We start from the raw sequence: 140,032 nt of genomic DNA on the forward strand, positions 1-140,032 counted from the left end.
AACAGCCCCACGCCTCGGAGGACAGCTCTTCAGATCCCGCAGGATGTCCACAGCCCTGCCGGACGTTTCAGGCCTCCAAGCCCCCCTTTGTTACGACAAGACGCCTCTTTTTTGGGGGGCGGGAGGGGCTGTACCAGGCTGGCATCCAGGGGGCTCTGGTCTATAGGGAAAGCGTCCTGAGGATCACCGTTGAAACACACCCACCTCCCGCCCACCCGAAAGAACCTCTGCGACAGGGCCTGGGGGGTTCCGCAAGGATGGGACCCAACGCTCTCAGGTGGCCCCTGACGACAGGTGGTCTCTCAAGCAGATGTCCCCAGAGGGAGCACTGTGTGGCATTTTAGGGGATATTTGCACTGAAAAACAAAAAAGAAAGGAAAAGCCACCTTAAAAACCTATCCTAACAATGTCTTCAGTGTTTTGGGCAGAACTACAAAGTGATCGACCCTGACAGGTGATAAATCAGCCTCTGCCCTGGAAGGTGGGCGATGCGATTATGAGGCGCAGGTGCCGGCTTTGATCAGAAGTGAGGAGCTCGGGGGGCTGGTGCGGCCGAGCGGTCCCCACACAGCCCACCCCCAGGGCAGAGCAACACCTGTGGCCCTCCCAGGGCCTCCCGCTCACAAAACACGGGCGATCGAGTCAGCACTAAAGCCAGCAGCTGAGGGCGGCGGGTGCCAAACAAGCAAGAGCCTGCTCTGTGATGACGTCACCAAGGCTCCTGCACCCCCAGGCTTCTCAGTCCCCGAGGTAATTAGCTGCCGGGTCCTCTGAGCCTCAGCAGGCTGGGTGCTGGATGACGCATAAGAAAATGTGCCTGACGTGGTCAACTAGTCCGGTGCTTCTCCAGCCTTAATGTGCCCACGAATCACCTGGGGCTCTGTCTAAAATGCGGACCCTGATTTAGTGGGTCTCAGTGGACCCAAGGGTCTTCGTAATGAGCCCCCAGGTGATGCCCGGCCGCGGGTCCTCCTCACGCTACTTTGAGCAGCCAGGATGGAATCGGCCGCCACCCGAGGTCAAACTCCTCCCCACTCGTCCTGGCCCTAATTATACGGACTTATCTCTGCCACCACCACACGGGTGTCCGATCTTGGATTCGCTCTCAATCTTTAAAAATGTCTTCTGTTGAGTTAAAACCTGCTTCCTGATGGCCACGTTTCGTGAGCCCTCCTTTCCACACGTGGCCCCTATAACACGTCTAATTTGTTTTCCGTACGAAAACCCTGTCGATCTTCAACGGTAAGTGCCACGTGCCCCCTGCATCTATTTTGATGATTGAAACCGCTGCCCAGGTAACCTGGTCTCACCTTGTGCTCAGGCTACGCTTACCTGGGTCTGGATTCTTGCTCAGGAAGCTTGTCCACAAGTGGACACTGGTTCTTTACCCTCCATGGGGTTATGGATAATCTTTACGGTCTTTGTACTTTCCCCATTTCAGTGCTTGCACTAAGCATGTATTATGTAGACAAATGGCAGAATGGAAGGGACGGAGGGAGGGAGGAGACCTCGCACTCGGCGCCAGCTCCCCCAGAGAGAGCTCTCCAGTCCCAAGTGCACCCAGAGCGCGCGTCCGGGAGACGGGATGTGGAGGCTGCCCACCCATAACACTCCCTCCTTCCACCTTCCACCCTGTTCTAACGACCAAGAAGCCACAGAGCCCACCAGATACCAGCCCCCCAGGGAAGGCGTGGCCAAGAACCGTGGCCACCTCTCCCACGCCAGGCCCAGGAGCCAGCAAACCCACAAAGAACAGAGGGGGCACCGCCTCCTCCCATCCCCCGCACGGGCCCGTCTCGTCCTCAGTGGTGGTCGGCGCTGTCCCTGGGTGGCATCGTCTCTCCTGTGTCCCCGTGGTACTGTCCCCATCTTTCGTGGCACGTGGACTCTCACGGGAGGACCTTTGCCTTGAACGAGGCGGCATAGAAGGGACTTTGTCCAAGGCGCTGACAGGTTTGGAGCCACTGGAGGCCCCGGGTCTGGTCTCCAGGCCGACGGGGGACACTCTGGAAGCCGGTTGTTTACTTCTGGGAAAACCTGGCTTCCGGCTTCTAAGGGGGACCAGGTTTAAAAGACCTCATAAAAACGGGCCCAGAGCCCCGCACATCAAATGGCTTGTCCGGGGCAGCAGCGGATGAGTTAAATGGAAAGGAATCAGAAACATACGGGTTGAATTTCCTCGCGGAGACACATAGGTTATAAATTAAGGGGGGAAGAGTCACGTCAAAACACGTCCTGGCGTTTGGCCAGAACCAAAAACGTTCGAGAATTGATTTCGAGACGGTGGCTGTGCCCACGTCCTACCTCGGTACCTCCTTCCTGACACGAAAGACTTATTTTTAAATAAACAGCAGAGGAATTGCAGGCGGGGGGGGGGGGGTCATTTCTAATTTCAGTTACCAAGTGTTTTGTTTTTAAAATTGTCCCCAAAAGGTGGTCCCAGGTGGAGGCGCTAAGTATTCTTATTTTGTGTTGATTTTAACCGAGGTTTCAAAGAAAGGACCGCGGCTTTCACAGGCTTCGGTATGTTTCTTATTTACATCGAGACTCCAGGAAGCAAAAGCTCATTAAACCCGGGCTGTCGCAGGGCCCGGTGCCTTCCCTCCACCTGTTTGCAGGACCCGGGCATCTGGGCGCCCACGTGGGGTCGCGGGAGAGCTGACGGCTCGGGGACAGAGGCGCAGCGGCCACCGCGCTTGGGAGACACGAGAACACGGCCAGAAGCGGGAGCCGCCGCTTTCGGAGGTATTCCTGGGGGAAACGGGCAATGACCTAGGTCTGCGAAGACAGAAACACGTAATGTTTTTAAGATTTTCTTTTCTCTTGTTATTTTTTAATCCTCACATGAGGAGAGATTTTTTTCCATTGATTTTGAGACAGTGGATGGAGGGGGGAGAGAGAAACATTGATGAGAGAGACGCGTCGACTGGTTGCCTCCCACACGTGTCCGGGCCCAGGGCGGGGATCTGACTCGCAACCCAGGCACGTGCCCTTGACCAGGAATCAAACCCGAGACCCTCCGGTGCACAGGCCAATGCTCTAACCACGGGCCATGCTGGCCAGGGCTGAGATTTTCATTTTTTTAAAACCGTTAAAAATCTCATCGTTACTAAAAACGGGTACCCTGAAGCTGTCAGAAAAGCAGTGGGTACTGGGGGCATCGCCCGCTGCTCACACGATCGCTGAGTCCCTTAAAAATGATGGTGAGCCCCGGGCACACTGAGGCCGGAGCCAGAACGCCAAGGGGCCCAGGGCAAGGATGTTCATTTCCCAACTGGAAAAAATAAAATTGGCCGCAGGAATGTTTTCTGAGCAGCTCCACCTACTAATTATGCCACGTCCCCACCCAGCTCAGAGGACCAGAAAGACGGGTCCCCGGGACCTGAAAAGCAGCTCAGACCTGTCCTTCTGTCTGAGCCACCTTGGCCAACACGGGCCAGCGAGGTGCCACGGGATGTGGCCGGGGCGGGTGGGGACACAGAAGAACCACGAATGTGAACCTGTCAACGTGGCCGGTGACGGCGGGGCCTCAGCCGGTGCCAGTGCTCAGTGCTGTGGGCATCAGGAGGGGAGGGCCCTGGCCGGGCGGCTCAGCTGGTTGGAGTTGATGGATTGCTTACCTCTCCATCTTTATTCAGGTCAATTTTTCTTTAAATGATCTATTGACGTGGAATTCACGTGACACAAAATGAATACTCGGGGTGTCCAGTTGAGTGGCACTTAGTCTGGTCACAGTGGTGTGTGCCCATCACCTCTACGGAGCTCCAAAATATTTCCATCCCCCCAAAGGAGACCCGGTCCATTAAGGGGTCACAGCCCCGCCCCAGCCCCTGGCCACACCCCTGCTCTCAGTCGACCCGGCTTCACCTGCCCTGGGCATTTCACACAAAGAGGGCCCAGGGCTTTCACTGTGCCAGCCCGTTGTGGGCACTTGTGGGACTCGGGACAGTAGGGAGATAACGTGGGTACAGGTACAGGCCCCCTCTCTCCCTGCCCTCCCCACACGGCAGGGCCTCCGGGAGCTGGGCACGAAGGCTGGTCACTGGACAGCAAGGCAAGCGCGGCCCCAGAGGCTGTGGGAGTGAGGGCCGGGGCTGCCAAGTGCCGCCTGTTTGTCTCGGGTTAATCTCACGTCGTCTTGGATGCTGTTGCTCAGGGCCCTGCCCGTCGGGTCCCAGCCTAGAGCCCCTGTCTGTGGGGGCGGGAGAGGGCCGCAGTCCGCTGAGGGTCAGACATAAGCGTGCCCCCCACCCCTCAGCTCGGCGTCGGCCCTGCTGTGCCGCAGGAACAAAAGTGGGGAGGCTCCACCCCCTGCCCCCAAGTCAGGAACGCAGGCCGACCCCATCTGGGATTCCGGAGAAAATGCATCGGGGGACATGGGGGGCCCCCAGGCCACCCCACCCCTCCCGGCCCTGCCGCTGACTCGGCCATCTGGGGGCAAATGGACAGAAGCAAGTGCCCCTGGCTCAGGAAGAAACACCAACTTCAAAAGGCCCAACAGCTGTGCTCCGGGCTCGGCTGCCCAGCCCCGGGCCCCTCGGCTCTCTGTCCGGGTCCTGGCAGCAGATGCCTGACGTGCCGGCCACCGAACAGAGCCTGGGGACACTTGACCACCAAGTGCAGAAGCCCAGGGACGGTGACCCTAAGTCACGCGTCATGTTTTTATAAAAATCCGTTCGCGTGAGACAATCTGCATGTAGATTTCTCTGTCGTCTCCTCTCAGGCTCTCCCCGAACCCACTTCCTTTTGTGTCACAGTCGCTCAGTAGCAAGAACGGAAACTGACTCAGGAAGGTTTTGGGGGGAAAGCAGAGCAACAGGAGGCCAGAGCTCAGGACCGGGAGCAGGGACGCTCTGGTCCCCGCGCTCTGAGCACCCAGCTGACACTCGAGCCTCCCTTCCTAGCTCGCCGCCTGCCCGGTGTCACCCGAGACCGTCCCCTGGCCAGGCTCACACTGACCGCCCGGGGACTGAGCCAGGTCAGGAGGCGGGGCTCTGTGGGCGCCTGTGTGGGAACCAGGGCCTCCTTCCCAAGACAGAAGGCGGAGCAGGGAGGGGCGGGGCGATGCCCGGCCCGGCCCCACCCACCTGAGGGCAAGGGCAGAGTGGCGCGGGCATCGCCCCTGGGAAGCCCCCGGAGGGGAGGAAGTCGGGGGGACTGGCCCTAACTGTGGCCAGGGAGCTGTTCCCACTTCAGTGAATCCGGCCTCTGCGAGCTCAGCGCACCTCGCGGGCGTCACCCTCCCGTCCCCACCGCCCCGCCCGGCCCTCGTGCGGGCGTCTCCACAGAGGGCAACCCAAGTGCCAGCAGCGGAGCTGCTTTTCTTGCCCAAATCTGGTCAGAGACTCTCGGCTGGACACCCCCCCCCCAGAGACGCCCTGTGCCAGGCTGGACCGCACCCAGCGAACGATGAAGCCGAGGGCTTTGGCCATGCTCTGCCCTCCGTGTGGGTCTCCACCCGGGGCTGCCCGTCACCGGGGAGATTTCCTGTCCAACCAGAGCCCCGTTACCTGATCGGCCAGCTAAGGCCGGGCCAGTCCTGCCGCCGGAAGAGTCGGGAGCCAAAAATTCATCTTGAAGAGTTTGATGTTTCAAAGGGAGCGTTAGGGAGAAGTCAGCTGGGAAAGGCTGGGCGTTTTCTTATGCTCGTTTCACGTTAGAAATGCTTTTGTTTTGAATTGTTGGCAAGGGCAGGTGGCTGTTGTCTGGGGTTTCCCTGTCAGGAGTCTCTAGAAGTTTCTATTCGGCCTCCGCGCCCAGAGAAAGGCGGGGGGGCCCCGTGGTGTGACACTTGGTGATGACAACAAATTCGTCCTGTTCTCCCCTCGTTGAGGCAAAACTGAAAATTACTGCTTTTGCCCGGCAGATGTGGCTCGGTGGTGGCGCATCGCCCCAGGCACCAGGAGGCTGAGGTTCGATCCGTCAGGGCAACGCCCGGGTCGCAGGGGGCGCGCAGGAGGCAGCCGACGCGTCTCCCTCACTGACGTTTCTCTCTCTCCCCCTCTCCTTTCCTTTCTCTGAAGACAATAAAAAATATATTTTAAAATCGCTGGGGTTTTTTGCCTTCCGCTGGTGAAAATGCATTTGGATGGGCTTCCATTGATACCCCGGCTTTGTATAGCCGACACCGCAGGTCACCCATCCGGATTTCCGGGTCCCCCGGTGTGATCTGCAGACCAGCTGCACCCAGGACGCCTCTGCCACACCCGGGGGCCCTTTGTGCTCAGAATCATCCTGTTGCCGAACTCGAGGGATCTGTCACTTGCGACGTTCGGCTCAGGCCCGAGACGTGGTTGTCGTTGGGTAGTTTTATTTCCTTGCAGCAGGTAGAGGAGACGAGGGATTCACATCCAAGCTCTGTCTCCCAGAAGGGAGGCTCAGCCCCGGCTCATGGACACTATTTGGTCGGTTACACTTGCTTCCTCCTCTGCAGGTGGCTACAGTTACTGGGTTGGCCACAGCTGTTGCAGATACTGCTCCATTGTAACATTGTAGCAAGAGTAGCATTTTGGAAGAACCACGCAGACCCTGAGGTCCCGCCCTGTCTCACTCCCGCCTCCGCTGGTCCTTCTGCTCTGGGCCGACAGGGACCAGCCCTGGGGGCGGGCAGGGTCTCATCCGCGTGGGCATCTGTTCCTGAGAGTGACACCTCATTGACTTAGTGCCCCAGCCAGTCCGGGTGGCCAGGACAAATTACTCGAGAGTGGGTAGTTCAAACAACAAACATTATTTCCTCCAGCCCCGGGGGCTGGGGGCCGGGGGGTCGGGTCCGGGGAGAGCCTCACCGGGTTTGCTGGCTCCCTGCTTCATCATCACGTGGCAGAAAAATAGGGAGATAACTCCTCTTATAAGGGCACTAACCCCACCCTCGGGACTCCACCCTCGGGACCTCAGCACCTTCCAGAGGCCCCACCTCCTGACACCATCACCGCGGGGACTGGGTCTCATCCTGTGAGTCTTGGGGGGACACAGACATGGGGTCCACTGTACTTAGCAACGTTCCTCTAAAGGTGAGTTTCTATTAAGAGTATCCGAAAGGAACGTGGCTGCTCCCGCGGAATGAGAATTTCTAGACTTTTTTCCCCATTTGGTCTCGTTTGTACAATGAATGGACTTTTTTTTTTTTTCCGGTTTCCTTCCTTGGTCTCCAAGAACTTTGACCTGACACACCTCAAATCTCTCTGCTCATGAACCGGCACAACCCGTCGTCTCAAAGCCAAAGAGAGCACAATACAACAAAAACCCCACGCGGCCACGGCTGAAAACCGCAGGAGTGGCCTCGGCGGACTCTCGTTTTGATTTATAGTCGGGACCAACCAGTGTTGCGTCTCCAGCAGCTTCCCGGGCGAACTGGCAGGTGCGCACAATGGAAGCGGCTCCTCAGAGCTATTTCCGTCTGAGCGCACCCCTGGGAGGCCGGGAGGCAGCGCCCGTCCTGACCCACTTCCCTCTGGCCCCTCGCGCGCAGCCAGGAGACGCGGGGAGGGATTTTCTGCCAGCAGCCAGCCCGCCGTCCCTTCTGCCCCACGACCGTCCCCGGGGGCAGGGGCGGCCCGGCTGGCGCTGGACTTTCGGGTTATGAGACAGCCCCGTCCTGAACGTGAGAGGCCGGCAACGCGTCGCTGGTGCGAGGACCCCGGTCCTTGTCTCACTCACACCGCCGGGGGCCGCGCACACACAGCTCCGCTGACGCCCGAGTCACGTCTCCCGGTCTCACCCCGTGTCTTCAGCTCAGCCTCCTCAGCGAGAGCTTAACTGAGTCAGCAACACGCAGGGAGACGGTGGACCAACGTGCAGAGTGACGTTTCTACACATTAGAAGAAACAGGGGGCCCTGGCCGGTGTGGCTCAGCCGGTTGGGCGTCACCTCGACTCCCGTTCGATTCCCGGTCGGGGCACGAGCCCGGGTTGGGGGCTTGATCCCCAGTGGGGGGCGTGCAGGAGGCAGCCGATGGGCGATGTTTCTCTCTCACGGGTGCTTCTCTCTCTCTCCCCCTCCCTTCATCTCTTTCTAAAATCAATTAAAAAAAATTTAGCCCGGCCGGGCGTGGCTCAGCGGTTGAGCGTCGACCTAGGATCCAGGCGATCGGGGTTCGATTCCCGGTCAGGGCACAGGCCCGGGTTGGGGGCTCGATTAATGACTCTCATCATTGATGTTTCTATCTCTCTCTCTCCCTTCCTCTCTCTGAAATCAATAAAGATATATTAAAAATAAATAAATAAATAAAAAAAATTTTAAAAAATTTTAAAGATGAAATAATGGATCAGAAGATGAAATAAAGTACATCTGTGTCCCCACGCGGCTCACAGTCAGGTTGGGGAAGAGACACGGAGCCGATAAACACATCACCCTGCCCCTCGTGGTGGGTCACTGCCCACGTCTGCAGGGAACCCCGTCGGGATGAAGGTCTGGTGATGGGAATGGGGGAGGATTCGGGGGGAGGGGGGAGGCCCGAGGGTCCCCGGCCCAGGTGCTGGGTAGACAGAGGTGCCGGCCCCCAGGACGCACACGCGGCGAGGAGGGTTCAGGGGGAGGCTTTCGGCGCGGCCGAGCCCGCGGGACACTCAGGTGTCGGCTCCGGGGAAGGTCCAGGTGGGGCTCTGGAATGAGACCCTGAGCCAAGGATGAAGCCCCGGGGGAAACCTCTTGAGAGCATTCTTTTAACTTTAAGAATATATTAAGGGGGGCGGCGGGGGGACGGTGGTGCTCAGGTGACTCAGAGCTTTCCCTGTGGGGTCAAGCACCAGCTTGTTGTCATCGGCAAAGGGAGAGAACATTCAGAAAAACCCGCAGTCTCCACACAGCGCCTGGAACTGGACCGGGAGCCGCCGGGCGTCCCGTCCCGCGCGGGAGGCCGGCCGGCACTGCCTTTTGCGTCCCTCGTGTCCCTCCCCGATGCCAGGATGGGAGCCCGACACTCACCAGCGTCAGCCCCCGGTAACCTCCAGCTGTCCCACTCCAAAGCCCCGGCCTCGCCACACACACGACTTCACGGCAAACCCCGCCTGCCCTCCCCGGGGGGCCCTCCAAGGGCCGGGGCACAGGACGGGGGCAGCCAGCAGGACAGCCGCCCAGGGAGGAAGAGCGTGGGCTTCGGACGTGGACGTGGCTGAGGCGTCCCCCTGCCCGCATGTTCTGGCTCCGTTTCCACGTCTTAGAGCTGGGAAGACTCGCAGGGACCCGAGGGTCTCGTGGTGAGGGTCCGAGTAGGTCTGAGTACGCCCAGCCCGGTTCATGCCCTTTCTCTGTCGCGACTGGCAGCCCTGCCCTTGCCCAGGCCTCAGATGCAATGTCCCCTCCTCCTGAAGCCTTCCCGGCTGCCCCCGTCTAAATGCCCTGCCCCCTACCCTTCTGCCCCCCCCCCCCCAGCCGTTGAGCTTTCACCTCCATGGTTACCTCTGTGGAAATGACTTTATTTGGGGGTTGGTTTACTTGTTAAGGTGCCAGGAACCTCCCTCTCCCAGGTCCTCGCCAGGGGCCTGGGCCCCCAGATCCCTATCTCTCCCCCACCGCCGCCGACCCCCCACTGTCCCCATCAAGTCCCATAAAAATATCAAACGCGAAAGGAAAATCTCTCTCTGTTTTTCAAACGCAAAACTTGAACGAAGGGTCTTTGATCCACAAATGCAATTAGCATCAGAATTGGAGATGGAACGGATATTTGTCTAAAAGCATTAATTTAATTCCTGGCCCAGTTTTTCCCCCTCTCCTCTTATCAGCGCGCTAATTCTAACAGCCCCCGTGGCGGAAGCAGGAATCGGAGAAACGGGACAAGTGGGTTTTCAGGCAGCAAGAACCTGAATAAAAATTTCATGGGAGAGATTTTTCAAATCAGGATAGAAGGGGTGACCCGGGGAAGCGAGTTTGTTTGTTTGTATCACGAGCCCAAACTTGCTCGAATCCCGGAGCCTTTAAACCGACCGGGGGCTCATCTCCCGGGCCCTTGGGGAGAACGGAAGCTCTGGGCCACGGTCCCTCGACCCCCGAGACCCCGCTAGCCATCGGTTTGTTTCGCTGGAATTTTAGAAGTCGCTTCGGATGGTCACACAGAGTTTATGGCAAATTATTTCACAGCCGGAGTTACAGAGTTCCCACGGGGGTCGGGAGGTGAAAGATGCTGCCTGTTATTTACAGTGGAAATACCTGTGAAGCGAAGGTTAAACGTGGGCCCGGCCAGCGTGGCTCAGCGGTTGAGCGTCGATTTATGATCCAGGAGATCGCAGTTCGATTCCCGGTCAGAGTCTATTAAGAACCCTGGAGATAATGGGATCAGAGAAAAGGAGAGGGCCGGCAAGGGCGGCTGCCCCGGGGGTTGGTGCTTTATAGATGCAACTGAGCATTCCACTCCGACAACGCGTCGGCGAAGCTCGGGAGGGAGAAAGCGTTTGTTGATAGAGCCGCTTGTTAGACACTTTAATGTGGAAAGTTTTTGGAGGAGGGATTTCCCTTCGGGTCCCTAAGAGGCAATAGAGTCCGAGCATCTTCCCGCCTCACGGTTAGCTGGCTGTGGTCGTGTTAACGGAGAACACACTTCGGCCTCCCTCTCCCGCTCCCCTCCCTCTCCCTTTGTCTCTTCTCTCTTTTTCTTTAAGAGGCATATGGCCCAACTTTATTATTCATTAGACATTTTGCTTCCTCCATTAACTTTGCTCATAAAATGTTTCTAAGAGTCTGAAATGAGAGGGACACGTGCATTCTCTGCATTCCCCCCTCTGAGTTCAGGGATCACAGCTTCCTTCAGTTCAAACAAACAACCAGCTTATCAACCGACTACCCATCTCATCAAGCAACTAACCCGCTTATCAACCAACTACCCATCTCAGCAAGCAACTAACCCGCTTATCAACCAACTACCCAACTCATCAAACAACTAACCAGCTTATCAACCTACTACCCATCTCATCAAACAACTAACCAGTTATCAACCGACTACCCGACTCATCAAACAACTAACCAGTTATCAACCAACTACCTGTCTCATCAAACCACTAATCAGTTATCAACTGACTACTCGACTCATCAAACAACTAACCAGTTATCAACCGACTACCCGACTCATCAAACCACTAACCAGTTATTAACCGACTACCCGACTCACCAAACTAACCAGTTATCAACTAACTACCCGACTCATCAAACCACTAACCAGTTGTCAACCGACTCCCCAACTCGTCAAACCACTAACCAGTTACCAACCGACTACCCGACTCGGCAGGCTGACCGGCTCTCACTGCTCACCTCTGCAGCGACAGTGTCTGGAAAGGGCTCAGTGTCCCAGGTGGATCCACTCACCCGCCCGCCTCCTGTCAGCGGCTCCGGGGGCAGCTCCAGGGGGACCCGGCACCCGGGGCCGCGGCTCCTTCAGGGGACGGACACGGGTGCTGATCTGAACCGAGGCCCCCAACAGTCTCTTGCCCCAGTGGGGGGGGTGAGAAAGGTTACTGGTGGGCGATAATTATAAAACAGCCTGCGATGTAAAATCTCATCCTGTCCTCTGGACGCGCTACGTTCCACAGGCGGGGAAATTACGCCCGACGCCAGGATCCTGAAGGTCAGAAGAAAATTCCGCTCTTTCTTTCGGGGAAGAGAAAGGGCGTCTATTTGGAGCTGTCGGGACTCACAAGCTGTAATAAATTATTCCCTTTCATGGCTGATTTATTAAGCGGCTGCTCGGTGTAATGGCAGAAATTTTCTGTTTAATTTTCACAGTATTAGACGGCTGTGATTTCTGACCCGACACCAAGTCGCGTTCCTAAAGGAAGGGGAAGTGCTTTACGTCGGGCGCCAGGTCTGTCTTCGCCGCCTTCTTCCAAGAGCGGGTTAGGCCTGGATATAAACGCCCATTTGAGGTTGGAAATGAGACATCAGCCCGGGTCTTGGGGACAGTACCAGGTGCTCACACCCCGAGACGCCTTAGATCAGCTATAAACACCAACGCGGTCCGGACGTTCACGCCAAAGAGCAGGGGACCGGCAGAGTCCCCGTTTTCACTGGAGTTAGAATTATTTTAATGACCAACACTTGGCCAAAGTGTTAGACTTGTGGGTGTGGCTAGAATGTGGGTGAACGTAAGATGTTCCGGAAAACTTTCAATGACATACGTAAAATTACAATTCTGTGAGCTATCGCAGGGCAGCTAGAGGCGCTGGCACCTCTGCCCGCCGCCCGAGCTCTCAGAGGGCCTCAGAGGAGTTCCCGGTTCTCTTGTCCCGTGTGCACACGTCTTATGTTAAACGAGTGTTTATGAAGCTCTTCGGGGCCACTCAGCCCTTGAGGAGGTTTTGAAAGATTCTGGGGAAGCCGCCAGCGAGAGGGTCCAGGTGACCTTCTGAGATGCGCAGTCAGGTGGGGGGGGGCGGAGCGGTGCTGGATCCGTCCCACCTGGGAAGGTGCGGGGGGGGGGGCTTGCCGACCAGGTACGTCACAGCTGAGCCTCTGCAGGTCTCATTATTTCGGACTATGCTTTTTTGCCTCCGACCCACACGATTCACTGGGCCCGTGAGCGCGGCCAACGCTGGCGAGCCCTTGGCAGGCTGCCCAAGATGGGCCAGGACCCTCAACGCTGACTCTTTGAGGGAAAAAATCCCCGCGAGGTCCTGCCTCCCGGTGCCAAGGGGTGAGGCGAGTCCAAGCACAACCCAGTCCTCCCGCACCCGCCCCGTCCACCCGCCCGCCCACCACGGGTGTCTCCCCTGCGGACACCTGGGTGACGTGGACATGGGGTAGGTGGTCCCGTCTGCGGAGGCGGCCAAGGGGGAGACGCGCATTCACAAAACCCAATGATCCAGAAAACCACGGGAGGCAGGGTTTTCAGTTTCAACAAGGGGTGGGGGCGGGAAGGGGGAGAAGAAGCAGCAGAAACAAAAATAACAAGACCATTAATCTTTCATTAAGTTAAAGGGATGAAAGGAGATCTCTTAAAGTATCATTCTTCCCCGCACCGCGAGCACCGCGCCCCCCGCGGACTTCAAAGGCGCTGACGAGAAGTCGGTTAATGTTGTTGGCACAGGCTCCGGCTGCAGCTCACTTTTGCTGAAGTATGATCTCCGCCCCCCCTTTCAACAAAGAGAGCGCGAGGGCCGGGCACTCGGGACGGAGGGGCAGTGCCAGAGATGCCGTCGTGTGGCCTGCGGAGGCCTTGAGGGTTTGGCTCTGCCCTCGGGAGCCGCGTGCAGACTGTCAGCGGCTCGAACTACTACACACAGGCACACGCACGTGCACACATGTGGACACGCATACACGGACACAAACATGCACGCGCACATGCACACATATGGACACGCATACACGGACACAAACATGCACACGCACATGCACACATATGGACACGCATACATGGACACAAACATGCACACGCACATGCACACATATGGACATGCATACAGGGACACAAACATGCACAGGCACATGCACACATATGGACACGCATACAGGGACACAAACATGCACACGCACATGCACACATATGGACACGCATACAGGGACACAAACATGCACACGCACATGCACACATATTGACACGCATACAGGGACGCAAACATGCACAGGCACATGCACACATATGGACACGCATACACGGACACAAACATGCACAGGCACATGCACACATATGGACACGCATACACGGACACAAACATGCACACACACATGTGGGCACAAACACGCACATGCACGTGTGCGCGCGCACATGGACACACATGCACATGCATGCACGTGCACAGACACAAACACGCATGCATACACGCACATGCCCAGGCACACAAACACGGATGCACACAGTCCACCAGGGAGGGCGTCGAGGGTGGGGCCCTAAAGCACATCTTTCTGCCTCTGGGGAGTCAGGCCTAGTCCCTGACCCGGCATCCAGGCTCCCTGTGGCCTTGGTCAAGGCAAGAATTTGTAAGAAAGGCGGCAAAAAGGCTCACCGTTGCCCTGGCCGGTGTGGCTCAGTTGGTTGGAGAGTCAGCCTGTGCACCGAAGGGTCACGGGTTCGATTCCCCGCCAAGGGCACGCACCTGGGTTGCAGGTTTGATCCCAGGCCCCGGTCGTCCCTCTCACATCCATGTTTCTCTCCCTCCCCCCCCTTCCTCTCTCTCTGAAAATCAATGGGAAAAACATCCTCAGGGGAAGATTAAAAAAAAAAAAAGTCCCGCGTCTCCCAGGCAGAGCCCAAGCCCAGCCCGTGGGGGAACCAGTCGTTTGGGCTTTGGGAGGCTGACTTCACTTCCAGGCAGCGCTGTTGACACTGAAAACAGAGCTAATTGGTGAGAGAGGCAGGGCTTTGAGGCGAGGCCCCGGCTCCCCCACCCGCACGCTGACCTGGAAAACTACCCCACCAGCTGGGACGGAGCCGTCCCCAGGGACCGGGCAGCGGGTGGGACCGTGAAGACAGACAACCGCGGGCAGATGGCAGCCGGGCGAAGGCGGCAAATGAGGCAGCAGGAGAAACGGGGGGGGGGAGATGGGAAGGAAACCGGGGCGCTGGACGCCAACCCAAATCCGGGAAACGGGGTGCCTTAAAAGTGGGGGGCTTCCCACTAGAAGGGGGTCAGGAGTGTCACCAGGTACTAGCAGGGAGGGGGTGGCCTGGGAGGGAGCCAGGACGCCTCGGGTGAGTAACGGGTGGGGACGCCCCCCTTCTTCAAGGAGGGGAGACCGTCAGTGGGCGGGTGTTTCTTTCTTTTTAACTTTGTTTTAATAAGATTGGGGGGTGGGGGCGACTACAAGTCTCTCAACTTATACCTGCAGGACGCCACGGGGCGAAGGTCCTTTCCGCATTCGAGGACTGTTCCCCAAGACGGGCCTTTTGCCCCAGAGCGAATCCCCTCCCAGGGAGCCGCTGACCTTTCAGTTCCTCCCCGTGAGCCGGGGAGAAGGGGCGTCACTGGGCTCCGAAGCCCCAAAGAGCCCTGGGTGGGGGGGGGCACGCGCTCTGTTGGGTCCTTTTTTAATGTTTTTACTGATTTTAGAGAGAGGAAGGGAGAGGGAGAGAGAGAGAAACATCCACGATGGGAGACGTCCACCGGCTCCCTCCCACACGCCCCCAGCTGGCGGCCGAACCCCAACCCGAGCCTGTGCCCCGACCGGGAATCGAACCGCGAGCTCCTGGTTCAACCCTGAGCCGCGCCGGCCGGGCTCCGTCGGATCCCTGGCGCGACCGCGGATTGCCGAGAGCGCCTTCCCGTTAGCTCGCGGGGCCAGTTAACGAGCTTATGAACGGGACGGGGGGACCCTCCGCAGCGTCTCTCCTTCCTCACCTGCGTGGTGGTTTATGTTCCAATGAACTTAGCCCCCCGCTCACCTATCTCCGGGGAAGCTCCTGGCTTCAATTATTTATTCGGGGCACACGATTTAAAAGGGTAGTAAAAGGGAGCCCTGGCCCGTGTGGCCCAGCGGTTAGGGAGTCGGCCGGCCCGCCGGAGGGTCGAGGGCTCGATTCGCAGTCGAGGGCACGTGCCTGGGTTGCAGGTTCGATCGCCAGGCCCGGCCGGGGCGCGTGTGGGAGGCGGCCCATTGATGTTTCTCTCTCTCTCTCCCTAAAATCAACGGAAAAAATATCCTCAGCTGAGGAGTAACAACGAAAAGGTATTGAAGGGAATACAGGGAAAATCGGTCGCTGTTTCTCCCTGTGTCTCCTCACCTAGGAGAGGAAACTGCTTTTTTAAAAAAATCCTCACCCAGGATCTTCTCTCCATTGATTTTTTTTAGAGGGAGCAGAAGAGAGAGGGAGAAACATCCATGAGAAACGTGTCGATGGGCGGCCTCCCGACGCGCCCCGACCGGGGCTGGCGATCGAACCTGCAACCCAAGCACATGCCCCTGACCGGGAATCGAACCCGACACCCTCCGGCGCTCAGGCCGACGCTCAGACCCCCGAGCCACACCGGCCAGGGCTGAGCTGTTCTTAAGTCTGAAATCCCCACTTGTCCTGCAGCACAGACGAGAACTTGACGTACGTCCCTCGGAGCCGGGACAGCTGTGGAATTAATTCTTTGGACCCAAAGAAGGAAACTGTCTATTTTGGAAACAAACTCGGGAGGAACGAGCTGCCTACGAGCGGCCCCGGGTCCTTCACCTGCCGCCGGGAGCAAACACAGGTTAGTAAAATAAACAGAAAGCTCGCCCGGCCTTTCCTGCGGCGAGGCCGCCCCCCCCTCAGAGGCACTGGCACCCCCCCACCCCGGGGTAGAAGGTGTTTCAACCCCATCAAATGCCGGGGAAGGCGGGCGGCCTTCGCACGGGGGCTTTCGGAGCTCGTTTCAGGACCGCGGTGTGTTTTACGTCGGAACCGCTCAGAAAGCGATGACCTCTACTGTCCCGGGCTGGACGGAGATATTATTTTCATAGAGGGGGGGGAAAAAATGGGTCTTTTTAATCAGCTTTAAAAAAAAAAAAAACACACATTGTGAACAGTCACTGCTCTTATTTAAAAGTTTAGCCTCACTTTCATCACGTATAATCAGAGTTCCTCCGGTATGTTTGATTCCTGACAAACACGGATAAAAGTCCTGTGGCCCGTTGCTAATGAGACGATGAAACAGCAGGGATCTGGGTTTTAATTACTGCCGGCGATGCGCAGGCGAGGGACCCGCGGTATTTCCCGTTGCACGTCTGAGTCGTAACTTCAGGCTTATGACAGCCCTGCTGTGTTGCTCGGCCTTTGATGATCACTCATTTTTGTCTCCCGAGAACACACAAAAATTTCTGAGCCGGGATCCTGAGGGGCCGGCGATTACGGGCATGACCGGCCTCAGGTTCCCCGCTCCAGCCCTGGCGCCCAGCGAGGGTCCGGCTCCTCCACGCCTGCTTTTGTCCCGCCAGGGAAGCCGGGCCTTGGTGGAGCCGGTGACCTCTGCCGCGGGACGACACCCTCTCTCCCTCTCGCAGCGTGGGCTCCCTGTCAATCACGGAATGCTTAATTGAATGGGGAGATTTTGGGTCTGTGCGTTTTCATTTCTTTTCAAAGTCATGCTGGACATTTTTTCAAAAGCCTTATTTTTATACGCTTTTGAGGACGTTTATTATACTGATTGCTCTCATCTATTTAAACATTTTCCTGACAATGTTCCCTTTGTCGCTGCAGACGGTTGGTCACTGGGATTTGTAAAGGTGCCCTTTCGGTGAAATGTGAAGGTCGCGGGCCCCCACCCGATTGAAACGGAGCCGGGCGAGGATTCCATCAGCTCTCGTGTTCCCAGGACACAGGCCCCTCCCTGCCCGGCCAGAGCGCTCAGCAAATGAGGCAGATCAAAACCCTGTTTGCAGCCATAAAGGCGAGAGCACACAATTAATCTGACTGTGGACAACCACCAACCCACCCTGAATCCAACTAACCAGCTAGTCAACCACTACACAGTTCATCAAATAACTAACCAACAACCCAGCTCATCAAACAACTTACCAGCTTATCAACTACCCAACTCATAAATAACCAGCTTATCAACCAACTACCCAACTCCTCAAATAAATAACCAACTTATCAACCAATTACCCAACTCATCAAATAAATAACCAACTTATCAATTACCCAACTCATCAAATAAATAACCAACTTAACCAACTACCCAACTCATCAAGTAACTAACCAATTTATCAACTAACTACCCAACTCATCAAATAACTAACCAGCTTATCAACAAACTACCCAACTCATCAAATAACCAACCAACTACCCAACTCATTAAACAACTTACCAGCTTATCAACTAACCACCCAACTCATCAAATAATTAACCAACTTACCAACCAACTACCCAACTTATCAAATAAATAACCAACTTGTCAACCAACTACCCAACTCACCAAGTAACTAACCAACTTATCAACCAATTATCCAACTCATCAAATCAACTTGTCAACCAACTACCCAACTCATCAAGTAACTAACCAACTTATCAACCAATTATCCAACTCATCAAATAAACCAACTTGTCAACCAACTACCCAACTCATCAAGTAACTAACCAACTTATCAACCAATTATCCAACTCATCAAGTAAACCAACTTATCGACCAACTACCCAACTCATCAGATAACTGACCCGCCCAAGTACTAAGAGCAGCCGCGTGGGGAGCGCGGAAGGCAGGGCGGGGCTGGGAAGAGCCCACCGAGCGCGCCAGTCGCCCCTGGGGGGGAACACACCGGGCCAGCCCCGAACGGTGACTGTTCCAACACGTCCGAGGTGGAAAACAAACATTCTTCAACCGCAGGCGTGTCCTGTGCCAACTGCCGAAAAGCAAACACGGAAAACTCCTCCCGTGATAAGAGGAGGAAGCGGCAGGACTGTTGACGAGGCCTTGGCTTCCCCCCAGGCGGTCGCTCTGCGGTCCGTCTGACCTCAGCACATCCCGAGTGGAGGATTTTCCCACAATGCCCCCAAAGTTAGGTTCTCTCCTTAGTCGAGCTCTGGTGCCCAGACATGCCCCCCGCCCTGGAGTGGAAAGGGACTTCCCAGCCATGGGCGGTGGCGGCGTTCACACACCCTGCACTGCCTGTCCACACCCGCCACACACACGCACACACATGCACACACGTGCACACGCGCGCGCACACGCACATACACGCCCAGCCAGCACACACGCATGCACGTGCACACATGCACATGCATGCACGCACACATGCACACACGCACACATGCCGCACACACATGCGCACGTGCAAGCCACACACGCACACACACACGCACATGCACACACACGCATGCGCACGCACACACCCCACGCACGCACACGGGTGCCCCGGGGACGAGCGCCCAGCCGGGCGGGCGGCTCCCCCTGCTCTGTGGAAAACGCCTGGCGCCCTTTCCAGCCTCCGCCGGGGACGGCACATCTGTTTCAAGTCCTCTTTTATGGACATTACTGAGCTTCCTCTGTGCACTTATCTTTTAATTTCGAAATTCTTTGTAGCAATAACGTGAGATAATCACCGGCCATATTTCTGGCCCCTTTAACAAAATAAATGGGGGGGAGGAAAAAAGAAAGCGGCTGAGGCGGGAACGAGCCACTGCGGGGCTTTGAACTCCCCTTTCTAATCCCCGTGGGCCTGGGGGAAGGACCCTCATTTGCGTTTAGAATGGCTGAGTCCCCAGTGCCCGTGGGGAGCCCGCCCGCCCGGCTTGAGGGGCAGGATCGCCGGCTCCAGCAGGGGGTCCCCTTCTCTGCCGCTGCCCTGGGGCCGAGCTCAGCATTCCCCCTCCCTCCGTATCGCCCCAAAGCCTGTCCACAGAGTCTCTCCCCTCCCCCGGGAGGTCAGCTGAATGTCCTGGACACGCGATCACTTTATTATTTTGTTAATTCTCACTCGAAGATGGTTTTTCCACTGATTGTTTTTTTTAAGAGACAGTGGAAGGGAGGGAGCGACAGAGAAAAACATCAACCCGAGACGCATCGACCGTCCGCCTCCCCCAGCCCAGCGCCTGCCCTTGAGGGGAACTGAACCCTGACCTCTTGGCTCCGAGGTCGGCGCTCAACCACTGAGCCACGCCGGCTCCGCAGGTGAATTTTAACGCCCCGCGAGGAGGGCCGGTGGCTCCTTCGGTGGCTGAGTGGGGGCGGCGTTGGCCAAGCAGCACACGCACGTCCATGAGAGGAACCGAATCAATCATTTTTAAGGCAAAAGAAAAGATTTCCCCCATTGTTTCTCGATTCTGTGTCTCCCTGGAGACGGGTTTGGTGTGAGTCCTTCAGGATGGGTAGTAGGGGAAGCCAGCTAATCCGCTCTCCTGCACGTGAATTCCACTGTTTTTTAAAAAGCGTTCACAGGGCCAGCGTCCCGAGAAACCTTTAAATTAGGTTTTGTTCCCACTTGGTCCTCAGAGTCTTACAAAGAGGGAGAGACGATGCCCCAGATATTTTGAGTTTAATGGCTCTTTACCCCCTTGTACTTGTTGACCGGTTTGATGTTATCACAGATGTGAGGTTTATTTAAAAGTTACCTTTCCATTTATCATTGTTTTTGAAAATGCGCACAACTTACACGTCTACACGACTTAGACGCTGCGGCGCGAGGTGGTGAGCAGACGGGCCCGCACCGTATATAATCTTATATACCCCACAGCCGGGGTCGGAATTCTGCCCTGATAACCACCCACCTGACCCCGGGCTTTCTCCGCAGTCTTTCTGTGCCTCGGTTTCCCCATGCGTCCAGCGGGGGCAGCTCCCGCACCCCGAGAGTCGTTGTGATAGTCGCGTTCCGCCTTCTCCGCGGCCTTCGGGCCTGCAGCCCGGCCGCGGCTGGAGGCCGGAGCGTCGGCGACAGCGACAGGCCTGGCTCCGTGGGAATCTGCCGCCGTCCATCCAGTCGGTCCAACCCTGGGGCCATTTCCCGTCCAGGTGCAGGCTGCCCTTTGACCTCCACATCCACATGGCCCGACCGGGCTGGCTGGCACTCAGGACCCCCGCTGAGGTCCCCTCATTGTTTCTTTTTGCCACAAGGTAGGGATGGGGGGGCACGGCGCCCCCCCCCAGTGGAGAGTAAATGAGGAAATGCCCAGCCCGACACCACACCCGCCGAGCCACACGGGCCGGGGCCTCGGTTTCTAACGTCAGCTCTCGTCCGGGGCCCTCTTCCTGCCTGGAACACGTGCACCTCTGGGGGCAATGGCAACCACCTTGCCACCAGGAGGACACCTTGGTGGTGCAAGCCGCCTGCTGGGGATGGTTTGCGAGTCCGGTCCTGGGAGCATCGTGGAGTCTCTGCAGCAGCCCCACATTCCTACCTCCAGACTTCTTGGTCTACGACAAAATATGAAAGGATGGCTGATATTTTTTATTTTTTTATCCTAACTTGTGAGATATTTTTCCATTTATTTATTTTTATTTTTTTAGAGAGAGCAGAAGGGAAGAGAGAGGGAGAGAAACATCGATGTGAGAGAGACACATCGGTGGGTTGCCTCCCGCATGAGCCCCGACTGGGCGGGGGATCGAACCTGCAACCCAGGTACGTGCCCTCGACGGGGAATCGAACCCCTGACCCTTCCGCACATGGGGCCGACGCTCTAACCGCTGAGCCACGCCTGCTGGGCATGGTTGATATTTTTCAACCCAATAAAGTTTGAAGTTGATTCGTTAGCTGGGAAGTAGAAAAGTCCCTGCCAAAGAAAGGAGGGCAGGATGTCTTCGTGATAATCGCGTGTGACGCAGGACACGGTCGCCGAGTCCCCTCCTGACCGTGAAACGCCTTTCATCTCTTCGGGAAGACTTGGCGAGCCCCCCGGGCATCAGCTGCCCCGCCTGGCACGCGGGGGCTAATCCTCGGCTCGCATCTCAGCTCCGGCTACGTGGGGTGTCTTGGATCCCCTCGGGCACTCGGGAGAAAACAAAATATGGGCTTGGAGCCTCTGCTCTCAGGACAAATATTTGCCTTGGTGACGTCATATCCAGGCGCACTTTCCAAACCCGAATCTGAGTGTAGTTCTGATAACATTTCAGCGCCCGCGAACCTCGAGGTGCTGACAGGAGGCATAAGTCCGGGAATCGGCCGTCAGAGGAGCAGCTGCGGCCGAGCTCGGCCGGGCGGCAATGACGACAGCTCCGTCCCACCTGCTGCCCGGGCTCCGCGCGTCTCAGATGCCAGTGAGGGCAAAGCTGACGCCGGTTTCAGAGGCGAAAACGGTGCTTCGGGAGCAGGGAGAACCGGACTACGTGCTTGACGCCGGCCGCTGTCCCTGGGCGGGGGCTTCGCCACCAGGGAGGGCGGCCGGGAGGGGCCCTTCCGTGGCTGCATTTGAGATGCGCTCGAAAAGGAAACACTTGGGCTCTGAGTCACGACGCCTTTCTAATTATTCCAAGTGTGTGTCTGCATTTTTTAGGACACCCTGTGTAAGACATTCATTCTCACATTTAAATACCCTTGTAAACGAAACGCCATGTGAACTGCGGCCCGGGATATTGCAGCCTCGAGAGAGAAACAATCCCGCCCCACGTATAAGGGAGTCGTGCGTGTACAGAGCATGCAGGGCTTGTACTTTTAATTTCCATTCCTTTGATAAACAGCTATCCATGGTGATAAATATTCCATCCTGTTCCATGGAGCCTCAGAGGTCCAATCCTCATTCTACGAGGCAATTTATGGGTCGCGTTGCACCTTAATTCAAAACCAGAGGTATTAGCAAAGATTTATAGGACATGAGGAGTGTAATGTTTTTTAAAAAAGAGACTTTGATGTTTACAAACAAAAATACCCGCTTTGTCCGGCCGGGGATCGAACCTGCAACCCAGGCACGTGCCCTTGACTGGGAATCGAACCCTTGACCTTTCTCAGGCCGACGCTCTAACCACGGAGCCACGTGGGCCGGGGCGGTATTTTTAACTTTGATAGATATCACCAAATTACACTACTTTTGTAGATATACATTCTCATTCCACGTTGCCGGGACTTTATTTCTATGCTATTTTACAAGCCCTCCCTGCTGACGCCGGGGGATGACCCCGCGGGCGGGTCTGTGGCCTTCACCTCTCGGGACGGGCCAGAGTCCTGGGGCCACGTGAGACCACGTCCAGACCAGCCGGGCGCGCCCACACCGGGGGCGATCCCGCGTCACGCACGTCAGGTGTAAGGGATCGTCCCCGGTGCCCGAGGTTCCCAAGCAGCAGACGGCGGCTGAGACGCCGCGCAGGCCACCCGAGGGCTCACGGGGAAGAGCGGCGGCAAAGTCAAACCCAGAGCTCCCAGGGCGGAGAGCCCCGCGTCTTCCCAGGCGGCCAGGAACCTGGTGGCAGGGGAAGGGGACGTGAACCGGGTGGCCGTGGGAGACGCCTGTCTTTTTTCTTTTTTAATATGTTTTTATTGATTTCAGAGAGAGGAGGGGAGAGGGAGAAACACCCACGATGAGAGAGTCGTGGGTCCGCTGCCCCCTGCACGACCCTGCTGGGGTTCGAGCCCGCAACCCGGGCCTGTGCCCCGACCGGGAATCCGGCCGCGACCTCCTGGTTCAAGGGTTGACGGGCAACCGCTGAGCCACGCCGGCCGGGCTGGAGACGTCTGTCTGGATTACTGACCGGCGGATCCTGTTCTGTTCACCCCAAACCTCCTCTGTCCGACCCGAGCACCGGGAGAGCCCTAATCTAGCGAACTCACAGGTGCCTTTTAAAAAAGAGGCACAACACCACCCAGGGCCCTGCCTCAGGTTTTAAGTAAGAAACGGCGATTTGAACCACAGCAAAAGCCCATCACCAACCAAAGCCCATCACCGGACTTACAGTAGCCAGAAAAGGCAGCCTCTCAACACCCACCCCCCTCGCTAGTCATCTTTTTATTTAAAAAAAAAAAAAAAAAAAAAGACAAAATGTGGCTCCAAGATGCAGCGTGTCAGGGGCCCAGCTTCACCCCGAGCGGCGAGGCGGCGCTTGCTCCCCCACGAGCCGGCCGCGGATTAAAGGCAAGCATTTCAGAAATGACTCCGTCGCTTACGAAAACATCCTTCAACAATTACCGCTTCCTCTCCCACGTGACCGCGCTCGCCGCGGCAGGACTTTCAAGCCGACATCTGAGGTTCGGATCAGCCCTTTAATCCCGACTGTGGCTTCAGGTCCTTCCTGCTCTTTATGGGAAGGGCTCCGGGCCAGCAGCTGCCGCGGACAGAAAAAAAAAAAAAAGAGGCCGCTGGGAACACGCTCGGCAGCTTTCGACAGGTTAAGCCGAGGACTCCACAGGCAGACATGGGAGGGACACGCAACGACACGACTGACGTACAGGACGACTTGGGCGGGACGGGGCGTTCAGTCGTCTCGTCCAGAGTGGAGCCTGGAAAACGCAGTCCGGGCCGGGGCGCCTGACCTTGGCTTTCGAAATGGAGGCAATTTTGTCTTCCTTGGGTTGCCATGTTCCAGACTCACCCGTTTCTTTTTATTTTTTATTTTTATTTTTAGGTTAATCGTCACCCAAGGATATTTTTTTCATTGATTCTCAGAGAGTGGAAGGGAGGGAGGGAGGGAGAGAACCGTCGGTGGGTCACCTCCCACACGCCCGACAGCTTGGCCTTAGGCCACCCTGTGGGTCAGACACAGTCGTCTTGAAGCAGAAACTTCCGAAAAGCTCGTGAAATGTCCTCTCGTGTAAAACTTCCCCCTCAAAGGTCCACATTTCACTTTTCCTGGTCCCTCAGGAGCAGGAGCCGGTGGTTATTCGGGACGGCTTGTGTACATGGGTGCCTGTGGGGGGCGTGTGTGTGCACGTGTATGTGTGCGGGTGCGTGCGTGTGTGCGCGTGTGCTTTCCTTTCCCCACTCAGCTTCCCTTCCCCATCATCTCCAGTCGCTGCAATAAACCACTTCCCTCACATGTCATCTCTAAATGGAAACAGAACAAAGAAAACAGGACAAAAAGAAACCAGGGAATTTTCCGAAGGCACATTTGATGTTCGAGTATAAACAGGAAGGAGAAGCCTGGGGAGCAGGGAGTCGCCGGGCGGCCAGCTGTGAGCCCCGCGTCCAGGCCCCGGAGGGAGCCTCGGGAGCGAAGCGAGGGCTCTGCCCGGCCTCCGCCGCTTGGGTTACGGTGTAGCAGCGGCGCCGGCGAGCACGGGGTGGCTCTGACGCGGCTGCGCCAGTCAGTCCGAGAACACGCACAGGCACGGACTTTTGAAAGAGCCTCAACAGGTCCTCAAGGAGTGCACACAGCACCCACTGTACCCAGCCAGGGACCTTCCCAAGCTGCTCAGGGTCAGCCTGGTGGTAACGGGGTGACCAGGGTCTCCACGGGCTGCCGAACCCGGCCGTGTTTGGACACAGCCTGGTCCTATTTAAGAAAAGCCTCCCCACCACATCCCACCTGCCCCAGGTCCTGACTTCAGTCTCTTTGGGACCAGCCACCTCCCATGAGAAGACCTGCGTTCGTACCACGGGGACCCCAGCGGTGCTTGAACGCGAGTGGCTTGGCTGTAATGGCAGGAGTCGCCCCCAAACAAGCACGACACTGAAGTCCAAAGGGCTGGCTCGTCAGGTACGAAGTCAGCCCACTGCCCCCTAATCCCCTCAAGGAAAGCCGGGGCTGTCACGTTTGCTGGAGAGCTGAGACACGTGAAGACACCTCGGAAGAGCAACGCCCACTGACATTTGCTTTCGTTTGTAGTGTCGAACGGACTGGGGAGGGGCCAGGAGAAGAAAACGTCAAGACTTCCAAACACTGCGCATCTGTCAGGACGAGACTTGGAGCCGGGGGTGGGGTCACTTAACACCCTCACTGTTTCGTGAAACAGCCACTGGCGTGTACAGGTTTAGTTTTCATTAAGCCTCCGAGCCTGGGTGCCCTCACCCCACTCCTGTGGCAGGGCATTTAAATAATATTGTGAGCCCTGGCTGGTGTGGCACAGTGGTTAGAGCGTCAGCCCGCCAACTGAAGGGTCCTAGGCTCAATTCCCGATCAAAGGCATGTACCCAGGTTGAAGGTTTGTTCCCCGGCCCCAGTCGGGGTGCATGCGGGAGGCAACCAATCGATGCGTCTCTCTCACATCAATGTTTCTCTCTTTCTCCCCTTTCCACTCTCTCTGAAAAGCAATGGGAAAATATCCTCAGGTGAGGATTTAAAAAAAGGTAAAAAAATAAAATAATATTGTGAAAGGGCTTTGGTAACCTCTGTTTATTTTCCTTACCAAGCTGAGCTCAGGCAATTCTGCAGTCATATTGCTGTCGCTGTCGCCCCTGACCCCCAGGAGGCTGCTCTATAATAAAGTTCCCATACTCCAGGGGCAGAAACTTTGTGACAGTTTCTACTGACATATAAAGCGACTTGGGCTGAGGCTCAGAACAGAGATCAATGAGCACTGGATACACAGAACAAGAACATGTATTTTCCATTCACCTTCCAGAGCCTGACACATAGTTGCATCTAGTAACTGGTGCTACCAGGGTCTTGGTCCTGCAGTTAATACAGAAACAATGTTTCCCCAACTTCTCTCTGTAGCTTTTCTTTGTGAATTCTCTGTGAGCTTGGTGAGATGTAGCCTTTGCACCATCAGAACAAGAGTGTAAGAATCACCTACATCTTGCTGTATCACAACTTCCTGTGTCTTTGGAAACCAAAATTTCATACACTGCACACCCCAGGACACTCCCGTGATATTTCACGCAAGCACACTGTATCTCTGGCAGCTGCAAGGAGTTCAGGCAGACAGAGAAAATAAACACAGAGGGGAAAGTGTCACTTCTACCCTGTAAGGTCCACTCGGGATATTTATATCCCCTGCGGTTGGGGCTGCAAAGATCTATGTCTTGTTTTATTGCGCCATCTGCTGGCCAAGTTGCAGAACATCTTTCTCACCAAAATCTCAAAGACCCATTTTGCCAAAGGTCAGGTCGGTCTTGTACTCCAAACTGTGCCTTTTGTTTTATAAAAAGCGCAGGCCTTCATGAGGCCATTTCCTTTGCTGTGCTGTTCCCCCAACCATATTACTCCTGTCTTCAAGTGTCTCCCCCTTTCTCATGAATTCTTGAAGTGTGGCTAATGTCAGGATTGCAGATCTTGCCTCAAATTACTCAAACTTCTCTGACCTTAAGAATCACTTGGCGCCTCTAATTAAAATTCTTTGCGCCCATCCCAGACCTACTGAATCGGCAATGATCTGGGGATGTGCGCTTTGCAGAGGTTTCCCCAGCAGATGTTTACAATCAAGCTGATATGGGAAACAATGAGATCTAGCCTGTTCTTTTCACACCACAGACAAGACCGTAGGATTTGGGGAGGTGGTTTAGGGAGACTTAATTAAGCCTTCCACCCCTCCCCTACCTCCATCGACATATACACTCTTAAGTATGAATAAAAACCAATATGTTTGCTATATAAACGCAACTTTAAAACGAGTCCCTAGGGGTCACCATATTGCCACTACTCCTACACTTTGTTACAAAGAAGCTAATGAATTATTATAGGACTTAACTAGTCACATAATTACTTACCATCAGCCTCACGTCCAAGCTGACAAATAATTCTGTTCTATTTTTCAATACTCGCAATAGTTCTGTGTTGGTTTTGTCCAATGAGGAAACAAACTCCCGCTGAGGTCACCCCAGCACGTGCCTAGTGACTCAGGTCAACCTGGCCCCTGACCCAGGTGCATCAGCACCACGTGAAACTTGTTAGAGATGCAAACGACGGAACCTGCTGAGTCAGAACCTCCAGGCGGGCGGAGCGACCCGTGGGTTAATCGGCGCTCCAGGTGCTGCGGGGGCGGGTACGTCGGCGAACCCTGCACGTTGACCTGCGCGCTCAGGAGTTTGTCGACCTGGAAAGCTGACTGTTAGGTACGCAGCCGCCCGCCATCCCGGCCTTGCAATGCAGTTTCACTTGGGGGGTTCAGAGGGGAACATTCGAACGTCACTGCCCTAGACGAGGAGTGAATTAACTTCTAAATTCAAGGGCCGGCTCAAGGCTAAGCCCAGGGTTTCACAGCGGGGCGCTCGAAGCGCACCTGGTCACAGCTGCAGTTTATTAAGCGTGAGCTTCGCGCCTGCCCCGTTCCCCCCGCTGGGCGCGCCCCCAGCCCAGGTGCTGCAGGCTCCAGGGCGCAGGCGGGTCTTGGGTGGGCCGGGGGCGGGGCCGGGGTGGGCGGGGCCGGGTGGGCGGGGCCACCGCGGGAGGGCGCGGCGTGGGCGGGGCTGGCGGCGTAGGAACGGGGTGGGCGGGGTCCAGGGTGGGCGGGGCCCAGAGGAGCGAGGCCACCGCGGGGGCGCGGCGGGGGGCGGGGCCGGCGGCGTCGGAGCGGGGCGGGCGGGGCCTGTGGGCGGGGCCAGGCTGGCGGGGCGGGGCTCGCTTGACCCTGCCCCACTGAAAACCGCCGTCGGTGCGGCAGCCAATCAGTGCCCAGAACGAGCCGCGGGCCTCGCCGTTAGTCCCGTCACGTGCGGCGCAGGCTGCCCTGCGAAGCCCGTGTCCGTCCGCCCCAAAAAGAGGACCGTGCCCCCTTCCGCGGTGCCGGCGCCCCGCTGTCGCCCACGATCGATCGGGGAGCCCCCAGCAGCCGCGACGTGACGGCCAGCGGGCGGCTCTGCGCCCGGCAGGGTGGGCCCGTGGGGGCCGGAGCCCGGGGCTCGAAGTCCCGGTGCGGAGGGATCCGCGTGGGTGGCCGTTGGGGACCCGGCGGGGACTGTTAGTCCGCCGGCAGCTGCGCGGCGGGCGGGGTTCCAGGCTCCGTCGTCGCTCAGGGGCTGCAGCCTGCGGGCCCGGTGAGGCGGCGGGCGGGCCCCCGGGTGCCCCGGGGACGGGGGTGGCATCGGCCCCCGCGCTGGGCCCCGGGCGGCTGCGGGGACAGGGCGGGGGCAGAGAGCGCCCGGCCGCTGCCGCGCCGGGAGGCACCCGTCGCGTCCCCTGGGGTGGCCACGTGTTGGGGTCGCTTGGGAGTCGCAGGGACTCAGCGCCGCGCCCCGGGACACGCTGGACCCCGGCGATGCGCGTCACCTGGAGCCCCGCCCTGGGAGGGCCGGGAGGGGGATCCCCGCTCATCGTTGCGTTTCCAGCAAGTCCCAGGTGCTGCCAATCAGGGAGGACACTCGGAGGGTTGCTCTGTGCTACGTGCTTTTTTAAAAAAAAATATTGACTTTAGAGGAAAGTAAGAGAAACGTCAGTGAGAGTCGTGGGTCCGCGACCCCTGCTGGGGATGGAGGAGCCCGCGCCCCGCGTGTGCCCCGAGGGGAGTCGAACGGCGACCTCCGGGTTCATAGGTGATGGGCAGCCGCTGGGCCACACTGGCCAGGCACCGCCTGCTCTTACGCACCCCTGTTGGAGGTGGTGGCTGAGCTTGTCACCGGGTTTCAGAAACAAAGTCACAGTTCCTACCAGGCTGCCAGGCTGGACGCATCTGGAAGAGACAGAGGGGGACTTCTTGGGGTGCAGGTGGAAGACTGTCCTTACAGGGGAATCCGGACTCTCCGGGTTCAGGGAGGAGGGCAGGGCACAGCGTGTGTGGGCTGGCAGGTTGGCTGGAGACTGAAGCAGAGGTCTGCAGATGGGACGGCCTTGCACCCATGTGCCAGCTACACCCGGTGGTCACGTGTGCCTGCAGAAGGCTCTAAGGTGGCATTGAAATCTCGCCACACCGGCGTCTGGGCAGGTGGTGCTGTGGAACCCGCTTTGTGGACGATCCAGTTAGAGCCAGGCTGTGAAGGTGTTTGTTTTACAGTTAGATGGGCCCAGGTGCTGGCTTCTGATCCTGCAAAACGTGATAGGAAGTCAGAGGAATGTCCGGGGAGAGGGTCGCTGGATCTGTCTCTGGGAAGGTGGTCAGGGAGCAGAGCCTTTTAGAAGCAGTTAAAGCTCAGCAAAGATGATAACCTGACTTAAAGCAGAACGGTTTTACCTGTAAATGTTGAAGCCTGTGATTTAGAGCCCTTGGTGGCGGCGCTGACCATCTGCAGGGGCCCGAGAGGCCTGACCGGTGCTGACCTCGGGCCACAGGCTCTCCTCACCCCACTGTGGTCACTGTGGTGTCGCTACTTCTACAGACAAGCCAGGTGCTCCACACCTGTCACAGGTGGCTCCCTCTAGTCTGCTGCACTGGGACAACCTCCTTGGTCCTGACCCCCCATCTCCTTTTAAACGTTGGCTTCTTGGAGGCAGCTCCTCCGGCATGTAAATTAGCTCCCCACCGCTGTGAGAGCATTCTGCTTGTTTTCTTCGTTAAACTTTAAAAATGTGTAGTGACGGGTTTATCTGTCTCTTCCCCTGGGGCTGACGTTTGCTGGATGTTTCCCCTGTGCTGGAGGCTTTGGCAGTGCCACACGTGTGTCCTTACCTGACCTGCGGGCAGGTTATCGTAGCTCCGCCTGCAGGTGGAGGCCGGGTCCCAGCTGATGTGGAGGAGCGGGTCTGGGCGGTGCAGCCGAGGTCTCCCCCCTGAATGACCCGTGCTGGGGCCTGGCTCCCTGGCTGGGTCAGGTGTAGCAGAGCAATGGAGCAGTTAGAGAGAGATGGCCCAGCCACCTGCTCCGAGACCAGTGCACAGCGATGCCACGCTGGGGGAGACACGGGAACATACTGATGGGGACTGCGGGGACACCCGGGCGGAGGCAGGGTGTGTGTAAGGACTACGCAGGGGGCCTGCGTGATACCGGCCGCCGCGCTCAGCTCCACATGGATCACACACACCTTCAGTCTCGGCCGTTTTTCCGTCTATTTGTGACAAGTCAACTGAAGAGTAGTGTTAAGTTGTGTCCCACGTCAGCCAGCGTGTGCGTTGAGCATGGTTCTCACCTTTACCCCCCTCAAGAGAGAAGAGATGACAGGACGCGCCCGCGCGAGAGCCAGAGGAAGGGCTCGAGGCCAGGAGGCCGTGCAGCACGTGGGCGCCGCCGCGGTGAGTGCCCCCCCCCCAGTTTCTCACCACGACCCCCTCGGCCACCCTGTCCTGTTGCTCACCCCCCGCCCCCGAGGCAGGTTTGAAAGTGTGTCTGGGGAAGGAGGTGGGAGCCCACAGGAGGGTCGGGCCCAGCTCCTGGGCGTCAGCAGCGGCTCTTGACCCTCGTTGGCGACCTTTCTTGGCGCCGTGTCTCTGTGGTAAAGACTGGATGACTGAGACCGGCTTGGGTCGGGTGCCTTAGACTAGTTAGTCTGTCTCCTCCCTGTGACCTCTTGACATAAGACAACGCTCCTCCCTGTTTGCACGGAACAGAGTCAGCAGCCCGGGTACAGTCAGCCCCGACCACAGCAGCCGCTGTCCGAGGGGGACTTGGTTGGCCGTGGACGACAGCGAGGACCAGCAGGAGCAACAGCCAAGTCACCAGGTGAAGGGACAGTGAAGAGAGTGTGTCAGACGCGAGCCGGCCGCCCGTGTTCAAACCCTGAATGAAGGGCTCAGTGGTCCTTTGAGGTTCACGGGGACATCCTCTCCCCCCAGGGGTGCAGCCTGCTGTGGGTGGGGGTGCCCCGGGTCCCTCCTCCCTGGAGAGGACAGGGCTGGCCGTCACAGCCAGTGGGTCAGACACCAGGTCTGGTTCCAGACGTGTGCTCGTCGCTGCAAATGGAATTATCTGGATGAGTGACGTAAGATTCTCAAATGGCGGCGGTTTGGTTTTTGTGTAGAACAAACAGCCACGTCCCCGTGGGACTCGTGTGAGGACGTCGCGCTCTCTCTGTGGGTGGTGGGACACGGCTGCTTGTACGTGGGGCAGAGGCACATGGTTGCCCGGAAACAGCTGATTTTTTTTTTTTAATTCAGATTTTTCAGGGGAAAGTTCAAATCCAGCCCTTCTGACCTGCTGTTGCTCTCAGGTCGGAGGCTCGCAGGTGGGACTCGGGGCCTGGCCCCTTAGTGGGATTACTCGGTCCAGGCCATGGGCACTAGGGACTGAGGCCTTGGGATGAACAGTTCGGGGAGGGAGACAGACGCGGACAGTGACCCCTGAAGGGCCCTTACGGAGCCCGGGGTCATGAGGTGCAGCAGCAGCGTGTCAGCAGTCACAGTGCCGGCTCCACTCGCCCCTCCTGTGAGGTCTGTCGTCCTCAGTTGCTCAGTGAAGACTTGGGGCTCCTGGGCGATGCTCCCATGGTCGGTCCTTCTGGACCCACCGCTGTGTTTAGGCCCCTGGTCTCTGTGCTTCTGTCCACAAGCCGGTGGCCGGAGCTGGCCCTGCTGCCCGTGGTCGGGGGAGCTGGGCTTGCTCCAGGCCTGGCTCCGTGTGACTCGGGTGTGTGGTTCTCGTGCTTCCTCTCTTTAAGAACTCCAGATCTCTGCCGGCTTTCAGGAGCTGTCACTCGCAGAGCGAGGAGGTCGTCGCCGGGACTTCCATGATCTCGGTGTGAACACGAGACAGAACATCGACCATGTTAAAGAATCAAAGACAGGTGGGTTACAACGCGGTTCCTGAGCTGACCTGCAGGTGCTGGGACAGAGGGAGCCAAGTCCCACGTGCTGGCTGGTGCACTTGTGTCCACACTGCCCTAGAGACCAGGCCTGCGGGGCGGGGCCCTGCCCGCTCTGCCACCACCCCTTCCCCTGCAGGACCCTGGTGAGGTAGGTCTGGTTGGCCCAGTTGTAAATCAGTCTGAGGAGGATTCATTTCTGAGTGGTGCCCATAGGGATGACACGGATGGATGGGAGTCCCCGGGTCAGGCGTCACCTGCCCTCTGCCTTCTGCTTGCAGGGCCGGGTCTGCCTGGCCGCAGGAAGGGGTCCGGGTCAGAAGGGCGTGGCGCTCGCTGACTGGGCGGCACCTGCTCCCACAGGCTCCTCGGGCATCATCGTGAGGCTGAGCACCAACCACTTCCGGCTGACGTCCCGTCCCCAGTGGGCCCTGTACCAGTACCACATTGACTACAACCCGCTGATGGAGGCCCGCAGGCTCCGCTCGGCTCTGCTGTTCCAGCATGAAGATCTGATCGGACGGTGTCATGCCTTCGATGGGACGATATTATTTTTACCCAAGAGGCTACAGCACAAGGTTACTTAACATGCTGGGATGGGAGAGGGCGGAAGGTGGGGTTTCCCTTCATCACAAAACTGTGGCAGTCCCAGAAGCTCTTATGGAGCCCCACGTGTCCTGACAGGACCTGAGACACCTCGAGGTGCTGGGTCACTACTGTCACCCTCAGTCGGCCGAGGGGCCCGGTGGTCGGGTGCAGCCCACACAGCTGCTCGCCCCTGCGCACAGCCACTGTTTTGTGTTTTCGTTTGGGAGCATTTCTGTGCTGCTCACTCTCGCCGTGAGGAGGGCTAGTGTCCCTCCACCGTCCACAGCCCGCTCCCCTCTGCATCAGGTGACAGAAGTGTTCAGTCAGACCCGGAACGGGGAGCATGTGAAGATAACCATCACCTTGACCAACGAGCTCCCGCCCACGTCGCCCACCTGCCTGCAGTTCTACAACATCATTTTCAGGAGGTGCGTCGGCATTTCCCAAAGGTTCACTAAGAAAGATTTGAAACATCCCAGGAAGTGGGAAGACCGGTACGGAGACTGCCCGGGGACTGACCGCACACGGGGGTTAGGGTCACGCCCCTCTGAACCGCGTGGCTCTGAGGTGCGGCTGGCTGCTCTGAAACCCACCGTCAGCTCCGAGCAGGCCCTTCTGGCTTCAGCTCCCTGTGTTGATGTCTGATTTTTCAAATGCTCTTTGAATTGTGTTAAGAACACCCCCCACTCTCAGCTTCCCCAGCTCTGTTCCTCTCCCCATGGTGGGCTCGGCTCAGGGACAGGGCGGGGTCCATGCAGGTTGCTTGTTTCAACATGGGAGACACACTGTGTGCTCTCAGCACAGACACCACATCCCCCTGGGTGGGAAGCAGGCTGGGTGGGGCTGACATCTGCCTGAGGACATGAGGACATGGGGACATGGGGACGTGAGGATACTGAAGTGTAACACTGGGTTTGTAAGTCTCCTCTTCAAGCTGATCCTAAGATATCTGCCACTGACCCTGGGACGTTGGTTTGTGGGTACTTGTTTTGAATTAATGTAATGAGTAGGCAGATTTTTCTGTATACGAGGGGTTGGCAGACTTTCCGTGATAAATGTTCAGGCTTGTGGGGTCCCAGCCATGGAGCCCACGTCAGTGGGAGCTCGTGCCTGGGCTCCACTACAGCTTTCCTGATGGGCACTGGCATTGGAATTTCATATACTCCATGTGTCTTTTCATTTTTCCAACCTTCAGAGAATAGCTGTAAAAAGCTATTCTCTGCCCCTCAGCCAAACAAAACCCAGCAGGGAGGCTGGATCTGGTCCGAGGGGGCCTCAGTCTGCCGGCCCCTGCACTGAGCCACGCGTGTGGCAACTATAGTGTCCGGGACGCTCGCAGTGCTCGCTCCTCTGTCTGACCTTTCCCTCCCCAGGCTTTTGAAGATCATGAATCTGCAACAAATCGGACGGAATTATTACAACCCTAGTGACCCGATTGACATTCCCAATCACAGGTGTGTTTGAGGTGGAAGGTGCCCATCCCTTAGGCTTAACCACAGACCGAGGGTCAGGTTTCCTCGGTGGCTGTGAGTGGTGCCGTCACGGGGAGTGCACGTTGAACTTGGCTCGAGTGGTAGAGGAGACATCCCAGAATACTTGGATTTAAAATCACAGGTATGTAGCCACGCGTGGCTGGGGAGGCTCACAGCCGTCTCACGCCAAGTGTGTATCTGCTCCCAGGTAGTAACGTCCTTCAGCCAATGATGCCGGCTTCAGAAGGCGGGGCGTCGGGGGGCAGCCCAGGGGTTTGGTTTAGTGTAATAACGAGATTCGAGATGCGTCCGGTTAGACTGGCACCTTCCCAAATGTAGGCCAGGACGCGGAATACGTTGGTAAAGTCGCGGAATTGTCACGAAAGAGCATCGTGAAGATCTGGGAGAGACAGGGCCCTGGGGCCTTGCGAAACCCCGGGGAAGAGGGACTGAGCCGCCCGAGGCGCGGGCCGGCCGTGCCGACCGTGTGGGTTGTGTGCAGGTTGGTGATCTGGCCGGGCTTCACGACCTCCATCCTGCAGTACGAGAACAACATCATGCTGTGCACGGACGTCAGCCACAAGGTGCTGCGCAGCGAGACGGTGCTCGACTTCATGTTCAGCCTGTACCAGCAGACGGAGGAGCACAGGTTCCAGGAGCAGGTCTCCAAGGAGCTCATCGGCCTCATCGTGCTCACCAAGTACGGCCGCCGTCCCGTCACCGCGGGCAGCCGCCCGGCACGCTGGGGGGCCCCCTGTGAGGGACAGGCAGACCCCTAATGACTTGTCCCGAGCAGCGGCCGGGCCCTTCCCATCCGCCCCGCGGAGTCGGCAAGAAGTTCGTTCTTTCCGTGACGTGCATGTCACCGGGTGACCGGGCATTTCGGTTTCTAGTTTTTACTGTACCTCAAATACCAGTAGACGCACCTGTCCCCAGGTATAACAACAAAACGTACAGAGTGGACGACATCGACTGGGACCAGAACCCAAACAGCACCTTCAAGAAGGCGGACGGCTCGGAAGTGAGCTTCCTGGAGTACTACAGGAAGGTGCGGCGCGGCCTGGGCCCGGGGCGGCCCGAGCGGCCTCGGGGGAGTTCTCTCGGCGCGTCTGGGGCAGTCGCCGTGAGGCGTGTTTGTGAGGCGGGCCCCCAGGCCACGCCGGGCGAGACGGGCCGTCCAGGTTCCCTGCAGCAGAACCGAGGGCCGCATTTGAACCTGAGCGTCCGGCGGGCGGGCAGGTGGGGGGTGAACCCTGCGGGTGGACTGCTGGCCATACTGCCCCTTGTTCTGTCCTCGGTGTTCTTTAACCTCTCCCGGGGGTGGGCTAGGGTCCGAGCCCTCGCCCCCACCGTGCTCTGCGCGTCTGGGTCGGCTCTGGCCTGGCGGCGTGCACGGAGCGTCCGGCTGCCCGGCGCAGGCACCTTGGGCACTGGCCGACCCGACTCCTGTCCTGTGAAGACGACGCCAGCTTCTGGCACCGTAATCACTAAACTGAAGAAACATCAGAGGCAAACACAGTGAGAAAAACCAATTCCTGACCAGAAGGAAAAAACCTACCCCGGAGTGCGAGGGGCAGTCGCTCGGGCTGCACCTGTCGGCTTGGCTGCCTTGGGCTGCGCGCTTGGTCTCAGACGCCTGCTGCCCGAGGGCTTTGCCCCCCCCGCCCACGGGCCCTTTCCCCTCCCTCAGCTGCCTCAGTTTCCCTTTCTCCTGCCTTCTGACCCACGTTCAAGCTTTTCTTCCAGCTGAAGGGACTAAGTGCCCTCCCGCTACTCCTCTGTCTTGTTGACGCACGTGGCCCCTGCGTGCTGAGGCGGCCTGCCTGCTGGTCCTTGTCTGTCACTCCCGGCCGTCTGTCCATCCTGGGCCCCCTGTCGGACGCTCTGTGCTGGGCTCTGGCTCTTGGGCTTAGAGCTCAGCCCAGATGATTCCTGAGGAGACGGCCTCCCGGCACCCGGCTGCTGCATCCACTCTTTAAACAGCCCTGAGCCTGCCGCGTCAGGGAAGCCGCCTCCTGCGTCGTGACCCTTTCTCTCCCGACAGCAATACAACCAGGAGATCACGGACCTGAAGCAGCCGGTGCTGGTCAGCCAGCCCAAGAGGAGGCGGGGCCCGGGCGGCGTCCTGCCTGGCCCGGCCATGCTCATCCCCGAGCTCTGCTACCTCACAGGTGTGCGCTCGGTCACCGGGAAGGAACCGTGGCCTCTCCCCGTCTGGTGACAGCAGCCAGAGCTGTGTCACTCTCCACCTGTCCCAGGAAACCCCGAAAGCGGCTGTCCCCTCAAAGTGCTGTCACTTGTCACCATCTCACACTCCAGACATGGAGCCGTGACTCCCGTCTCTCTAAACACACACCTTTTCCGTGTCTCACTTAAAGGCCTCACTGATAAAATGCGTAACGATTTTAACGTGATGAAGGACCTGGCCGTGCACACGAGGCTCACCCCGGAGCAGAGGCAGCGCGAGGTGGGGCGGCTCATCGACTACATCCACAAGTGAGCCCCGCGCGGGCGGGACTGCTGCGGGCCCGGGCTAAGCGAGGGAATGAGAGACTTGGGGCCCTTCTGGTTCCTCCGGTGGGAACAGGTGCCAACACAAGTGGGGGGTTGGACAGTCCTGTTCTCTGTGGAACATCAGGGGCTGGTTTACCTGGAGGGAGAGTCTGGGCCTCAGCGGTTTGTGACGGGTCTGGGGAAGGGCGTGTGGGCGCGGAGGGCAGACCCAGGGACGGCCGAGGGACGGCCGAGGCGGGGGACGGGTGTCTGTGCGTCTGCCTTGCTGCCGCCTGCCGCCTGCTGATGTGTGAGCATTCCCTTGGCAGAGATGACAATGTGCAGAGGGAGCTCCGGGACTGGGGCTTGAGCTTCGACTCCAACCTGCTGTCCTTCTCGGGGAGGGTCCTGCAGGCCGAGAAGATCCACCAGGGCGGGAAGACGGTGAGGCCCCTCGCTGGGTCCCCAAGTCGGGCGGGGGCTTCCTGTCCTCACCTTCCTCCACCTGCCAACACCCGAGCAGAGGCCGCAGCTGTGTGGACGCTCAGAGAGCAGGAGCTGAGTGTGGCCCTCAGTCCCACAAAGAGCACCTTGCGCTTTGTTAATAACCTGGGTCCCCTGTGGTGGGGGGGTAATAAGCGTCTCCTGGGCTGATGCTGAGTCACCACTGAGGGAGGGTTACTGGGGGCTCCAGTAGCTTGGCTCCTTCCTCCGGACCCTCTGTGGGGAGACGTGTGCAGAGGCTGGTGCCTCTCCAGGAGGGAGCCGGGCCCTTCCCTCCCTCCCTCCGCGTGTGACGAGGCAGCACAGGGGCCCGTGAGCTCCGTTCTGACTGAAGCTGTGTCTGTTCCCCGAGCAGCAGGCAGGACACAGTGCTGGCCCTCCGAGCCCTGTCGCCGGTCACTGTGCTGTCTGTGCCGGCGTGTGCCTTGCCGTCCAGGCCACAGCCTGCTTCCTGTATCTGACCCCAGGCAGGCGCTTGCCTTCAAAGCCGAGCCTCTGTCTTTATTGTGAGGGGAGCGACACTCGTCCTCCTGAGGTGCTAGGAAAGGTAGCAGAGACGGCAGCTGGAGCACGAGAGGCGGTGGTTAATGTGAACGTATCTTAAATGCTGCTGCTTCTGTCCCTCAGGGACACTTGCACATCTTTCCCCACTGAGATCCCCAGGCCTTCCCTGCTGCCCACATGTAAGCGGCTGCAGTGGGATCAGAACAGCTGGGTTCCTGGTGACAGAGGCTCGACCCCGGAGCTCACATGGACTCAGTGTCTCTCACTCACTCCTAGTTCGAGTACAACCCACAGTTTGCAGACTGGTCCAAGGAGACACGTGGCGCACCCCTGATCAGCGTGAAGCCCCTGGATAACTGGCTGCTGATCTACACGCGCAGGAACTATGAGGCGGCCAACTCCCTGATACAGAACCTGTTCAAGGTCACGCCCGCCATGGGCATCCAGATGAAGAAGGCGATAATGTAGGCGCATTGGGCCGCTCCCCCTCTGAAGGGGATCAGGAGACATGGGAGGGCAGGGGGCTCCCAGGGCACGAAAGTGTTAGAAACATCCTGGGTGATCTTAGTGAAAAGACAGATACGGGCCCACGTCCTGTGGGTGCAGACGCTTGTGAGTGACTGGGGGGGGGACGGGCAGGGCTGCTGTGTGGGGTTAGAAACGGCGATGCCCTGTCATTCTTTTCTCAATCGGCCCCCGCATTCCCATCTAGGATTGAAGTGGACGACAGGACGGAAGCCTATCTGAGAGTCCTGCAGCAGAAGGTCACATCCGACACCCAGATAGTAAGTAGTAACCGACCGCAGCAGCTGCCCGGGAATGACTTGTGTAAGAGGGGCGTTTGGAAATCTTAGAGCTGGAGTTCACTCTCCACATGTTATCACTCCATTCCCAAACTTGCCACAAAATGTTTGACCTTCAGAAGGTCGCTGAGTTAACACTGGCTCTAGTTTGGGCGCCTGGGAGCTTGTCATGCACTGAGAAGGAACAGAGAACAAAGCTGCCTTGAACTCACTTGGACTCAAGAGGCTTTAATTCTAGAAATTTGGGGGACGTGGGGCACAAGAGTACAGCTCAGCACTAGTGCTAGGCACAGTGTGATTAATGAGGTGGCCCAGGCAGAGCTCATGGTAACAGCACATCCTGAGGGATAGACTGGCCTCATCTAAATGCCCCCTCTCTAGCCCTTCATCTCCTCCCTGAGGCCTGGCAGCTTGCTGTTCTGTTATCCAGGGTAATGAGACGGAGACTCATGGGTGGGAAAGGGACTTTGCTGGGGGCTATTGAAAAGGGGGTAAGAATCAGGGATGTAAATTGGGGAATCCCTGAGGAGTTAAAGCTGGATTTGGCTCCAGAACTTAAACATGGAGCCCAGAATGTGGGTAAGCAGGTTTATCTTCCAGCTTTACTGAGATACAGTTGACATACAACATGGATTGTTTGAAGTGTACAGCGTGTGCTGTGAAGTGAAACATTGTTTAAGTTTGAAGTGTGCAGTGTGTGTGCTGTGAAGTGAAACGTTAAGTTTGAAGTGTGCAGTGTGTGTGCTGTGAAGTGAAACATTGTTTAAGTTTGAAGTGTGCAGTGTGTGTGCTGTGAAGTGAAACATTGTTTAAGTTTGAAGTGTGCAGTGTGTGTGCTGTGAAGTGAAACATTGTTTAAGTTTGAAGTGTGCAGTGTGTGTGCTGTGAAGTGAAACATTGTTTAAGTTTGAAGTGTGCAGTGTGTGTGCTGTGAAGTGGTCCCACAGCAGGTCAGCCAGCACCTCCACCAGCTCGCATGGTCCCCGCCACATGTGCTGGAAACACTGAGGAGCAGGCCTGGCAGCAGCTTCCAGGCTCATGCATGGTGTTGGTGACTGGTTGCCACACTGTCCCTAGATCCCAGTGTTGGTCATCTCATAACTGGGCGTCAGTGCCCTGGACCGGCACCTCCTGTGCCAGGTGGGCTGTGCTGCTACCATTCTGGACATTCTGGAAATGTCCTAGTTTGACCAGGTTCTCAAACCAGAGCTTTAAAAGGTTAAAAGCCATGATCCTGGGGGGACACTTACAGGGACCGTGCGTAACTGAAAACAGTTTTAGAAGCTCTTCCATTTGTCCTCTGTGAGTTACCCTTACTTGTCCTGCCCTCTTCCCTGCCCCTTGGTTATTCCTGTCTGGTCACCGGGTGTGTTTAACTGGCTCCCTCGTGCAGTGGTACCAGCTTTGAGCTGTCCACCCAGCACCTTTGTCAGCATCTGTCACTCATCTGAGGGTAATGAATAGAAATAAAGGTTATCGCCAGACTTGCCAGCTGTGTGGCAGAGACGGGGGTAAACTAAATGCTGTCCTGTCTGCCCCGTGTGTGGTCTCCTGTTGTCTTCCTGTACTTCTTCAGTCTATTAATTCCCTGTAATGAGGCGTCTCTTTTTAGGTTGTCTGTCTGCTGTCGAGTAATCGGAAAGACAAGTATGATGCCATTAAAAAGTACCTGTGCACGGACTGCCCCACCCCCAGTCAGTGCGTGGTGGCACGGACCCTGGGCAAGCAGCAGACAGTCATGGCCATCGCCACGAAGATCGCCCTGCAGATGAACTGCAAGATGGGTGGCGAGCTGTGGAGGGTGGACATGCCCGTGAGTCCTCTCTACTTGTTGGGTCGGGTGCTGTTGTTGAGAATGGGTTCCCTGCTGCTTAGTGTCTGAAATGAGGGTGTTTCCACTGAAGCTGAAGCTGGTGATGATCGTCGGCATCGACTGCTACCACGACACCACGGCCGGGCGCAGGTCCATCGCGGGGTTCGTGGCGAGCATCAACGAGGGGATGACTCGGTGAGTGCGGCCAGGCACCAGAGTGGCTCTCGTGGGCCCTCAACCTGCAGCAGCCACGCTGCCTTTCAAGGGGTGTCACTGTTGTTTGTATTTGTGGGGAGGGTGCATCTCACTAAGTGACCTCTCTAGACATCTCTGTTTAGTGACATTTATTGAGCCCTGACACGTAGCGTCAAGGTTTCCTGTTGATTTATTTTGGAAAACCCACATTGGTTCACCTAGTACCTTGTGTCTTAACCTAGTGAAGTTGTTCTCGGGGCTCTTACCAGAACAAAGAGAGCTGCTGAGAGCAGGGCCATGAGGGTGTGGATATTTCTCGTCACTAGTGTGACATCTCAGGGCCTTGTGCTTTGTAGGAGTGAGGTCTGTGTTCACTGGCTTCTCCAGAGGACGGGGGGCATGACCTCCACGTGTGGCCTGGGGTCTCTCTCCTCAAAGTGGGATTAGAGGGTTGATTTCTCAGGACAGAGAACCCCATCTGTGGTGTCTGTCCGTTGCTTACCTTTCACTGCTGTCTGGGGTTCCACGGAGTGTTTAGAGACATGAGCAGGTGTTGTTGCAGAGGCTGGAGCTCTGAATTGCCAGAGCAGAGTAAGCATTGACCAGGGGAGAGGGGCAGCTGCCTCCTGACCTTGGCTCTTCTCTTTGGGCAGCTGGTTCTCTCGCTGTGTGTTTCAAGACCGGGGACAGGAGCTGGTGGACGGGCTCAAAGTCTGCCTGCAAGGTCAGCCCCCACCCTGCACTGCCCCGGGCTCTGCAAGAGTACTCTGAAGCCCATGCAGGGACTGGGTGGGAGCCCATCTGGCCATGTGGACTCACGTGCTGTCTGGCTCTGTCCCAGCCGCGCTGCGGGCCTGGAATACATGCAATGAGTACATGCCGAGCCGCATCATCGTGTACCGCGACGGCGTGGGCGACGGGCAACTGAAGACACTGGTTAACTACGAGGTGCCGCAGTTCCTGGACTGCCTCAAGTCCGTGGGCCGTGGCTACAAGTGAGCGCTGCCTGTCACACAGCACCTGTTCATGCCTGAGACCACACCTGGGAGCACCTGGGAGGTGCGGGGGGGGAGGGGACAGTTTCCTGTGGAGGGTGTCCTGGGGGGGCTGCAGATGTGTGTCCTGCACCCGTTGTCCTTGGCCACCTTCCCACCTAGAGCCGTGGCATGCAGGGCTTGCCACCACCCCCTGGCCCACCCATGACCCGAGGGCATGGCAGTAAGTACCGAACCTGCCACAGAGTGAGGCCCTGGGTTTCCTCAGGAACCAGTCAGCGGGGTGGGTGACAAGGTTTAACTTGTCCTATCAGATGGTGGCAGGCTGGGCTCGGGACTGCTGCACTAAGAGCTTATGTCCAACAGGGCTGTGGGTGTGAGAGGGAGGATGCTTACACTTCAGGGCTGGCTGGTGAGCTCGCTCCAGCCCCGCCATGTCCGCCAGAGCCTCCAGCACCTGCCGCAACAGGGCTCTGACCCGTGATGAAGCGGAAGTTAGACTCGGAGGCCACTCCAGTCAGCTCGCCTGTCCCAGGCTCTGGAGCTCACGTCTTACTTGACATACTCGCCATGTGGGTGTGACAGGCGGGCCGCAGGCTCAGTCTGGTGACTGCACATGGGCAGGACCCGTGACTCATGGCAAGCACACAGGCCGTTTGTCTTCTGCCCACAGCTCCCTCCTATCCTCACTGAGGCCCCGACAGTGTGGGATCCCCCTTCACGGCTTGGATAGGGGTGGGGGGTGCCTTTCCATGGTGTGTGCGAAGGCCGGGACGGCGTTGCCCTGGGAAGACGACACTAAATGTAGCATCCGTGTCACCTTCCAGCCCCCGGCTGACGGTGGTTGTAGTGAAGAAACGTGTGAACGCCAGGTTTTTTGCTCAGTCTGGAGGGAGACTTCAGAACCCTCTTCCCGGAACTGTCATCGACGTGGAGGTCACCCGCCCCGAGTGGTAAGTCCCACCTGTGCTCAGGTGAAACTGTTTCCTGTTGCATCTGTGAGCAGGGTCCCTGGACCTGCTCAGCTTTAACACTTGGCTTTTCCGTTCCTGGGCTGCGTTTCTTACAAACACCAAAGTTCTCACCTAGCTCCTTGCGAGATTAAGTATCTCTGGACTGATGAAAATGGTACCAAGAAAATGAAAACACTGATGTTCTATGTTTCTTTGTATTTATATCGCTTGGTTTTTTGTGACCACTTCGTTCCCATACTGGTTCCTCGTATGTGCTTTCATGGTCTCTCTCCCTCGTAGAGGTTTGCTCTAAGTCCTTACTGAGGGACACGAGTTAGGCATGTCTTTGTTGAGTACAGTGGGGACAGCTAGAGGGGAAGGTTCTGTAGTAAAAGGGCACCTGGGGATGGCAATGCCTAAAGCTGGGCCTCCCTGTCCCCACTGCCCCACCACCTGCTGGCGTGGATGTGGCAGCGTGGACCGTGGTACACCCCCAGCAAACTTTTGCCAGGCCCAGGGCTCCCATGACCCGCACCTCCATACAAACAACACAGTACCTGAACCTTCCTCACACGGAGACGGGCCAGAGTGGGTCCTGACTGTCTGGATTTCGAGGGAGCAGGTGTGCCCTGGGGAGACCAGGTTACATTAGAGTCCGAGGTCTTTTCGCTGCAGGAGGCTCCAATCCTCTGACCCCAGCTTTCAGCAGGGAGCCTTGCATCCTGTGGTCCCTGTGTGTGTGATTCCAGGTATGACTTCTTCATTGTGAGCCAGGCGGTGAGGAGCGGCAGCGTGTCTCCCACCCACTACAATGTCATCTATGACAACAGCGGCCTGAAGCCGGACCACATCCAGAGGCTGACGTACAAGCTGTGCCACGTCTACTACAACTGGCCTGTGAGTGTCTGTGTGACGCTGGCGGGAGGCACCTCTCAGAACAGAGTGGCCGTGTCCTCAGGCTTTTCTAGCGAGTGGGAGAACGAGACTGAGTAACGGAGCTGTTTTCCTCCACTACAGGGTGTCATCCGCGTCCCCGCTCCTTGCCAGTACGCGCACAAGCTGGCTTTCCTTGTGGGCCAGAGCATCCACCGCGAGCCGAACCTGTCGCTGTCCAACCGCCTGTACTACCTCTAGCCGGGGCCAGGCATGGGGCCTCCAAGTGGCAACCTCGTGATGTTTTCCAAGCTTGTTTTTTTAACTGTTCTCTTTGTAGATGAAACTTGGGAAGGGAATTAGGAGGTCTAGAGTCTTAATTCTAACACTGCTATTAACCGACTTATTTTATAGGTAAAAATTAAGTTGTTTTCTTATAATCCTCACCCAAGGACATGTTTTCATTGATTTTTTCTTTCTAGAGAAAGGAAGGGAGAGAGAGGGAGAGACAGGGAGAGACAGAGAGGAAAGGAAGGGAGAGAGAGGGAGAGAGAGGGAGAGACAGAGAGAGAGAAGCATCGATGGGTTGCCTCCTGTTTGCACCCCAACCAGGGATCAAACCCGCAACCTAGGTATGTGCCCCGACCAGGAATGGAACCCGCCACCTTTCGGTGTATAGGCTGACGCTCCAACCACTGAGCCACACCAGCCAGGGCTAAGATTTTATGTTTTAAATTGTTTGCCTCTCAAATAGACTGAGGACTTTTGTGTTTTGAGAAAAATGTGGCTAAGATACTTTGTATTATAAACAGCCCCTAAACTGAAGCACTTTCCTGAGTGAGGAAGTGGTGCGTGTGACCCTCATTAGCCACAGTGTTGAGTGCAGAGGAGGAAGCACATGGGGGGGCAGCCAGCTCCCGTTCTCGGGGCTGTTGGGGTCTCTCCTTTCTTTACAATAAAGCTGCCATCAAATAACCTTCACCAGGCACGGGAAGGGGGAGACTTTGGAGAAACAGGCTTTTTTATGGGGGAGGGCTATGTGCTATTGGGGTTAAAAAAGATAGTTGAAAAGTTTTAAATTTTTGTCCAAAGAAACATTTTAAGACTCCTTAACAGGAGAGACTGGTAGTCTATATTAACGTTGCTATTTATTTTGTTTGCAACTGGAACATCATTCTGTTTGTCGTAATAAAATTGACGTGATTGTCACCTTACTTGGATCACAGTGGTTTGTGTTCACTGAAAGCATCTGCCCCTTTCCACTCCCTGCATCTTCACACTGCTGGAGGGCCGTCCGTCAGGAGGACACTCCCTTCCTAAGGCCGACCGGGAGCCACCATGACCTCAGGTCACAGAGCCTTCCACCCGGAGCTGCTTCCACAGCGTCAGTGGTGAGGGGGTGTCCAGAGCTGCGAGCACAGGCAGCCCGGTGTCTGCATCTGGGTGAAGCGTGCGGCTGTGATGACTGCGGGGCTCCCTGTGTGTAGGCGTCATCTGGACAGTCTGTGGAGAGTGGCTGGAAGTCGTGTAGCCGTCTACCAGTGGAACGAATGTAAACGTTGTACAGGAGCCACTGGGTGGGGATTCAGTTCAGTGCAGTTGCTGTGCTGCTATCGCTGTACGTGGTCTTGTGCAGTAAATACCTTTTGGATTTAGCCTTAACAGTGGGAATGAAAACCTTTTACGTTTCCTTTCAGTTCTCCAAGCTAAGTGTCGTAACAGCATCCTTGGCTCTTAGTCCAGGTTCCCTAACCTGTGTGATTTGAGCATCAAAAGAAAACAGGTGAAGTTTCAGAAGAATGTCAGAGGCAGCACTCGGAGACAACACGGTCGCAGGACTGGAACCAGTGGGCGACTGGTCAGGTGGCTGGAAAAGGCTGATTTGAGGCCTTGGTTTTGTTTTGATCCTCACCTGAGAATGCTTTTACTGATATATATATATATATTTTTTTTTTTAGAGGAAGAAACAGCGATGTGAGAGGAGCATTGATCGGTTGCCTCCTACACGAGCCCCAACGGGATCAAACCCACCACCCGGGTGCGTGCGCTGATGGGAACGAAGCCTGCCACAGCATGTTGGTTTTACTCTTATCAGGATGAACACTACTATTGGGAGGATTTTACTGTGATTAAGGCTTTCAGGGGACGCCTCGGCGTGAGAAGTGTGTTCCGCTGTGTGCGGTGGGTGCAGCTCTCCATTCACCGAGGGGAAGTGTTGCCGAGGCGGCTGGAGCCCGTCAGGCTTTGGGTGGATGAGTGTTTCCCATGCACGAGAAATGCTGACTCGGGCTAATAGCCTGCTTTTGCCATATTGGGTTGTCGCCAGTGTGAGTGTGACGGCATTTTATGAGAGACCCCCAAAACATGGGCCAGACTACTTTAGGGAAAAAAAGGAGCTCCCAGGAAAGTGAGGTTACAGTTTGCCTGGTCCAGCTTGGAGAGCTTGTTGTGCTGCTGTGGTTGAGTGTTTAAAACAACACAGACGAGGTAGCATCATATAAAATAACAGACTTTATTTCTAGAAAATATTTGACACTAACCGTCCACATGCACACACCCACACAGCCCTAAACCACACAGGTCCTTTCCTTTAACACATCTACCACACAGATTATGTTACAGTTGACAACACAGCTCTGAAGACAATGGGGAAAGCTCTGTCATTCATTTATAAACCTCCCATAAATTACAAAAGAAAGGCAGTCAGAAAAGTCTGTATAAATAGTAAAAACAACTTCCAAGTGGATGGGAATTAGAAAAGAGTAACCATCGAGTGCACCTGCCCGCAACTTGCATGTCTTTTGCTCGAGGGCCAAGGGACAAACTGACACGGGTGTTGTGCTGTGGCTGGGCGTGGTGGGAGGGCTTTCTCTCGTGGGTGCTGTCGCTATCTGTGCCTGTGTCTGGCATTTCAACAAAGAATGAAAGGAACAGAAATCCATATGCCACAAGTAACACTGAGAGCGATGGGGATGGGCCGTGTCAGCTTTCTGGCAGGTGGCTGGGGCTGTGACCAGTTATGTCTCCTGCTCTGAGTGACATAAGTAAACATTGTCTGTGTCGCCCGCCTGCTGTGAAAGACACAGGGCAGGGGGTCTTCCCGCTCTCGGCCTGGACCTGGGTGTGAGCCCTGTCTGTGTGTGGGGGAGACACGGACGCACTACACAGACGCATGGACAGGAAGTTTATTAGACAGTACAAACCACTGTGCGGTAATAAGGCAGAACATCAGGGCGGTTCAGCTAGGAGTTCAGACCAGAGTTAAATTGAGTTACGCAGAATGAGGCAAGCATTTGAAGAGCGAGGAGGGTGGGGACTGCTCCTTTAGGGGCGGGTGACAAGTGCACAAAGACGGGTCCCGGGTGGGCTGGATCTGCCAGGCCTGGCCTGTCGGGTGGGGCCTCCCGTCTGGCCTGAGGCAGTGAGAGCCACCTAGGCCGAGCCAGAGCCGAGGGAGGCGCCAGCCAGGCCCTCTCAGGTGCTCTGGTGGGTGGAGGAGCAGAGCTGTCTCTGCTGTGGGGCCGGGGTTTGGGGAGCGCTGGAGTCATGGGAGCCCTGGTTTGGAGTGAGACTCGCAGGTCGGAGGTGGTCCGCAGCTCCTGACTCACTTCACGGCGCCCAGCTTTTTCAGCAGCCTCTTGCCTTTGAAAAGCAGCCCCTTTTTCTTTCTCGAGGACATTTCCCTGCCTCTCCCAGGACTACCAGTACCCACAGATGACGCAGGTGACCCCGAATGGAGATGGGCTGTGGGGGATGGCGCTCTCCTTGCTGTACCTGACCCCTCAGGAGGAACCTAGTAGGTACAGTGTAACAGTTTATTGAGTGTGTCAGCGCCAACACAACCAAGCCACGCGGCCACATCGCACGCCCGGCCCACCACATGGGGAGGAAGGTGTTTTCTTTCAAGTATTAACGTGCCAGGAGCAACAGCCCCCCCCCCCCCCGCCCCAGTGCCTCTGAGACTCGAGCAAGACAGCTAGAAGATCACTTCCTTTGCAAATTAAGACCAAAAGTGGAGGGGAAAGCTAAATTAAGTGGACAGTGAAACTGGCCGAGTACCCATCTGTAATCTCAAAAGCAACGTTCTTAAAGGGAACTGTCTTTGAAAGCTACTTGGGTCTGTAACCCTGGGGGTCAACTGTGTTCCTGGGTTAGAAACACTGGAGATGGCACACCGGTTGAAAGAAAAAAAACTAAAATGAACCTTAATTACAATCAAAGAAAGCTTAAAGGCCCTCAGTGTATGCTGACGTTACGCACACATAACTGGTGATGGAGTTTTGTCAGTCATGAGCACAGGACAGACTGGGAGCAGCTGAGCTCACCGGTGCCTGTGGCCCCGCGCCTGGCGGGATGTGGGACCATCCCCCGCTGCCTGACCTGCCAGAGCAAGCCGCCTCCCAGGGAGTATGCAGCGTTCAGCAGGCAAAGGCGACCAGCCAAGGGCTTCAAGCTTGCTTGGATTTAAAATTGAGGTCTAACGCTAATGAAAAACACCTCGTCACGCATCCCAAAGTCACCTGAAGACACCACGGCCTCATCTAAGGCGGTCATTGGAGCTGCGTGTCTCAACTCGGTATTGCATTGCTCGGCCACCTCACTGCCTCTCCCCACTGTCTGTGCTCTGAGGAGAGGCTCAGCTCTCATAAAGAGAGGTGCAGGGGCAAGGGAGACATGCCCGGTCCTCAGCCGGCAGGGCAGCGGGAGGCGACGCCCAGTCAGCCCTGCTCACTGCCCAGCCTCCTGATCTCCAGTCCCGATTTTTTAAAGTGAATCTGTGGTAAACATTGATGAGGTTGTGCTTTTCCAGGAGTGGCTAACAATGCAATACGCAGCTCCGCTAGGAATGGACATCGTAACTCTATGTAAACAAACAGCCTCAAGAAATATGTTCCCAGTGTCGGCCTTTCAGCATCCTCCCCGTGAGTAGGAGATGATCGTGAAAGACAGTTTCTCTCACTACACGTTCAGTTGCTTTACAACTGAGACAAATGGTTTTGAGACATATTTCTTTCTTAGCCCACAGTGAACCTTACGTCACCACGTGAGTCGTGAGGGAGCTTAGGTGGTGTGTTACAGTATCTTCAGTTGCTCACTTACGTGAAGGCTACAGTGCCTGATTAGGGTGTGAAATGAACACTCTTCTTCTGTTTCCAAGCAGATGAGCAAAGAAATAAAAATATATATATAAAAATATAATATAGAAAAACTCGCAGTGATGAAGTAAAATAAAAATGAGACACTAAACACGAATGTCATCTGATCGTTAGATACGCTCTCGGAGTTCTCTGATCCCTGTGGGGAGGCCTGACGCCCTCGAGTCTAAGGACAAGCAGCCCCTCTCCCTCTGCATCAGACCAAGTGTGTGTCTGTCACGTGAGGGGAGGCCCTCGTGAGTAAAGGCTGGTTGATGGGCATTGAAAGGGTCATTTTTTTGTGAAATAAACAAGATTTAGAAGTAAGCATTTTTAGGCACGAGCCCCATGGAAGGGTGGAGGAAACACTCAGGGTGACGCTTTCGGCCCAAGACATGAGAACAACAAAGACTGTGTGAGAGTGTAGGTGGCGGTGGCAGGGCCCTAGATGCGCTGGGGACAGCTGCTTACCCGTTTGGCCTTGGCGCGGGCCGGCGTGTCATGTACAGGGTGGGACGGGGCATCAGACAGATAGACTTCCACATCATCAGGCACTTCTTCCAGGAAGTTCGAAGGCACGAGGCCTTTCTGCCCATTGAGCTCCCCCTAAAACATGGTGAGCAGGAGGCCCCCTTACTCCACATCCCATGAGCTCACTTCCCCTCAGCTAGGAACAGCCCGGAGGACAGCGTGGGGCGCTTCATTCCGGTTCAAAGCGGGTGCAACTGGAAGGGACTCCAGTGTTTCCAAACTACCCCGATCGATCCAGAAAATGACCTCGGCCACCTCCCCTGACTTGGCCTGTGGGGCGGAGCAGAGGACTATGATTTGTCCTGGAGCCTCGGTGGCTCTTAGCACCAGGCTCGCTTGGGGCCTCTCCTGGGACCCTCTCAGTCCTGGGACCTCAGAGTCTCTCCATCACTAGGTGGGGGCGGGGTGGAGAACAGGTGGTGAGTTAACCAGCAGCAAGGCCCGGTGTCTAGGCCTGTTCAGCCACCTGTTAGCATCCTCCTCATACACCACTACGTTCTCACTATAAAAATCCAGACACCGAGGGGACCACTGCTTCAGGCTGGTACGTATCCTTCCATTGACAAGTGTCTATAGGGTCATGGACTGCAGGCCCAGCTGCCATCCAGACCAAGAGGGTCACAGTCCACTGTGTCATTTCTTCCCTACCCCCAACGCCAACTTGCCCCACAAGTGCCCAAAACCAAGTCCCAGGCCCCGTGGGAGTCTGTTCTCTGTTCCCAGGCCCCTCCTGCACCAGAATTAAAACCACCGGCGCACAGGCAATACAAGAAGGCCCCCTGCAGGAGGGGGTCTAGGAGGTTAGCATCCATACTATGTGAAGAACACCTACATCTCAACCAAAAAACCACCAATGAAAAGGGGGCAAAGGACTCAAATAGACATTTCTCCAAAAAGGCACGGGAAGGCCAACAGCTTGTGGAAAGGTGATCAGCCAGCATCTAAGCGTTAGGGAGACGCAGAGCCGAAACACAGGCCCCGCCTCACTCCCCTGCGACGGCCACTACCAAAAACCAAACCAAATGTTTACGAAGAGGGAAACTGCCGGTGAAGGCATGGAGGACTTGGAGGCCTGGCGCAGCCACTGTGGGAAGGCAGCCAGGCGGTTCCTCAAGCACAAGTACAGCCACCCTACAGCCCCGCATGTCCATTCCTGGACATACACCCCGAGAGAGGACAGACAGCACAAACCAGGCATAGCAGGTGAGCAAGATGGCGCATCTCGCCGCTTGAAAAACTTACATAGTAAAACCCGTCCTCGTCGATTTCACCGAAGACAGAGATGATGTCTCCCGTGCAAAAGGTGAGCTCAGCCTGGAGAGAGACGGAGGCGGCAGTGAGCAGCCTTGCCCTGTACCACCACTTTCTCAAAAGAGCTTTGTGGTTTCTCCCGTCATCTCCGTTCCTGTCATTTTGGTTATTATTAACCTTCTCCTTCAGCCCAGAGGCAGAGAGGTCACGGAGCTGAGAGGGCTCTGCGCGCGGCCTCTCAGAAATAGCCGCACTGGAAAGCAGGCCACCCCAGGAAAGCGCTGCGGTGCCCGGTTCCGGCCAGAATTCATCCCGGCCACGGCCCACCTATGGTCCTAATGCCCGCCAGGTGCTTAATCTTTAGCACCTGGGTGTCAGGGAGCTATTCCAGCAGCTAAGGCTCTTTACGTAAACACCTCCCGCTGAGTCTGAGACTGTGCTCAATTACTAATGAAAAGCCTACTTCCCTGCCCATGGGGCTGGGATGGGCAGACCAGTCTGGTACCAGTGTCAGAAAATGTGAAAGTGGGGGGTCCCTGTCAAAGGCCTGCCAGGCATCACACACAAGTCAAGCCTGCCAGCGCCCTTCCAGTGGGGCCGGCCCACTGGGCCGCCAGGCACCGCCGACACTGGGTGAGCGGGTGCTGACGCACCCGTCGTCTAAGAAATTTAGTGGCCCCACCGGGTGGAAGCCTAACCTTTCCTTTCCGGAGGCCACCCCTTCAGTTTGCGAGACACCAAACCACGCAGGGCCTGGCACTGAGCCCCGCCGTCCACCCGGCCGTGGGCGTGGGGCTGGCCCTGTAGCCGAGCCGCACGGAGACCACTGGGCCCACACCGGTGCTGGCCGCCCACTGCCCTGGGAGCCGCGCGGGGGGGGCGCAGGAGACGGCTGGGGTCAGGGGGGTCACGGGGTCACGCGCTCTGCGGGAGACAGCGAGGGACAGGCGGTACCTCCACGTCGATGTTGGGCGAGCTCTCCCTCGGGTCGTAGTCGTACAAGGCCACCATCCTGCGCGTGGACACCGCGTGCTGCCGGCCCCCTCTTCTGCTCCTCTCTACTGACCACGGGGAGAAAAGGCCACGTGACCATCGCACAGGAGCGGGGCCCCGTCACGTGGCAGGGGGCCCGAGGTGGCCGCCACCAGGCTCGGGTGGGGTGCTGGGCGTGGTCTGCGCCCGGAACACGGAGCGCGCTGTCGCGGGGCGGGGCTGGGCCCCGGGCCGCGGGACAGGCCAGTCACGACGCGCCCCGAGTCGCGCTCACAGCGCGGCGCCGCCAGGAGCGGGAGGGCCGTCGGGCGGGCGCCGTACCTACTTTCTCCACGGGCGTGCTGAGCGGCAGGAAGCCCTGTCGGAGCAGCTGGCCCATCAGCTCCTCGTCGTCCGCGTGGATCTCGGAGACCATGTTGCAGGGAATGAGGCCGAGCCGCGCGCACGTCTCCCCGCGGTAGAAGCCGTCGGCGTCCTTGTCCCCGTAAACCTGGGGCCACAGAGAGGCCGAGGCCCGGTGAGCAGCTGGCCCGGAACTGCGTCACCCGCTTACAGTGTGCCGATTGGCCGGCTCAGGATCACACCACCCGCTTACAGTGTGCCGATTGGCCGGCTCAGGATCACACCACCCGCTTACAGTGCGCGGACTGGCTGGCTCGGAATTGCGTCACCCGCTGTATGCTGATTGGCTGGCTCAGGATCACACCACCCGCTTAGTGTGCTGATTGGCTGGCTCAGGATCACACCACCCACTTAGTGCGCTGATTGGCTGGCTCAGAACGCCACCACCCGCTTACAGTGCTGTGACTGGCTGGCTCAGAATTACGTCTCCCGCTTGCAGTGTGCTGACTGGCTGGCTGAGAGATGGGTCACCCTGCTGTCAGCGCGGTCCTATGGGGGGCAGTGGCCCCCAGACGCCCTCAGTGGGACGCAGCGGATTGTGTCACGTGCTCAACTACGCCGCGGGCCGCCGCGAGGGCACAGTCCTGGGCCAGGCCGGGGGAGCAGCTGGGGCACCCGCTGGGCGCACGGGGCAGTCGCGGCGGGAGCGGAGGCGCCCACCCCGCGGAGGGCGGGCGGCAGCGCTGTCAGCCGCTCTGCAGTGTCCACAGCAGGCGCTGCGCGCACGACCTCGGGGCGCCCTCCCCTCCCAGGCCCGCCCGCGGGGCGCCCACCTCGATGACCTGCCCCTGCCAGGCCCCCCGCGGGGCGCCCACCTTGATGACCTGCCCCTCCTTGAAGGGCAGCTCCTCCTCCGCGGCGTCGGGGTTCGGGGACATGCTGAGCGGGTCGTAGTCGAACAGGGCGACGAAGATGCGCGCGGGGAGCTCCTCGGCGCCGGGGTCGGTCTCGGACTCCTCGTAGAAGTCGGGGGAGAGCCGATCGCCGCCGGCGCGGTCCTCTGGGGGTGGGAGGCATACGGGCCGCGCTGGGCACCCCCGCCGGACCCCCGGGGCCCGGACACGCTCGCTTCGCCCGGTTTAAAGGCCTGTGGCTGGCGCGTGGGCGCAGACGGCCGCCTCGACCCGAGGTGTGCAAAGCGGACACCCTCAGCCGGGACCCGAATGGACACAGGACCGAGCTCCCTCCCGCGGGCAGCCCCGCCCCGCGCTGCTGGACGTCCCGCGCCCTGCTGGTCCCCCTGCGGCCACACTGGGCCAGAGGCCCGTCTCCACGACGGGCGAGCCAGAGCCCACCCGGGGCTTCGAATGCATTTGTGCATGAGCCACAGGGGGACGGAGCGGGACGCAGTGACCCAGCTGTTCACGCCGCTCCAAGCAGCCGAGGGCAAGAGCTGCAGCCCCCACTAGCGAGCGCGGCTCCCACCCATCCCAGCTGCAGGCGGTGATTCTTTCTGAAATCTCAGTGTCAGTGCACAGCCGACACTCGACAGGCTGCAGCCGCGCATCCAGACCGTCTGTGCCGCCTAGGGGAGTGTCCGCCTAGGGGAGTGTCCGCCTAGGGGAGTGTCCGCCTAGGGGAGTGTGCGCAAGGAGAGGGAGAGCCAGCACCATCACCTGCTGGCGGATCGCAAGGTCCCATCACTGGGGAAGCAAACGAGGAGAGCTCCAGCCGGGAGGAGGGGGCAGGTTGGGACAGAGCAGCCAGCGCTCGGTGACCAGCACGCAGCCCATGAGGCGGGACAACGGTGTCACAGGTGTGTGGAAAGACACAACCAAGCCGTTGGCTTCTGTCACCAGCAGAAACATTTAGCTGGAAAATTGAAAGCACCCGAGCTGGAGGAAAGGCTGATGTTCCGAGTGCCGGGAGCTGCTGACCTTATTGGAACTGGGACCTTTTCAGGACGCTCGGTCAGCTCAGAGGGCAGTAAGCTACCTTCTGCGAGGCAGCAAAACCTGAACAGCAGCCTCTTCCGTTTCTTCACACGGATTCTAGTTTTGTTTACAGTGAATGGCAAGAGCTCGTGTGTTTTCTAGTTTCCAACATTATCTAAATAGTGTGTCTCCTCGTTTTTGGTGCCTGCTGAGCGTGATTCACTTTTGTCTTCTGAAAATATAACAGGACGTTCGATGTGAGGATGCTTATTAATAGGTTTTGTTTATCTTGTGCCTTTTCTGCCACCTTTTTGCCACAACTGACAGCTTTCTGTACTTAGATGAAAATGCTTTTCCCAGTCATTTTCTTAAATGTTTAGATTGAGGACTGAGCAGTCACGTGCTCTGTGGCTGAAAGACAAAAGAGGCACTAACCGATGGACGGGACCACCCCCGGCCGGGTCCGATGAGGGCCAGTGCCGCCCTGGGGAAACCTCCGGCCCACGCGATCCCCACGATCCCCACGATCCGCCCGTCCTGCAGACGCTGGGTTTCCTAAAATCTGAAGACAAAGCACCAAAGTCATAAGTCTTGCCAGCCCTGGGGACACAAGAATCAAGTCAGCAGCCAAATCAACTTAATTTAGAAGCAGAAGCTGTAAAGGCAACTAAACTTAGCTTTTAACTGAAAGGTTAGCTGAATGGCCTGGAAGACAAAGCTGCTCGCCCCAGGCACCCCAACTTCCACAGCAGAGTTGCTTTTCAACACCTGGGGAGGAGGGGGAGGGAAATAATTCCTTGGGGGGCACCTTTGTGTTGCTGCTCCTGCTGCAGAAGCCAGAAATTCTGACCGAAAGTGAGAACGGCTTCCCTACGACTCATTGCCCCGATGGCCCCTTTGACCTCGTACAACCCTGACCTACAGGTCCTCCTCCAACGATCACAACTTGGAAAAACGCTGCGTGGCCACGGTCCCACTGGGACAAAGCTGTATGTGAGGTTATGGAAGATTCAAAGACAGACGTTTCTGGGTGTTTGAAACTCTGAAAACACGGGTCACATTTGGGGCTGACCTGAAGGACTGTCCTGCGTGGATGTGCCTCTAGCACGCTGAAGGTGAGCAGCGTGTCAGAGGATCAGGGAAAGCCTCCGGCTCCCTGGGAAGTAGTTTGAGTCGGGAAATTCTCAGGGACCCAGGGAAGGAACGGCGCTTCTGGGTTCCGGAGATAAGAGGGCTTGTTACAGGCGGGCACAGGCTGTGGGGTCCCCAGTGAAGTGTGGGGTGTGGGCTAGAGCCCTCTTGTGGACAGATCGCAAACTGCACGGGCTGAGGGCCCGGCCTGGGCGGCCTGAGACGGACCTAGGAGCAAACGCTCGGGGAGAGCGCAGTGCGGGGATGAATGAAGCTCCCCGCAGCCTAGAGCTGGTGATGGAAAAAGCAGCCTCAGAACTGGATGCAGGGGGTTAAGAAAAGCCTCTGGAGACTATGCTAAAATGGGTCTTCGACAATCGCTTTTTTTCTTTTCCGATTTCGGATGAAGGCCAGACAGCAACAACCAACACAAAAGCACAAGAGGAAAGCTTCCAATACCGGTCGTCATAAATCGGCCCCTACGTTCGTTTCTAAAAAGCCTGTGTTGTCAGGCTCGCAGGTGATCAGTTCAGCTAACCCTTAATTAAAATTTAGATTCAGTTGTCCTTTAACTGAAGCAGCCACAGTCATCGCTGATTGGGGGGGAGGGAATCATCATTCGAAAGCAAAATAAAGGAACCTTCAGCATGGTGAAAGGACCGGGAAGCAATGGGCAGTAAACCAAGCGCATGGAGGACGAGGGTAGGCGGCCGAGTCCCGGGAGCACCGACATAAAGAGGCGCAGGGAAGGATGCAGACGGGTTGGTCTGGCAAGCGGAGGCGAGGAGGGCTCACGTCACACACCAAGGGGCCGTCTGCGACCCGGGGAGGTGCCTGTGCGTGTTGGGCGGTCGCCCTACTGTGGGGCGTTTTTGTGCTTTTCTTCCAGACTTCGGGACCCATGGGCTGGTCCCAGCCATACTTCCTGGGGGCGGACCTCTCCGGGCTCGGGCGGGCGTCGTCATTCCTGAGGGCGGGGCCTGTGTCCACCTGCTCCCCAAAGTCCTCTTCGATGCTGGTCTGCCGGGTCAGCGTCCGCCGCCTGGCCAGCAGGGGCCTGAGGCTCCTACAGGGACAGAGCCCGGGGCCTGGGCTGCCCGAGGTGGCTGTGTTCCTGAAACTGACCCGCGGGCCCTCTTCTTCACTCCCACAGTCCAGGCCGCTGTCTGGGCTCCTGGTGGCTGAGCGGCTGACCCGACAGCCTCTGTCTTCATGAAGGAAGTCCTCGGCGTGGGGGCCTGCTGCAGGGCCCTTGGGTTTCGCGGGGAACCAGGAGCTCTGCGGAGCCTCGTGTCCCCTGCAGGGCCGGGCGGGCCTGGCCTCCCAGGCCCTGGACGAGCACCCTAAGCCCTGTCTGCGCAAGAACTCACAGTGCTCTGGGTCCTCCTCGGCTACTTCGGGGATACTGAACAGTCTCGTACTGTGCGGGGCCTGCAGGGGGCCCTCGGGCTGCTCCAGGAAAGCCCCTTCAGAGGTCCTATGCTTATAGCACTCCTAAGGGGACACGTGTGACAAACAGTGTGTGAGCAGACATGAAGTGGGTGAGGGAGGGAAAGAAAACACAGACAGCATTAGTCTCGGAGGCCACAGGCAGAGGCATGCTGCTGGGGAGGGGGAGTGGCATGCTCCTGCCGGGCTCTGAAATGGGAATGGAGTGGGTGAGAGGATGGAGCCGGGCGGCAGACCATGCACTGAACCAGGGTAGCAGGTGGGGGCTGGGAGCAGCTGGGTGGCACAGAGGCAGGGTGCTGCCCATGGACCAAGCTGCTTGGTTCTGTGAGCTGCCTGTGCCCAGAGCACCTGGGCGATCTAGGCCCTACTGCCCATTGGCTGTGCCCACAACCTCAGGACAGCTGCCACTGGACACAGGGTGTGACTGAGCCAAGTCACAGAGCAGTTCCTGTCCATTCATTCTATTCCTAACTTAGCTGAACTCCTTTCCCACCCGCTCCGGATCACCTCTCTCCCAGCTAAAATGTAAGTGTCACACTGGGACCTGGTCACTCGGCGCCGTGGCCTTGCTCTGGGACCAGTGCCTGCTCCACTGTCTTGCCCGTCAGTGTCTGCAAAGGCCTGCAGGTCCGCCCGACCCTCCTCCAGGTCCTGGACTTCAAGGCTACCAAGGGCCCCAGGGCCTGGCCCCATGTTGGCTCACCAGGAAGGTGTGCTGGGGTCTGCACGGCCCTGCCCGACTGTTCACCCAGCCTCAGCCTCTGCTGCCCTGCTGGGCACCGAGGGGGTGTCTCTGCTCTGGGAAGACTGACCCTCCAGGCCAGGGTTTCCCCCCCGGCCTCTAGGGAGCTCATGGGACGGACCGCATGGGAACATTATAATCTGCTGACCTGCTGTCTCCACATGGGCCCGCAGGCTCCATGAGCACACGGTGTGGCAGTTCACAGGTGCAGCATCTGCCACGTGTGTGGGGCCCACTGAGCCCAGGTGAGCAAGTGAAGGGGCAGGCACCCTACCTGCTGAGAACATCCCCCACTGGCTAACGGGACAGCGAGGGCATCAGTTCTGAGAACATTATGGTGAAAACAACTATGGTGGAGAGCAGGGGTCTCCGGAACCATTCCCGGGCCAGCAGGGACGTGCGGGCGACTGGACTATGCCAGCCGGGAAACAGGCTCCACCGCAGCTCGGGGAGCCCAGTGTGGCAGGTCCCAAGCCCTGTCTCGGAATTTCTAGAGAAGTCGGAAATCCAGATCAGCCTGCGAATCTCCTGATTTTAAACGTGAGAGCACCAACAAACTCGTGACCCTGCAGCTGTCAGTGGCCCCAACTCCCGCCACCCTGTGCCCCACTTCCTACCAGCCGTGATGTCCCACTCAGCTGCTCCCAAGGGGGTGGGGGCTGTGCTTGTGGGGGTGGGACATGGCCATGGGGTTTTCTAACGACCTCGCTTGCCCTCTGGGCCTCCTCCCTGGGAGAGAAGTGGCCGTTTGCTCCTTTGCTCAACAGTTCTCAGGAAGCACCATCCCGGGAGCTTCCCCACCACAAGAAGAAACATGGTGACAGCAGGAAACCCATGTGCCCTTCACCTGCCCGGCTATGAGCACTCGGGTGTCTGGGGGAGGTCAGACTGGCAGCTTGGGGCCTCTCTCCCTCAAGAAAGGCTCCTGAATCCCGCTGGGTGGGTGGGAGCTGGTGGGGGCAGGGTGAGGAGCCAGCGAGAGGAGCGGGAGCTGCAACCGTGCGGGTTTGCATAGGGACCGCGTGTTCTTGGCGCCGGCCTTTGCGGGAGAACAGCCGTCAGTCTTCCTATGCAAGGACACACTGGGTTGGCAGCCAGATTCGGGTGTTGCCTTCTGTCCACCATTCAAAATGCATGACTCTGAACTAGAGAAGCGCCGCGGTTGGCCCTTTCTCCCCCAGCGTGAGTCTCCTCTCCAAAGCCTTTTCCATCCAAAAAGCCCACATGGGTCCTACCAGCTGTCCAGCCTTTTGTCTGTCTCCCCTACAAGGTTGGGAAGGGCTAGAGGGCAGGGGTCATGTCCATCCTTGCACCCGCACCCCGAGGTGACCAGCCCACACTGCCCGGCGGCTGAATAAACGCCTGAGCCAGAGCAGCCAGCAGCGTGGTGGACTGTGCCCCAGACAAGGACAGGGGACACACACAAGGGCCAGCCTCCCACCAGGCTCCACGTCCATGACTGTGACCTTCCAGCAAACCCCCGGCTGACAGCCACACCAGAGGATGCCAAGGGCACGGTCTCTGGTGGGAGGTGCCTAAGAAGGGCTCGTGTGTGGGCCCCACTGCCCTCCCAGCCCTCCCACCCTCCTGCAGGGCTCAGCTCAGTTGTGGGACCCCCGCAACCCCCCAGCCAGCCCCAGGTGTCCCGATCCCCAGCTCTGACTCGGGACCCCTGCTCCCCCGGCTGCCGACCCTCAGGATGGGCGCTCAAGGCCAGGCGCGGGGTGTGGGGCCTTCATTGCTCGACTCCTTCCCACTCGATTCCTGGTGCCACATGGATTCTCCCAAACTCCCTCACCCAGACTTTTTGGCAGAGAGGACAGACCAAAAGGAAGGACAGGGGATCCCCGGATGCAAATTCAATGGTGAGAAGAAGCCAATCCAGATCGATGGGCTTCCAGGGGCAGCAAGGCGAGGCCCCCTGGAGCCACCCACAGCCCCAGCAGAGGGCAGGACCAGGGAGGGAGCCCGTGTGGCCACTGACCTTGAGGGCGCCGTGGGTCGTGCCGCTGGGCCGCCGGCGGCCCCCGCCCTCCAGCTGCATCTCCGAGCACAGCTCCTCCTCGTCTTCCTCCATGATGTCGGAGAGGTCGGAGCCGCGGCTGCTCTCCGTGTGGTACTCGTCTCCGTGGCAACAGTGTGGCTGGGGCAGGGGGATCGCGGGAGCATCTCCTCAGTGCCGTGTGCCCCCCCCCCGTGCCCGCCCTCCTCTGCTAACTCGTGAGCTGCGTCCACACACTCGTGAGGTCGCCAAGGCACAGGCCTTGTGACATCTCAGCTTCCCAGACCGACCGAGGCGGCTGTCACACGGCCTGGCACGCCCCCCCCCCCCCCCCCCCCCCCCCCCGTCTCTCTCAGGGACCCAGGGCTGTTCTGACCTCCAGAGGCCCGTGCGGGGCACTGACAGCAGGAGCTGCCCGGCCACGTGCCTGGCACTCACCGGCTTGCCAAGCTCGGAGCCTTTCAGAAAGTCGTCCACCGAGGTGCCCCTCCTCTTGACGTCCGGGGACTCGTAGCCGTCCTCCTCATCCGAGTTGGCGTATTGCCTGCTCCTGTCGAGGAACACGCTCCTTTTCTCTAACTTGGAAGGAGAGGAAAGACGTGGGTGAGCGGAGGCGTCAGAGGCGGCCGCAGAGGGAAGGGGTGTCCAGGCCCCTGGGTCTTCTGGGTTCGACCCTTCCCTTCGCCCACCCTCCAGCTCCCTCAGAGCCACTGTGCCAAGGGCCCTGGTCAGAAACCACTCTGGCTCCTGGGCCGTTTCTGAGGCTCCCGCCCACGCTCACGCTCACCAGAACCAGGCCTGGACTTCACTGGAAGTAACCCATGGAGACCAGCGGAAAGCCTGGCTCTTACTGTGACCACTTAGCACTTTCTAGAAAAATGAACCTCAGATGTTTGCTCTCTCCACACCTGCTGACAGGGTGGGCCGGCCGGGACCCAACAGCCCCAGGAGTCCCTGGGCCCCATCTCTGCCTCCAGCTCCTCAGAGCCCTGTGTGGGGTCTCAAGGCTGTAGGGTGCTTGGCTGCCATCCGAAAGGGCAGGGGCAGTGTCACCCGCCGGGCCTTCTGCCCACGGAGCATCGCCAAAGCTGCGAGTACCGTCGGTAAGGCCTCTACTCTGAAGCCCGCAGGGTGAAGTGTGTGCCCGTGATAAATGCGATTATTCTGAAGTTTTTTCTTTGGCCAAGACCACAGGTTGGTGTTTAAGTTTTAGAGGCCAATACTGAACAAATCTGAGTTTTCACCTAAAAGCCTGGCCTGAATGTCTGTTGCAGCAGCTCTCTGTGCCCCCCACCCTCCACCCACCCCATGTCCTGGGCGTGGTGCCTCTCCGCTCTGACATCCAGGGGGGTCCCTGACCTGCCCCAGCCCCTGGGACTCCCAGGAAGTGGGGAGTCTCCCAGCACCAGCACTCGGGTGTGGCCAGGAGTCACCATCCTGGGGACCCCATGGGCTGGCTGGGAGCACTGCTGTCCCTGCTGCCCTAGGCCAGGGCCCTGACCATACAGCAGACTCCTGGGCACCCAGGGAGCAGATGGGGCTTGTCCCAGGCAGGGAGGGGTGCTGGGTCCAGCTCAGTTCTAGATCCTATGAGTGGAGGGCAGCCTCACCTCACAGGTGTCCCTGAAACTTCCACGTCTCATTGCACCTGACACCTGAATACAGTCCCACACTCTCTGTCCCCGCAGCCCAGACAATTCCTAGTAATAACCACGCAAATATATTTATGTATTATGTATGCATGTACGTAAACATGTCCACCGGTATGTGCATCTGTGTGTGTGTGTGTATGTATGTTACACGTACACACACACACACACACACACACAGAGCAAGAACTCGGAGGTGAGCAGGGCCAGGGCCCATTTAGGAAGATGGGTCCCCAGGCCGACTCCCAGGAGGCCCTGCCAGCTCCCTGCACACAGACCGAAGCCTGGCTGGGGGCTGGTCACAGCGGTTCTCTAGGCCTGGCTGGTGGATGACCGTTGCCTCTGGGTATTGGGTCCACTTCGCAAAATAAAAACACATTCTGATTCCATCTGGATCAGGCCTGAAAGCAGCCCAAGGGGAGAGTGGAGAACACACGGCAACCACAGTGGCGAGCACTTGGATGGGGGGTCAGCGTGCACTCAGGAGAGGTTGGACCAGCTCGGGAATCAGCCTTACCCTGCTGCTCTCAGCCACTCTCTGTGCAGCCTCCCGGGCCATGGCCTTGGCGACAGAGGTGGACACAGGGGCCCCCTGTGGCTGCGGGAGGATCCGACTGGGCGAGGGTGACCGCCTCCCAGGAAGGCCGGGCAGCTCCAGCATGTGCCCGTGGGAAGGCACCCGGCCCTGCTCCCAGGCCTCGTCCACTCTGACGTGGGGACCAGGGCGGTCATCTTTGGTATCGGGGACTCCGGCACTTGCTAATGGCTTCGGTGTGGGAGTTCTCGGGGGGGCTGGAGGCACCAGGAGATCGGGGGGGATGGCAGCGATGGCAGAGTCCACAGACTCGCCCTGCGCAGAGAGGGTCCGCACGGTCACGCCCTTGGCTTCCAGGCTCCGCAGCCTCAGCAGCTCCACGGCTGTGCCATCTGCCGTGGGGGCGATGACCTCAGCCACCTGCCACAGAGGAAGCCCACAGAGGTGACGACCTCAGCCCTGCCCCTGCCAGCTCCCTGCATCCCTGAACCAGGGCCCACCTCAGACGGCCTCTCGTGGCCGGGAATCAGGGCCCCATCGGCCATGCTGCGCAGCCTGGGCCTCAGGGAGTCTCAGGGAGGGGCCCGGCGGGTCTTCAGATGCCAGCACTCCAGGGGCCGCCACCACCCCCTGCTGCTGGAGGCTGGAATGCCAACTAAGGCCACGAAAGGAAAGGCTCTGTGTCCAGAACCAATTCAGAGACAGATGAAGGTCACGGGAGGGTCAGGACACAAGGCTCATTATGGCCAAAACTGGGCAGCGGGAAGGGCCAGGCTGAGGCTGGGATGGGCTTCCTGTCCAGCGGACACAGGGCCCAGGAGCAGAGACGGTGTCCACGGCTGCAGGGGGGAGCTCACAGAGGAGCTGGAGGCAGCTCAGGCACTCGCGCCCCCCAGTGGTTCAGCCCTTGCTCCTTTGGGGGAACGGGGCTGGAGGGAGGGGGGCGACAAGCTCCCGCCCCAGAGGCAGGTGTGTCTCGTTCCTGCACCGGGATGGGGATGGGGATGGGGCCGAGGCTATGGGCTTCCCTATGCTAGACATTGGAGTCAAGGCCGGGCCACATGTCAGTGTGGGGGGTTCGTCAGCCCGTCTTCTATGGAGGGGCCCTGATATTAGGGAACTCAAGGCAGGTGGACTTTTAATCCTGGGGCAGGAGAACGGGAAAGGTGCGGAGCGGGGCAGGTAAGCAGTGGGGGGCAGGCAGGGAATTCCAGGGAGGGGGACGGGACAGAAGAGGAGGGGCTCAGGGCCCTGCAGCAGCCCTGGGTGGCCAGGTGGTGGGTGTTTAATAAGTGCTGGTGGGTTGAGGAGGGAGAGACAACGCTCCCAGCGGTCACCCCTCCACAGAGCAGGTACCGGCCACCCTGGGGCAAGGTCCTGCCCCAAAGACTCACCCTCTGCCCTTTTGCATACACGCCGTAGCCCGTAACGTTGGCCCCGTTGGAGAGCCCGGTGGTGGTCAGGGCAGGGGGCTTCCAGGAGACATAGACGGTTGCTGGGGTGGCCCCAGCTTGGACAGTGACATCTTGGGGGGCAGCCGGGGGACCTGGGGACAGAGAGCAGAGGAGCTCTTACGGCGTGGCCCATGCAGGTGAGCTCTTCCTACGCCGGCTGGTCTCGCCCGAAAGGAGGCCGTTCATTAGAGGTGCCCACTCCTAGCTGTCGCACAGAGTCACGGGGACGCGGTCAGCAGCATCCTAACCGCCTGTACAGTGGCAGGTGGTCGCCGACGGATCGTGGGGACCACTCGGCGCAGCGTGTGAATGTGGAATCCCTGTGCTGTGCCCCTGAAACTCACGCACTGTTGTGTGTTGATTCCACTTGAGTAAAAGGCATGAGAAAAAGGGGTCACCGGGCAGGGAGACGGGGGTGAGCGCGGAGGGCGCAGCTCAGGCTGTTCTCTGGGGAACTACCCCCCCCACGCCCGTGTCTCACAGGTGATTCGGGGGGTTCCAGGTTAACGTCGGCTGCAGGCGGCTTTCCCCTCGGCTCCCCCGCGCCCCTCACCTGCACGGTGGCATCGTTGTTCCTCGGCCCCAAGGGAAGGCTCACCTGCGGGCAGCGTGGAGAACTCCGCGAAGGCCTCCTTCCTTTCCCGCTGCTCCAGGGGCAGCTGCCACGGCATCTGGTGGGGCCTGGCCAGGACCTTGACCTTGTAGGCCGTGTTGGGCCTGAGGTTAAAGAACTGGTACTTGTACCTGGCGGCCTTGACCACGTCCAGCTCCTGCTCGTCGAGGAAGATCACATGGCTGTAGTTGCTGTTGGTGGGCAGCCAGGAGAGCTGGGCGGAGATCTGGGTGATGTTGTCCACCCTCAGGTGGGAGGGGGCCACCACCACCTCCTTGCCCACGAGCAGCGTGCACCGCAGCTGGTCGGAGCTGCCCCGGCTGGTCACACACTGCACGGACACGCGGTGAGTGCAGGCCGCCACATTCAGCTTCTCGATCAGGGCCTTAGTTCTGCCCGCCAGCGGGAGGCTGAGGCGCGGCTCCTGGTCCACCAGCACAGTGTAGCCGCCCAGGGTCCCCCACCCCGGCGGCACAGCCGGGGGCTCCCAGCCCACAATGACACTTTTGGCGAGTTGCTTGATGAGGGTGATTTTCCTCGGGTAAGGCACGATGTCTTCTCCGATGTCGTCGATACTCACATCCAGCGTCCCCACACCGTTGTCGGTGATGCCCGAGTCCAGGCGCGTGGGGGAGTGCAAGTCGAGAATGTTCTCCCCATCCAGGCCGAGGCCGGAGTGGTTGATAAAATTCTGGCCTTGTTCCGTCCCCAGTGCGCTTAACCGGGCCTCGCTGTCCTGGACAAAGTCCACGAAGTTGGAGGGCACCAGACCCCGCTGCCCATCCAGGAGTTCGCCTGCTGGGTGCAAGGACAGGGTTATCGCCCACAAGCACACGGGGTCCTGACAGGCCACAGCAGAGTGACGCAGGGTCACAGCGGATTCCTCAGCTGAGACGCCACCCCCTCAGGACCCGGGTCCCACTGCTGCGCATCGGAGCCTGAAGCCTCACGTTCATTCACCTGCAGCTGTGACTGACTACCTGCTACACCTGGGATGACACCCGTGACGACAGGGCTGCACCCAGCACACAGCAGGTGCTCAGTAAATGTCTGTGTAGAAGGACCAACAAACATGTAACCTACATGGGTTTGGAGGGTGAACTATGAACTTGCTCCTAGTTTTGATTCAGGGGTTACACGGGTCGAAATCGAAGGTGACTCTCCCCCTGCAAAGCGCCATGAGCAGCTCCGTGAAATTCCCAGTGGCCCATGTGGTCCCAGAACCACCTGTAAGCTGAGCAGCCAAAAAAAAAAAAAAAAATCCAGCCGACTAGCACTTTCCAGGAAGGTGGGTGCCTTGGGGGTCATGTGGGGACCTCTTTCTGTGGGTGAAATGGTCTAGCCTCTGTGTTCTCCCTACTTGAGAGGCTGGAAGGTCCTGGGAGCTAAGGCTCGGGAAACTGAGGCGCTTTGAGGAGGAGGTTTGGGTGATCTCCGGGCACCCATGGGAAAGGACCAGGTCCCCTACTCAGTCTGCAGGAAGGGCCCCTGGAGGCCAAATGGCCCGGGGGCTGAGGGGGGCTGAACACTGCCATCTGCCCCCCACCCACCCGCCGAGGGACGGTGATGGGCCCACAAGATGCCATGACAACCGTCCAACCCGTCCTGGATTCCACCAGAGTAAATGCGGACAGATCCTGCCCCGGACCCTCTCAGGGTGCGGGTCTGGAACAGTCGGTCCCTCGCCTGGAGGGCGCTCTGTGAACACAGCCTCGTTGGCCCCAGGGGGGATGACCTGCCGGTGGTGACCGGTCTGATAACTCCCATCTGCTGAGCAAGGACTTCGCCCCAGGCCCTCCTCCGACCACAGCGGTGCCTTGTTATCCTCATGGCCCCCCAGGTGACCATCTCCATCCCACAGCCAAGGAAACCGAGGCACCGAGAGGTGGCGTGAGCGTCTCGCTGTCACACGGACAGCCCGGCTCTTCGCTTGGGCACACACTCGTACACGGGTGAGCAAAACCGTGACGGGAACGTGAGCTTATGAGAGTGAAGACGTTTCTGCCACCCGCCAAGGTGAATTTCCTGGGTGACCGTCCACAGTGACTGCCATTCGTGGAGGTGACCGAGCCCACAGGCGGGGCTGCCGTGCATGCACGTCTGGGGGACCAGCCTGTCTGTCAGCCGGGTAGGGGACCCGCCACGTTTAACAGACCTTCATAGAAGCCGTCTTCATCCATGTCCCCGTGGACGTAGAGGTATCTCCCCGCCGTGAGCGGCAGCTCAGCTTCGGGGTTCTCATTTGGGCCATCGAAGGGGTTATAGCTACGGGAGAAACAGCTCACTCAGAAGACGGGCCGATGGAGGCTGCTCCAGCCCAGCCCACCTCCCCTCCACAGGCCCGGGGGTCCCGGGCCGAGTCAGTTCTCTGTGCGCTGAGACGCAGCCGTCGCCACTTTCCTCCCACAGATTTAAAACACGGAGACGATTCCGAAACCTAGAGGTACATTTGGAATCTTTGTGCCAGGGGACGTACTTACATTTCTGCTATTTCTGGTCACACCTGTCACTTCTACCGTAACTATAAGTTTCCAAAACAGTAAGCGAAGAAGAAGAGAGCTAATCCTGCAGCTTTTCCGGATGGGCTGTTCAGCAAAGGTGCAGTCGTGGTGCACGTGTCGCTCAGGAGCCTGCTTATCTTCACTTCACAATGCGGCCTGACTGCCTCTCCACCTCGTGAAACAGTCTACCACAACCTTTTAATGGGCGTATAGTATTCCGCGGGAGAGTCTAACGTACTTTGGCTTCCTAATGCTGGGCACTGATGTTGCTTCCAGCTCTGGGCCAATAGGATCAGAGCTGCGTCACCATCCTCGTGAACCTCTTTGCACACTTGCTGCCCACAGATAAATCCCCCGGGAGCACGCCTGCTTGGTCAGAGTCACCCACATTTTTGAGGTCTTGGGGACGCACCTCCGAAGTGTCCTGACAGATGGATGTCCTGACCATTTTACCTTCCCCTCCCCACTAGGAGTATAAATGTGCCCACATCCTCAAGTCCCAAAATAGTGGAATTAACATCTTTGAACGTCATGTCCAACTTGCAGATAAAACGTATGTTACATAAGCTTCGTATTTTCTGATTAAAAGGTTAATTCATGTAAACAACAGAGAAGGCCTCAGTAAGAAGACAGAAACGACACTCCTGGCAGCTGTGCAGTTAGGTTACAGTGATGATGTAATGATCTGGCCGTGTCACCAGGAAGGTGCGTTTTTATTTAATTGCCATTAAACCTCAGTGAGAAGGCAGAGCAGAATTTCTTATTCCAAACTTTACAGCCTGGTGAGGAGACTGGAAGTGTCCAAAGTCACGAGCTAACTGAGCGGCGAGGGTAGGGCCAAAATTCAGGCCTCCCGACCCCTGCCCTGTGCAGGTGTGACCACACCAGCCCCTCTGTGCCACAGGCCCGCAGCCGGAGAGCCTGCTCAGCCTCCTCTCGGGGCCTGGGAAGGGGGGTCCGCGGCTCACAGCATGTCCTTGACCCGTCGCCTCATCCGCCCCACGCCCCAGGCTCAGTCTCCTGGGGCAGGGAAGCGTGGTCCTCACCTGTAGCGGGCGACACACAGGTGCACCTTCCCCGAGTATCTCTGCTTGGGGGGGTTGGCATTCTGTTCATTGTCCATCTGTAGACACAATGACACTCGGTTATGAAGCTGTAGTCTCACATTTCACGAGGGGACACCCAGAAAACCTCTCCCACGTCCCTCAGGGCTCTGCAGCCTCAGGTGCCGGAGTTCCCGTGAGGCACTCACTGAGCCAGGCCCTGCGAGGGGCTCGGGGGGCAAAGACAGACAATGATTTGTGCTCTCTCCTCTCAAGGGAGCAGTCCACAAGGAGACACAGGCCCCTGCGCTCAGCGTTCAGGATGAGACGGCCAGGACGGCCATGGGGTAGAGGGCATGGGGCTCTTTCCTCCCAGGTCCCCACTCTGCTTCCCCGCTGTCCTGGAGTCTGCAGAGCACAAGGACTGTCCACTATCTCCCTCCTCGCCACACTCGGGCCCGCTCCCAGGACAGGACTCACGTCTGACTCAAATCTGCATCTTGGGCCTCCAGATCTGGACAGAAAGGTGGGCTTGATGGCCAGAGGCTCCGGCTTGTCACCGGGGAGTGAGAGGGGCCGGATGTAGTCACCAATCGCAGTGCGGTTTCCAAAGGAGCTGTCCTGACCTGGCCACGGACATCGAGATAGTTGGACAGAGATGAAATGATGAAGCGATCCGCCGTCGGGGCGCACAGCGCTGTTCCCTCAGCCTGCTCTCAGCTGGCTTCGTGAGCCCCCAGGACTCGGCTCATCCAATAAATACGTCCTTTGCACCCGCTGTGTGCCCAGCGCCGCTGTGGGCATCGGGGGCACATGGTAGTGAACAGCGCAAAGCCCCTGCTCCCGAGACCTGTCGGCCTAGCGTTAAATTCACCAGCTGTGCGCGGCCCGCATGGGGGTCCCCGGCCCCCCTCCCCACCTCAGCCCAGGCTGCAGGGGCTCCAGGCACTCACCTGACCCGATGGAGGGGGCCAGTCCGTTCATGAACTGCGGGAAAGGCTTGCTGGGGGACAAGGGGGTGTCCAAGGAGGCCACGGAGGTGCTGCCCAGCAGGTCAATCTTGCCCGCGTGCTGCCGAAACTTCTCGAGGTCCCGAGACAGCAGGCTGAACTGCTCACTCTGCGCCCGGCACTTATCCTCCAGCTCCCGCACCTTGCACTGTGAGGGACGCGCGGGTCAGCAGGGCGGTGGGGTGGGGGGACGTGGCGAGTGCACGTCTGCGCGTGTGTGGCCATGTATGTTGGGTCGTGTGTGCCTGCGTGTGGCTGGGGCCGCCCGCTCCGTTGGAATGGCATCTGATGAAACCAAGCTTTCCGCACAGCTCCCTTCCCGGGTGAACGCGGGAACCACAGGTGCCACAAAATCCCACCAACGCTCAGATCACCTCGCACCGTGGACTGTTCCAGGCTCTGTGCGCACCAGGCACTTCGCGGTTGAAATTTGGAGCCAGAGGTGGTGACACAGCCCAGACTTGGGGAGAGCTCAGCCGCTCACCCCCCAAGGCACTTTCATCCTGGGGGCCCCGGCCCTGGTCCTGCAGACCCTCAGAGGACACCTCGCTAGCAATGAAAGAGAAAGTCTATCTGCAGGATTGTCTAGCAACCTGGCTGTGGTCTGCAAACACCTGGAGACACCTCAGGAACACGGGAGGATGGCGTCTCCCTCCGGGACTCAGGTCAGGGAAGGGGCTGCCTGGCCGCTCCCTCCTGTTCTCTCCGGTTCTTTCCCCAGTTCCGCCCTGGTTGCATCCCACCCCCTCTGGGCCCTCCGGGGATGCTGCACCCCCGTGCCGGGCTGGGCAGCGAGGCAGGAGGGTGGGTGGAGCCAGGCCCCGGTGAGTCGGCCTGGCCGCTGCAGGTCTACGGTGCTTTCCCGGCCCTGCGTCTCCCAGCCCGGCCGCTGACACCCACGCACCCAGGCAGAGGGCGGCTGCTCAGAGGCGCTCAGCCTGACCGCCCGTGAACAGACGGCGCGTCATCGGGCAAGTGGCTATAACTGGAACGAGCAGCGGGGGCGTGCGGACTTGGGTGTGGTATTTATAAAAATGCAGAAAACAGCCAGAGCCCCGACGACCAGCGTCCTGCTCCCTCGGTTGCCCGGGGCCTGTCGTCTGCAAAGCCCGAGGCTGTGCGAGCCCGCGAGAGCCCCCGTTTCCTCAGGGTCACCCCCAGTCGGGGCACCTCTCCCGGCCTGGCTCCTGCCCGCAGTCGTCACACACACAGAGCCACCCTGCCAGCCCGTCTGAGCCCCAGGGCCCCGCGGGACACGCGGTGCTGACCCTGCAGCGCGAGGGCGGCCACCACGGGAGAGCGGGGAGCGGAGCTGCCGTGGAAACGACCTCGCACTGGGCAGCGTGCGGGCTCGGCGCCCTCAAAGCGAGTCTGCGCCGGCTCCCGTGACTGGGGCATTCCCTGAACCGTCCAGCTGGAGCGCAGTGCACCCCGGCTGGTGGGTGCGGGGCACGAGGGCCCCTCTTCCTGTCGGGTGTGCGTTTTCCACGCAGGTGTCGTGTGGACAGATAAGCATGTCTGGCGGGACGGGACCCCAGGCCTCCCGTGCTGCCCTCGGGGAGCCGGCGAGGAGAGAAGGGGAGGCCTCCGGGGACAAAGATGGAGTCAAGGTTTGTCCTGGGCCGGCTGGGCCCCCAAACACAGGAGCAGGCGGGGCTCCCTGGACCCCCCCTCCTCCCTCCCAGCTGGGGCGTGTGGGTTCCGGTTGTGAAGGCCATTCTGGACGTGGGGACAGGGATCGCCCCCCGGTTCCTGGGAGAAAGAGAATCCCTGAGGGACACGGGGCGCAAAGCCTGGTGAGGCGTAAGCCCGTATGATTGCTCCCCGTTCTCCGCGTGGACGGCTCCCTCACACTGACTGTCGCCTGCGTTGCCTCACAGACCCTGGGATTCAGATGTGGCAGACACAACGCCACGGGCCGCAGCCCTGGCCTCGCTTCCCGGCCACGTGACTGGCCCGGCCAGTGGCCACAAGCACAGGTGACACTGGTTCCGCAGCTGAGGCCCAGAAGCGTGGCGATGAGCCCCCCAAGCCACCTGCCTCACCGCAGACAGAGCTACAGCAGACACGGACACACAGGTGCAACGTTCAGGCCAGGTCTGAATTCCGGTGACCGACCGACCCGGTCCTAGCCTCTCAGTCTCGGGGCTCTGGGTCACGCGGCTGGCCGTGGGTCGTCGGAATCCACAAAGCCTGAAAGTTACAGCCTCGGCACAAAACGGGAAACCAGCTCTCAGGGCCTGCTCGGCTCTCCAGAGACCAGAACTGAGTGTCTCAGGACAGATGAAATCGGACGCCTCCGGGGGCTCCACAGGCAGCTCCCCCTCGAGGCCCCGGCCACCCCAGGGCCCCACCGCCCTCTGGTGCATCGGGAGCTGCTGGATTGGGAAGGAGGGGGTTGAGCGGGCCCAGGGAGCGTGGCTGCCCCAGGCACTGGGAAGCGTCACCAAGCACACGGGCGGGAACAGCCTTCCCTAAAGTACCTGCATGCTCTCCAAGGTGTTCTGGGCGAAGCAACAAGACACAATCACAGAAAGACGTGAATGAAAGAAGACATGGTTCCCAGCACCCGCACTGCCGGCCTGTTTTCCGACCAAAGCACGTTACGGCCCCCACCGCGCGTCAAGGTGGGCATGCAGGCCACCAGCACGGGGTGTGGCCCCGGCAGGACCGTCACCGCGGCAGCTCGGGCGGCAGTTAGGACAACAGACCATCAGCGCAGTGAGCTCCCGGTGACTGGGGAAGAGCAGCTAAGCCTGCAGCCAGCAGATGGTGCAAATTAAAGTGCGGGGGCGGTGCAGGTGCGGCCTGCGGTTTCTCTGGGAGATGGGGGCCAGGGGACACCTGCGGTCATGCATCTTCCCACCTGCCATTCGTCACACTCGCTCCTCAGATACTCATTAGCTAATGGACGCTTTCAAAAGATCAATTTTAATATATATGATGGTAATGGCGGAACCTTTCCTGCGGGAGAAACAGACTTTACACGGCAGGGTAAGAGATGCACAGGTTCTGTCTTAAGTGGCTGCTGCCTCCCTGGGGACAGGGACAAGATCATCTTAAAGAGGCAACCGCAGCCCCATCTGGCGGTGGCAGGCAGGAAGAGGCCCCGCTGGCCTTTCTCCTGGACCGGAGGGGGGCCACGCCCTGGGGCTGTGCCTGGACTTCAGGGGTCGGCCTTGGGTGGCCTCTGTCTCGGGGGCTGGAAGCCTGGCCTGCTCGTTAGGACCTGTTTACTATGCATGGAGGTTTCACGTGGGCACAGGCCTCTGGGACGAGCCCAGGAACTCCATCCAGCTCTGCCCGTCAGCTGGCTCCCCAGGGGGCTGGCGCCAGGCCGGGACCAGGGACAGAGGAGGGTCACTCCCGGCACAGTGCCCACCCTCACGTTGGTGGACTTGGTGCCTCTTCCCTGCCCAGCCCCCACCATCGGGGCGGCTGAGGAGGGCCACCTGCTGTGCTGGCTGAGGACAGGGCGGTGGCCGTGCTTCCGATGGTGCCCTGCGCTTCGATTCCCTCGGTCATCCTTTCTCTAAGTCTGCAAATGTTTCCCCAGATGCCAACTGCCAGGCGCTCCCTCGGGATCAGTGCTGTCCCCTGAAGATGTGCTCTGCGCAATTCCCTCGGTGGCAGGACGCCCACAGGCAGGGCCCACCCACCCTTCTCCCTGGGGGAAGCAGGCCCCTCGCCTGCCGGACGTGAGCCGAGTGCAGGAGAGCTGGGGGCGGCTGCAGCCACCTTGCTGCCCGGAGGGGCCTCCACTTGACACCCAAAACTCCTTCCCATGCGAGGCCCATCCCCCCAGCTTTCCACCCACGAGGAGCCGGCACGGGCGAGAGGACCACGCCTGAGCCCCGGCCGAGGGAAAACTGCGTCACGGTGGGAACTGCGACGGCTCCTTGGCACCGGCTGCCGGTGCGGAGGAGCCGGGAGGACCGCGCACGGCGCTCGTGACCCGTTCCCGTGGGCACTCGGCAAGCCCGGCCTGAGCGGCTGCGTCTGCTGGGCCGGACGGACCCTCCCTGAGCTCGGCCCCGGAAGGAGAGCCCACGGGCCGCCCGCTTACCTCTAGCAGCTGCACGGCACCTTCATGCTCCTTCTTAGCTTCAACCTGAGCCTTTTTGATGATAAAAAGACCAAAGTGAGTGGGAGAGCGTGGGATTCACGTCCAAGTTACCGGGAGTAAGCCCCTGGCTTTCACCCCCTTAATAAGCCCCAGGTCCTGAGCAGCTCTCCTGTTTCTCCCCCTCTGGGCAGCTGGGTCTGCCTCTGCTCTGAGGCTCGGTGGGCGGGTGGGACTGGGGGCCTGAGGGGGCAGCCCCCCGATTCTGTTCCCGAGGCCAGGTCGCGCGCACGCGGCTGAGCCCGTAACAGCAGGACAGTTCTTCCCGAAGCCTCGGGTGGCACCATCCTGTCCCCAAATGTCCTTAACTGTTTGGAAACAAAACGCAGTCATTCGAACGTGACCCCGGAATAGCGGAAGGTCAACCGAGGTCACACAGGCCCTGAAGGGAGGCCCCGAGGGGCGCCCTGAGCCTCCAACAGGACGGGTCAGCAGCTCCGCCTGTAACGGTGGCGGGTGGGGGGCACCGTCTTCAAATTGGAGCAAAACCATCTGCTCCCAGAAGAAAAAATTCTACAAGTTTCACTAAAGAAACTTCTCGGGATGGCGGCTGCTGGGGCCAAATGAGAATTCACCCAAAACCGAAACGCAACGTGGCTACGCCTTGTCCCCGCAGACCCCGAGCTCCGGGGGGAGGACGGGGTGTCTGCTGCATTTCCGCCCTCTTTTCCAGGAGGAGCCCCTGAAATCGCCGGGACCCAGCCCTCCCCTGTCCCGAGTACACGAGAGCAGTTCAGGCTCCAGTTAGTGTTGATGGGCGGAGTGTGCGACCAAAGCAAGAGACTCCGCCCGGGAATCCCGGGGCCCAGGGAGGCTCCCTGCCCCCGGGCGCGAGCCTGAGTGAAGGGGAGTCGGGGGCAGCTGCAGTCATCTTGCCACCAGGAGGGGCCCCGCAGGGAAGCCAAAAATGAAGCCAGCCCCAGCCGGGCGGGGCTCAGCGGTTGAGCGTCGACCTGGGATCCAGGCGATCAGGGTTCGGTTCCCGGTCGGGGCACATGCCCGGGTTGTGGGCTGCAGCCGATCAATGACTCTCTCATCATTGATGTTTCTCTCTCTCCCTCTCCTTTCCTCTCCCTGAAGTCAATAAAGAAATATTTTTTTAAAAAAACAAAAAAAAACAAAAATGAAGCCAGGGCGGAGCAGGGGCGGGAGAGGAACGCAGGCCGGGCGGCATTCGGGAGCCACCGATCGGCTGTGTCTGATGCCAGACGGGTGGGTCCTGGGTCTGGACACACCTGAAGCCACTCCCGGCTGTGTGTGCAACTAACGCCGTTTAGTGGGTGAATGAAGGCAAGGACTGCTGAGTGCGCTCTGTCCCCTGAAACCACGAGTCCTATTAAACACAACCATCGGCTGTCAAAGAACGTGTCGCGTCCTGTGTCTAAGTCGGGGACACGGGAGTCCAGGGGGAGCCTGCGGTTGTATCTGAGATGGGGAAGAGGCCGGCACCGCGTCACGTTGACGTGTCCTGTCAAACCCGTTTCAGCGTCACAAACGTACCCGATGAAGCAGAGACCCGTTTGTAACAAGGGCTACCTCCTGACGCTAACGGGCGGCTGCCTCCCGAGACGCCGAACACTAACAGGGCGTTCACACGTTACATTCAGATTTGCATCTAGAGACCCCCGTTCCACGGAGCCACCCCCCGGCCCAGCCACCTCCCTGGGTCTCTACCCAAAATATTTGAAAGCGTTTCCTCGCCAAGATAAAGGGCCCCCCGTGCTCATCGCAGCAACCGAAGTGCCCTCCGATGGGTGACGCGGTGGTGCGTGTGCGCCACGGGACGGGACGTGACGCAAAAAGGAATGTCACCCCCGGTGACAACGGGGGTGGCGCTTGAGAGCATCACGCTAAGCAGGTCAGACGGGAAGAGAAAAGAAAAGACCGCCTGGTGTCACTCACGCGTGGGACTCGAGCCGAAAGCTATGGACAAGCCACCAAACGCAGGCAGACACCAGCGGGTGTCACCAGAGGGGACGGGCCCGCACAGCGACGGGAGGCACACGGCGCAGCGTAGATGGTGGGACACAGGCTGCACGCCCGAAACTTGCTATACAACGTTCTCAACCAAGGTCGTCCCAATAAATTTAATTTGAAACAAAGAGTTCTCGGTCTGCAGGAGAGTTTTCTCTCGGGCCTGGAAAACAGCGATTCAACCTCGAGCCAGCGAGCATCCTCCGAACAGCGTCTGCTTCTCGCTCGCAGGCGGCCGTGGGCCGGGGCAGGGAGCGTGTGCGGCCCACGCGGAACAGCGAGTGGGAGGAGGCCCGGGAGTCTGCGGCGTTCATTCAGATGCATCCCATTCTCACATTTTTCAAATGAGGCTTCTAAAAGCTCGGGAGGCGAGCAGAGCGCGGGGGTTAATTGCACCATTCTCGAATTCGGCTCGGTCTCCAAGCGCTTAAAACAGTTCCTTTCAAAGCAAAAGTGACGACACGTAACAACAGGGAAGAAAAAGACAAGCGAGCCGAGAACACGGGGGGATTATATAAATAACACCACCACTGCGCCCATCGGGGCAAAGACAGTTTCCAAATGGCAGGACGGGAGGAAGAAAACAGCAAAAAAAACCAGCCGAGCGGCTGCGAAAACTCAGCCAAGTTGGCAGCCACGACTCCGTTTCCGGCTTTGACGGAAAATCAGGAGATAGCGTTTGCAGGCTCCTCGCAAGCTGGGCCATGTGGGCAATCAGAGGAGATTGTTAAAATTAACAGTTAAAATTGGCAGCACTGACGTCGTGCAAAATCTCAGCGACGGTGTGAGTGAGGCTCGTCTCGGGGAAGCCGTGGCCGTCGTCTGGACACGGGCACCAGGGGAACTGTGTCCATCACTCACTTAAAGCCCCCTGAAGCCCTTGCCCTCATTCTCTCACTGCGCCCCGGTGGCATTTTCATGACGGGACGACTTAATTCTTCATCTACTTGTCCGCTGTCCCTCCGTGAGGACGGAGGCCCGTCCCTGCTTCCAGCTCAGCCGCTGAGCAGCCCACGGCCGTTTGCTCAGTGAGCGAGCGAGTGATCCCGTCAGCAAGGGGGCACAAGGCCGTCCCCCCGGGAACTCCGCCGAGAGCTCCCACCTGTCCCCCCGAAACTCTGCCGAGAGCTCCCACCTGTCCCCCCGGGAACTCCGCCGAGAGCTCCCACCTGTCCCCCCGGGAACTCCGCCGAGAGCTCCCACCTGTCCCCCCGGGAACTCCGCCGAGAGCTCCCACCTGTCCCCCCGAAACTCCGCCGAGAGCTCCCACCTGTCCCCCCGGGAACTCCGCCGAGAGCTCCCACCTGTCCCCCCGAAACTCCGCCGAGAGCTCCCACCTGTCCCCCCGGGAACTCCGCCGAGAGCTCCCACCTGTCCCCCCGAAACTCCGCCGAGAGCTCCCACCTGTCCCCCCGAAACTCCGCCGAGAGCTCCCACCTGTCCCCCCGGGAACTCCGCCGAGAGCTCCCACCTCGCCCGCTCCAGCTCCGCCTTCTCCGAACCCTTCACGCCAGAGCCCGGGAGATCACAGAGCCGCGCACTGGAGCGTCCTCGGTTCCTCTCCCTCTGCCCCCCGCCGAGGATCAAGGTGTGTCCGAAACAGGGACAAGAAGACGCAGAGGAAAGGAAATCGGACGGCCCGCGGACCAGAGCGTGGGGCCGAGTGCGGGGCTGGCGCCGGCGTGTTTGCCTTGGTGTCGGACGCTCGGTGAATAAAACTCCAGGCTCCACTGGGAGACGCCGATCTGTTGCCCTCGCCGGGCAGCACTGCATTTCCACACGCTTGTCGTCTGCCTCAGACACGCCAACCTGGGGGCGCGGCTTCCGGGTGGCGGGGAGTGGGCCCGGGCACCAGGCAGCCGCCTCTGGGCACCCGAAGGCCCCTGAGCCCCTCGGGCGGAAATGAGTGACGCTGCGGCCTGTGTCACACAGGGTCCCTCTGGATAACATCTAACGGAATATTGCTTCTCGGTGGCCGGACGCCTTGTGATGAAGAGAGTAAGGCTGAGACAGTCCCCGTCGGCGCTGGCGTAATGAAATCCAGTCTTAATACAAGGTCTCGATAAATGACAGAGAAACAGCATCCGGAGTTGCCCACCTGGCACAGGAGCCTCTGCAGGTGAGCCCGGGTAGAAGCCGCTGATGGCGCCTCCCCCAGCAGCCAGCGGGCGAGCAAGTGTGTCCTTTATTTTGAGATCAGACCTGGTGAGGCTGTCGGAGGGGGGCAGGGGCTGCCCACACGCAGGACCCGGACCTGGGCCCCACCTAGATGGGCTCTGGCTGTGGGGCCGCTGTCCTGGGGGAGGGGCGCACGGGGGGCCAGAGACACCAGGCCTTGGGAAGAACACGAGGTGAGGACTGCGCACGGGACCCAAGCCCCATGGCCCTGAGAGACTCTCACACGCATTTGGGGAGACAGGAGGACCATGGCGTTTAAAGGTCAGGCGGGACTTGATGTCTTAGCCCCCAGCCCTGTCACAGGGGCTGGGGGTGCACGTTCTGAACTGCCCGGCCCCCTCCTTCCTTCCCTCTGTCTCTGCCTCCCTGTCTCTCTGTCTCTTAATGAGACTACGCTATAAATATTTCCCTGAAACTTGATTTGCGCCCTTAATAACACACCATGTGATCTCCCCAGATAACAGACACCAACCAGAATTACTCAATGACGTCACACTGGTCCACGGTGTGGCAGTGCCAGGACGGGCCCACCGTGCCCTTGGATGGGCACGGACCTCAACCCAGTTTCCTTTTGAGCTGGTTCCTATGGTCCTTGCAGGCACATCCCAGGGTGGAAGTCGCAAGGCCGGAGCATACGCTTGTTTTCAGTCCTGACGGGGGCTGTCAGGTGCTTGCCCCAAATGCCAACGCCCCCGCCGGCCATCCAGGGTCCCTCCCCCTACAGCCTCGCCAGCAACGGATGTGAGCGCCTTTTGTGCGTTTTTGCAGCACAGGAATGAACTCAGGCCAGGTCAGGGGCAGGGAGAGAGCACCAGGGAGCACAAAGGACTCAGTCTCCCAGTCAGGGTCTGAAGCCTGGACAGAGGCCTGGTGGCAGCCAGCCGCCCTCCTGGGCCCACTGCCGGCCCCTCCCTCGGCCCCGCCCAGGACCCGCCCCGCCTACCTTCTGCAGAAGGTCGATCTCCTGCTGCTTGGCGTTGAGAACAGCCAGGGCCTGCTCATGCTCCAACTCCAGCTGCTGCCGCCTCTCAGCAGCCTCGCGCATGTGCTGTGGGGACGGGGCGAGGTCAGGGGGCGTGCTGGGCGCTGTGCCGGGTGCCGTGCCCTGTGCCCTGCGCCGTGTGCCCTGTGCCCTGCGCCCTGTGCCCTGTGCCCTGTGCCCTGCGCCGTGTGCCGTGTGCCGTGTGCCGTGTGCCATGTGCCCTGTGCCCTGTGCCCTGTGTCATGTGCCCTGCACCGTGTGCCCTGTGCCCTGCGCCCTGTGCCCTGCGCCCTGTGCCCTGTGCCCTGTGCCCTGCGCCCTGCGCCGTGTGCCGTGTGCCGTGTGCCATGTGCCCTGTGCCCTGTGCCCTGCGCCGTGTGCCCTGTGCCCTGCGCCCTGCGCCCTGTGCCATGTGCCCTGTGCCCTGTGTCATGTGCCCTGTGCCCTGTGCCGTGTGCCCTGCGCCCTGTGCCGTGTGCCATGTGCCCTGTGCCGTGTGCCCTGTGCCCTGCGCCCTGCGCCCTGTGCCCTGCGCCCTGTGCCCTGTGCCCTGTGCCCTGCGCCGTGTGCCGTGTGCCGTGTGCCGTGTGCCATGTGCCCTGTGCCCTGTGCCCTGTGTCATGTGCCCTGCACCGTGTGCCCTGTGCCCTGCGCCCTGTGCCCTGTGCCCTGTGCCCTGCGCCCTGCGCCGTGTGCCGTGTGCCGTGTGCCATGTGCCCTGTGCCCTGTGCCGTGTCATGTGCCCTGCACCGTGTGCCCTGTGCCATGTGCCCTGTGCCCTGCGCCCTGTGTCGTGTGCCCTGTGCCCTGTGTCGTGTGCCCTGTGCCCTGTGCCGTGTGCCCTGTGCCCTGTGTCGTGTGCCCTGTGCCGTGTGCCCTGTGCCCTGTGCCCTGCGCCCTGTGCCGTGTGCCCTGTGCCATGTGCCCTGTGCCCTGTGCCCTGCGCCCTGTGCCCTGTGCCGTGTGCCCTGTGCCATGTGCCCTGCGCCCTGCACCCTGCGCCCTGTGCCCTGTGCCGTGTGCCCTGTGCCCTGTGCCCTGTGTCATGTGCCCTGTGCCCTGCGCCCTGTGCCGTGTGCCCTGTGCCATGTGCCCTGTGCCCTGTGTCGTGTGCCCTGTGCCCTGCGCCCTGTGCCCTGTGCCGTGTGCCCTGTGCCATGTGCCCTGTGCCCTGCACCCTGCGCCCTGTGCCCTGTGCCGTGTGCCCTGTGCCCTGTGCCCTGTGTCATGTGCCCTGTGCCCTGCGCCCTGTGCCGTGTGCCCTGTGCCATGTGCCCTGTGCCCTGTGTCGTGTGCCCTGTGCCCTGCGCCGTGTGCCCTGTGCCCTGTGCCATGCACAGAAGCCCCTCCCCGACTCCCCCGCACCCTTGTTGCTTCCCCAAGTTTTTTCCGAGGGTGGCGGGACAATCAGGGGAAACCCTGGCCCTAGCGAGGCTTCCACCCCGGTTTTTTCTTTTTTACACTTTAAATGCAAGAGCTACAGGTTCCCATGCAAAGGTGAACATTCCTCTCTTTCCTTGTTTTGAAAAAATTCTGTCTCTTTTCTACATTTTTCCCCGGTGCCAGCCGAGGTTTCTCACTTTCTTCCCATGCAGTGGGCGTTGTCCCAAGCTTGTCACTGCCACAGGAGCCATAGTATTTGCCCAGGTCCCCCTCCTGCCTGGTCCCCAAATGCCACACTTCTCCTGGGAGGCAATTTGCATGTCACAGCGGCCACAGCAGGTCCCTGAGTTCTCCCAAAGTGTCCAGAAACCCCTGCCTTTCACCCCAAGACAAACTACCCCTAAATTCCTAATATGTGGCTTCCACGTCCAACGACAAGTATCTTCTCCACCAAGGGCACAGGTCGCGTGCCACGGGGACAGTTTTCATCTGAACAGCACCCGGATTACGCATCGAGCCACAGCGAAGCCGCCGGCCTCCAGTGCTCCCCGGGGCCGGGTGTATTTTTAAAGCAGAGCTATTTATAGCAGGACGCCGACGTCAACTTGAGCACTTCAGTAGCCTACAAGTGTCACCGAGCCGCTGCCCTGGGAGCTCGGAGACGCAGGAGGGGACGGAACCATCTTAACATCAGACCCAAGGGGGATGTGTCTTCTGCTTGGACCTGCCCGGCCTGGGCAAAGTAATCAGGAAAAAGTCATTTCCCTTCACAGGAGTTACAGGGGTGGGGGAAGACAGATCGGAACCAGAGAGAGTGTGAGCCCCGCGGCGCCAGCCGGGCAGCCTCAGTGCCCCCGACAAACCCCCTCAGAGGTGGACACGGAGCCCGAGCTTCCAGGGCAGAAACCCCGGGTCCTCCCTGGGCAGGTCTGGGCGACGCCGTCAGGTGTCTGCATCAGGCCCTTCGAGGGTTTTGCTGGAGGCTGAGCCCTAACCGAGAGCTCGGAGGGTTTTACTGGAGAGCGTGTCCCGCAGCAAAGAGGAGCTCAAAACGCTAATTAAACCCTACGGGGACCGAGGGCAGGTTCCAGGTTTCGATCCCAGGGAGAGGAGGAGTCTGCACAGGCCCCAGGGGATGGGTGGAGGGGCTGCAGGTAAAGGCAGATTAATCGTCACAGTGGGAGCTACTTATTAATCCCAGATACTCAGCTGTTCATCACCACAAAATAAGCCTCAGCTTATCTGCATCCGAACTGACTAATCTGTTCATCTTGAGGACAAAACTCCTTTCTGAACACTGTTTCCTTTTGCTCGGAGTCATGAAATAGAAGGGGTTAAACTGAATTATTCAGAAACGGTTTTATACGCCTGGGTCAGATTCCAGACGCGGCACCGTGTGCAGAGACGTCCAGGTGGACAGACAACCAGAGCGGAAGCTTCCAAGGATCCGGCCGCAAACCCAGCGTCGCCCACCTGCGGCTGGACCGAGAGCTCGACAACGTCTCAAGGAGCGGACGGCCCTAATTAGTCACAACGTGTTTGAATTAAACAAAACCCTATCTTGAAGCACCTCGCTCCAAGGTCTTACTGGAGAGGTCAGAAACGTGAAGGTAGGGGCTTCCTGGTGGTCAGCAGGGATGGGAGGGAACAAGTGTCTCCCCGGAATTGATTTCCAAGTAAGGTCAGTCTCAGGCCCTGGGTGGAGGGCCCTGGGCTGAGGTTCAGATGGGAGAGCGGTGGGCCCCTCAGTGCCCGTCGGAATACAGGGCCCTTCGCCACTCCAGCCAGGAGGAACGACTGGCCGGCAGGCGGGCAGGGGACTCAGAGGCTCCGAGGGGAAACCCCCACAGCGAGCTTGGCTCCCATTCGGGCCCAGCAGTGTGAGAACAGGGCTCCTTTATTTTTAAATTGAGAAAAAATTCACCCTCTCCACCTGTCCAGTGTGGTGGCCCTGGCACATGCACAAGGCTGTGCAATCATCACACTGACGCCAGAACATGCTCATCACCCCAAAAGAAACCCTGTGCCCTTTAGCAGTCACTCCCGTTTCCCACTCACCCCAGCCCTGACCACCCTCTAACCAACGGGCCTGCTTCCCCCTGGAGCCCCAGGACCCCCCCCCAAATATTACAGCTCGGAGGTAAAGTTGCTTCTGCAGAGGGGGGGCTGACGGGTGCCTTGCTTGGTGCTTGGACGGTAGGACGGGACGTGGTTGCTATTTTACTCCTTTATGTTTCAAGCTTTGTTCCCACAATGAGAATCCCATAAACTTTAAAACTCGAGGGGAAAAAGGCAAAGAATTCACTCAGCTCCACTCTGACATCAAGAGCAAGTCAGCCCACCACTGGCCATGAAGGGGGCCCCAGCCCTCAGAGGTGCAGCGGGCCTCCCGTTCCCGGCGCCCTGATAAAGCGGTTTTCTGACTTAGCTGTTCTCTTTGCAATGAAGGTCATTACACATCTGAGGAGCCCCCTGAATTCATGAAGTTTGAAAACCCAACGCAGACATCTCCGGTCTCCGGCTGAAGGCAGCCCGACTGCCTACCATCCCCCGCCCAGCTGTGTTTAACATCCGAAGAAATGGAAATGCATAATTGGTTTTACGGGATCGCTTCCAGAAACACTTGAATTTTGTCATTTATCGCTTTTTATACCACAAAAAGGGTAAAAACAGCCCCGAGAGCCCTGAATTTTGATGACGGCTTGGAAAAGAGTTTCAACTCCCTTCCGCTCAAGACCACACACGGGCCCCACAGGCGGCAGCAGGGCTGGCCTACCTTTAGGACCTGTTCTAAGTTCTCCAGCTTGGCTTGCAGCTGGCGCTTCTGCCTCAGGGCCAAATCGCGTTCTCTGGTCACGAGGGCGAGCGCGTGGCGAAGCTGGGCATAGTCCGCTTTCACCTGCAAGGAGCGAGGAGGAGAGGAGGCCGTTTGCCACGCGGTGGGAGCCATGGGCACTCGCCCCCCCCCCCCCCCCCACATCGGGCACTTCCCCCTTCGTTTCTCTCTGGAGCATGTTTCCCTCTGGCCACAGGGACTGGCTCGGAACTGGGGGGCGATTCAGCCTGGCCGATCAGTGCAATCCCGGCCCCGGTGCAGTCACTGCAAGAGGGGCCACGTGACCCAACCGCTGCCATGGAGAACGGGGTGTGCACCTGTGCAGGAGCCTGGGTACAGACTCTCTCTTGCCCACTGGACTTGGAAAGTTGAGCACAAAAGGCTGCAGCTGAAGCGCCATTTCCCAGGATGAGGGAAGGACCCATTTGAGAGCAGAGCCAAGGAAACAGATGTGGCACCAAGAGCTGCAGAGGGGGGAGCACGACCCTGACGGCATCATCTCAGCGCCTAGATCAAGCTGCGCCTGAAGCTCATGTTTTCCGTTCCACTTACATGGGCCCATAGATTCCCTTGGCTTGCTTACACTAATTTGAATTGTGTTCTGTCCCTTTGAATTGAAAGTACTAAGAGATACGAAAGTGTTACCCAGATTGTCCAGGATACTAATTCTTTTGTCTAAAAATGTCACCCATCTTGAGGGGTTGGGAAAAGGTGGAGGAGAGTAAATGGGGGATAAACGGCGATGGAAGGAGACCTGACTTGGGGTGGTAAACACAATCCAACATACAGATAACGTATTGTAGAGCTGTACAACTGAGACCTATATAATTTTATTAATGTCACCCCAATAAATTCAATTAAAAAATACAAATAATAAACATATTAAAAAATAAGTAGCCCAGCCGGCGTGGCTCAGTGGTTGAGCATCAACCTATGAACTAGGAGGTCACAGTTTGATTCCCGGTCAGGGCACATGCCAGGGTTGTGGGCTCCATCCCCAGTCGGGGGCGTGCAGGAGGCGGCCGATCAATGACTCTCTCATTATTGATGTTTCTATCTCTTTTTCCCTCTCCCTTCCTCTCTTTGAAATCAATAAAAACATATCAACAATAAATAGATGATAGATGATAGACAGATAGATAGATAGATAGATAGACAGGTAGATAAATAGATATGTAGATAGATAGATGATAGATAGACAGACAGACAGATAGATGATAGATAGATAGATAGATGATAGATAGATAGATAGATAGATAGATAGATAGATAGATAGATAGATAGATGGTAGATAATTTCACCCATCTTAAAAGCAGATAAAAATGGCAATAAGGCCCCATTAGAATTTGGCTGCTCTGATAACCTCGGGAGCCATGACCATTCTCGGACCACAGGCCCCAGAGCCGTGTTCAGCGCTGGTCCGGGAGGCGCCCTTCCCCTCAAGCTCTCCTGCGGCCTCTTCAGAACCGAGCAGGACGTCCCTGCTCTGAGAAGGTGCCTGGTTTTCCCCCCATACCTTTCATGTGAGCCAACCACAGACTCCGCTTCTTCCCCTCCTCCCCCAAAGGTACAGCACAAATTGTGCTTCAACAATAGGCCACCCCGAAGCCTTGCTCTTCAGTCGCCCAAGTCCTTTCTGCCTCAAGCACTTTACGTCCAGAGCTTTCCTTTAACCTGACAGTCTCTGAGCCACAGGAGAGGAAGGCGCCCCGGGCCTTCCCGCGTGGCGCAGGGCTGTGGGAAGGCTGCTATTAAGAGGCCACGGAAAGGTCTGATTTGCAAGAGGATTTTAATGCCGTTTGCTACGGTGATGTGAACTCGGAAACAAATCCAAGTCCTCCGGGCGAACATGCCTCGGCCCTCCCTGAACAGGCTGTCCTCGTATCTGAGCCTCAACACCAGGGCACAGGTTCCCGTGACATCACGGGGCGTTTGCAGGCCCCACCCCAGGCCTTTCGGGCGCACAGCCGGAAGCAGCACTGCTGGTCACACGCCCCCTCCCTGCCGCCCCCTCCCACGGGCCTGTCAACAGCGGTGAGTTACCTGGTCCAGCTGCCCGGCCCTTGCAGGGAGGCCCGCATGCTGGGGTCTCAGGCGAGGCGCTCCCCGGGCAGCATCCCCCTGTTCATTCTCCTAGGACAAAAGGAAAGGGCACTGTGAGGCCACACCAGCATTCGCAGACACGGAGGAGGGAGATCTGACTGGAGCCCCGGCCAGTGAGGCTCAGTTGGTTGGCACCAGCCCATGAGCCAAAAGGCCGCGTTTGACTCCGGGTCAGGGCACATGCCCGGGTCTCGGGCCCCATCACCCGTCGGGCGTCCAGGAGGCAGCCACAACCAGAGTTTTGCTCTCACATTGACGTTTCTCTCTCTCTCTCTCCCTTCCTCTCTCTAAAAATCAATTTAAAAAGTAAAAAACATTATGCAGTAAGGCAATAGCGATGAGAAAAGGGAAAAGAAAGAATGTAGAAAAATTATACCAGGAAATCACAGCGACAGACCTGCCCATCGGCACCGAATCGATGTGCCGAGCTGCCAGCTGCTAGTGGGCAACGGAAAACTTACCAACTGAACTTTATTAGTGCAAAGAGTGAGGCTCGTGGGCCCTTCCGCAAGGAGCGCAGCAATGAGAGGTCTTTAAGCGTCTCTGCGAGAACGTGTGCGCTTTCCGGTTACAGAGGCCATTACTTCCTCGAGAGCCTCGGCAATCTGCTTTCTCCTTCCCACCCCGGGGCTCCTGTCACCCAGTTCAAATTCTGCATCAGGAAACGGAGTCATGTGAGCAATGGAAACGGGAACCCTGCAGACCGCCCGACAAGGCGGTCGGGCTGAACACACTCGCAGTCGCGCTCCCGTTACGCGTCGGGATCAGACTCTTCTTGATTTGGGGCCCTTAGGGGTTGCCTGGCTTCGGCGGTAATCTGTCCCCCAGCCCAACCCGATACTGGAGCCCCAACAGGGACATTTCCCTGCGTCTGCCCCGTTCAGAGGTAGCCACCAGCCACCTCTGGCTGTTAAATTTTAAACCTAAGTCCCGACACCAGGGACGAGCAAAGCAAGGCCGAGTTTTCATCACTAGTCACCTTGCTGATCCTGCCAGTGTACCATAAAAATCAGTAGACGCGTCGGTGATTAAAAAGTGTCCCCTCAGGCTTCGGCCTGCGCTGATCCCTGCACCCGATGAGAAGCGGGACCGTGCACCCCGGGCGGCCGGGCCTGCGCCTGTCCAGGGTGCTGATTAGGAGACGCCCAGGCCCCTCCACCCGGCGGCAGCAGTTACCTCTGAGCCAACAGCACAGAGCTTCTCCGATTTGGGGAAAACACAGGAAAATAAAGGTCAACGTGTGTCTGGCTAGCTCCACAGCAAAGAGGCATTTGATGGACCGTGATTGGCATTAAGATTATAATAATTAACGCTTACCGAACGCCTCTGCGTCAGCCGCTGGGTAAGCACGTGACCGACATTTTCTCTTTCACACCAACAACCGCCTTATAAGACAGGTATTGCTGTTATTACCCCAATTTTAACACGCAGAATTTGATGCTTAGGGGTTAAATAACGACCAGGGTCACAGAGCCACCAGGTTGTACTTCTGGGCCCTGACTTCTGTCCCTCCCCAAACTGTAACCAGGATGGAGATGCTGTGTGGAAACTCCCCTTCGACTCCCGCAGTTGGCGGCGGGATCTGAGACTCCGGACGATGCGTGGGATTCAGGGGCTCCGGAGCTATGAGGTCACAGAAAAAGGCACAAGTGACTTCCAGTGTTTATGCTGAGCCTCCGAGGTTTACGCCACTTAATAAACTCCAGGAGCACGGAGGCAGCTCCGAGCCCACACCACAGCCTTTCACCTGAAAAATACCCAACGTGGTAACGAACAAAAACGTACAGATCTATTTCCCAGAAAAAATTTAATGTCTTAAAATTTAGCAGAGGACCTATCTCGGGGTGGGGGGTGGGCTGCTCACCCCGACTTAGGGGGGAGCCTTTCTGATGTTTCCGTGACTCGACGGGAGGGTTTCTACCCGGAACAGCGGACACGGGAGCAAACCCGGCCCGTGAGCCGGAGGCGGGGGGCGGCCGAGCCCGCGCAGAGGACTCCGCACGGCCGGCGGGCCCAGCGGCTGCGCCCACCTGTGACCCGGGTCGGGCACCTGCGGGGTGTGGGCCCCGATCCCGGCAGGGGCGCAGCACACAGCCCGCCGGTGACTCATCGCTGGTGTTTCTCTCTCTTTCCCTCTCCCTGAGATCAATAAAAACATATTTTTTTAAAAAAAGAGAAATTTATCTGAACTGACTTTTTATGAATAACCTTTTCTGATTGACACAGTGATGCAGGCTCACTGTAGGAAACGTCTTAAAATGTAGAAAAGTACAAAATAAGAACTGAAAACCCACCGAAGCCGGGGAGGCGCCGGAGCGTTTGATCTGAGCCAAGCTCGAACCTCGTTAGCGCCCGCGTCTCCTCTCTCCCTGACACCAACAAACGAGCCACTCGTGTCTAACAACCTTAGATTGTATCCAATTACTTCAAAGCCACCCTCCGAGAAACAGGGAGCTTTATCCGCCAGAAACGGTAATTCTACGAAACCCTCGGGAGAGCGGGGCTTTGTCTGCAAGGACGGAAACCACGTGGAGCAGCTGACGGACCAGGACGGCCCCGAGCGCCCGGCCTGAAGCCGGGGCCCCCCCCACGTGTGCCGGCCTCCAACTCCGCACAAGCTGGATGCAGACGGGCGCAGAGGGCCCAGCGTGACCCTCAGAGGGGCTTCCTCGCGAATCTCGCTGGGGAGAAAGAAACCCCTCCCGTCGGCCACCCGGGGCCCTCAGCTCTCACTGGTCGTGTCCCACCCGGGGCCGGACCCTCCAAGGAGCACCACCGGCAGCAGGGTGCCTCCCTGCCTGGGAAGAGCCCTGGGAAAAAACTGGGCCTCTGTTTGGCGGGAATAAGGGACAGCGGGTGTCACTAGGCGGCCAAGTGTCCTCCCCTTCCCGTGGGCGCCGGACAGCTTGTCAGGACCCCGCGGGGCACAGTGAGAGCGAAGGAGACGTGAAAGGCAGGGAAACCGCAGGGCCGGGGACATTCGCGGCGCGTCGGATAAAAGCTAAGCAGGAACCCCTGGCCGTGGGGCTCGGGGAAGGAGGGCTGGAGCCGGCGTGGACGTCCCGTCGGTCCCCTCTGAGGACGAGACCGGGGCGAGGAGCCCGCGCCGTAGAGCAGGCGCCTGCCGAGAAACTGCTGTCCTGCGTCCGGGTCTAAGCCTCAGAGGGCTTTTCAAAAACCACTCGAAAGTCTTCAACGCAAGTTACACGCAGGACTCGCCCTGCCGATGTCGTGTCTTCACGGCCCTGCGGGCGAGTCCACCTCCTTCCAAAGCCGACGAGTGGACAGGCACCTGGAGCCCCTTCTGCGCCCGCGGAGCCCGTTTCTCTGCCAGGCGTCTGGGCGGCCTCTCCACGCCCGGCGATTAGCCCGAACGCAAGATGCTGGACCGGTTCAGATACGAAATGGGAGGAAAGACCCAACGTGTGTCCGACCGTCGGGGTGGCTGGTTTTCCAGGAAGAGGTCCGGGGTCGGCCTCCAATTATGAACGAGGCCGTTCGGAGGACTGGGCCGTCAGACCGCGCGGGGAGTAAAGTATGTAAGCGGGAGCTCGCGGCGGAGACCACCCGGAGCGTTCACGTCCGATGCTAATGCCCTTACGAGAAGCGGACGCGCCTCCCTGCAGAAAGGGCTCCGTTTAGGAGGCGCTGTTGTTTCCATGACGACCTCGGCCTTCCAGGCAGTCACGCGGGCCAGCCGCCTGTGTCCACCAGTGGTCGGGTCGCCCGCCTGCCGACTGGCCCGTAATCGGGGCCTGCGCACCCCCCCCATCCGCACCCAGCGGCCCTTTCACATTCGGGTCAGCTCATGTCACCCACAGCTGCGGGGGGTTTCCGTTTCAATTCTATGGAGAAGTCAACGTGTAAAGACGACAATGAGTGGGACAGAGTGCAAGGCGGGCGGCGAGGGGTGACGTGCGGGAGCTGAGCTCACGGGGGCTCCGGGGCCACGTCTGTGCCTCTCCCCAACCCTGGGCTCCTGAGCTCACCGGGAACTTGAAAGCGACCCCAGGGAGGCTCCTGCACCGTGAAAATGGGCAAATAGTACCAGCCACAGTTTTGTGGGGGGTTTTCCCCCAAGAAATGCTTCACCAGAACCCCCCAGGTGTTCGGGTCAGGACCAAGTGGGGGTGAGGGACTGAGCCCGCCGGCCGGGAAGGGAGGAGAGCGTCGCAGAGGGAAGGCGCCCGGCGCAGACGCTGGCCTGGGGACAGCTGGGTCTGCTGGGGGCAGTGAGGGGCAAGTGGGGGAGATTGGGGGGCAGACAAGGTCCAGGAAGAAGGGTCCCACGGGGCCTGCAGTCAGAGGGAGAACTCTGAATTTTACTCTGCATCTTTTTCTATTTTAAAAAGATTTTTTATTGATTTTGAAAGAGAGAGAGAGAAACACCGATGTGAGAGGGAAACACTGATTGGCTGCCTCCTGCACACCCTCTTCTGGGGATCGAGCCCCAAACCTGGACATGCACCCTGGCCGGGAATCAGACCGGCAACCTTCTTCGGTACGCAGGGTGATGCCCAACCGGCTGACCCACACTGGCCAGAGCAGTCCCTGTACCTTGAACGCACACTTTAAACCAAAGCACACACGCCAAGGAAGGCGGGGGGGGGGGGGGACTCGCCGTCTCATGGCCAGGGCCTAGCGTCTCACCTGGAAGAGAACGGCTCCACTCCATTTGAGAGCCTGAACTGCACCTCCCATGCCCATGTGTCTGAGGCCCCCGCAGGTTGCCCACGGCCCACAGAGCCCAGGACGCCCACCCTGTAGCTCTGGGCGCCGGGCCCCGAGTGGCAGCCAGCCCAGCCCGAGGGAGCCAGGGCGCACCTGTGCTGCTCACGCAGGGGCCCGAGCAGTCGCCCTGAAAAGGGAATCCAACCAAACTGTTCCTGTCTCCCGGCCAAGGCGTGGGCGAACCTGCCATCGCTGGGTTTGGAAGACAGAGGGCCGTGAGGATTAGGACGGAGCTGGCGCCAGCCGCTGCCAGCCGCCGCGGAGCCCCGCGGAGGAGCCAAGAGGCATATGTGTGCGCCACAGGCCGTAAACGGAAGCCGGGGCCTCAACAAGTCACCCTGGGAGAGAGATTAGGAGGCGGCCTGTCCCTGCTGCCATCGGGCAGGTGCAGCGGCCACCGATAAAGACCTTCCCGTGGAAGAGCCCTAGAAATGTGGCCGGGCGGACACCAGCGAGCGCGGGGGGCGGCCTCAGCGGAGGGCAGGCAGCTCGGCCCCGGGGCGGCCTCTCTGGGCCCAGCGGCTCCGGGCAGGGTGAGCAGCGTTTCCGTCCGGCCAGGGAGACCCACCCGCGCGTCTCCCACTGTGGCTGTGCCCCCGGCACCGTCCACAGTCCGCAGGGAGGGCAGGCCTGGGCGCCGCGGTCCCCACCACGCCCTCCTGCTTGCATTTTTTTTTTTTTTTAATGTATCTTTATTGACTTCAGAGAGAGGAAAGGAGAGGGAGAGAGAGAGAGAAGCATCAATGATGAGAGAGTCATTGATCGGCTGCAGCCCACAGCCCGGGCATGGGCCCCGACCGGGAACCGAGCCCCGATCGCCTGGATCCCAGGTGGACGCTCAACGCTGAGCCCCGCCGGCCGGGCCTGCTTGCATTTCTGACAGTTCTCACGTTTCACCAGGTTCGCCCGTTTCACTTCCCGACCTGCCCTGTAGGCTTCTGAGTTTGCAACCCCCTGACACCGTAAAACAGTGTTAATGAGAAAAGACCGAGAGGAAGCGCACCCGAGTCAGTGCGCTGGCTGCTTTTCTGTTACTGATTTCTTCCGTCTTTCTCAAATGTGTTTTAGTAGCTTTAAAATGTTTTTGAAAACAGGAATTAAAATGACCGCAAGCACTTTCGGGGATGCACCAGGGACTACCCAGCAGACTGTCTCCAACGCAGCCCCCGTTTCCTCCCTTTGGCTCAGGGCTGCGGGGCGGGGTTGTAAATAAGACAGAGAAGGGCTGGGCAGCCATGTCCTCCACTTTCTGTCCCACACCCAGACGGGTGGCCGCTGCCCGGGACAGCTTCCTCCCTTCAGGCCCACGCAGCCTGACAGCCCCTGCCATCCACAGCCTGAGGGCCGTAGCCCTCGGGACCTTCCCGCACCGTTTCTAGCCCCAAGCCCGTGCCCCTGACATTCCCCATCCCGTCTGAAGTGTCTCTCCTCCTCTCCAGCCCACCATCCCAGCTTCTCTCCAATCTTCAAAAACCCAGCTCAAAGCCCACCTCCTCCAGGAAGTCTCCCTTCCTCCCCCTCCGGCCTCTGGCCTCTCCTCTGCTCTGAGCTCTGTGTCGATATTTCCCGACCGCAGGCAGGCAGGTAGGTCCTCCTTCACTTTCTGAGCCATATCCACCTGCTGTCTGTCTTGTTCATCTTTAAAGATTTTCCATTTAAATGAATCCACTTTCTTTTGACATCTTTTCAAATAAACTTACTTTCAGGGAGACTTGATGTCACTACACTGAACAGAGTCCGTCCGAGTCACCAGAATTCCTGTCCTGAGTGGAAACAGACAAATCTATCAGCCGCCTTGAGCCCTGAGGCCACCCACTCGGGCTGGGGACAGGGGCGGGCCCAGCAAAGGGAAGAAGGCAGGCTCCCAGCAAATGCGGTTATCTGCTTTGTTTCTTGTAGGATTGGCAGCCGCGGGGCTGTGGCACATTCATCATGCCGAACAGCAAGCTGTGTCCATGGATTAAAAATTAATTTGCTGTCCGGCCTGGCTTCCAGCTTGGCGCCTTAATTGAGTTTTGCTAGGAGACTGGAGCTGAGCTCCCAGGCATCGCTCAGCCGGCCCAGAGGCCTCGGCATTTGGGGAGAGGTGGGTGAGCTCGGCGATGCAGTTACCCTCCAGCCCGCGGAGAACACTTATCTTCAGAGTCGCTCTGAATCCAGCCTGGCTTCTCTCACAGGTGTAACTAGGAACCCGGCCATTGGTCTCCTTCTCCAAAGACAGGCTCAGCCAACTTGAGTCCCAACGGTGAGAGACAAGAGAGCTCGATCCCACTGTGGGAAAGCCGCTCTTAGGAGAGGCATAGTCTTAAGTTAAACATTTAATTGAGTGGCTACTGCATGTTCAGTGTGCAAACAGTGGTGACGTAATCCCTCTAAAAGTTTATAGTGATCTTCTTGGCTAATGAACTTTCAATGAGAAGCATTAAAGAGACAGCTCTTTACTATCTCTGGGGGGGGGCTCACTCATCCATCCCAGACCACCTGGAGTCCCCGTCGCAGGAGACAACGCTGGTGAAGACCGAAGGAAGACACTCCCCGCCCTCTCTGCTCATGTCCTCTCAGCCCACGTCTCCACATCTGCAAATAACAGGGGCCAATGCCAGGCAGGACCTTCCAGTGTCCCTTCAGGAACTCATCCCCATAGTTCTTGTTATATGAGCAGGGACTCTGTCTGAATGAAGCTCTATTCACAAGCACCAGGGGTTAGGATCTGGTCACATCTTTTAGGGGGACAAACTTAAAACCCATTACAGCTACCATCTTGCAACTACTAAGAAAATAAGTCTTGGGGCAAAGCCCGAACTTAGAAAGAAGGAAGGAAGGACAGACACAAGCTGGACATGTCGGTGATATAAGGGGTCTAACCTCACAAAGTCTATGCTACATCTCAATGCCCCGCCTCTTTGCTCCCCCAAATATTGTTTTATTTAAGCCGATTTGAATGGGTTTTCTATTATTTTTAACAAAAGCATCGTAAGTAAAATGAGTATGGAATTTCCCAAGTTACAGATCTCCTGAGGGAAGGGCCCACCCCAAAAGCAGGACCAGTTTCTGGGCACAGTGGCCAGGGCCTCCTGCCTCTGCTCGTGGTAAAGACAAACAGGCCAGGTGGGCCTTGTCCACATTCAGGTGCCCGTCTGCTGGGCAGGCAGGGAAGGGCTCCCCTCTGTTACCTCCCCGGCTGGCGGCCCTCCTTCCAGCCTGGAGCCCCCCACTCCTGGGGGCTGGGCCTCTCCTCACAGGGTGTGGACACATTTGAACAAACATTTTGGAGGCTGATGGAATTTCAAAATGAAGTTCAGGCAAAATGCCTTCTTCACAAACGTTGAGGTGGAAATGTTTTTTATAGCTTTGTAATGTAAATAACCTTCAGGTGAAGATTATTTACATTACAAAGCAATTGGGAGCCGGAGCAACTTAAAGCAATTGGGAGACTGAGCATGAACAGGGGTGGGGAAGAGGTGCTTTGGTCCCATCCGACTGTGCAGCGATCCTGCCAATAATGCAAGACCAGACCGTGGGAAAGGGGGGGGGAGGGACAGAGACAGGGAAGGAAAGACGGAGACTGAGAGGGAGATCACGTGGGGACCCCCCCCCCAGATGTTCATCAGAGACAACGGGTCTTTGTCTAAAAGCCTGACATTAACAGATTTCTTGCTAATGAAGTTTCTGGTTTTTTTCATTACTTTGTAGGAAGCTGCCTTCAAATTGTGACACCAAATTGGCAAAGCTGGAAAAACATGTTTTTCAATATACTGAATTCACTCACTCACTCCCTCACTCCCTCACTCCCTCACTCCCTCACTCCCTCACTCCCTCACTCCCTCACTCACTCACTCACTCATTCACTCACTCACTCACTCACTCACTCACTCACGCAATCACGTGCCAGCCCACATGTGTGCTTCCTATTGTCAGAGGAGCGCCCTAGGTGCTGGGAAACTGAAGCAGTGAGGCCACCCCCCGCCCCTGTGGGGTGCACAGACCACAGACAGACAGCATGGCTAGGCAGTGCGCACTGCTCCCCACTAAGACAACTGCATCACAAAACCAGTTATAACCAAGAGCTCTGGTTACCCCGGGTCTTCCTGACTGAAACACGGCTGTTCCCATACGTCCGTCACCATCGGCTCCTGAGTTCCTTGGGAAATAGGCCCTCAAATGCAAAGGAACCTAACAGCCCCAGTTTAGGGAGTGGAGAGCATGCGTCTGAGCTCCTGCGGCCGGTCGAGGGGAACAGGCCGGGTTTAGGGCGCCACAGCTCTGGGCCAGGGGCCTGGCGCGCTGCACTGGGAAACAGGAAGCGCAAGAGCACTGCTCTCCAAAGGGCTGATTAGCGCGGATTCCTAATCTCACAGCCACGTCGTCATGGGAACCAGGCGTCGTCATGGCCACAGGTTAAAAATTAAGCTCCACCTGCGGCCGAGCTCCCTTATCAATCCCTCTGCCTCAGAGCCTCCCGCGCACCGGCAGCCGGCTGCCCTCTGCCCACAGCATCTGCCATGGCAAACGCTCTGTTGCCTGGTTACTAACTGGTGGCAGGGACAGGCCCTGTCTCTCTCCCATCGGTGTTTCTCTCTCTCCCCCCCCCCACCCCCTCACCTCCTCCCTTCTACTTGCTCTGAAAATCAATGGGAAAAATATCCTCCCGTGAGGATTAACAACAACAACAGACCCTTGATCCTGATCACAAGGCTCCGGGAAATGGGTCTTCCAAAAGATGAGTGTTAGGGTGATAGACTTCGGGGGGATCCTTTCCATGAGTGAAAAGTAGGAAGCCCAAGCAAGGAAAGTTTAAAGTTTCACGTGATTTTTTGAGCCTAGAACTGTAGACGCGTCAAGCAACAGAAAAACGGCAGCAGGTCTGTGAACCCTACATGCACGATGAAGGGACTCTGGTTACAACCGCAGCCAACACAGAGGAAACTGAGATTCCCCAAACATTGCTTGAGCTCCTGGATCAAGCCGTTCCTGACGCCACACTCCTCTCTCTTCAATTACACCAGTCGGTGAAGCCCCCTTTCTGTTTAATCTAGTTGGAGCTGGTTTCCTGTCATCAGCAAGCTCAAGAGCCCTGACAAACACACGGGCACAGGGCGCAGCAAGCCCGAGCCCTTTCTGAGGGCACAGTCACACCAGCAGCCTCCACAGAACAAACAGAGAAAGTCGAGCACATTCCAGGGTCTGGCTTTGCCAAGAGACCAGAGAAAAACAGACGCTACGAAGACCCTGATACCAGAGCTGAACGTCTGAGTCTCACAGCGGTTTCCAAAGCGCCTGCCAAACACACCTGCGCTCTCTTGCTCCTTCCTGCCCTGAATGCAGACAGGGAGCCGATCCTGCCCGGCCCGCGGGCGCTTCCCGACAGGGTCAGGGCAGCACCGAGGAGTGTGTGACTGTAATTGGCACTAAGGCTTTGATATCAACAGAGCCCTTTCCATTTTGACTCGTCTACTTAAAAAAAAGGGGGGGGGGACAAACAAAATGGAATTTAAAATATATAATTGCTTTAGTCATGAAGGATAATGACATTAAGAGCCGTTTGAACTCGACATTTTCACACAAATGACATTATGCGGAGACAGCCTGTCCTGAGGCCCTGAGCGGACAGACGTGAGCCTGGAACCTGCAGACGGTCCTGTCTGACCGCCGTCCTGGAGCTCAGGTCCTGTCTGACCGCCGTCCTGGAGCTCAGGTCCTGTCTGACCGCAGCCCTGGAGCTCAGGTCCTGTCTGACCACAGCTCCCAAGGTTGCACCTAAGGTTATCAGGGCCTCAGTTTTGGAATCTCAATTTCCTCTGTGTTCCCCAGACACCATGTGTTTGCCGTTTCTGGGTACCAACTATTCTCGTCTCCTTTCTCCTCAAACAAGCACGACGTGTGTTTTGTGGACATAAAGATGCTGAGAAAGGAAACTCTATCACTACCATGAAACCACAGTTAAAATGCAAGTTATAATTTTTCTAATAAATGATTCGATTTTTCCAGCAAATTCATGACTGTATTTGGTTTGGTTGGTTACGTCTGTCTAGGTTGTTACCTGGTGGACACCCTGGATGTAGGCGACGCCAGGCTGAAGGTCAGAACATTCTCCACAGAGGCCAAGAGGCCACGGTCTCTCCCTCTGACTGTCCTCAAGGTTCAGATGTAACCACCCCTGTCCCGAGAGCTCAGACACCGAGTTAAGTCCTTGCCTGCCAACCCCAGGAGGAAGGAACGTTTGACTTGTCTAACAGGCAAGTGAACGGAACAAGCAGGTGGCATGGGTCAAAGTCCCGGGACACTGGGGGGTCCACTTCCTTCCGGGTCAGTGATTCCCAGTTTCAACAAATATTGCCCGAGCTCCTATAATGTGCTGCCAGGTGGTAAGATCACGCGCGTGTGCACATGTACACACAATATGGAGACAAAGGTCCGGAAAGGCCAAACGGATGACAGTGGCCAGCTGGGCGGAAGGAAGAGTCAAACACGCCTGAGTTTTCACAAACTGAGCATGTCGTCTTCTGCCCCAGTAATGAAAGTGAGTCTGAAAAGGAGCAGAGCGGTGTCTGTGTGCACCTGGACACGGGACACACGTGTGCACGCACACGAATGCACCATCCCAGCATTCTCTGTGCATCTCATAACATGTGAAGACATTGTGTGTGCGTGCGTGTGCATGTGTGTGCGTGTGTGTGCGTGTGTGTTCATGTGTGTGCATGTGTGTGTGTGTGTGCGTGTGTGTGCGTACGTGTGCGGCGTGCGTGCGTGTGCACATGTGCATGTGTGTGCGTGTGTGTGTGCGTGTACCCACAGGGAAAGGTCTGGGAATCCTGAAGGGAAACTCCAGACTGCTAACAGTGACTGGCGATGGGTGAGGCACAGGAAGGTGGCACAAGTTTCTACCTTACACACCTGTGTAAGGTGTGGCTCCACTGATCCTCTGTTGCCCCTGAATATGATTTTAAAGACATTCCCCCAAGTTCACAACCCCTGTGAAAATGTCCTTGATAACATAACTTCTCCAGCTCAGGTCTGTGAATAAACACCTGACAGGCTGTTGACACAGAGGGGCCCTGGCGGCCACTGGGAGGATGGTGACATTGTACCGAGGAGAATGACCAGTGCAGGTTTCTATGGAAAACGTTGCCCTCATGGAGCTTCAACCTTGGCAACTGCTCAGGTGTGTGTTTGAGGCAGTTTGAATTTCCTGGGGCTGCAGGAGCTCCCTAGGCCTTCTGAGTTGAACACACAGCCCCTGACACTCACGGGCCAGGAACCCCATTTCCGTAAGTCCTGAGGATGTTGTCTGATTGCTTTCCCTTCACGGTGAAATGATTCCAACATTCACTCCCTTCCAAAGTGAGGACAAGAGCTAAATTTAAATGCAATAATTTAATGATGCATCTGCAAAGCGGCCAACAGTCTATCAAAAAAAACCCCTAGCCCGTTCCAAATATAGGAGAGATTCGCACACACGTGCATCACCCCTCTCTGCAGCTTCAGCCCCAGAGCGAGCAAAATAAAAGCATCTAGTAACCTTCCTGCACCCGAGAGAACAGAGTGACTTCTGAGTCCCCAGGCCATGGGGAGTAAATGAACTGGAAAAATTACATGCAAATAGCCACCCACATCACTCAGTGAGACACATCCTGTTTGAAAGTGTTCTTAACGACACAGTTTGTCTGTTCAGGGCGCGCAAATACGTCTGCTCTCGTAAATGACACCTATCAGGGGAACTGCTCCTGTTGTATTGATAATGATGAAAGATGTGGGGTTGGGGGACATTTTCCAGGCATCTCTCCATCCCCAAGGGCCCTGCCTTTACTGATGAAGTGATAGTTTTTTGGTTTTGGGGTTTTGGCTGAAACTGAAAACAAATGGTTACCAAGTATGTATTCTACATCTGAAACAGCTGAGTTCCCCATACAGAAAATGAACATATAAACTAGAAATCACAAGAGCGGGTGTGAATTTAAGTCTGCTGAATGGCTGGGACCATTCCTACCATCACCATCACCATCATCGCCATTAAAATCCCCTTCATCACCATCCCCTTCATCACCATCCCCTTCATCACCATCCCCACCGCCATCAGCACCTCCACCATCACCATCCCCCCTTCACGTTCACTGGAATATGAGACTCAGACCCCTTTGTCTCTGTCAGGTTCACTCCCAATGCCGCGCCCAGACAGCTGGCTCACCTGCTTCATGCTCTGTCTGACTAACAACCACGGCAACCGGGGCCTGGCCGGCCACGGGCCACAGGAAAGCCTCTGGCAGAAAGGGGCAGCTGTCCTGCTCGCCCCCCGCAATCACCTCGTGTCCCGACTGTGCCTCCGCACAGGAGCCCTCAAACCAAATGTGCATAAAGGAACGGAGCCAGCCCCGGAGTCACCCGAACTCTGGACCCGGCCGTCCGACGGCTGCTTTTCTCCCTGTTTAGGGGCAACTCGAACTCAAAACGGAGTTTCAGTGCAGAATGGAATCCACCCCTTCCCCACAAACCCGATGCTCCTTCCATCGCTCTCGTCTTAGGCAACGGGGCTCCTCCCTCTGCCGCCTTGTCCACATCTAAACCTGAAAGTCACGATCCCCATGCCGTCCTGCTATCTCCCCCGCGTCCCTCACAATGACCGCCGGTTCCAGCGGCCCCTCCGCTCCCGTCGCTGATGCCCATCCAGGACTCCGCTGCCCTCACTGGACGACGCGGTGGCCTCCTGCTCTCCCTGCTGCCACCCCGCCTCCATCTCCACACAGGGCTTGGAGCGACTGCGTTGGAAGGCGACTTGGATCATGTCACTCTCCCACCTAAAATCCGTCACTGCGGACTGGCCATGGCTCTCAAGACTTACAATCAACACTCTAGCAGACTGTGAGGTCCTGAGTGACCTGCCCTGTCCACCTCTCCCCGTCTGTGTCCAGACAACCACTTTCCATGCGCAGAGTCCTCGGTGCCCCGGGGCCTCTGTACAGCCGCTGCCCCCATCCTGCTCTGGCCTCCCCGCTGCCCTCCCAGCTGACTGACGGACACTCGGCAGTTGGCCAACACCTCTGAACGGACCATTAGACAATGAAGAAGTGGACGCAGCCCCGACCAACGCGGGGAACGGGGCCTCAGGAGGAAGAACGGACAACGTACCGCGAAGTTCCACGGCGGGGCTCCTGGTCGCAGGGCAGGAAACAGGTGCCTCCCAGAGGGGCCTTCCCAGCGCTGGGTCCGACCAAACGCGTCTCCTGGGCCCACGGGCTTCAGGTACGACAGCTCATCTCTAAACTGTGGGAGGAAGCATACGAGCTTCGGTCACAAACGAAGGGCCTGTGAGCTGCTTTTCTGCTCCCGTCACCGTCCACCCCGGGGACTCGGGGGCTACGCTGCCGTCTTCCAGTTCTCAGCACCAAGCGACAGGGCTCCGAGCGAGCTCACGGTCCCTGCCGGGCGGGGTCTCTCCCTCTGACCGAATTTCCTAGCGTGTAACAATCCAGAAATAGAGACGCACCCTGACGCACAGCTTACGTGGCCCTCGGAGTGAGACCGCAAGTTCCCCTGTGGACCAAGAGGAAACGTGTGCGGGGGTCATTTCCCCTCCCTGTCCCGTCACGACGGGCCACCGGCCGATGGCAACAGGGCAGCATGGGGACCACAGCCAACAGCCAGCCCGCTCTGCACACACCCTTCCTCGCAGGCGACCAGAAGCGTCGCTACAGGTGAGATTAATGAACGTGGGGCTGAGAAACAGTCTATGACCAGCACGCAGCTTATTTCAATCAACGCTGTCGGCCTACACAGCGCCTGCTGGTCGTCAGACACAAACGCCAACGACACCCGGTCCTTCCAGGGCCCGCACCTCACAGTGGAGGCCACGGCGTCAGTGTGTCATTTCAGTTTGAGGGAGACTTTAATAAGGTTTACAGCGATGTGAAGGAGATGGGAGGGAAGCTGTCTAGACAGGAGGTCGGGGGGTTATTTCCTGGAGACAGTAAATGACAGAGCTCAGGACCCAGGGGCAGCGGGAGGAGCTCGCGGCCGGGAAGCGTCAAAGTGAAAAACGGAACAACAGGGACCCTCCCCAGCCCCCCACCCGCATAAAGCAGGGAGTCGGGCCTTTCTCCACAGCACCCTCAAACTAGGCAGGAGACTGGAAATACAATAACCCAGAAACGACTTCCACACAGTGACGCAGGGGCCACCACAGCAAAAGGCCCAGCGTCCTGGTCACTACTCTGGCGGGAGTCACCGTGGACAAGCCCCCGACACCCCGCGAGCTCCAGAACCAACCAACCCAGTAAGGATTACCTGCTACGTTAAAAAAAAACACAAAAAACCCACATGGAAGATTAAAATCAAAGGACATAAAAGTAAAACCCAGGAGGAAGTGGGACGGTGCAGTCGAGCTAAGGGAACGCCACAGGAATGGGGGGGATGGCACAAGGACAGTGAAGGACAAGGGACCGCGTGCCGCCCGCGGAGACCGCTGCTCAGATGAAGTGGGACTTCAGTGGCGGGTGCAGAGGGTAAACTTCAGGAAGTCACCCCAAGTGACTGAAAGCGTAAAAGAAAAAAATAAGACTTTAAAGATCCATCGGGGAGGCCTAAGGCCTACGAGTCAGGCTTCCAGAGGGAGAGAGTGTGACGGAAACTGCCGGTAAGATATACGAGAGCTTCCTAGGTTAAAGGGCCGCATGAGTGCCCTGCAAGACCAGCCCAAAGAAACCAAAGAGAATGGAGAACCTAAGAAACGGCGGGGCCCGCGGAACAGCAGCAGGAACCTCCCCGGGTGACCGCTGAGCCGTCGGCCTGCAGCAAGAAGACAGAGGGTTTTAAACGTGAGGGCCGACTTTCCCGCCTGTTGTCTGAGCCACGGCTCCTTAACCCTCCGCTCGTCCAGCCCCCAAAGCGGGTACTCACAGAAGGCCGGGGTCAGCGCTCTGGGGGGCCAGCGGGGCCACCCAGGCAGCACCAGCTTCCTGTCCCCGAGGACGGCAGCCGCTCCCAGCCGCTCCCAGCCCCGTCGTCTGCGCCAGGCAGGTGTCCAGCGGGAAGGCTGTTTACTTATTCATGCCCTGCCCCCCGGGCCGGGGACGGCTTTGTGTCAGCTGAGCAGGATGGGAATTCAATCCCCAAACGGGGACCGCTCGCCACATGGCACGTCTGTCACAGGGAGCCAGGCACAGAAGCCGACGGCAGCCCCTTCCCTCCCTGGACCTCCTGGACCCGCCGGCTGTCCCAGCTATTTGCTGATTCCTAATTTAATTATTTTGTATGAAAGAACGTACACTGTACATTTCGATTCTTTTTTTTTTTTTTTTTGCATTGAAAGGTTCCGATGGCCGGGAACGTAGTTCATCTTGGTGAGCGTGCCCTGTGCACTGGGGGATACGCTCCCTGCCGCTGCTGCGTGAAGTTTTCGATGAGAGGCGATGAAGTCATTCGGCCTGGCCCTGCCAAGGCAACCGCAGGTGGGACTCGAAATTCAATAAATCTAGGAGCTTTTCTCATCGCCAATTCTTCAGTTGACAATTCTGTATGTCCCAAGAGCGACGTTATAAATACCCAAATCGCCCCTGGCAGAAAAAACGTTCCCCACCCCTGCGACAGAGGGCGCCTGCCCGAGAGCACCTGGCGGGGAAGCTGCCTTGGGCAAGAGCAAGTCCGTGTCTGGCACTTTCAGTCTCTTTGTCGACATCTCCCTTCCTAACTGGGATAGGTTCCCTTCAGCCTGAGTGAGTTTCTTTACCATTACGCAGTGCAGACCTCTTGTGAAAAAAGGTCTCGGTTCTGGCGTTTTTGCCCTGCCTCTTTTCCTTCCGGGTCTTCGATAGTGAGTATATTAGACCTTTTGATAGATTGCTTTGTCGTGAAGATTGCTTGGGGGGAGCAGAGGAGGAACCCTTTTTTTTAAATCTCTGTGCTACAGTTTGGATAGTTGCTATTTCCATGTCTTCAAGTTCAGCAATGTGTTGTTTCCACAATACTTAATTTACTGTTGAGCCTATCGACAGACAGCTTTTAGACTTTCTAAAGCTACATGGTTTCCGCCGACCACAGCTTCGTAGCGGTCTTGGGCACCGCTGTGTAGCGGGAGTCGGGAAACGACGGCGCCTCCACCTGTGTTAAATAAAGTTTTATTGGCACCCAGCTGCGCCCACTTGTGGCCATGTGACCCGCAGCGGCTTCCCTGGGCTGCAGCAAAGGTGAGCAGTTGCCATGGAGACGGGGCAGCCTTCCAAGTGAGCACCGCGACTGTCTGGCCCCTTCCAGAAAGGCTTGCTGACCTGAGCACACCGGCTCCTTTGTTGCCCTTAATGTCTAAAGAGTCCTGCGATTCTGTTTTTCACTTTGCAAATATGTAACATCCACATGTTTCTATAATGCTCTGTAAACAGATGCGTTGCCGCTTTTTAATGCACGCGCTGGTCCAGGTATTCTCTCCTGCGATGGCGCCAAGACCCCGGCCTCCAGGAGCCTGCCGCCTGTACCCGGAGACGTCAGCAGCCGCAGGAATGATGACAAACGCGGCCAGAACAGGGAAGCGGCAACCCCGCCCCAAATACACTCGCTGCAGGCTCGACCCAACCAGGCCCGGCCTGGACGCGGGGAGAGCCTCCCACTTAAACGAGCGAGACCACGGAGCTGGACCCTCTAATACCCACACGGATGCTGCTCGGGCACCAGGGGCACAGAGGGACCTCCACTGGCTGGGAAAAGTCGGCGACGTCGACCTGCGATTTATTCCGAGGGGACCGGGACGAACCAGCTTGTGCGGAGGGTCTGGGGGGGCAGCGGGGGCGAACGGGAAAGCCCCGCTTTCGTCTTCTCTGAGTCCCCGCGTTCAAACGCTCCGCTTTAATGGTCCCTCACAAAGTGTGTGAGCCCCAACCTCCGACGTTACCCTGAAGCAGCCTCCCCTTTGGCATATAGTGTATCTTGCGCTCAACAGGCCTGAGCCGGGGACCCTCACAGTCAGACTAGGCAGCTGGACGGGGCCCAGCCCCACTGCAAACCCGACGGACTGAACGTACTGAGGGTTTGCTGAATGGGGCTGAGCCCCAGGCGCCTGGCTTCTCCCACCATCCTCTCTCCACGTCGGCACTGACCTCCCGGCACTGACAGCAGCCAGCTCGGGACGGAAGCCGTGGCACCCGGGGGACGGCGGCAGCCTGGGGCGACCCGCACAGCCGCGGGGCTTACGTTCGACCTCGAGGGTCCGAGTCCGGCTTCCACGCCCGAGGCCTCTGGTTCTGAACCCGCAGCTCTGAGGGGTGGGCCAGAACGGAAACCTATTCATGTTTATACATTTACCGGAGGTGCCGAAAGTCCTGCATCTTCTCTACCCGGCGCTGGAAGAAGACGCAGTCATTTCAACTATGAAAAAAAGGAAACAACCGTTTGAAAAAAGGGACCAGGAGAGTCATATTTCACTGAGTAAATTGACAAAAGGTCAAAAAGCTTGATCTTCGCAGCTGACGTGCTCGGTCTGAAAGCTGAACCGGCATTTAAATATTTATAGGCAGGAGCTGGAGCAGCCGCTGATGATGGTCGGGGAGGGCACGCGAGGGCCAGGCTGGGACCATTTCACAAGCAATAACCACGGTCCCTTCCGGGGGGACTGTGGGCAGGGAGAGGCCCCCATTGCGACGGGGGAGGGTTCCTTTCCTGCAGGGGGCCAGCGTCACGGGTGCTGGGTGCTGGGTGCCCAGTACGATGCATTATATCAATTAGAACCCTTGCTGGGCAGGGCTGTTCATGGAAACAAGCGGTTTTCCATCAGCAAGTCCGAGGGCGGCCGAGCAGCGAGTCCGCACAGGCGGCGAGTGGCTCTCGCAGTCACGGGGCAGCGAGGAAGCCAGCCTCCATCCCAGGGAGCTCCGTAACCTTGCCAGGCCCCCGCCTCTCCCCGCAGGAAGCTCCGAGCGGGGTCCCCCGCTGAGCGAGAACCCACACGTGAAGTTTTAACAGCAAATCCTGCGCCAGGGGTCAAAGTGCAGAGGCAAGTGGGGCAGGCGGGTAACCAGGGCGATGAAGCAGGGGAGGGGAGGGGAAAACTGAAGAGCTGACTGTGGCCCTAAAGAAACAGAGGATGTTACCGTGTCTCTGATTTTTTTTTTTTTTCTTCAAGAAAACTGTCAGGTATTTGGAATATTATGAAAAAAATTTGGGCTTTGGTTTTGAACATTGGTAACAAATTAAAAATGGAAAACATATGTCTGCGGGCCTTATCAGGGGATTTAGGTCAGTGCCTGTGACCGTCCACCTTTTCCTCCCACTGGCCTTCATTCCGTTTCGAGTCATTCCCTCCTCACTCAGGAGTTTGTTCTGCCCTCAGGAAAGCGAGGAAGCCCCCCAACGTTAGGAGAGTCTCCATCAGAAAAGGAACACGAGGCTCCTGGTAGGAACGGCTGCCTCTTGGGAACCTGGGAATCAGAGTACCTTCTCCTGTCTTTCTGGAGCAACATAATTTGGGCTAAATTGTTACAGCAGCCACGAAACTGCTCCCAGGAAACTACAGAAACCGCTGTGGGCAGAGGAGGTGGGGCCCTCACGCCACACGCCTTTGTCTTTAGGCCTCGCTGCGTTCGGGACGTCTACCCTGAACCCTCACAGTTCTCCCCAAAACTCCCCTTTGAGAGTCGTATCCGTCAGATTGGTTTCGGCCAAATATCATAGGAAACCTGTGTCGTCAGTGACGAGCCGAGCGGTGAGGCCCACTGACCGTGGGACACGGTGCTGGCCGGCCACACCGGGTCTGCCTCCCTCCCGCCCCTGCTACCAGCTGTGAAGGTCGCCCTCCTGGGGCAGCGGCCTCGGGGATGAACAGTCTCCGGACCTTGCATCCCTCGTCCCCACACCCACTCTCTGTGGCCTCATTTATCCTCCCTGTAAGAAGAACCCGTGTGCCGGACCTCGGAGTCCTGCAGACCCTGCTCAGAGCCCCCGCCCAGGCGAGGTGGCCGTGGCGGCTCCCCTGGGGCAAGACCCCCCCTGACGTCGCTCCTCACAAGGCCCAGGTCGGTTCTTATTTGACACTCGTCACACATTCTCGTGTCACTGGGATCAGGACGGGTCGGCAAACGCCTCCGCCACTCGCCTCCCTGTGTGAGCCGCACACCCCTGCACCCGCCGCCGGGCTGTTCAGAGCGCAGGGCATGGCCAGTGTGTCCCCAGCGGGGCCTTGAGGTCACCACCTCATCCCACGGGAGACACGAGGCAAACAAGGGCCGGCATGTCCCAGTCACGTGGTCTCCTGACGCGAGGAGGCTGGGCGATGAAGATTGAACATTAAATCACCGCTCGGATTAAATACGATGGCTGGGCCGACAGAGGGGCTGCGTCTGCCAAGCTGAGGCTCTGACGGCGAAGCAAGTAGACGGACTGTGTGCTGGGCCCCTGCCCATGGCGCCCACGGCCAGCGTTTAGCAGCAGCCTTGCACCTCGGCAGGCGGCTTGGGGTTGGCAGAGCCAGGGCCCAACTTCCAACACCTCTCCACGAGCCAGCGTCACCTGCCAGCTGGCAGGAGGCCACTCGAGGGGCCTCTGCAGCCAGGGCTGGGGAGCAGATGGCTGCGAGCTGCGGGTGTGAACTGGAAACGGGGGAGCGCGCGGGGGGCGGGCAGGGGAGGCGGCACACAAGGCACAGCAGATAAATGGCGTGCAAGCCCCGTGAAGGACGCGTCTGACCTGGATGTTAGAGACCAGGCTCCAAGTGAGAGCCAGAGAGACAGGGAAAGAGAGAGGGTGATCTAGAAGCAAGGAGGGAGGTCCTCACCCCAGCCCCGCAGCTGGTTCAGGGCCCCAGAGGAGCCGGGTCACCTCCACGGTATTTCAAGGAACACGGCAGAGTCCCCTTCAACCCTGTGTCTCCCCTTCTGTGCCCAAAATGCCCACTGCACCCCCTCCTTCTGGAGGAGCAGCGTTCTGAACCCCAGTTCCCTCTGAACACGGGGGGGACACACCTCACCTCATGGGTCCTCCCGTAGCCCAGGACCATGGGGCAGGGGCAGAGGGGCAAACACTGCTTGGTCCCACGCGAAGCCTCTCTGGCTCGGTCACGGCCGAGCCCCTTCCTGCCTGGCTTTCAGAAAGGGGAGCTCCCAGCCTCTCGTTTGACAAATGAACAAATGTACCCCAATGGCAGCTTGTGGGTCCTGGTGTCATCTGTCCTGTGGCTTTCCCGTTCCCGACATGCCCCCTGAGAGTCCCGGGAGGTTAGGAACCCACCCCTGCCTCCTTCCATCAGCTCGGTGGGTCCCTTTCCCCAAAGCGTGGAATCCCTTCCCGAGAGCGTCTGCAAGCCCATCCTGGGTCTGCAGCCTGGGGGACCCGTTAAGATCCCCAAATTCTGGGTTTCAACCGCCTGGTTCAAACCCCGGTGTTGGCCCTTCCTGGCTGTGTGACCTCAGGCTAACTGCTTCTCTGGGTCTCGGCTTCTCTGCCCACAGAGTGGCTGCAGGAGTCTCCTGTGGCTGCTGAGACAACTTAGAACAAACTTCCGAGGACCAGCTGGATGGGCCCCTTCTCACGGCTCCTGGGACAGGCCCAGGATTGGCGTGTCCTGACCACTAAGCCTTATTTTGACCTGAGCTAAGCCGGGGGGTCCGGGCCTTTACAGGAGCCGCTCCTTTCCCCAGGTCCAGGCAGCAGCCAGCGCTGAGCAGGGCCACGTGTGAGCCAAACCAGGGGCCAGGAGGCTGTCTCTGCAGGTCCCCTGCCTCGGACGTAGCCGGGCTGCTGGGACAGTCGGGGCGCGGAGGGCCGGGGAGGCGACGGCAGTGTCGGGGGGCTGAGCCTAAGTGGAGCGTTAGAAACACCCCAGCCGGCGGGGGGCCCTGGGAAGGTCTGCGCTAATACGTCTGAAGGACCTGTCTCCTCGGGGACCACTGACACCGGCCTCCTAAGTCCATTACCACCTTCAGGACTAGTCTGTTTGGAGTCCAAGAACAGCCGCCGTGGTAAACGGGAGCGTTTACTGACCCCTCGCCCCACGCCGGCCTCAGCTGTATCTGCCTCAGCCTCAGTTCCGTTAACTCGCCGAAGCGCCTGCACCTGCGTGAGGCGGGCAGCCCTCGGGCGTGTTCACGTGCGCCGAGGACCATCCTTGGAGGGGATGCACACCACCTCATGGGTCAGAAGACAGAGGCACAGAGGGGTTAGGAAATGTGCCTGTGGCCACACAAGCCAAGATCAGAACTGGCCAGTCTGGCTCCGGACTCTGCCCTCCAACCACGGACAATGCCGCCTACGACGGTCATTTCAGACAGGCCGGCTTGTGGAGCTAACTCCCCCGCCAGGTGCCCGAGGGGAGCAGCGGGCGCGCGGACAGGCCGGTGCCTCGGGCAGCGGGGCACTAACGCGCGGCTTAGTGCTCCACGGGCGCCTGGGCGTCTGCTGAGCGGATACGTGGGGGCGCTGCCTGCGTCTCGGGGCATAAATGTCGCCACCGCTGCCTTCCGGGAGCTTCGCTCCAATGGGAGGGCCAACAGCAACGGATCAGGCCCTTGTAGAGACGCATTTCCACGGTTCTCGGTGACTGGAAACAGAGCTTCAGAAATCAGTTAATTTGAGACTTTGTCACTGTGACGCTGGGCCAGGCTGCCCCAAATGACCCCCCAGCCGCATCTGGTTCTCAAAGGCAAGGACCCGTGACCCACAGCCTGGCACATGGACAGGCTCTCAGTACCTGACAAGTGACTCTGAAGACACCCCCCCAGTCCCCGCCTCTGAAGAGACACCAGCCCTGTCACCGGGACACCGCCCACCTCCGCCCTGCCCGCTTGCCGTTGGCGTGGAATCACAGAGCCTCTGGAACCCGGTCTCCACGTCTGCAGGGAGAACTGACGGACTGCAGCTCTGCACGGCCTACGGGATGTGTGCGCACAGGAAGTCGGGCACGCCGAGGGTCGGCGAGAACACGGGAGCGGACACGCCCCACGACTCAGCCATCCCTGGTCCCCACGCAGGACACAGGCGCGTGCAGGGACGGGTTGCCCCGTGTGCGCGGCCAACCTGGTGCCCCACTGGGGACCAGACAGGCACCGCATGGCCCCCGGACTCTGAAATACTGTGCAGCTGTCAGGAGTAACCAACCAGAGGTTCACACAGCCACCGGGGGGATGGTGGAGCACAGGGCTGCCTGAGAAACGGGGCTCAGGAAGGGTCCGGAGCGGAACGGGATCCCTGCTCCTCAGAACACTGACGGAGGCGGCAGCCCCGGGACCTTACAGACGATGCTCACGGCTACAGAGCCAACACGTGAGCGGCTGCCCGGGACGGAGGCGGGTCGGGGTGCCGTGGGGTAAAGGGAAGCACAGAAATGATGAGGCCGGGGAGAGGGAGAAAGGGGGGGGAGAATGGACAGGGGTGGCTGGATAGATGATGACAGACGACAGATGACAGGTAGATAGGCGGGTGGGTGAGTGGGAGGAAGGGGGGAGAAGGGGGCGCGGGACAAGCACTGGCAGCCGGGCCGACTGAGGATGCGCTGAGCCCGCAGCCACGGTGGCGGCGGCGGGACCGGGACAAGCAGGGCCCCGAGCAGGCTCCCCGACAAGGCCAGGCAGCTCCTCCGACAGGCAGAAGCAAGAAGCAAGGTTGGAGAAACACAGGTTACGACACAGAGCGATCTAATTCCAAAGGAGCCGGAGGAATGAAGAACAGAACCTTCTAGAAGTTGGTGTCAGCCGCTCAGGTTCACCCACAACAGACCAGGGCGGCCAGGCCAGCCCCTCACTGGCTCCCAGGACGTTCCACAGACGGAGACGCCGAGAGGCCGTGGCGCCCGCGCCGGCCGAGGCTCGGCAGGAGGCCTGGGTGGCTACGCGGCCAAGCCCCTGGGGGCCAGCGCTGTCTGAGGTCACACTTCAGAGAGAACAGGAAACGCCTCCCAGAGGTGCTTAAAGCTAACCCGGTGGTTCTCCAAGTGGGTCCCTGGAGCGGCAGTGTCGGCACCCCTGGGAACTGAGCGGGGAACCCCTCGGCCCCCAGACCTGCTCCGTCAGAGGCTGTTTTCACCCGAGGACACGGAGGCGCACTCACGTTTGAGAGCCACTGCTCTGACGAACAGTCCGGCCTTCATTTGGAAAACACCAAGGAGGGGCCGAGGTGGGAAGCGAAGCAGCTCAGACAGGCTCCGCCCTGCGCCTCTGCTCCTGCCATAAGCACAGGCTGCCCCTCCCGGCCGCCAACCTCACCGTGAGCAAACAAGTGAGAGCCGAAGTCCCGGACGCGGGAGCCGCTGAAGTGGTCTGCTGCCCCTTTTACTTCATTGCTAGCTCTCCCCCCTCGCCTGGGAAGGTCTGGCACTGCCCACGCCCACACCCACGCCCAGGGTTTGGATGTGGCTGGGTGCCCACGTGCTCTGGGGTGAGCCTAACACAGAGGCCTCGGGCCGGGGCGGGGGACAGCCCCCGGGGTTCAGTCACCTTCCCTGCACGTTGACAATGCCAACCTTCCCCTGACCCAGTTTGTCATCTTCTCAGAAGGGGGCAGGGTGGTAGCATCGGCTGCCAGCCGCTTCCCTGACCAACCTCAGGATGCTTCGCTGTGTGACCTGTGCACAGTGCCAGCCAGCCAGCCGTGCAGCCCTGGACGGGGCACAGCCAGACACCCCACACCGCAGATGCCCCCCGCCTCCTTCCACACCCAGCCCCACGCTGAAGCTGCGAGCCTGCACCAAAACCATCCCGCCTGGAGGCCCCAGATTCACGTCACAGGAGCCCACACACACTCTGAGATATGAAACCCAAATATCGGTGCCAGCAGCTGGGCCCAGGGCAGAGCAAATTCCAGGAGGTTCCAGCAGGGCCGCACCTGGGGCGGGAGGCAGTTATCTCCCAAAGGGCCCCGACTTTTCACCTGGCAAAGGGGGTAAGCTTGTGCATCCCCTCCCGCTGGAGCCTCATTCACAGGGGTTCAGAGGAGAGGGCTCCACACCCCCAGACACAGCGGCTGCCAGCCTCCCTTCGTGGGGCCTTCCATTTACAGACGGAGCTCACTCCTTACCAGCTGCTCCCGTCTGGGCCCCTCATCTTCTCTTAATGAAGCAGGGTCTCCCTCAGGACAGGAGGTGATACAGGGAGATGCCAGGTGGCCTGGCACCCTTCCCTCCCCTCCCCGAGCCCACCCTCCACACTCACGCAGACACCCTGCGAGCCTCCAAGAGGAGACCAGCAGGAACCCCTGCAGCCCCACCTCCCCTCCACCCAAAGACCAGGTGGTGAGCCCCCCACCCAGCCCTCAGCCCCTGACAACGACACCACACGACGGTGGGAACAGCCAGTGCGGGCTCCCTGGGGACAGGACAAACCTGCTTCTACAGAGGCCTCAGAGTCAGGAGAGCAAGCTGCACCTTCACCCCCACCGGGGCTCCCCCAGGCCCAGGTTCCCTTCAGGCAGGTGGTCCTATAAACACTGCATTTCCAGCTGAAAACAGCTCGCCGGGGAGAGGCTGCCCCGCACACAGGCTGCTGCGTGCACGCAGGCACACGCAGGCACACGCAGGCACACGCACACACACACGCCCTGCCAGAAACAGCTGTTTTGACAAACAAATTATTCAAGTCAGCCTCGGGGACGTGAATTGACAGAATCTCAATGTGCCGGCGCCTCACCCAATGCATTGCACATCCAAGCCGAGCTGCGGGTCAAACCGCCAACTCTCGCATTTGGGGGCCCACATCCCCTTCCCCATTCCAGCCCCAATGCGCAGGAAGACCCCTTCCAAAGCGCCAGAGGCTCAGAGCTGAGACAATCACATCCTGGGGTCAGGGAGGCACTGCCGGGGGCGGGGGGGGGGGGAGAAACTTCGCCCAGAGGGGCTTTTCTGCAAACCAGGGGCAAGGGGAGAGGGAGCCTCACGCGGAGAGAACTGGTCAGACCTGCCCTTTGGAAAGGGATCCATGGACCAGGCGGCCCATCCAGCTGGGCGAGAAGAGCGGGTGCAGACACCCGCTTCCATCTCCTGCACCAGGATCCACGCACCCTCGCCAGCCCTCAGCCCCCTCGCCAGCCCTCAGCACCCTCGCCAGCCCTCAGCCCCCTCGCCAGCCCTCAGCATCCTCGCCAGCCTTGCCAGCCGGCCGCCTGGACCCCTGCTGAAGGGCATTCTGAAGCCGCTGAGATAAACTTTCTCAGGGCAGAGTTTCTGCCAGAGCCCTGCCATCAACGCCCTGCAGCTCGGTGCGGGAAGGTGAGGGAATCGGAGGCTATTTTTAGGAGAAAAAAACACAAATCTCAGCCTACCTTCCGAGCAGCAGGGCCGAGACTGGGAGCTTCGCCGCGGAGAGGACTGCAGTCGACTGTGTCAGATTACAAACTGGGGGTGGAGGGAGAGGGCGGGGGAGGGGGGAGGGAGAGACGGAGGGGAGCGCGAGGATCATCCGCCATGCAGCCACCGGAGCCCCTGAAACGTCAGCGTTCAGACACACACCGCGAGCGCGCACACACGCATGCACACACACGCGCTCCAAGATGGCTTTCCGCTCACTGCCAGTGTCCTTTCCACCGAGCTGTGGCCAAAAGCTGGGGCAGAAAGGAGGGTGAAGCAGCTCCCTTAGCCCTAGGGACTCGGCAGTGACGCCCCCTCTGTGGCATAAGAGTGCCCGGTCTCCCCTGCAGGCGGCCTGGGGTCTCCTGCAACCAGCAGCCCGCGGTGAGCAGGGTGAAGACAGAACCTGCCCAGGCTCAGACCCAGGAAGCCAGGAGCCCAGGCTGCCAGGAATTGCGTGATCACGCAAAGACCCAGCTGTCGGGGTCTTTTCCCCTCTGGTCAGGCTCCCCTGTCCCCCAGGCCTCCAGTGTGAAAAAGACATAAAATGTGCCCTCCCCCTGCCCCCAGAAGTGCAGGCGGCTGCACAGATGGGCAGCTACTAGCAAGGCGGGCGGGTCAAGGCCAGGCCGCCCGGGCTTCCTCCCCAGGGTGGAAATCACATCACTTTAAGATGCTACACAACTCAGCCCTCCGGGGCAGAGGGTCCTCTGCTGCGGCCTGCACGGGGCCACGGGAACTGAGAGCGCAGGCACTGCTAGCCACGGTGGCTCAGACTCAAGGGCCAAAGGGAAACGCCCTCCCAGGGTGGCTTCTCCAGGGCTTGTGGGTGCGGCAAAGGTTTCCTGATCAGGACCCTGTTGCTGCGGAAATACAGGGAGCATCTGACTACGGGGAGCGTCCAAAGGGGCCCCGCAGGCTGATGGCTCCCTCCAGCCGCGAGTTCACCGGCCAGTCTGGCTCACTGGCCACAGAGCCCTGTGCTGATACTAGCAGTAGGTGCTGACCCCCTTCCCCTTCCCATTCTGCAGGCAGAGCTCTCAGTCCCAGAGCAGCAACCCACCAAGAGAGGAGCCAGCATGAGACCTCGGGAAGAACGGTGCTCAGAGAACACGGCAGGAGTGTGGGCTGCAGCCCAAAGGTGGACGCCCCAATGTCCGTGGATGGGTGACCATCTACCAAGGTGGCCCAGCTGTGCAGTGGAATATTACTCAGCCATGAAAAGGAACTGGGTCCTGACCCACTAGTGTGGCAGAACCTTGAAAGCATGATGCTGAGTGAGAGAAGCCAGACCCAAAAGGCCACACGCATCGCATGACACCGTCTATAGGAAATGGTCATATCCACAGACACAGAAATCGGAGGGGTGGTGGCCCAGGCTGGGGAGGGCAGAGCGGGAAGGGACAGCTAAAGGGGACAGGGTTTCCAGGTGGTGGTTGCACAGCAGAATGGCTCACGGTAAAATGGTTCGTTTTATTTTACGTGAACCTCCCCTCAACTAAATAAAAAGAAGAAGAAGAGGCGGTGGGAAAACAGCCCCTGAGCTGGGCGTCCCACCGCATCCTTACTGAGCGAGGCTGAGCGGTCCCGTCCTCTGCAAACACGTCCCACCTGCTCCTGAGAGCTCCCCTCCTGGCTGCTGCGGAGACACAGCTGACAGAAGAGAAGCTGTGCCCCTGGCTCAGCGTGCAGGTTTTTCCTGAGTCCCTCCCAGCACAAGTCGAGAGCCGTATATGGCACTTGGCTGGTGTGTAGAACAAGTGGCTTGAAGCGCAACAGAGCAAAGCCCCTCTGACCCCAGAAGGCACTGGGGAGGGGACGGCTCGGGCTGTCGGGGGCGGCAGTGAATCATCACACAGGTGGAAAAAATGAGAATATTTCACCCACTAGCTCCTGGGCAAGGGGCAGGAGAGAGGCTCTGTGACAGTTTTCTTTAGTCGGCTGGGAAGCTCCCATCAGGAATTTCAAAACTGCACGTGTCTGGCCAAGTACAGAGATGGTTCCAGCCATGAGGCCAGCATCTCGTCAGCAACTCAGGGAACTCAACGAGCTAAGATAAAATGTTCTCGTCTCTCCTGGACACGGCTTCAGTGCAGCCATTTAAACCAGGGTTTGTAAAGGCAGAGGCCTGCAGGGACCAGGCAGGTTAATAAAAGAAAGAAATGAACTGAGGGGGGAACCTATGTTCCTCTGGGGGCCTCTTGTCTTCTGACTTTTAACGGAGACACGGTATTAAAAATATTTCATGTTCCACTTAATTCTACTATAATAAAAGTAATAAAAGTTCTACAATAATAAAAATGATAAGGAAGCACTAGGTGTAGTGTTAATGGTTAAGTACTAAGCTAATGAAAGGGAACTTAGCACCCATTACTAAACAGCACCGTGAGGGTATCAGCTTGCTTGGGCTGCCACACAAAGTACCCCAGTCTAGGGGGGCTGAGACAATAGTTCTGGAGGCTGGAAATCGACATCAAGGTGTCAGCAGGGCTGGTTCTCCTGAGCCTCTCTCCTGGGCATGTGGACGGCCATCTCCTCCCTGGGTCCTCACATGGTCATCCCTCTGTGTGGGTCTATGTGTCTGACCTAATCTCTTCTTATGAGGACCCCAGTCAGACTGGATTAGGAGTCTGAGAGACTGGGGTTAGGACTTCAATATATGAATTTGGGGGACATAATTCAACCCATAAGTGAGGCACCCCAACAATCAGCAAGAGCAGAAGCCACTGCCACCCCTGGGATGGGTGGAGAGGGGGAGGTGGCCTCACCAGGCCCCCAGGACAGAGCTGCTGCCCAGGGGCTGGGGCCACATAGGAGGACTATTGTGTTTTATCTGGTTGACACTGGCTTCCCCCTCTGTAGACACGGGCAGAACACCACTCTTAGTAGAATCTGTCTGATGGTATTGCCACCAAAGGGTGATAAGCTCTGACTAGTCCTACAGTGGGAATCTTCCAGACCTTCCTCCCTGGGAAATAAACCAATAGACTGTCCCCAACCATCACTCAAGTCTACTGTCCCCAAGAGACAGCTGGCGCTCATCCCCACCTTGGCTGCCCATCCCCAAGCAGCTGGGCACGGGAATCAAGGGCTCTCAGACCCCAGGATCACTGCCAGGACAACACCGCGGTCCACACAGGCTGTCGGTTTCAGGTCACAGCGCCCATGCTGTGGAACCAAAGGGAGCTAAACCAATTACGTTAATAACCACATCCTGCCAAGCGAGCAGTTCCCTGGGGGGAGCCTCACAGTGACAAGGCTTCTTCTGGACTGTGGCTAATGGGGACGCCAAATACAAACATCCGATTTGGTTAATTTTCCATCTGGGATTTAGCATTCCATGGCTCTAAGAGATGGGAAATCTAGAAAGTGATTCCCCAACTGTCAAGACTTCACAAAGGGATGGAAGGTAAACATGCTTTCAGGGCCGCGGGAAGGGGGGGCAGGTGACGGGGGAGAAGGGAGGCCTGGGGTAAGTCCCATCAAAATTAATTCAGATTAATTTCAAATTGTGCAAAACTAACCAGACATCTGTGTGGCCCTGGTTGGGGCCCTTCTTCTGGACAATGTCTTGGCTAAAGGGGACTGGCGCTCTAACCTCAGGGGCTGTCACAGCGCCTTTGAGATTGTGCATCAGCTGCTATGCAATTTGATTCCTCCTTTGAAGATCTACACACCAAGAACTGAGACCCTAAAGATTCTAGGTCAAACCCTAGGGAGTAGGAAAATCACCCAGGAGGGAAAATTCCTGGATGTAAAGGGTGGACCAGTTGACAGTGGTTTAAGGTGCAGGTCCGTGGCTGAGTCTGGCCCGACACTTGTCTTTGTAAATAACGTTTCACTGGAACACACCTATCTGATTACAAATGTCCATAGCTGCTTCCCACGCTCTAATGGCAAAGTTCAGGAATTTCGACAGTGTTAAATTTTCAGATTGTGATTGTGTAAGAGAAGGTCCTTATTCTTAGGAAAAACACAGTAAAGGGGGCAGTGTGTCTGCAATTTACTTTCAAATAGATGGTTCTGGGGGGGAATCTCTCTCCCTCTCCCTCTCTCTATGAGTGGATAGATGATAGATAGATGATGATAGATAGATAGATAGATAGATAGATAGATAGATAGATAGATAGATAGATAATAGATAGATAGATAGAGATATTATAGACAGAGAGAGATAAAATGATAAAGGAATTGGGGCAAAATATGAAGAATTGATGAATATGGGTAAAGGGTGTAAGAGTTCTTTATGCTATTCTTTTTTTAAATATAATTTTATTGATTTCAGAGAGAGGAAGGGAGAGGGAGGGAGGGAGAGAGAGAGAGAGAGAGAGAGAGAGAGAGAGAAACAACCCAATGATGAGAGAGTCATGGATCAGCTGCCTCCTGCACGCCCCCTACTAGGGATCGAGCCCGCAACCCGGGCATGTCCTGACTGGGAATCGAACTGCGATCTCCTGGATCTTAGGCCAATGCTCAACCACTGAGCCACGCCAGCCAGGCTCTTTATGCTATTCTTGCTGCTTTTCTGTGTTAAATCATATCAAAAAGTTGTTGCAAAGCTAAAATAGAACAGTAGAAAAATCTAGAAAAAAGTAGTAGAAAGATCCCCAAAGCACCCCCAAGGCCGGGGCTTTGGGTCATTCCTGGTAGCCCGTGTCTCGGGGTTCCTTTATTTACAGGCCAACAATGCAAAGATTTACCCTGAGACACACGAGCTGGTTCCTGGGGCCCTCACTCATCTCCAGCGTGCTGGTCTCCGGGTGCAGACCGGCCTGGCAGCCCTGGGCACCTGCTGCAGGGGCTGCGCTTCTCCATTGAACTCAAGACTTGAGGATTTGGTGGAACATCACCTTGCAGAGTGTGTTGTCGGTGTCTCAGGTGAGGCACAGCACGAGCGTCCTCCTAAAACAGAAAAGGAGAGATTCTGACTGTTGCGCAAAATTTGGTGTGGCTGGTGTGGCATCTGCTGCTGATCCTGTCTTACACCCGCTCACCCCCCCTTCTGTGTACGCAGGATACTGATTTAGAGCCGCAGTGTGTCCGACTGCTGGAGCCAGAAGCAACCGTGTGACAATCTGGCCAAGGAGCTGCTGGCAGAGGCCTGACAGGAGCTGGGGGGAGAGTTCTGGAATCACGTCTGCTTTCTTCATAAAGGGGAAGAGACGGGCCAGCGTTCTCTCTCACTCTCCTGCTGCCTGCCCTGAATGCACCTGCGAGGGCTGGAGCTGTGGCAGCCGCGCTGCAATCACGGGGGGAAGGCCAAGGGAATCCCAGCAACAGCCCTGACATCCTTGGGCCATTGCGTCATTGCCTGAAGCCACCTGTACTCAAATTTCATCTCCTGCGAGAAAAAATTAGGTCCCACGCGTTAAAGACACTGTTAGCTGTAGATTCTGCTGTTTTTGTCAAAGCCATTTTTAACGGATACAACAATTTTTGTTCTTTTTTTTCATCTTGGGCTCCAGAGAACAGTTGTGATAAAACGGTCTCCCTTCCAGTCTCTTCAGGTTCCTTCCTGTTCTCCCTCCTACAAGAAGGTAATTTTCAGTTAAACTGTGGACTTAATTCTTAAGTCCTGATTCACGCAAAACTCCCATTGGGAGGGTTCTTTGCATAAAGCTGATGATCCCTACTTGTCTTCCCCAAACTAAACATTTCCCAATTCTGTTTAATTATTAACACGCTACAGATCAATTTAAGACGTGACCCTAACGTCGGGTACCTTTAAAGCTCCAGCGAGGATCCCGTTGTGTGGATAAATGAAGGACGAGCTGCCCGCCTTCCCTGGCCTGCTCGGCGGCCCTCACGCACGTCCCACTTTGCTGGCGGCTCTTCCGACAGATCTGTTTGTCCAGCCAGTGGGTAGGATCAAAACAAAGATCACGCTGAGAAAAGTAGGAGCCCAGGACTCCACAGGAAATAGCAAATGTGCACGCCCGCCAAGCTCACTTGTCAAGACAGATCCAAAAGTTCCAGACTCTCTGCAGCCTGGCTCAGTACGGGGCACAGAAAATGGCCAACGCAGTGCTTGCCGCTCACCTAGAGCCCAGCGCACAATGCAGAGGCCAGGGCAACGCAGACGCATGAGACTGGAACAGAAGGCAACAGACCGCAGAACGGGGCAGTGAGACTGGGGTACAGCGAGCGCCCCAGGGTGCATGTGGCTCGGTCCACAATTCGCTTCTTGCAGGTCAAAAATCCTACCACCGAAAGGTATTCATTTAGGTTAAGATAGTATGACTCCAAAAAGCCCAAACAATTGGAAATTTCCCTAGACAGATCAGGGGGAGACTTCAGACATCTCCCAGGGCGTTTATCAGAGACTGCGCAGGGCGGGCCGTGGAGGACTGGAGCACAGGATTCGTAAATTCTGGAGAAAGTGTGTGTATCTGCACATCCCCTGCTGTGGCCAACGCTCTGTGATCACCTGCCGCGATCTCGTTTTTATTTTTACTTGTTACTCTTCACCAGAGGGGTTTTTTTCCTTTTGTTGTTTGTTTTTTTAAGAGAGAGTGGAGGGGGGGAGAGAGAAACATCAACGTGAGACACATCAATTGGTTGCCTCCCCCACATGCATAACCCAACCTGCAACCCAGGTGCGTGCCCTTGACCGGAATCAAACCGGCAACTGTTAGGTGCACAGGCCGACCCGCTAGCCCCTGAGCGACACCGGCCAGGGCCTCCCTGGCCGCTCCTCTTTCCCCTCAAGAAGTAAAGACGCAGGAATTCTTAGCACGACGTCCCCCTGCTGACCTCTCCCCACAGCTTCTCCTCCCGGCCTTGCATTTCCCTCTTTTCGCTCCTTCCCGTGGCCTGAGTGTACCTGACTTTTGCCCACGAAGGGCAGGTGTTTGCAAAGCCTTAGGTCCACCAGATGAAGGTAACTTGTCATTGCCCGGCTTGGCATCCTCCACCCCCGCCCGCTCCAGCCACAGGGAGCCAAGGGCCACGCAGAAGCAACCACCGCGGGAACAGGGCCACACCTGGGACACCGTGGACCTGGGACGTCACCTTGGCCCGTGGCCCACACCAGCCACACTTTCCACCACGGGAGAAAATTGCTACCCTCTGCCGCCACCTGCTGGTCCCCCTCTGTCCTCCCAGAACCTCTGCCCCGGAAATAGGAAATAGGAAAATGGAAATAAAAGGAAATAGGAAAATGGAAATAGGAAAAAGGAAATAGGAAACAGGAAATAGGAAAAAGCGGGTTGCATTCAGAAGATTTTATCTCTGTTTCACCCAGGAGAGTGGGAGAGACTTTAGGATGCGAACACGAGTCCATAGCTGCCGACTGTGTGGCCTTTTAGAATTTGAAAAGCTGGTTTTGATTTAAAAACAGTACCATGAAGTCACAGACGGATGGTGTGGCTGACGGATGAATAACTCCATGCTCAAGCCAACACAGCCCATGCCGATGGTAGCCTCTAGACGGTGGGCATACCTGTGTCCACAGCACGGTCCTTCCACGTTTTTTATGTGCTTGAAAATTGCCACAGAAGTTGTTGGTGGGGGACTGCTTTTCATACATGATTTCATCTCACTCTGACCGCGTGGATTCCTTTCTCTGTAGCACGTCTGTCTGTTCGGACCGTCTCTGAATGTTGGGGTCACGGCAGGGCCCTGCCCCCACTGCCTCTCTTAGAAACAGCATCCTCCAGCAAGACTCGAACGCTGCCAGCTCTTCAGCCAGCTCTTCCCCAACCCCCCTCTGTCTCCGGCACCCACCACTTCAGTGAGGCCACTCCATCTCGGAGGGCCACGCACAGTCCTCACCCCTGACAGTCTGGGCAGCATCTTAAATTCAATCAATCAAAACCAGTGGCATCCTTATTGTCACGAACCTCAAGTCCTCCCCAGTGGCCCCACTCCAACCCTCTCCTGCCAGCTCAGGGCCCCGCTCTGGCCCTGTTTCCACTGCAGCCCTGGACTGCCACCTCCTCCTGGGTGCCTTACGGAAGCACGGGGACCGACCTTCAGTGACACCGCTGAGGGGTCCAGGTGACACTCCTTCCCTACCCGCCGACCTCAGCTCGGGGAGCACTGAGCACAGTTATGTGGCACAGGGGGTGTTGTTTTCCTCTTTAAATCTCAGGAATTCCAAAGTGGCTCAGACTCCCACAGGGTTTCTGGGCAAGCTGACCACAAAATCACTTGTTCCTGCCCTGGTCACCTTGCATCCCTTCCTCTGAGCCGCTTTGTCCCCATTTCCAGGGGGATTACTGGAAGCCACTAAGCATTGTGGGAAACTCCCTGGAGCGGCCTTCTCAGGAGGCCTTGCTTATTAAAGCTCAGGCCCACGATTTATTCCACCTATTGACCAGACAGTCCCCTGCTGGCCTGGGATCCTTCACCAGGCCTGAATAGTCTGCTTTACAAAAGCTTTCACCGTGGGGCTCCCCGAGGCAGTGCCGTCCTACAGGTGACCATTGTTCCTGGATTATCTGTGTGCTGCTGGCCTGGAGGCTTGACGTGGAGGCCCCCTTTGGAGGCGATGATAAACAGCTCTTCTAGGGTCGCACAGGTCAGTGAGAAAATGGGATTTGATTGACACACATCCTAGCCACCCGAGGTTTTTAAGAAACAGTTGCCAAGGAGAAAAAGCAGCCGCGTTCCACAGCTGGGCGGGCAGCCGGGGCTCAGCGCCTGGGGCCGGACGCCCTCTGCCGCCCGTCCCCTGCTCTGCAGGCCGCTGGAGCGGGGGCAGCGACAGGCTGGGAACAGCCAGCCGTCCTCAGGCCCAGCGCCTACTCCCACGTCCTGCGTGGAGAGAAAACCATGACTTTTTTAAGCAGCTTTGTCGAGGTATAACATACACCATAAAATGCACCCATTGTAAAGGCTGAGTGGGACGGTTTTAGTGCATTTGTGGCTATGCGACCATGACCACAACCCAGTCAGGCCGCAGGCAATCACGGATCTGCTTCCTGTCGCTGTCCACCTGCCCGACCTAGAAATCGCGTAGAAGTGAAGTGCTGAGTAAGCAGACGCGCAGCTGGCTTCCTGCCCTCGTGGGGTGTCCATTCCGCTCACCGCGGGGTCTGCTTCCTGGGATGGCCCTGTCTCAGGTCTCCCTGCTGGTGGACGCTCAGGCGTTTCCAGCTTTGGAAACACTACGAGGAACAGAGCTGCTATGAATATTTGCCGACAAGTCTTTGTGCGAATGTTTATTTTCACTTCTCTTGGGGAAACACCTAGCAGAAGAATTGCTGGGTCATGTAAGACTCTGTTGAGCTTTTGAAGAAACTGCCAAATTGTTTTCCAAAATAGCTGTACTGTCTTGGATTCCCACCAGCAACGCACAAGGCCTCCAGCTTCTCCACACCCTGGCCCACAGGGCAGGCCCCCTGCCTCCCACCTCCTAGGGGTGAATCCTGTTCTTTGGACGCATCCCCCATTCTGGGGGCTAACATCCCACTTAAGAGGTTACCCCGCTCTCTGCCCCACATTGACCCACATAAGGGTTTCTTTATTATTAAGTCAGCTGCAATATGTAAACCAAGGGAGGCTCACATTGAGGTCCAGGTGTGCAGCTTCTCCTGAAAACCTGGGGGGCGGGCAGGGCCCCCTGGCTGGCGGCAGCAGTGGAGCTGAGGGGTAGCTGCTTCTTCAGACCGGGCTGTACTGCGGTCCCCCCACAGTCCACACACTCGCAGCTGCCTTGCATCACGGAGGTTGACACAACTTCCATTTGCCCGGCTACTTTATTTACCATTAGGATGGAATAAAATGAAATAGTTCTTATACTTGCATGTCTTTCAACATTAGGAGGCAAAACAGTCCCAGAGAGCCATTATTTGAAAGAGAAATGGGAGAAAATAAAATTCCCTGACAGTTAACGCTCAGTCTGTTTAGCCCGCCTGCTCCGGCTGAGTTATTTAGGTCCTGCAAAGCCTGCAGGCATCTGAGCTGGTGACTCCCGGCTCCGAGACTTGATTATTTCGTTCTTCTAACAGACACGTACTGAGTCTAAGAAAGTCCAGCATGCGGCACAAAAGATACACACGATGGCTCATTAAATGCCAGATTCCTTCATCTGAGTGTGAAGTCTCCGCTTTGATATCAGCCCCAACAAACAGTTAGTCCCAGGCCAGCTGCCTGCTGGTGCCCAGCCCAGAACATGGTCTCCTGGGCTCTATCCCACCTCTTCACTCTCCATCCTGGTTTAAACAGCTTGCTTCAGCTAAAGGTAATTTTAAAATCACATGCAACTTCAAAAGTTTTGTTTGTAATCATTCATGCTTTACTCTCCGCTCACAATACTTGTTTCTGTGGACAAAAGTGGGTTCCAACCCACACCCCAAAGCAGGCATGGGGGCCGCTCTACAGTGAACCCGCTGGCTCTTTCTGCAGAGGTGCCAAGTTCTCAAATGCCTCCTGCAAAGGCCGGTCCGGGACGGAACTGTTCCGAACAGGCCTAGGCCCTGACCCCCAACGATCCACTTGTTATTCTCAAGAAAAAGCAGTTTCGCTCTCCCTGAAATAGTTGATTTTGTCGTGAATGAACAGAGGCAAGAAAATGGGATCCCACCAAGAGTGTTTCATCTGCTCGAACTAAGAACAGTTAGCAGCTGAGGGTGGGAAGCCGCAGGCCTGTGAGGACATGGTGGCAATTCTGCCCCATAGCTCCTGAGCACCTCCTCCCACTGGGCCCCCCAGAGGGACAAAGGTCACCAGGTCTTGAAATGTATCGGCTTCTTTGACTTTTTAGGGCCATGGAAACTGTGCTGTGCGATGGCCCTAGAAGGTGAGCACTCCTTGCTATTTCCCAGCACAGCCACGTGGGCCCACGTTGGACAGATGCTGGCCTGGAAATCCCAGCAGGTCTTCGAAGTGAACGACCTGGTCACCAAGTACAATCTCTGTGTGGCACTGAAGTCCCAAAGCATTGCGCTTCTGAGGAGGCCACACTCAGGAAGTCTGACGTGTCCTACTCCAGGGGGACCGTCCTGCAGAGGGTCAGCCTCATCTCCCCCACGGTCCCAGCACGCACCCTAGAAGGTCAACCTGAAAGCGAGGATCTCAGGCACCGGCTAATCCAATGTTCTCCCTACATGTGGGGAGATGGAGGACCCGAGAAAAAAGCTGGGAAAAGGTAACCCTACGCCACCCAAGGTAAGACGATCGGAAGAACCACAACGCTGCAGTGGACCAGCATGAGACGGGCGACCGAATAGAAGACTCGACTCAATTTCAGAGACTATAATGTGAGGGGGAAAGTGCGTGCTTTAGAATCTACGAAATCTAGTCATTTTCAACAATCTCAGTCAACCTTACTCATAGATGGAGCAGACATAATACATGAAATGTGTTGTTAAAATTTTGTAAAGCCTGGCGTTGCCCTGTTCCGATGAACACACACCGCCGCCCGGGGTCGGAGCTTTCGGACCTCCAGTACCGGGTCCCGCACACTGGCTTCTCCCCCCATGGACACTGCTGAATGCGAACCCCGGATGGTCCCCGGTTCTGGCCGGTTCATCTGCTATATTCAGCTCGTCCTGCCAACGGTCCCTGGTAAACACACCCGTGTCGGCCCTTCCCCCTCCGAGCCCACACCTGCACCTTGGGCCTCCTGCACACCCACCTGATTCTCATTTACGTTCCACACACAACCTCAAAGGAAAACCACCACTAATAAGACCCATGGCACTCACATTGTCACGGACTGAGCTCTGCCTGAGTGGCCCAGGCCGGTGCCCACAGGCAGGGAGACTGCCCCGGTTCTGTCCCGTCCCTGTCCCGGGGACCAGCCAGGAAAGTTCTGCCGTCAAGTCGGAATCCACGGGAGACCTTTCCCGGGAGGAAAGGATGTCTGCCTGGCTGCTGTCACCTCTGCTGAGATGCTGCCCAAAATACCCTGCTCACGACTCAGCTTTCCCATCTGACTGCGAGGCAGAGAGTTCTGACGGGCGGCAAGTGGGCGTGCACAAAGCATGAGTCACTCTTTCCAAAGCCGGCAGCTGCGGCCGGAGCCAGCCGCGCCGTGGGCACCGGCCCGCAGGCTGCGGAGAGAAGAGCCTCGGCAAGCCGCCCTCGCGCCAGGCCCTCGGGCGCTCCCGGTCTCCCGGGCCCCACGCGAGCTCCGTTTACCTGCGGATCCCCATCGCGGCCTAGGTTAGGCGGGACTCTCCCGTAGGCAGCACGTGGGTCCCAAGGCATCACCTCCGGGTCCCGCTCTGACACCCCCCACCTCCTCGCTGGGCCTCCGCTGCTCACCCTGTCCCAGCACCGAGGCAGGGCGACGGCGTCCAGGCGGAGTCAGGTCACCGACCTGTACACGGGCTCCCGGGGCTCCCATTTTTGTCAGCAAGAAAGTCACAGTCCTTAGGACGGCCCACAGGGCGCTGAGTGATCTGGGTGCCCACGCTCCCAGCCCGCATGCGCACATGCACGCGCACATGCACACACGCACGTGCACACGCGCACGCACACGTGCACACACGCATGCAAGCGCACACATGTACACACGCACGCGGGCACACACATGCACATGCGCACACATGCACGCACGCACGCGGGCACACACATGCACATGCGCACACATGCACGCGCGCACGCGGGCACACACATGCACATGCGCACACATGCACGCACGCACGCGGGCACACACATGCACATGCGCGCGCGCTGCAGTCTCCGACCTCGTCTCCCGCCGCTTCCCGCCCCCGCCCCCAGCAACCCCCGGACCCGCGCGCAGGCCGTGTCCTCCGCCGGGGGCGTCTCCCGGAGCCCCGGCCGCTCCGCCCGACCTGCTCCTGTGGTCGCCGAGACGCCGCCTTCCATCCGGCCTTTCCCGCCCCCGCGCCCAGGGCCCTTCCCCGAGCCTCCGCCCCCGCCCCCCGCGCTCCTCGGCCCGTCCCGGCTGCGCCCCGACAGCGCGCCCTCCGCGCAGGGCCCCGGCCGCTCCCGCCTCCCGCCCGCGCCCCGCACCCCGCTCTGCGCCCTCGGGACCCCTCGGCGGCCAGACCCTGAGGGACCCGGGGACCCGGGGACGGACCCTGAGGGCAGCTGGGACGGACCCTGGGGACAGTGGGGACGGACCCTGGGGACAGTGAGGACGGACCCTGAGGGCAGCGGGGACGGACCCTGGGGACAGTGAGGACGGACCCTGAGGACCCTGAGGGGCAGCGAGGACGGACCCTGAGGACAGCGGGGACGGACCCTGAGGGGCAGCGGGGACGGACCCTGAGGGCAGCGGGGACGGACCCTGAGGACCCTGAGGGGCAGCGAGGACGGACCCTGAGGACAGCGGGGACGGACCCTGAGGGCAGCGGGGACGGACCCTGAGGGGCAGCGGGGACGGACCCTGAGGGCAGCGGGGACGGACCCTGAGGGGCAGCGAGGACGGACCCTGAGGGCAGCGGGGACGGACCCTGAGGGGCAGCGAGGACGGACCCTGAGGACAGCGGGGACGGACCCTGAGGACAGCGGGGACGGACCCTGAGGGGCAGCGGGGACGGACCCTGAGGGCAGCGGGGACGGACCCTGAGGGGCAGCGGGGACGGACCCTGAGGGCAGCGGGGACGGACCCTGAGGGGCAGCGGGGACGGACCCTGAGGGGCAGCGGGGACGGACCCTGAGGGCAGCGGGGACGGACCCTGAGGGGCAGCGGGGACGGACCCTGAGGGCAGCGGGGACGGACCCTGAGGGCAGCGGGGACGGACCCTGAGGGGCAGCGGGGACGGACCCTGAGGACAGTGGGGACGGACCCTGAGGGGCAGTGAGGACGGACCCTGAGGGCAGCGGGGACGGACCCTGAGGGCAGCGGGGACGGACCCTGAGGGCAGCGGGGACGGACCCTGAGGACAGCGGGGACGGACCCTGAGGGGCAGTGGGGACGGACCCTGAGGGCAGCGGGGACGGACCCTGAGGGCAGCGGGGACGGACCCTGAGGGGCAGCGGGGACGGACCCTGAGGGCAGCGGGGACGGACCCTGAGGGCAGCGGGGACGGACCCTGAGGGCAGCGGGGACGGACCCTGAGGGGCAGTGGGGACGGACCCTGAGGGCAGCGGGGACGGACCCTGAGGGGCAGCGGGGACGGACCCTGAGGGCAGCGGGGACGGACCCTGAGGGGCAGTGGGGACGGACCCTGAGGGCAGCGGGGACGGACCCTGAGGGCAGCGGGGACGGACCCTGCCCCTCCCGCCCGACCCGCTCCCTCAGCAGAGGCGCCGCCCGCGCTCACCGTCCGCCCGCCGCAGCCCCGCCTGCTCCGCCTCTAACGCAGGGTCGCGGGGTCGCAGACGCGCTCGGAGGTCACGGAGCGGGCCCCGCCCCGGGGTGTCCCTCCCGCCTGCTGTCCCCACGGGAGCCGGTGTCACGAAGCCGACGGAGCCACGCGTGGGGCGTGGTCACGGCGAACCGGGCCGCGGGGGCCTCTGGGACGCGGGGGTCCCGGGGGCGCTGGGGTCCGAGGGGACGTGACCGGGCCGCGGGGGCCTCTGGGACGCGGGGGTCCCGGGGGCGCTGGGGTCCGAGGGGACGTGACCGGGCCGCGGGGGCCTCTGGGACGCGGGGCCCCGGGGCGCTGCAGGGAGGCGAGGAGCCGGGGTCTGCGGCCGCAGCGACCTTCCGTCCCCTCTGCCCTGCGTCCGCGGGGCCCCGAGGTGGCGAAGGGACAACACGGAGGGGACAGCTGTGGTCTCGGCAGAAGCGAGGGGGACGCGGGGGTCACCCCGACCGCCCGGGCCCGGGACCTCTGCGGCCGCCTGTGCCGTGTCCAGCGGGGCCGGGGCTGGGGCCGGGCCGGGGAGGCGGCCGCGCGGACGGACTCGGGACGGCGCCGGGGCGCGGGGCGGGCGGGAGGGCGCCCGTGGGCGACGCTGGAGACGGACCCGCACCTGCCGGGCCGCAGAAGGGCGCCGAAACCGCCCGAACACCCGCACGCCCGGGACCGTTAACTCGCGGTTTTGGTTTTCGTGGTTTGTTTTTAAACACATCTTTCTCCAGCTCAGAGAGGAAGGGAGAGGGAGAGACGTCGGTGATGGCGCCCCTGATGGAGCCGCCCCCGGCCTGTGCCCTGACCCGGCACCGAGCCCCGACCGCCCGCATCCCAGTCGGCACCCAACCGCTGAGCCCCGGCCGCGCAGAGTGTCGGGGGGGGGGGGGGGGGGGGGGGGGGGGGGGGGCGCGAGGCTCCCGGCCCCTCCGCAGGCGGGAAGCCGGCCGTCCCTCCGCGCTCTGGGCTCGGGAGCCCTTCGAGCGTCAACCCCCGATGTCGGGAGAAGTCGGGAGAAGTCGGGAGAAGTCGGGAGAAGTCGGGAGATGTCGGGAGATGTCGGGAGCAGTCGGGAGAAGTCGGGAGAAGTCGGGAGATGTCGGGAGATGTCGGGAGATGTCGGGAGATGTCGGGAGATGTCGGGAGAAGTCGGGAGATGTCGGGAGATGTCGGGAGATGTCGGGAGATGTCGGGAGCAGTCGGGAGATGTCGGGAGATGTCGGGAGATGTCGGGAGATGTCGGGAGATGTCGGGAGCAGTCGGGAGATGTCGGGAGAAGTCGGGAGAAGTCGGGAGAAGTCGGGAGATGTCGGGAGATGTCGGGAGATGTCGGGAGATGTCGGGAGCAGTCGGGAGATGTCGGGAGAAGTCGGGAGATGATGTCGGGAGAAGTCGGGAGAAGTCGGAAAGGAGAGCGAGCGCGCCTGTCGATGTGTTTTTAAATCTGGTTTCAGATGGGTCCCCGCGGCTCGGACGCACAGACGTGCCGTCTGAGAAACGCCTTCAGTATCTAAGCGGACGTCTGAGCGCGCCCCCGCCCCTGCGCCCAGGGAGAGCTGCCCACCTGGGGGCTGGGGGGCTGGGGGGGCTGGGGAGGCAGCGGGAGGGGCTGGGGGGGGGAGTTGGGGAGGCAGCGGGAGGGGCTGGGGGGGGAGTTGGGGAGGCAGCGGGAGGGGCTGGGGGGGGAGTTGGGGAGGCAGCGGGAGGGGCTGGGGGGGGAGTTGGGGAGGCAGCGGGAGGGGCTGGGGGGGGGAGTTGGGGAGGCAGCGGGAGGGGCTGGGGGGGGAGTTGGGGAGGCAGCGGGAGGGGCTGGGGGGGGAGTTGGGGAGGCAGCGGGAGGGGCTGGGGGGGGGAGTTGGGGAGGCAGCGGGAGGGGCTGGGGGGGGAGTTGGGGAGGCAGCGGGAGGGGCTGGGGGGGGAGTTGGGGAGGCAGCGGGAGGGGCTGGGGGGGGAGTTGGGGAGGCAGCGGGAGGGGCTGGGGGGAGTTGGGGAGGCAGCGGGAGGGGCTGGGGGGGAGTTGGGGAGGCAGCGGGAGGGGCTGGGGGGGGAGTTGGGGAGGCAGCGGGAGGGGCTGGGGGGGGAGTTGGGGAGGCAGCGGGAGGGGCTGGGGGGGAGTTGGGGAGGCAGCGGGAGGGGCTGGGGGGGGCTGGGGAGGCAGCGGGAGGGGCTGGGGGGGGGAGTTGGGGAGGCAGCGGGAGGGGCTGGGGGGGAGTTGGGGAGGCAGCGGGAGGGGCTGGGGGGGGAGTTGGGGAGGCAGCGGGAGGGGCTGGGGGGGGAGTTGGGGAGGCAGCGGGAGGGGCTGGGGGGGGAGTTGGGGAGGCAGCGGGAGGGGCTGGGGGGGGAGTTGGGGAGGCAGCGGGAGGGGCTGGGGGGAGTTGGGGAGGCAGCGGGAGGGGCTGGGGGGAGTTGGGGAGGCAGCGGGAGGGGCTGGGGGGGCTGGGGGCAGGTGGCGCTCGGCCCGCACACCTGGACCGACCGCAGCCGCAGGTGTGTGACGGGCACGGCCGCGGGCAAACGACTTCGAGACAGGTCGTCTTCCCCGTGGCGCAGCCCAGCGCGCGTGTCCCACGGACGGGCCGCGGTCAGGACTTGAACACACGGGAGAGGCGGGGCTCCTGGAGGACGCCGAGCCCACGGGCGATGGCGGGTGGGCGATGCCTAAACGCCGCCTGGGTCTCGGCTGGGCGGGGAGGCGTCCGCCATGAGCGCGCGGAATTCATAACTTCGCCTGCGTTTGGAGGCGGGCATCTCGGCGCTCGGCCCCAACGGCGCTGAAACAGCCGCGCGGTCACCGCCAGATGCACGGTAACCGGAGGGCTGTGTGGGAGCCTCCACGCAAAATGTTGGCTCCCTTATAAGTATCCGTTCACTCGAAGATTTCATACAGTTTACAAGTCTAAAGCGTATGATTGTAATAAAAACATTCATGAGCAATAAAAATGTTTATCATAGATTCCTATAAACTTTGGGAGTTTCAAAGCTCAGCAGAATAGCCAGTACTTAACAAGAACACGGACCAGATCTACACAACAGTTTACATTTAACAGAATTACTTAATGTCCAGGGATAATTTCCTTTTTAGAAAGTAGTAAATCTTGGTCTTGGTCACCATCTCAACTTCAGACTTTATTAATGTAAACGGAACACAAGCCTTATTTTTAATGAACAGAGAAGAGACCATTGTCTTTACAGTGCAGTAACTCATTTATTATCCAGGTAGCGGAGCAGCCAGAAGTGGAGCAGAGTATAAGAAATGAGACTTCTGGAGGGCCTCAGGCACATGGGAACCTCACAGACCACGGTGGAGAGAAGGCACTTGAAAGGCTTTGAGGGGTGCTTTGCAACCTCGGTTTTCTATGCCAATGGCAAACTCTGTAAACAACTGTGCAGAGATGGCTCTAACATCATGAAGTTTCCCATTTATTTTAAAAGGCAATATTTAATATATAAAATGGAGTAAATTAAGGTGTTAATATATTAAACAATTAATTTATAAACATTTAAAATTATAGATACCTTACAAAACAGCTGTGATAATAAAAAAAATTTTTGCAAACAACAAACATGAATTAAACATAGTACAAAAACGTCTCTTAGCTTGTTAGCTGGTAGGAGGGGAAGCGAAGAAAGTCTTAGACCCAAAATCTAATGACTTCAGAGCATAAAATATTCCCAATTAAACTTTACATATATATATTTTTAATACTGAAATGTAAAAAATTGAAAATTTCAATAATTCCTTATTTTAAGGCCATTGAAACAAGTTTCACATTGTTAAAGTTTTGTGGTGTGTTATTTAGAGTCCAAGGATGTTGGGCTAACTCATCACATCAATTCGCTTTCGGCTTTTCCACTGAACAATACGTTCTGTTGTGTGTTCTTCAGTTCGCTAGTGAGAAGTCAGCACTCAACACCACATGTCACAATGTCTGGGATTCATTCATGAAATGGGCGGCGGGTGCTGATTTGCTGCACACGTGTTCTGACTCCACGGACAAAGGGCTCTCGGGCTATGGCTGCTATGACAGTGTCGTTGCTAGGATAATTCCAAGGATCACAAGCAAAACAGTTACACAAATAATAATGAACATCATTTTCTGCAAGATAAAGAAAAACAATTAATTTGCAAGGTATCGAAGGAAAGAAATCACTGTTATTGCCTAACAAAATTCTCCTGGAACTTGAGATAGTTTAAAATACAAGTCCATTACCAAGGAAGCGTCCCCCAGATCACAGAAAGGGGAGGGGTGGAGAAGGGAACTGCCAAAGGCAAAATGCTAAGTTACAGACACGTATACATTAAATTAAATTAATAAACTGTGTGTTATTAAAATAGGTATTTGCTCCTGAAGAGAAAAGGCAAGTCGACATGGCACCATGTGGGTGCTTTAAGGACGCTTTCTATTGATCATGATAAAGTTCCAGACTGCTATTTCCCAGATGCACTGCACATCTTTTTAACAGCTTAAGTGAATCAATGTCTCATTTGCTGAAAAGATTTTACACACTTTTTACGCTGACTGAGGTCCGATGCATGTGTCAGAAATCAACAGTCCATTAACTCAGTCTTCGGCTGCATCCAAGCATCTAACTTTTTTTGTTAATTGACAAGCATCCTTGCACAGTGAAAGCTAAACCACCTTTGGCTTAAGAAACACGTCCTCCGGGAAACTGGTCTGCGGGAGAAGGGAGGCCCTGGAAATGAGAGCGGACAGAGCACGCCCTCGGGAGTCACTCAAGTCCCTAGTCAAGCCGTGGCTCGCCCACCAGCTACGCAGGTTCCCGGGCACGGGGCCCAAGCCTGTCTCCTCATAGACAGGCATCCCCTGGGCTGCAGGGCTATGGGGTCACCCCACTAAGTGCTACAGTGCGCGCCTGGCCTACAGGAGGCTTGCAGCAAGAATAAGTTCATATTTCAAAAGTATAATTAAGGACATCAACCACTGCACTTGTGTAAGAAGCTGTTGGTGTGCACCGTGCTGGGCTCTTTATTAGAGGGGGCTGTTCTGTGTTCATGTGTTGTAAGGACACTGGGGCACAGACCGTCCCCTGCTCCCCGACAACCACCGAGGGGACTGGCCTTTATGCAACAGCACTGCCCGAGAGCACCCAGGAGGAAGCAGCTCATTTCCCTGGGTCCAACCTAGAATCAATTTTACCCTAGTGCAGCCACATCCAACTAACCATATTATGGTCACTAGGAAACATTAAGAAAATCGATATTTAGAAAGACTCATAAAAATATTTTTAAATACCATTATATTAGGAAAGAAAAATCATATGTGCCATTTTTTCAGCAGAGCTGATAGGAAAGCAGTAAGAAGGGGACATAAACTTCTGCCTGATAAAAGCTGATCCTTCTGCCTTCTACAGAACGGACCATTAACGAACTCCGATCCCCGAGCTCACTGCCGAAACGATGTCCAGTGCAATTCTGGCTTGGTGAATGCTGGAACACTAACCCACAGGGGGCCTCCCGCCTGCTCGCTGCACTGCTGAGTGCAACCTGCTCCCATGAAGATTAACTTAAAGACCCAACAGCAGCGGGGACACCTGAGCACACAGTGACTCCTTTCCATTAGAGTGTCTCACTTTTTAAAATAAAGTGCCCAGTGTCTATCAAGCCGGCTGCCACTTTCATAATAAAAGACTGAATTCATCAAGGGCTACCTGTCGCAATCTAGATACCCTGGGACACTTCACAGCTCAATCACAGTGATTACGGCAAACAAAACGCTCTCAGAGAAATAAAGGGTATGTCCAAATTTCATACGCCCCAGAGCAGCCTAACTCAAGGGTTAATGAGAGAGGGCGGCCTCCACGTGCCAAGGAAACCAGAGGAAAACGAAGGTGAGGCTCACATGCAGAACAGAAGCAGAGTCGTTAGATAATCGAATGCCTTCTATGTTCAGCACTGGTTAACGGGCACCAACTAAAAAGGAGGCTTCGTTTAATAAGGGGATATTTTTAAACAAACGGATGAGGTTAGATGAAAAGTTTTATTTTCAGTGAGTGCTTTTCATAGTTTTGGTTTCAGTCCCTCTAATTCCACAGTAAAACTGAGTATTTTTCACAAAGCAACTTTCAGTTGTTGCAACTATTCAAAAAGTTAAAATTTTAGAGATAAATTAAGACACTAAGTTTGTGTCTTCACTGAGAATTAACCGTCACTGCTACAGTTATTACATCTAATGAAGGGTCCCCTGTGAGGAGGGAAATTGTCTTCTCAGGTCGAAAACAAAGGACTGGAGCCCGAGGAGCTGAGGTCTGCCGCACCATCGCATCCGAGTGATATTAGTAAACCAAGAAGCTTTAAAGAAGCTACGTATGGAGCAGGCCGGGGCTTAAAAATGAATGACCACGCAGCCTGTTTCTCAGCGGCGAGCAGTCACAGGCCTGGAGGACATTAGCCGCCACCGCAACTGCCGCGGGCTTTCCCCAGTTCAGGCACATTAAGATTGGGCAAGCAGGCCATTAGCTAATGAGAAAGTTAATAGGAATATTAGTTGATTAGTTACTTACTGCCGCGCTGGCAGAGAGGCACATGCACTGACGTGATCCTCATCATCATTTGCCAACCGATAAACCAATAATTAGAGCAATTACAGCCACCAGCACCACCGACACAGCGACAATTATCCACTTTTTCTGTCAAAGAAAAGCAGGCTGATTACATCCTGGTTAATTTCCTGCCACCAAGTTAGAGGACGTCACTCATTTAGAGTAAAACCACCGATCAGAATTTGCTTTAATTCTGTTGGATAATTTTTAGTTCTTGAAAAGAGTGGTTTTTAATTTAAGGTCAGAATACTTGGAGACTTGCAGAACTTTTAGAATATCGGGTTTTGTCAGGGAGAGACCTGCGTGGTCACATTATTTTGATCGACGTCTGATGGGCTGATGTCTCTGCGTCTGTAGAGCTCTGCAGCAGCCTAGCCGACTCGGACGTTAGCTCTCTATTCATAAAGCCCCACACTCTCTCCTCTTGTTGTCTGTTGTTGGCACCTAGCTCCCTCACTGTCCCCACCACGCCGTGTAAAATAAGTCACTCCACTCTGGCCACCTGGTCTCTCAGGGGCCACACACAGCTGCCCTGGAATAAACACAGGGCCCCGGGAGAGGGGACGACCACCGTCTGAGGCGACGCAGCAGCCAAGCTCCCGAGGAGCAGAACAGCCAGTCAAGCAGCCGTGCAGTGTCAGATGTCGGCTCTAACAGGAAAGAGTGAACAGTTTCCGAGTCAGCGTCATGTTTTCACAGCTGGCATCCAGGTGGGTTCAGACCCTGTCTCCTAATGAGGCTCACCCCGCAGGCCTGGAATGAGGGTGCACCACTCACTGCCTTTTGTCTTTCTAACCCCAATGACTCTGCCTTAGAACTTCACAGGATGACGTGAAGGGTCAGTCCCTGATCAAGTGGTTAAACAGATAAAGTGAGGAGCATGCCCGAGTTTCCCAGGTAATGACCACATCAGGTAAGCCCAGGACGAAGCAAGTGAGGTGCTGCCGGCTGACAGGAAAGCACAGACGAGCGGTCCCCACAGGTGAATCCGCACCCGAAACCCGGCTCCTCATGTCTTCTGGACATCTGGGCATTCTCTCTTCAAGGCCTTTGCTGATATGACTGGACCCTTCCCCAGGCCGGCACTGAGCACGTGGCCTCTGCAAACCCAAGGCTGGCACACGTGGAGAGTGGCAGTTTGGTGTTTCGTCAGAGAAAAAAGCCAAGAGCTGGTGGGCAGGGACACACTGACACCCGCACAGGGTTGTCCGGCCCCCCAATCAGAACTTAATTTTGCACTTTCACTGTTTTCCTGGAAGAGCTGTGGCTCACACATAGGGCACATTTAAGATTCAGATACAAATATTCCAAACTCACCGAGCTCAGATGTGGATACTACACAGCTCCTCAGGGCCAGTCTCTAATAACCCTCCTCCTGCCCCCAAACCAAAGGCGTAGCAAACACCCTGAAGAGAGAACCAAGTGTCCACTGCATGAAGTGTGTAACCAACGAATAATGGGACAGGAGAATGTCCAATCCCACTAGTGTGTCTCCCCCCAAGTAAGGACCCAGGAACAGAGAACTCCGGAATTTAAACCCACCCAACCCAGGAGAGGGCAACGGCCCCACTTTTGGTTGTGAAGGGTCTTAATTATTTAGAACACAGAAGGGTTCATAGTCAACACAATTTATCTTACAAACTTCAAAACTCTTTACCAAATGAAATATTAAGACATTTTTATTTCTTGGAGTACCTGTTAAGTCGGCCACGTCAACATATCACAACTCGAAACCAAGGACAGAGAAAAGCACATTTTGGTTCTTATGAGCCACACTCACCCTCCTCGCCTTGCTCTGGTATTTAATAGCCTTTTTTGTCTCTTCCTTGGCGTGTTCTACATAGTCTGTGGCATTCATCACATTCTTTTCTATGTTGTTGATCATTTCACCCTTGAAACAAAAAGTTTCCAACTTAGAAGACATTTTCCAATGACTTAATTATGTATCTTAAGACCAATAAAGTTTTCACGTGAACATAATGTGCATGGAATGGACGCTGAATTTTTTTTACATTTACAAAAAGATGAGATTATTATAAGTGGACCGATACAAAGTAATCAAAATCGACTTATATCTTAAAAAGAGCTAAAAGGGACGACAACAGTAGGGACAGTTACAGGCGTATCCAGCAGACTGAGACGTGCTTCAACCTGTGAGCACGCTGACGAAGGGCACAGCAAGGAGGGGCGCTGCTCGAGGTTAAACTAATGCTCATAAATGCAACGGACAAGGAAGGACAGCTCTGCTATGGGTGGGAACTGTTGCGGCTTCTTTACCAGGTCAGTGAACTAGGACGAGCTCATGTTCAACACCGAATGAATGAATAGCTAATGAGCGAGAGCGTGAGGGGGATGCGGTGGCACGTCTGGGGGGACATTACCTGGTCTTCTGTCCACCAGCAGACATAGCTGCAGCGGTGAGGAGAGGACGAGGCATCGAAGGAGGAAGCACAATTAACTCACTTGTACTCAAAGCAAACTCACTACTGAGCTCTGACTATACACATAATTCCAACTAGACGAGTCCATAGGATGCGGCACTAACAGGCTTCTCAAAGGAGACGACAAAACAGGGCTCAGGACGCGGCAGTTTCTCTAACGAGTTCAATACTTTGGTATAAAGCAACCGTAACTAAACCCCAAGGTAGTAAAATCTTTAGTCATCACAAGAGTCGTGCCCCGCTGCTGCTGACTGGTTCCTTCGAGCACTTCCCGAAAACAAGAGGCGGGCGGGCCAGCTCCCAGCTCTCCACTTCCTGTATCGCAAATGGCAGCCGGTCCACCCACGTCACCCCCACGCGCTCGGTTCCTCCTGCCAGTGCAGAGGACCTCAGTTTCTCACACACATTTCTGTGACAAAGTCCCTCAAAATGAACAGAGTTCTTCACAGGGTCGGCAAGGCCTGTGGAGGGTGAGTCCTGTGCCCGACGGGCATCCTCTCTCCTCACTAACCCGGGCAACCACGGCAAACGAGCCAGCCAGGCCTGGGCCTTCCGAGGGGACCATCCCTGCCAGCAGTGTCTGTGGAGTGAGGACCCGAGCAGCCCGTGGTGGGTTCACAGGAATGCGCCTGCTTCCCCATGCGCAGCCCCCGACCCACGGACGGGGTACCTCATTCAGCATCACAAGGGTCAGTGTGAACACGTTCACACGCCCAACAGTGCGCAGCGGCTCATATGTCACCCACCTCGAATTTTATAGTGTTCTGAACTGTTTTAAATTTAAGTTCTCCAGCCCCTCACAGGGGTCTCTTCATACCCCTCCACTCCCTGCCTGTGGTTCTAGACGAAATGAGAACACCTTGTATAAATACAAGCTCTTGCTCCTGTCGTGGAGTGCGTCCCCTTTGGGGCCATTCGTTTAAACGTGTCCTCCAATTGTTACTCTAATATGTGCTCCTTGTAGAAAACTTACACATATATTTCAGAGAAGAAAGTTTAAATTCCCCTAGTCCCACTGCCATTCTGTTTGGCATGTTTCTTCCCTCTGTGAATACTGTTTCACGTAGCCAAGTCCAGCGCATGTACGTACACACGTGTGTGTTACATGTACATGTATATTTATACACAAGGTTTTATGTCTCCCTCTCAACTTAAAAATTCCAGCACAATACCGTATATTTCATTAAAAGTCCTCCACGAACAGGAGTTTATGTTCCCTCCGGCTGTCCCAAGGACACACCGTAATTTCATTAGCTAGGCCAGTCCCTTATGGCTGAAAGTTTACGCTGTTTCCAGCATTTCAGTCTCATGTTGCAGTAACTCTGTAACCAGCTTCTGAATTTTGAGACTGCATCCAAAGTAATGGCTTTGGCTTTCCCCGGACACCGAGTCAACCGTAGGGTTTCGCAGAGCAGGGAGGAGCCTGCAGTTACCTGAGTCTCCACAAACATAGCCATGTCCATAAACATCTCGTGCAGCTCCCGGATGCTGGTCTCCAGCTTCATGATGTCTTTGTGGCGCGACTCAATCTCATTGAGGGCTTGTTTGGTGATTTTTGAATCTGATATAATCTTTGGAAAACAAAAGAGAAATGCTGGTGACCTCGGGGGGCTCGGCAGCTGGGAGGGCACCTGTGCGTGGGAAGGCCCAGCGCGGGCGGCGCACTCACGTCCGAGGTGAAGATGGAAGGGTTCCCACTCTCCAGCATCGCCTCCAGCTCGTCATCGGTTGTTGTCTTTCCAGCTGAAAGATTAACAGTTAAAAACTCCATTCAGTGTGTGAAAGTACTGAAAGCGACTCTTCCTACCCTAAGTCAGCAACTAAAACCTGAGTTGTTAGCATTTTTAAACAATGTTTTTCTAACTTCTCGAAAATATTTTCTTAGGCAAGTGTTAATGATGAGAGAAACCAACATGACACTGAGAAGGAAGAACTGGAAAACACAAAAACCCTCTAACTGGAAAGAATTAAGTCTAACTTTGGTCTGAATGAAAAATAGTCACAAAAACAAAACCGGTACTTAATTTCTCAACACGTCAGTTCTCCTAAATGTTAACTCTGGCTTACAGAAAAGGGGGGGGCAGCTGAATTCACCATATTTTAGGACATAAATAAAGATGACATGTTTAGAACCAGGTGCTTTAATACTTCCTGCGCTTTGATTGTTAATATTTCACCTTGAGTTTCCGATAGTAAAACTCTCTGTGAAAAGCCAAATTGATAATTACTATTTTTTCACAATTTGTGTCACAAAAGACAAAACTACATGAATAAACATCATAACAATTTAAATATCATTTGATGGGAACGCTGATGGCAGCATCATTCGTAATCGCCAAACAGTGGGAAGAGCCAGAGGTGCAGCTGACGAATGATAAACACACGGGGTCCATCCCACGGCCGAACCTGGCTCAGCCACAGGAAGGGGTGAAGTCCCGACACCTGCAGCTGTGGCTGAGCCGTGGGGAACTGTCGCGTGAGGGAGGCCAGTCACAGACTCCACACTGCACAATTCCGTTCACGCGGAACATCCCAAACGGGCAGACTCGTGGAGACAGGAAAGTGGGCCGGCAGCTGCCTGGGGCTCAGGGCAGGGGAACAAGGAGTGACGGGTAAGGATGGGTATGGAGTATGTTCAGAGTGATGAAAACGTCCTAAAATTGCACTAATATATAGGGTGGGGCAAAAGGTTTACAGCTATGAGTACGTGAAACACAGTTTATTGTATTATTTTCCATACGAACAACTGTGAACCTATTTTTGCCCTTCCCTGTACTAAAAACCGCTGACCTGGGCACTGAACGTCACCCACATGGCATTTTAGTTGCATCCCCACAAAGCTGTTAAAAGGGTGTTTAGTGAGGTTCACATTCACGGCTGTGCCCCCCACCCCAAGTCCGTGGACGCTGCACCCGCAGGGGTGTGTCACGGCTGAGGACCCGTCTCTGACGATAAAGGCAGTGAGCAAAGTGCCTTCTGCCTGGGGAGACGTGAGTTCCCCCCTGCAGGGCTGACTGCTACAGACACCCTCTTAAAAGGCAACCTGGGGCAAAAGGGCAGTTAGCATCTGCTCCCCAAGCAGGACCCTGAAGCCCATGGAGGACCACCCACCAAGACGGGGCAGGAAGGGTTGCGGGACTGAGAAAAGCCCCTGAAATCACCATCATGGTGACTAGAAGGTGACTGAAAGCCCACTCACCTAGAAGCCTCTCAAGGACGTAACAATAGGTTTGGTGATTCAATGAGCAGGGAGCTCTGAAAGAGCTGTGGGTTTTACAATACTGGCAAACTGAGATGGAATGACCTTTCTGAAGCTGCAGTATGGTGATGCCAGACCTTGGACAGAAGAATGTCTGCAGCATGGTGGCATTTCAGTTACTCACTTATTTCCAGCTGGCGCTGAATCCGCCCTTTGCTCCGCTCCCGGAAGAGAGTCTGTGCTTCATTATATTCTGTCATCACATCCACAAACTTTCGAGACAGCACTGAGTGCTATTAACGATGCAAAATTAGGTTAATACATAGCAGTCATTTCTTCATTGACAATGATAAAGAAAAGCATCACATTACAGAAATTCAAACTAGGGAGTGACTCCTTCAAAGGGAGCCACGCTAAGGCCTTCACAGTCTCCCAACTACACTAGTGTCATCCCCACTCAGAGTGAGCGCCACGACCGAGAAGTCAACCAGCTCATGGGGACAGCCCACCCGACCAGGCTTGGCAACTATGCCAATGGTCCGCAAGCCTGCACACTAATCACCAGTTGTCAAGGAGAGTAAAGCAGCCCCAATTCCACTCCGCCACACATAACCTCTGAAAGGGGACACCTTTGCCATGAAACCTAAAGTGATCCCAATAAGTCTCGGTTTTTCCCATAGAGTTCTGTTATGGGCTGTTTTTTTTTCTTCATAATAAAGAGGTAATCTATAAATACTATGTTATTTTTAATGCAAAACCCTGAGGATTCATGTGACCATAAAGATAAACCTATTTTGCAATTGAATAAAAAAGAAAAAGACTATTCTCTGACATCGTGCCAACCTAGGGGAGGCTGAGAACCAAACCTGGGTTCTTCGTATCCGAACATCCACGGAAGTGCGGTGCCCACTCTCATCCTGATCAAAGCTCTGTTCAATAGCTAGAAACAAACGGAGGAATTACCTTTTACACTGGAACGTGGGCCTTCAAGCCAACCCTCAAGGCGCTTTTCCTCATCTTTTCAACTCCTAGTACATTTATGGACCTTGGTAGTAATCACCAATTGTTGATAATATCACAAAATAAAACCAGATGTTTTATGTTAACATTTAAAAGGGAAACAAATAACCTGAATCTGATCAAGTTTATAGGACTGTCAATCTGCAGGAACTAGAGGCCCCGGGAACCCGTCAGATGACTTCACAGGGGTGACATCAGCAGAACCCTGAAGCACACACAGCACATGCTGATGGACAAATGCCCTGGTGTCTCCAACCAAAAGAGAAAGTGCCATGGGGAAAGGACAGAAGCAGATTTGATTTCTAAAAACCTTACGAGACAGGTGAACCAACCCGTGCATGGTCCTTATTTAGAAATACACACTGGAGCCTATGCTGATGAAGCGATCGCCCGTCTGTGGGGGGGCACTGGGAGGCAGCGCCCATGGCCGGGCTGCGGCAGTCAGTCATCTCCCTGCTCTTAGGCTGGAAACTGTCCATAGTGCCAAGTCCTTTCTGATCTGCAGAGACTTTCGTGATGTGAATGCTGGCTTCCAAAATTAAACACAGTGTGTCTTCCTACCACCTCAAGGAAACACCACGCCCTGCAGGAAGGCCGTCAGCCTCTCCGACCACTGCTGCTGGAGTGGACGTGGGGCACCGTAAACTCGGCTGAACTGAACCAGAAGTTCAAGAACCTGCTGACTAACAGGCCCATTCCGGAACCTGGTGGTGCCTTTTAAAGGCTACCCACCTTCTCGGACACCCGCAGGCTATGTGCCACCATAAGAGAAGAGCAGTCTGTAAGCAGTCTTCATCTCGCTGACCATGCATTAGAGCTTCTCCCCTGAATGTGAGGATTAACCAACATCCACTTTATTCCTCCTATGCTACCATAGAGCTAGCAGTTTAAAAATCCTAGGGTAATGAAGAATGTAAACAAATGCACACACATAAACTTATTTAAAGTGCTCAAATTTTAACTTTTTGAAAATATAAAAGAATAAAAAATTATAAAGAAAACAATAATCACCCATAGTCCCACCATCAATGATGAAATAAAACCAAAACTTGAAACTCACACTTTAACTTGACGCGTATTTTATTAGCAGTTTTCTTGATTTCTTTGTTCAGATTTTCAAGCTCTTCTTTTATTTCTTTAAAATGAAAAAAAAAAAGTTATCTGAGCTATAATATCCAACATCAATAATGTCCGACAAATTTAAATGGAACAAATTTAAATGGAACAATATCTGGTAGATGTTTAAGTGTGTGTGTTTCTTCAGAGAAACTAGTGATCGTGTGAGTGGCTCTTGAAGTGTGTCCCTGGGCCAGCAGCCTCCTCCCCCGTGGAGCTGGGCAGAGAACGCTGGCCATGTGGCAGGCGGTGTGGGTCTCCAGGCGCAGGCCTTTACAGATAAGATGGATGTGCCCTGTGATAAAGCCCAGTTCACCACCCAATCATTTTATCTTCGTGTCTGGTTTGGGTCCAGACATGAAGGACACCATGGGGACAATTCTGGAAAGAATTCGGAGTGAACTGGACAACTGCTTTACCGACATTAGCACTTCTGAATTAGATCATCATCTGTCGGTGTGTAAGAGGACAGTCTTCCTAGAAGCCATGAATAAAGAGGAGTTCGCAGGAGAGGGACAGAACACTGTCACAGTTAAAAGACTCCATATTGTAAAGATGTCAGCTGTGCCCCAGAGTGGTGTGTGGGCCCCGCTGCAACCTCTGGCTCACCTACACCCACCTTCAGCTTCTCAAAACTCACCAGCAGACGAGCAGGTCAAGAAGCACCTCCTCCTAACTGCCAACACCCTGCTTCCCTGCCGCCCCCACAGGCCCTGGGAACAGCACACCCCACACACGGGCTTGCTGAGGTCTGAAAACCCCTCCTCATCTGCCCACCTCTGAACCTGCTCTCACTAGCAGTGGTCTCCCAGTCAATCCCTAGTCAATGATCATCTGAACACAAAACTCTCCTTCCTGTTCAACTGTGGACATGACACGGATCTGGGGTCCGGTCACTAACACGGCCCAGAGCTCTGCAGAACCTCTCTGCTGGACCGGCTACCTGGCTTATCTATGAGTATCCGGATATTACCCGGCAGTGTTCCCGGCTGAGCAGGGTGACCCCGGAGCTGTAGAAACCCCCTTCCCACGTCATGGCTCACATGACCACGTGCACCAGAGTCCCGAGTCCAAGGTGTGGCCACTGGGTCCCGGCTCCATCGCCTGTGCAGCGAGGGCTGAAGCCTGAGGGACCCACAGCGAGAGAGACGGGCACACAGACAGGCAGACGGGACTCACTTCCTTCCGGGTTTGGTGCAGAAAGAATGGTGCTGTGGTTTTTCTTCACCTCTTCCACATACTGAGCAATCTTAGATATGCTGTTCCTGATCTCCTCCACCTGGGGGGAGAGAGTCACCACCGAGTGGCAAAGTCAACCCCACCACCACTTTTCATAATGGAGGGAAACAGGTGAATCATCACACATGAAAAAATAAAAGCCGTTTCCCACCTCACACTGATAATCACTTAATTAAAAAAATATGCACCACCCTGGCCCGTGTGGTCAGTGGTTAGACTGTCAGCTTGCTCACCAAAGGGTCCCAGGTTCGATTCCCCCAGTCAAGGGCACATACCTGGGTTGCAGGTTCAATCCCCGGCTCTAGTTGGGGCACATACAGGAGGCAACCAATCAATCAATGTTTCTCTCTCTCTCTTCCCCTTCCCCTCCCCTCCCCTCCCCTCCCTCCCTCCCACTCTCTCTAAAAATCAATGGGAAAAATATCCTCGGGTGAGGGTTTACAAAAGAAATAACAAAAAAATAAAAACACTAGTGTCAGTATTATTTCAAGTATGACACAGGCCCGGCTGCAGCCATGGGGCTGAGCTGGCGGAGTTCACGGGCCTCCCTGAGCGCCCTCACCTGGTGGAAGAAGTCGTCCATGAACCGGTCCCTCTCAACGACCACAGCCGTTTCCCCGTCAGCATTTTGCCTGCACTACAGTGGGAAACAGAGAGTCAGGCTCTGAAATGTTTCACGTACACACACAGTGAACTAAAAGACGGGGGCAACCCAGGGGCTCCAGGGCTCCGCCGCAAGAGTGGCAAACTGTACAGAGCCCGCAGAGCTGCACGCTCCCTGGCAGCTAGGTTCTGCGGCACGCCCACCACACAGGCCACAGTGAGAGCAGGACAGGACCCAGGGAGCCCTGCAGGAGGGCGCAGTCCCATCGCAGGGACAACGGTGGGCCCCCAACACGGAGCGGCACAGCATCATCCATGTTCAGTCAGTCAGTCCATAAGGCCAGCGGGCTCTGCCAAGAAGTGAAACCGCTTGCTCTGCATATCTCCTATGAAAATGAAAGTGCTGACACTGTGCTACCTTCTCTGGGGTACAGAGTGACTGTCCAGGAACTGTCATACTTTCTCCCTGAATGAGTGCCTCTGGTAACACCTCGCTCCAATCAATAACCCCTCCAATGAGGGCAGACTCAATACAGGAGACCTGAGGAAACAAGCTGGCAGAGCACCTCTAACCACCACTGGGAGGAGCCAGAAGGACCCCGTGTCTCAGAAACCCAGTACTTAACTGCAAGTGTAAAATCAACCCCACCCCCCAGGGAAGCTGGGCCTGATTCAGCAGGTCCAGGCGGGGCATTCTAAACATTACTGAACGTTCTAGAATACTGCTGCGTTCTGACAAGTTCCAGGGGACACTGCTGGTGCAGGGGCCCCACTTGAAGAAGCAG

At 57.5% G+C, this 140,032-nt stretch overlaps 3 protein-coding genes across 25 annotated transcripts in view; 1 reads left to right on the top strand and 2 right to left on the bottom strand.

Moving 5' to 3' along the window:
- Positions 1 to 30,204: 30,204 nt before the first annotated feature.
- On the top strand, positions 30,205 to 43,241 carry PIWIL1 (piwi like RNA-mediated gene silencing 1; the record flags this gene model as incomplete). Its single annotated transcript, XM_081123264.1, has 20 exons — positions 30,205 to 30,282; positions 30,598 to 30,709; positions 31,644 to 31,769; positions 32,151 to 32,365; positions 32,682 to 32,803; positions 33,749 to 33,829; positions 34,350 to 34,547; positions 34,784 to 34,895; positions 35,892 to 36,018; positions 36,226 to 36,343; positions 36,670 to 36,784; positions 37,625 to 37,812; positions 38,061 to 38,133; positions 39,764 to 39,964; positions 40,056 to 40,159; positions 40,813 to 40,883; positions 41,001 to 41,154; positions 41,982 to 42,107; positions 42,857 to 43,004; positions 43,125 to 43,241. 20 exons carry the CDS (start codon positions 30,205 to 30,207, stop codon positions 43,239 to 43,241), a joined length of 2,586 nt encoding a protein of 861 aa, XP_080979390.1.
- Positions 43,242 to 45,469: 2,228 nt separating this feature from the next.
- RIMBP2 (RIMS binding protein 2) lies at positions 45,470 to 108,987 on the bottom strand. Of its 17 annotated transcripts, XM_081123153.1 has the most exons (23): positions 108,828 to 108,987; positions 96,732 to 96,866; positions 82,818 to 82,907; positions 80,715 to 80,837; positions 76,517 to 76,621; positions 71,365 to 71,415; positions 67,242 to 67,446; positions 66,769 to 66,914; positions 66,292 to 66,368; positions 64,900 to 65,009; positions 62,730 to 63,539; positions 62,072 to 62,223; positions 60,660 to 61,097; positions 58,932 to 59,072; positions 58,476 to 58,634; positions 53,602 to 53,728; positions 52,108 to 52,292; positions 51,212 to 51,380; positions 50,852 to 50,958; positions 49,889 to 49,960; positions 48,587 to 48,721; positions 48,081 to 48,127; positions 45,475 to 46,773 (listed from the first exon to the last, which is right to left on the bottom strand). In XM_081123153.1, exons 5-22 carry the CDS (start codon positions 76,616 to 76,618, stop codon positions 48,101 to 48,103), a joined length of 3,213 nt encoding a protein of 1,070 aa, XP_080979279.1. In that variant the 5' UTR covers positions 76,619 to 76,621; positions 80,715 to 80,837; positions 82,818 to 82,907; positions 96,732 to 96,866; positions 108,828 to 108,987; the 3' UTR covers positions 45,475 to 46,773; positions 48,081 to 48,100. The 17 variants fall into 17 exon arrangements, 16 of the variants coding, with proteins under 16 accessions (XP_080979269.1, XP_080979268.1, XP_080979267.1 ...); XM_081123143.1 differs by lacking the exon at positions 48,081 to 48,127 and having other exon boundaries at positions 45,470 to 46,773; positions 62,730 to 63,542; positions 108,828 to 108,870; XM_081123142.1 differs by lacking the exons at positions 48,081 to 48,127; positions 108,828 to 108,987 and adding an exon at positions 100,893 to 100,945 and having other exon boundaries at positions 45,470 to 46,773.
- Positions 108,988 to 125,994: 17,007 nt separating this feature from the next.
- Positions 125,995 to 140,032, bottom strand: part of STX2 (syntaxin 2) — a 19,029-nt gene continuing 4,991 nt past the window's right edge. For 2 of the 7 annotated variants that reach the window (XM_081122522.1, XM_081122523.1), the window contains exons 2-10: positions 139,207 to 139,281; positions 138,585 to 138,684; positions 137,350 to 137,424; positions 136,136 to 136,209; positions 135,454 to 135,562; positions 133,740 to 133,813; positions 133,504 to 133,641; positions 131,410 to 131,520; positions 129,935 to 130,279 (exon numbers count right to left, since the gene is read on the bottom strand). In XM_081122522.1, the coding sequence (XP_080978648.1) occupies positions 130,025 to 130,279; positions 131,410 to 131,520; positions 133,504 to 133,641; positions 133,740 to 133,813; positions 135,454 to 135,562; positions 136,136 to 136,209; positions 137,350 to 137,424; positions 138,585 to 138,684; positions 139,207 to 139,281 (1,011 nt within the window). In that variant the 3' untranslated portion in view covers positions 129,935 to 130,024. Of the gene's footprint in view, positions 127,166 to 129,590; positions 129,717 to 129,934; positions 130,280 to 130,888; positions 131,036 to 131,409; positions 131,521 to 133,503; positions 133,642 to 133,739; positions 133,814 to 135,453; positions 135,563 to 136,135; positions 136,210 to 137,349; positions 137,425 to 138,584; positions 138,685 to 139,206; positions 139,282 to 140,032 lie in introns of those variants that run through there. The other 5 variants (XM_081122526.1, XM_081122527.1, XM_081122528.1 and 2 more) reach the window with 5 other exon arrangements.

The sequence above is a fragment of the Miniopterus schreibersii genome (assembly GCF_964146895.1).
Source record: "Miniopterus schreibersii genome assembly, chromosome: 20".
Lineage (NCBI taxonomy): Eukaryota > Metazoa > Chordata > Mammalia > Chiroptera > Miniopteridae > Miniopterus > Miniopterus schreibersii.

Excerpts from the sequence above, each read along its gene's own strand:
- RIMBP2 (XM_081123143.1), bottom strand. The coding sequence starts at position 76,618 with ATGCGCGAGGCTGCTGAGAGGCGGCAGCAGCTGGAGTTGGAGCATGAG. Across the intron at positions 66,369-66,768 it reads GATGCAGATTTGAGTCAGAC|ATGGACAATGAACAGAATGC; the intron begins GTGAGTCCTGTC and ends TTGTGTCTACAG. Across the intron at positions 50,959-51,211 it reads CACGCCCGTGGAGAAAGTAG|TAGAGAGGAGCAGAAGAGGG; the intron begins GTACGGCGCCCG and ends CCCCGTGGTCAG.